Raw genomic sequence first — 121896 nt, forward strand, 5'->3', positions numbered from 1 at the left:
TGTTTTGTTTTCTGTAATTATCGTTTTTATTTATTTCTGCTATGACTTTTATTCTATTATCCTTGGATTTTTCACATTGTGTCATAGTGTGTATTTTGGTGAAGGGCCCTTTTTTGCACAGTGGACATTTTGGCGGTACTCTGACCATGTGCCGTCGCACTGCAACCTGTCCCGTCAACCATGCATCGTGCATGTATTTGAAGGAGAGGCTTTGAATTTTTAGGGAGCCTAATTTGGTCCAGTGCCCCCATGCTCTGTTCCAGTTTATGTGTAAGTTTTCTTTCTCTACTTTACGTTTTAGATTCTTTGTAATGTCGTCTCTTACCCAACTGTACGTTAATTTCTCCTCTATTTCCCAAAGATCTTTTTTGTCCCTATATTTAAGTATAAGCTCTTTGATATTTCTAAAGTTTCTGGGTATTTCTAGTTTCTTGGTAAGTTTATTATTTTTATATATATCCATTCTGTTTCTTAATGTAAATCCATACCAGTATATGTAAATTCCTTCCCATGGCGACTGGGGTTCTACTTGTTTCCTTTTAAATCTGTTTAAAATATTTGTAACTTTCAATAGTATGGGGCTAGACAGTGCTAGCCCCCCCCCCTTCTCTGACCTTATATAATGTTTCTTTATTTATGTAATGCATTTTAAAATCCCAAATAAAGTCGATTATTTTATTATCGATTGTATTTAGTGTCGCGTTGCTTAGACCTGTAGATTTTAAGATAAAGTTAGTATTAGCGTACATATATGTTTTTGCCACTTGGGCTCGTTCCATAAGGCATAATGGCGTTAGTGCCCAGATTTTCACATTTTTTTCAGTTGCTTCTTTCATTTTTTTTTACAGTTTTCCTTCTCATCGCCTCTCCGAAGTAGATTCCTAATGCTTTGACCTTTTCTCTGATTAGATGTGGGGTAATCCTGAGTGATTTCCCCTCCAGTTTCCTATTTTTAGGATTTCAGTTTTGTCATGATTGATTTGGGATCCTGATGCTTTTCCAAATTTTTCAAATTCCTTGATTAGGTGTTTAAAGAAATGTTGATCCCTTATAAAGTTAGTGCAATCATCAGAATGTTGCAGCATTTTTACTTCTTCTTTTACATTGGGAACTTTTATACCTTCAATGTCTTTGTTTAGTTGAATTTTTATACTTTAGAATTTCAATTGCTATTACGTATAATAGCATAGATAGTGGGCAGCCTTGTCTCACTGATCTTTTAATATCAAGTTTACCTGTCTTTGCTCCATTTACCTGCACTCTTGAGGTTATTTTATTGTACAGGATTTTAGTCCATTTCCGGAAATTGTTTCCAAAACCAAATTTTTCTAGCATCTTCTGTACATAGTTGTGTTCCAGTCTATCAAAAGCTTTTTCCTGATCAAAAAGTACCATATCAGCTTTTTGTCCGCTTTCATTTATATATTCTATATTTGTTATAATGCTCAAAATATTGTTTTGGATGTCTCTGCCCTTCGGTCCACATGTCTGATTTTTATTTGTAATTTTTCCCATTCTGTTCTTTATTCTCTCCGCTAGTACTTTACTTAATATTTTATAATCCGTATTTAGGAGGGAGTATAGGCAGTTGTCATCAGACTGGTTCTGTTTTTTTTTTCTTCAGTTATAGCATCTTAAAACGTTATCTATCGAGAGGTTGGAATTACGAGCTTTGACGAGGAGACTCTCGTCCCGGAAGAGAGTAGAAAGGCAATCGTGATTGGTCAGTTTTACATTATTCAAGTTAGTGCACACACACACACACAGATACACAGACACACACTAAACATATTGGAGCATATTTAATACAATGTCTAAAGGTAATTTAAAAAGGACAGTCTAGTATATGTTTGTAGGGCAGCTAAGAGGCATTGGTCGAACTGTCATTCCTTTAATGCAGAATATCTCATGTAAGTGTATTGCAGCTTGAATATGTTAGTCGAGATGCTATTCATCTAATGCAAAGCATCCAGTGTAAGAACTGACTCAATACAGACAGCCTGTCATAAGAAAAGTTTATCTAGGTCATTTAGGTTATATATATTAACTGTCTTTGTCTCATGTCAAGTGGGTATTTTGTGATGAAATGAAGTCCATCCTCAAAATCATTTTGTCACATTTACAGTTGCAATATTGTTTTTAAGTATTCCTATCTGACAACGTTTACCCCCATCCACACATCTCTCTCTCTCTCTCTCTCTCTCTCTCTCTCTCATCATGTGAAAAAAGATCCCATAATTAGCATCTTGTAAGAAGGTCTCACTGGATAGTTTCGTATTTTGACATTCCCGTAATTTTTAAGGTAAAAGGCATGAGCTTAATTATCACAAGCCTAGCATTTATAAATTCACACATAAGCTAAATCTATAATGTGGTTTAGATTTACTTTGAGTTAGGCTTGAAAATGGGTTGACTTGTTGGTGACTGCCTGTCACAGCTAGACAAGCATTGGAGATCAAATGCGTAACTTGGGCTGCAAATGAGCAGCCGACTTGGCTTACGTATTTACGTGTGTCTGCTACAGAGGTAAATATCTAAAAATATAGATGGTTGAGGGGTGATGAAAAGTATGCTAATTTGTTATAGTACTAGTGAACTTTATTCATGCATAAGGCACTTACTGATTCTTTTAACTGCCTTATCACAGGAAAATTATTCAAAATAACTATTTCCTGTCAAAAAGGAATATAAAATTTAGGGGTTGGTGGCAGTGTTGGTTCAGTATAAAAACCACCAGTTGCATCAGGACTTCACCTGATTGCTGCAGTCAAAATCTCACATGTATGCTTTCTACAAAAATCATTAGTTTGTTTTTATTTGTATCTTCAGTGTAAAAGTATTCTCATTTTTCTGCAAATGGTCATTGTTGGATGAAAATTCACCAGAAAAATCTGTCCAGTGAGACAGAAAGCAAGTACATAAAAGTGCAATTATCGACGTTCACTCGTCACAGATGGAGTTGTCTACCTTTGACCAACGATCGAATATGCAGAGAGAGAGAGAGAGAGAGAGTCTGTCTTTGGAATGAAAAATCGAAATGAATTGTGTCCATCATCACGTCAAAAATATCACATAATTAGCATTTTTCAGGAAAGCAAGTACACAAAAGTGCATATATCGAGGCACTCACATGTCATACATGGAGTTGTCTACCTTTGACCGACGATCGAAGAGAGAGAGAGAGAGAGAGAGAGAGAGAGAGTCTTTGAAAGGATTTTTTTTTTTATATTACTGAAAACCTCAGAAATAAATACGGTATTTGTGCAGGCTTGTCATGTGCTGAAACCTGTCTTAATGTGCATTTCATACATCTGCGACTTGTTCTGGCGGAAAAGGATGCTGACGGCCAAACAATAATAACTTATTTTACGGGGGTTTTGTTGGTTGTAAATCACTCAGTCTGTAAGCAGCCCCAACTGACAGACCTTGTCGCTCCCAGAAGCTGGGGCTGACTCTATTAAGTTGCGATTTTCTTCAGTTTTATTTTAATATACCACAATATATACAGGGTTATTATAATCACAAGCCGTTTTTCCTACATGACCCTTATATTTAAACTATATGTATCACAGATAGTTCAGTTGTAAGCAACGAGCCCCTATGATTCAGTGATGTATGCACACACACAAATTATGTTAAATTCTCTGATTCAGTATGGTTTTAGTACAAGTCATAATAGTAAATTTGTACATGTACCGGTTCCGGACTCGTTTGTTCTTCTTGCTGATAATAATGCATTAGTAGTAGTAGTAGTAGTGTGTGTGTGTGTGTGTGTGTGTGTGTGTGTGATTTTTAACGTAGCCTTAACAATTTTTCAGTCATATCGCTACGATGTCTGCAGTGTGGCAGTTTATAGTGATATCTAGCACTGTGGCATCATGCCGCAGACATGTAGCATGATGTCCCACCTAGACACATTATGCTGACACCAGGCCAACCAGTCCTAACACTAACCTCTTAATGCTGAGCGCCAAGAGATGCAGCTGTTAGTACCATTTTTGTAAGTCTTTGGTATGACTCGACCGGGGATCGAACCCACGACCTCTAACCAAGAGGCCACCGGAGCGGTACACACACACACACACATAATATATATATATATATATATATATATATATATATATATATATATATATATATATATATATATATATATATATATAGAGAGAGAGAGAGAGAGAGAGAGAGAGAGAGAGAGAGAGAGAGAGAGTAGTGTGTGTGTGTGTGTGATTATATTAGATATTATTCCAGAAAAAGAAATTAGTTTTTGAGGAAGAAAAAGATAATTGGCCTTAAATTCTTGTCCTTTGTTTAAGGGTTTATTTTAAATATTTTCTTTCAGTCATTCATTCATTCAGCTAATGTTATATCAGTTTAGTGGTTATGTGTGTTCAGTTTGGTATATAGAAACATCAACAGTATGGTGGCGGGGGGGGGGATACGTGATTACTTGGGTAGACGTGTGTTAAACTTTGACTTAAATCGATTCCTTATTTTTTGCATGTTCCATCAAAACCTTGATTCAAGTTGAGAGTGAGTTCTCCAAAATGTTACAACCCGATTCTCAGGTACATTAAGGTTATTCGTTGAGCTGTTATCAGCACGGCTTTTCTTTTTCTTGTTTTCGACAGGATATCGAAATTTTCTGGTTGCTTGCCCGCGTGTTTATTTACTGGTGTCGCTTTTCCACCATAGCAATTTTAGAACTTTTGTCCCCTGAAAGTAAAAATCACGCATATATATGTCGATCAATCAGAACGCGAATCAACCAACCATCCAACCAGAAAGTTACGTCTGGCAGGCAGATTATCCAAGGCTGACAAAAAATTTGTTTACAAATATTTATTAAAAAAAATAATAGGCTGGTAGGGTTTGGATTCAATGTGTACATGCGGGTAGACTTGTTGACTAGAATATTTTTAGATTTTTCTTTCTGGGTGGGGTGGGGCAGTCGAGTAAATCCAATCGTTATTAGGACATGCATATCGTGTGTGTGTGTGTGTGTGTGTGTGTGTGTGTGTTCATATCGGTCATGTCGCTACGATGTCTGCAATGTGACAGTTTAATGTGATGTCTAGCACTGGGGCATCATGCCGCAGACATATAGCATTATGTCCCACCCTGTCACATTATCCTGACACCAGATCGACCAGTCCTAGCACTAATCTCTTAATGCTGACCGCCAAGCCAGTTAGATGCTAGTACCATTTTTATAAATCTTTGTTATGACTCGGTCGGGTTCGAACCCGTGACCTTTCGCATCCGATACGGACACTCTAACCCCTTAGGTCACTGGAACGTTGCATATCGTTTTAATTTCTTTACAAAGAAATGGGGCTGATCATTCAAAAGGGGAAAAAATGTATTATTTTGTTAAATCTTGTTGAATGGTATGCAATTAATTTTTCATTTTCGGACTTTAAGTTTTGTTGGCAACGTGAAGTTAATATTATGCTGAGGGGCTGTAAATTGCTTCATATGGATACACTTGTTATGTCAATGTGATAAGAACATGGGAAAATGTCAAGCATGAGGGAGTAGATATCCCGCGTCAAATGACCCGTAACTTCTTTCTGTCTAATACAATCTTTGTATCTCAAAGTTCGTAGATCGCATATGTACATCATGCTGTTTTTAATAACAATAAACTGAAAAGTTCCGTCGACCAAGTCATGATACTGGCTGATAACTGTGTCACCTCTTTATCTTTACCATCATGAGCTGATGGCGATACAAAAGCAACGCCTATTCATTTTATATAAATGGTTGCCATGACAACGGATTGCAGACGTCATTGCCGTTATTGATCAGACACACAACAGTCTGTGTGAGATATCGTTTTATCAGCAATATCGATAAGGTGATGTATCTTTGCTTGCAAATTAAACGCTTGCAATGATTCTGAGCTAAAGAAAAAGAATTGGTCGGTTGTAACATAAGGTTTCTGCACCCAAAGTTTCACTGCCTGCGAATTATGTGGATCCTTGATAACTATTTAGGACCCAGTGTTACTGAAGATGGGTATCAACAAAATATAAAATGAGCTCAAAAAATGTCATTAATTATGACATAATGGACGTTCCTTGGTATTTAATTACATAAGAGACGATACAAGAATTGCACATACATTCCCACATACAGTGAGAAGTAAAATTTTATAATAATAATAATAATAATAATAATAAAAGCTCTAAAAACTTTACCATATTAGTTATGACGTATAGACATGTATATAGACCATATTACAAAAACAAACACCCTGAAATTACAAACACCCTGATACTGCAAACAAAAGCATGCAGAAAATAATTATTTTGGTACAGAAACACTGTTAAGTCTTAAGACCTCTATCAGCCCAAATAGGTGAGCTTTTATGGCACTCGTGAATGAGATCACAATGTCATTGTTTCTAAGTTCAAAAGGAAAATCGTTCCAGGAAACTGGAGCCTGGTACGCACTGGAACATTGATGGTATGATTTGGTTTTGATACTAGAATGATGAGTGTCTGGAGCGGAAGCGGAAGTTGCAGCTATGTTGGATATAAAATCTGCACCATTTCTATTTGGGCTAAACTAGACACCATTAGAAGACTTTTGGCGAAAAACAATTTTGAGATGACCATCTATTCAGCATAATTAGTGAAAAGATTTTATTATTCTCATTTAGGCAGGCATGGCCGATATCAGATTGGCGCCATTTTGACTCAAGACCGGTAAGATATGATAGTTATTCTTCTGGTAAAAACCCAATGTTGGTATGACTTTCCATTTAGGAGTACCAATAGCAAGATTTTCAAGATGGCTGCCATCGTGGCCCTACTGGATGTCAGATCATTGAGTGCCAACTACATATCATAAGACGCCCTCTGGTGAATGTCTAATGTTGATATGATTTTTTTCTTTCTAGGAGGAATATTTATAAGAAATGCAAGATGCACGTTGTAGCTGCAATATCGGCACAAATTTATTTAAGACCAACTAGATTCTATAAGAAACGAATGGGTGGAAACCATATGCTGATTTAACATTCCGGTCATGAGAGGTAGCAACAACAAGAGTTTTCAAGATGGCTGCTGTGGTTTGCGATGACGATGAGAGAGAGAGAGAGAGAGAGAGAGAGAGAGAGAGCATACTGTGGCAGCTATACTGGATGTCTGAGGGGAACCAGTTTCATTTATGACCAACTAGACATAAAAAGTCTACTGGTGAAAAACCTATATCCATATGATTTTACATTCAGGTAGAAGTGATCAAATTTTCTAGATGGGCGTCAGGTTGACACTTTTTTTATTTAGGTCCAGCAAGACACAATAAGAAGTGTCTCACTGACAATCGCATGACATCCATTCAGTGACAATCGCATGACATCCATTCAGTGAAAATCGCAGGACATCCATTCAGTGAAAATCCCATGACATCCATTCAGGAGGAGAAGGGATAACAAGATTTTCATGATCTCTGCCGTGGCATCCATATTGGATGTCAGAGCAGCACTGTTTTCATTTAGGACCGACTAGACCTTTTGGGTGTGTGTGTGTGTGTGTGTGTGTGTGTGTTTCATGTTTATTCTCCAGTGAGTTTAGGATGAGTTTCGACAATACTCTTGTGCTGACGGACGGACGGACGGACTTCGATTTCTCCAATCTTGATATATGTAGTCGACGGGACAAAATGCGTTTTGATGATCTTACCATGATGGTTACCATCATACATTGGGTGGTGCCATTTATTCCAGAGACAAGAGGATACGTTCAAGGTTGACAAGCACGTTTTGATTAGGAGACGAGAGACAGAAAACAGAAGATTTCAGAGTTGTCTTCCAAGAAAGCCTAGCACAACACAAACAATGGAAAGAAGAGCAAAATAAGATGTATAGTTGCCAAAGGTCTGGTACCCATAATCCACCATCCTCTAGTTTGGACCACAGCTGATATCAAAACCACAACCGCACCCAAATTGTGCTATGAGACCCTGTCGAAGTTTCAACATGGGACCTGCAGGTCCCCATGATATATCGACCCTGTTTCAATAATATTTCCCATAGCTCCGCACCCTCTTCCATCTACTCATGTCGGCTGAAATCTGTAACGATGTACCAATGTGTTGAAGTTTATTATATGTGAGTGAATATGTAGTGAAGAAACGAGTGATATGACCTGTATATATCATCTGAATAAAATCAAGAAAAAGGACCCAGAGAAAAAGCAATCTAAAGACAAGTATTGATAATGGTCCATTCCATCAACCCTCTGCTCTAAAGCGCAAAGATATTAAGTGACACAGACTTCAAGTTATCTTGAACATCTTTCTGACCGAATGTTACCAAAGTCATTTTACTTTTCCTTTTTAAGCTTTCCGTCATTATGGTGGTGAGATAATATCCTTGATAAAAGAATAACATTAGAAAACAGATACATTAATTTCCTTGACCGTCATTACTCTCAAGAGGTGCAGTTTCAAATGAAACATCGCGAAGACCAGTGCTGAAAAACGGATCAATGCTTTCATCAATAAGAAACGTGTTCTTGGAAAAGTCCACCTAAATGCAAATCTTAACTAGATGTGACGGACAGACAGAAGGACGGATGGACAAAGGTAACAACAATATATACCCCAGCACTTCACAGGAGCTTAACTTTAGGAAGCGTCTGCATTCTTTCTGCATTGCATTTCCTCTGTAATGCCATGAAAGGAGGTTAATATATATATATATATATATATATATATATATATATATATATATATATATATATATATATAGAGAGAGAGAGAGAGAGAGAGAGAGAGAGAGAGAGAGAGAGAAAGTGGATGGGTGGGTGGGAGCTTAAATGAGACTAATATTCTGAAGTATCGCTTACTCTAGTGGTGAAGCATAATCAGTCATATATAATCTTTCTCTTGGTTGCGGTATGCCAAATTTATTTTCCAGAATATTTTGGTAAAACCTATCGTTATGGTTTATCAAGTCCTTTTGTGTCAGTGTCCTTGATACGACTATATGGTCTTAAACCAAGTAACAGAAAGAAGCTAAAACAATTTTGTTAAACTTAATAAACAACTTAAGTTTCTAAGTTATGAAAATTTCAGATTAACTTATAGTATTATTAATTAAATCCCAAATAATCCAAAAACGTTCTGTCCCAAGTTCAGAAAAATAGTGTTCAGAATGAATTCCGGGTCTTGAATGTACCAATAGCCTTGAATTTGCTGAAGTGTCTTGATGTATCACAGTAGCATTGTCCAAAATGTCTTTGAATGAATTCACAATAATTCCAAAATATTGTTTAGTACAAACAGTCATATGAACACTTTGTAATTATAAAAATAATAATTTAAATAAAGTATTCATCTCAAATTAAATCTAAGTACAAAACTAATACTTCTGCAGACTGAAAATAAAATAAGAACAGTAACAGAAATAGGGATTAATAATTGTTACTTCTTCCATCATTATATACATTCCAAAGACTCTATGTCGCAACACATTCATCGAGACATATGTCGCAATACATCACAGCGGAACATTACCCCAAACTGTGAACAGGTTCTTTTCTAGAACCTTCTAAGGTCATAATCAAGGCTGAGACTAGAATTCAAACTCAAGTAAATAACATATTTCTATTTAAAAACAGATTTTAGCTTATAAATGATCATTACAACTGACAACCATGGACAAAAACTAAACACACAATATAAACATACATAACACTACCAGCCCAAGTATTTAAATAAGTACTGTCTCGCTTTACGAAAGGTACTGTATTGTGTTTTGACGTTCAACAACTCGGCTATAAAATCTTACCTTAGATAACGATGTCACCTACGCCGTCATGAAGGTGATACATCTCTCTCTCTCTCTCTCTCTCAAAAGTTTCACCAAGGTAATCAAACTCGCTTTTAAAGATATAGCGCGGTACTAAGTCATTGTTATTATTATTATGTTATTATTATTATTATTATTTATGCAGATTGTGCAAATATTTGAGCTCTACAATTTGGGCAGTTGTGATGGCACTTGCTAAAAAGAGTAAATAGGAAAGTTATCCCAATCCAATCCTCTTCTGTAACAGCAATGAGAGCATCACTGCCCATTTACACACACACACACACACGCGCGCGTAATAAAGTAATACTAATGGACAAATATCATGTCGAAAATGTGTTTTGGTAATTTAAAAACGTCTACTGTAATGACTTTTGATACTAATATATAATGATGTTTGAGATTGGTGCATCACAAAGTAAATCGGAAGAAATTAATTCCTGACCCTTTACACTTTTGCTTTAGCAGTTGTATGCAACACAGTATGTTGGTATTTTCATCTTAAAACTAGCCTGCATCCAGCATCAACTTCCCACATTAGCAGTCGCGCACAGCTGTCAGTCTCCCGCCTCTTCCATCACACACTGCTCGGTTTCGGAAGATTAAAGGAAATTATGCATACGAAGCGGGCACGCTTACTTTTACCGATGTTATAGAAAACGCATGGTTCTATAGGATCGGACTTTCAGCAAAGTAAAACCTGCTTTGGAACATTTTAATTACTACATGTATAGTAAATACGAAAAAGCAAAACCTGTGAACGAAACCCTTTGAGAAAACTACTAATGGAAACCCAAAGAAATTCATTTACCTCGTTTTTTATACTACAGTGATAGCGCTGCGTTTTTTCTTTCTTTTCCAGTTAACTCCGATTTTTGACACAGCTACACTCATGTTTTTATAAATCGAATCACCTCCGCCTTGGGAATCAGTTGATATTAATTGGTTTTTATTATCCGTAAGTACGTAAGCTTGTAAACCTTGACCAAATCTGCTCCACTTCCAGGATTAAATTACATATCAGGTTAATTATACTCGTGGAAAAGCCGATCTGGATCTCATCATTAACGTTGATAAGCATAACTGAATCAAATTACATATATATTTCCGACATGCAAAGGCCAAATTAACTTTCTATCTCGTATGTCAATCAAATTAATACTGGCACCATACAGTAACCAAGCTAATTCACAAGATAGTCAGACTAAAGCCGGTTGGCACTGACGTCAATCAGCGAGACTGGATCAGGATTTGTTTCATTAGTTATAAAAAATAATATTTAAAAAAAAAATACTTACGTACCTTATATTCCAAGCAATATGATCCAATGTGTAAGTTTAATCTTTGATAATAACGGCTATAGTGTTCCCAAAAATAACAGCTGTTATCAGTAGCTCTCTTAAAAGAATAAAGGTTCTGTGGTGAAGGTATGCACCTAAAGGTGGTTTATGACGTCAGCAGCCACGCAAATGAAAAGAGTTGGGTTTTGTTAATGAAAAACGCAATGAAGTTTTTTTTCCAAGTAAATTCGTGAAAGAAAAAACTTTGGAACTATAAGCTACCAATTATGACATAGGAGTTTGTTCGAAAATTCGCAGTGGAACACTCCTGCGTATTTCTTCGGTAAAGTGTGATTTTTTAAAAATTGAATGTCTTATTGTTTAGACGGTTTGTAAATAAAAACGAAAATCAAATATAAAGTCTTGCACCTTTTTGTCGCTTGATTTTATGCAACACTGTAAATTGCAGGGTATCTAGCTTTCAACATAAATTGCAAGCTCAGAATGTCTAAGGAAGTATTCAGTATATATAACTAGAACCCCCTCACCCGAACAACAGCAACCATAGTCGTATACAGAAACTGTAAGTTTGTTTCTACTGATATATAATTTGCCACGTAAAAATGAAATTAGCCCATAGGTAAGTGATTCAGCAAAATATATAAATGAATGTATTTTGTTTCAACTTCTTGCAATATGAACATTTTACCTACTTGCAAAATGTGCTTAATTACAACCAAGAATAACTCAAAGGTTGGAATAACACAATCGTAAATCATGCAATTTTGGTCATTGTGACCTATGCTTCACCGATTGCTATAGTGTCTTTCATGATCGAATTACATAGCATGTTGTGTGCCACTATGAATAAGTGAGGAGCAAAATGATCTAAACTCGAACTTTAACACGCGATCATATACATTTCGCCATGTAGCCTCAAACTCACTTCGTGTGCCCAGAATGATCTACTGACTGAAAAGACGATCTCGGATTCCACGACAAGACCATTTCGTCTGCTCTCTTTTTAAAATGCAGAATATTCTCTCTCTCTCTCTCTCTCTCACATATATCCTTAAGAACCTCAAACATACCAAATATGGTAAGAAAAATATTTGCTTTGAGTTAACATGCTCACAAGATACATGTAAGTGCAGTACAACAAAATGTTTTTTGTCGTGTCTTTTGACGTGAAACCCGATATTACTAACAGATGATAAATTAACTAACTTCAGACTCAAGATATACTCAAGTGCAAAGTTTGGATAAATCTCAGTTTTAATTGTTTTTCGGTGGTTGGAGAGGGGGAAACTACGTTATTTATGCACCATCAAACTGCGTTTCACAAAAATAAATTCATACTTGCTTATGTTGCCATGCTTACAAGCTAGTGGAACTACAAGAAGAGACTTAAGTGGGGCTGATATCACTTATCATTTTACATAACAGCTGACTATTTCACTGAGCAAGCTATGTAGTATTTGCAAGAACACTACGTGAATTATCTCCCAGACTTGTACCATATTGATTTTACTTATTTCACCAGTCTGATAAAAACTCTTTCCAAAAGATAAAAGCATCATGCTTATAATCGAAGTCATTCAAGAGCTTTAACCGTCAAGTTTACAGTTGTTGTTGTTGTTCTAGGCTATACGTGGCGGCCAGTATAACTGGTGGAGGAAGAATCCTGGAAAGAACCACCGACCCACGAGAAGCTACTGGCAGGCTTTCCCACGTACCCACGCTAGCCGAGCCTTGGACTCGAACCCACGCAGACAGAGGTGAGATGGCAGTGATCCGGAACGGTGAGCGCTTTAGACCACTCGGCCACTAAATTTACAGATGAAGATTTAAGCTATGGTCTATAGTTTTCATGCGAGCGATCTGAATTTATAATTAACATTTTTTTTGTTTTTTAAAGGTTATGGGTTTCTTGATTTCGTAATTAAATCTAGAAGTGTTTCAGGATCAAAACATATTTGAGTATTTTTTTAAAAATTTCCAAATGCTAAAAATGTCAAAACATTAACGCTCAATACACAAGATAATATCCAAATGTCAAGGGTTGCAAGCACTTCCTTCATGGTTCGGTTTTTGGTTTTGCGGAGTTATTGACATTTTGCAGCACACGACCCGTACAATTAGTGTAGGAAGGACAAGGGAGCAATCAACGACTCATGGGGAACTACTGCAAGTTTTCTCACATACCGACGTTGATGGAGCCTCAAGTCGAACCCACGTGCAAAAAAGTGAGATGTGAGCGATCTGTAAAAGCGAGTGCCTTAGACCACTCAGACACCCGAACGCCTTAGACCACTCAAGACACCCGAACGCCACTTCAACATGGCAATACTAGCAACTGTCAAATTATATTTCAATAAACATACAGAACCTATTTCCAAATATTAAAAAATGTCATATGGTAACTTTTTTCTTCTTCAAATTAAATTTCTTTAAATAAACGTATATTATTGGAACAATGTAAATATAAGAAGAAAAATAAACATCAACAATTTTGCAAGCAGATGTGTATAACTTTGAAATAGAGTTTGATCTTTATTACATCATCTCACATAGTTTATGCTATCCTGCAGGCGCACATTTGCCCCGAAATCAGTGCACCCATTTGTTTTCTTAGTTGCATCAGACACACGTAGCAATATTTTAAGTTCTGCTGTGCTAAAGCCTGCTTTAAGTTAATTTTCTTTAAGATCGCTTTTAACTATAATATCAGCTCGTCCACTCACAGCCTAATCCACATATAATAATGTCTCAGGACGAGCGTGTGTGTGTGATTCGGATTTTTTTTCGTCATATCGCTACGATGTCTACAGTGTAGCAGTTTATAGTGATTTCTAGCACTGGGACATCATGCCGCAGATACGTAGCATGATGTCCCACCAGTCACATTATCTTGACACTAGGCCGACCAGTCCTAACACTAACCTCTTAATGCCGATCGCCTATACATCTCACACATTGTCGAAATTTTCAAAGACCCTGACGATATATGTATTTTCAAAGCTTTTATCAATATTGGATCATAAAACTGCCGCCAGAATGGTAAAAAGGTCAGCCAGTCAGATGCAAGATCACCTCAATATACAGACCTCCTTCGTTATTGAATTCGTCAAGAGATTTTCACGAGACGAGCCCATATTCCACAAGAACGAAATGCCTAACAAAAGATATCGCCTTAGCAGGAGTAACGACAAGATTTTCAAGATGGCAGAAATGGCAGATAGTTCATTACTTTTTTCATTTAGAATAATATGTATACCAAAGAAATGATTTATGAAACGACCCATTCTGATAAGGAGGAATAGCTGTAAAAAGATTTTCCAAGATCGCCACCGTGACATTACTGGGCAAACTAGTCTTCAGCATGAAACTGCAATGTTTCACACCTTGCTCAGTAGTTTTGGCGCAGAAGGGATCAACATTTAATGAATATTAATGATTTATGAAACGACCCATTCTGATAAGGAGGAATAGCTGTAAAAAGATTTTCCAAGATCGCCACCGTGACATTACTGGGCAAACTAGTCTTCAGCATGAAACTGCAATGTTTCACACCTTGCTCAGTAGTTTTGGCGCAGAAGGGATCAACATTTAATGAATATTAATGATGACTCATAAAAGAAAAAGAAAATGGACACGCGAGTTCCGCCATGACAGGGTTCATACAGATCAGGAGAACTTAAATTCGAAGACTTTTCAATGACCAGCTTTCAGTTTTCGATGTTTACGCATAGTATCAAGTGTTCAACTTCAGTTGCTAATTCACATGCAAGAAACAAATAACAAAACAATGCAGGAATAAATACATCTAATAATATAATAAAAAAGGAAATTATAATAAACTCATCATGACTGGTCACAGAATGTTAGCCAATATTCTTTAGCTTCTGTGCCTTCTCTAACTCTAGTGCCTTAACTTGGTCTTCTTTTTCTTTTCCTTTCCTTCTGAGCCCATTTGATTGTGACAAAAGCGTTGATGGTTCTTTCTCTTCAGCTTCGTCTGTCAATTTCATCTGCCTGGAAAAGGCTGCTTACATCTTCCTCTAGTCTACGCTTCTTGGACTTTAAATTATCGATTTCTTCCATCACTATTTTTCGCTTCAACCCTCTCGCAGATATTTCTGTTTCCTCTTTCTTTTAATCTAAATATTGCCGATACTTTTGCCGGGCCCCACCTACTGACAAAAGATGGTTCTTTGTGATTAGGATGTTTTCTACTTCTTCAGCTTTTCTTAGCTGGTCTACAGTGATCCTTTGTGCTACAAGGGACTCTTTAGAAAGATTCTCTATTGTAACTTGCTTATTTATGGAGATTCCTCTTTCTACAGTGGCCTGTCCATCCGAAAGAAGAAACAACTGTTCAATGAAATTCAGTCAGAGTAGCATTCAGAGGGAGTGATTTTTAAAAGATTGTTGTTGCTGTATTGTTTAACGCCATTTTTCAGCACACGATAGGCTATACATGGCGGCCAGTATTAATGGTGGAGGAAGAACCCGGGAAATCCCCGGAAAGAACCACCGACCCTCGAGAAGCTACTGGCAAGCTTTCTCACATACCCACATTGGCCGAATCCGCGACTCGAACCCACGCAGACAGAGGTGAGATGGCAGTGATCCGTAACGGACAGCGCTTTAGACCACTCGGGGCCCCCTTTGAAAGGTAATTACAGCAGTAAACATTAACTGAATTAGTAGCACTGCCTTCCAGGGCCGTAGAGAGCGATCATGGGCCCTGGGGTAAGAAACACCCGGGCCTCTCCGAGTTTGGTCAAACAAAAAATTTCTTTTATAAAATTAAAAAAGTGTTGTTCGGCCCAGGCCCTCTTTCGGCCCCGGTCCCCGGAGATATTTCCCCAGTTGCCCCCCCCCCTTTGTCGGCCCTGCTGCCTTCTTATCTGTTCACTAGTCTTTAGGCATTCTGCAGATTGGCAGTGCGGGGAGCGTCGTGGGGGAATTTGATGTGCTTCAGAGGGAAATTAATTTGAAATCAAAATGCAAACAATTATTCAACTTACCTATGCTTACAAAATGTGGACCCTGTAATGGAATTGAAGTCTTCTCGACGTGCAGGTGCATGATACAAGAGGTTAAAGAGACTATGAGAAAACCTTCAATCTCCCATCCTGCAGCAGTACATCCTATGCAAAAAGCATTATGTAACACATGCAACCCACAACTGCCTGTTTGAAGTAACCATCTGCTTTTCAGTCTCTGCATGATTTGATACACGCGACAGTTTACATTTGGGAAATTCAATGGAAAGCTTAGAAATATATGTGTCCCAGGCCTGTAAATATCGAGCTAAACTGGTTGTAAATATCATCTGCTTGTAGCATGCCCAAAATCAAGAGTCATAGAAGTGTGAGGAGACGGTGTCTCTATCCCAAATATATAAATCCATCTGCAGATCTTTGTTCAAGCTCTCATCAAAATACAATACATAATTAGCACCTTCCCTGACTCTTTTTTTTAAAGTTGGGCTTTGAGGTAATGAGTGCTGCCAAAGTTGTAAGGCAGGCAGTCTTCCTTTCACTGCAACTGTACTGCTGGAGCAATCTTGCTGTCTGGAAACATTGAATTAAATCTAGTACTACAATCACTGCATGAATTTAAACTATAATGACTGTTTACTACTATTAAAGTCCATACTATCTTGCCTTCAGCACATCACTGCTTTGCATAAAACCTCTCACTGAAACTGCACCACTATTGCCAGCCGTTGAAGTTGCAAAACCCACTGAAATTGAAACCGGCTTTTCTGAGGCAGACAACAGTGATGATGAAGAATTAGATGTTTTATGTGCTGACATGAACGCCGCCATCAAAACAGAGGGCTCATGTTTCTTCACGAGTTGCAAGTGTTTCTTTCCTTTTGCGTGGTTAGTTAGAGCCACAATGCCCATTCATGCGATATCAGTGGTTGCAAACTATGCAAAGCGCTCTGTGCTGCGAAGTTGCATCTTTCTTCAGCCACTTAATAAAGTCTTTGTCTCGTAACCAACTATCGCTTAATGTACATTTCCCCAGCATTGTCCTAAGATCGCTTGTTCAAAAATGTCAAAAACAAATGAACCTTCCTTGCTTAGTGGAAAATTTAAAACTCTGTGAAGTGAAAGCGTGTGCATACATTAGTGACGTCATGTGAAAGAGGTGCTACGCATGATACGCGATTACCTACTGTAGATTCTGCTAACAGAGGAAAGGCTAGCAGATGACGGAAAATCAAACTGTACTTCCTGTCCAAACACACTATAAAATTAATGACTCCAAAGATTTTCCATAAAATTTTATTTTTTATGATAAATCTCTTAAATTTAATGACTTTCCATGACTGACTTTAAAGGCCTTGAAATGAGGTGCTCATGTTTCAATGACTTTCAACGACCATGCAAACCCTGCATTTAGATTAAATCCCAAATTAGGTACATGACACTTTCTAATCATTTACAAGTATGGTATACCAAGTTTTATTCCTTAAATGGAAAGGCTATACAGTTATAAAGCAATTGAGTCAAGTGTGATGGATAATTTGAAATACAGTAAAACCTTGGATTGCGAGAATAATTCGTTCCGAAAACGTGTTTGTAATCCAAAGCACTCGTGTATCAAAGCTAATTTCCCCATAAGAAATCATGGAAACTCAGATGATTCGTTCCACAACCCAAAAATATTCATACAAAAATGATTAATACAAAATACCTACTTCCACCGTAATCTTCTTCTTCTTACCGCCTTCCTTTTCAACCTTTTTCTTCATGGTGGCCATTGTTGCAGTAAAGAACAGTCACTACACTTGGACACAAAATAATAAAATGCTTTACGCACACACACGTAGTCACAACAAAACAGTATATGCTTGCATGGATGTTGACTATACGAGGCATGCCGATTGAGACCAAGCATGGGAGACGATTACCCACAATCCCGCAGCAAGAAAGAGAAGAACCATCGGCTCAGTTGTGATCACATGACTCTTAGTAGACAAAGCCGTATACAAACACCCGTATTACAAGATCTCACTCGTTTATCAAGTTAAAATTTATTAAAATATCTGCTCGTCTTGCAAAACACTCGCAGACCAAGATACTTGCAAGCCAAGGTTTTACTGTACTAGTGTCCTTGCCCTTGAAGATAGAACACCCAATTAGTGATACTTTCTAATGATGTAAACATGCAATGAATGGCCACACATAAATGCAAGAGTATATTCCCCCCCCTCTTTCTGTAAAGGCACATAGCAGCAAATATCAATAATGTTGTTGATGGGATGTAACTACTATTAACCATGCTTGCAATAGCTCCAGGATCAACTCGTGCTTGCAGCCATATAAATCAAATGTACAATCACTGCTACTCTAGACCTCCTACCATCAACACAACTGGACCTAGAAAACAAATAGAACAGACAAATTTTGTTCGACAAGTAGCTTTATTGACTAAATGAAAACAGCTACACAGTGTTTATAGTAAACTCACTTAAATGTGACTGCTTTAGCAGACTGATGAACCGACTGACCCAGAACATCCTAGGTTCAGTCCCATCATGTATGGAGTTATTTCTACTACTGTGCCCAGCTTCACGAGTTACATGTCTCTAGATAAAATGCTGAATCTAGGCTTTTGGGGACTTGATTTTATGAAGAAATTAACTTTCAAGCTGTTAATTAGTTGCCTATAATACTAATGAATGCAAAATGATAGTGTATTTCGTTTTAGAATCTTACCAAAAAGCATGGCTTAGTGTGGACATCACGTAAACAATTTCTCATTTAATGTATCTCCAACACTGGATTTGAATAATTGTTCTATATCCGAAATTTCCTAAAAGATCACATCTTTAATGTCCTAATATCTGAAATCAGATTTCATTATGAACTTTGTGTTCTTAAAAAGTCTGGTCAACACTTTAGACTTTATCCAGAGACACCCCACTGAATGCTGGGCAGTACAGAGTACAATAACTTGAATTGTATGATATTTAAATGCAATAGTTATGTACAACAATTTGTGGGGGAGGAAAAAAAATAAGAATAAATTAAAAATAATGTGCGACACTACAAAATTGATAAATATATGCAAAGATCTGTACTCAGCCATTTTAGGAATTCAATCCATAGATTTGTACAGATCTTTCGGGTACAGTACATGTCAAGATTATGATACAATAGAGAACCAGTAATTTCCTTGGGATAAAAATTTGGGATATAAATTGGATGTACAAAAAAAAAGATAATCTGACAAGTCAAAACAGTTGACAATCTTTCATAAATTATAAACTTACAAACATGAAGATCTGTGGCCCATATTTTAAATGTTTATATCAATACCCACGATGTACATTTCTTACACATAATAATGTTTATATGGTTTGTAATGTTTTTAATATAAAAAAATGTATCTAGTTTTCACCTTTTTCTCCTTAAATCTACAGTTTTATGTATTTCTTTTTATTAATGTGATCCCTATTTGCTAAAAACGTTTTCCCCTACTATCAACTATTTCCCATGACTAAATATATTTGGACACACAAAACTACTTCCCTTTCACCGAGTGTCAAGCTGTTTAGTGTTTTATTCCTTTGCCGAAAGAATAACAAGCTGGAGTGCCATGCACCTATCTCAACATATTCTCCTGAATAAATACAACACTAAACTTGGGTGAAAAGAAAACAGTAGCAAAATATAACTGTGGAAGTCTTGTAAAAATGAGTCAGCTATGCCTTGTACTTCCATAATACTATAATGACGAGTTTTATAAAATGAACATTACATGTACTGTGGTGTTATGACATGGGAAAAGAAATTTATAAGAAAGACATGTAGTTGTAGGTATGTTTTTCTATTACTCTGGAAAAGTAATCATATGGCATGAACCGAATATTTGACTGTCATTAAAAGAAGTACCTGGCTATTACTCTGATGTTTGATAGAAACACTAAGACTAGTACAGAGCATATGAAAAAGTTAAAAAAACATTACACACATGATCCAGTTATACTAAAACGATCTTACACACCCACATCCATGCACAGAGAAAGCCTCAATATGTGTACAATGTAATTCATTCAGACATGCTTTGCAGCCATCAAGGCCTTTGAATACATATATTAAAGTCACCATATTTTGTAAATCTTGTCACATTTTGTAAATCTTCCTCAATAACTACTACCATTAATGAACCAGACATAATACAATAACGTCAAACCATTACGAAATTCCAAAAGAATCAATACATTTCCCTTTCAAGTTAGAAAGCGTCCGATCAATGAGAGTCTATTGCACTTCAACATATAGGTGAAGGGTAAAAAAGAACGTACCTTAGAAATACATTTTTACCTAATGGACCAAACTTTATAAGAGGGTTCTAACAACTCGATGGAAAATTAGTGGAGAATGTAAAAATCGCTAAAAATTGTTAAAAGGATAATAATTGCTGTATAAAAATTAGGATTTGCCTCAAATGGCACGACTTTAATACTGAATATATAATGTAGTACAAATTTCTTCTTTTCTTTAACAAAAGAAATAAAGCCTTCTTTACCAATTGTCCAAAGTTGAATGTAATTCAATCCTTATACTTGTTAATACCTAGACTCGGAGACATGTACATGATTTTCTGAAAGATCATGTATCAGAAAAAGCATCACTATTTCATCTGCTGAGACAATTTAACATCATTCCTTCAACTAACCAGTATGACATGACATTACATATTGTACAATCAAGAAATAATTAACCATATACACTGCAAACTTCACAAACCCCAATTTGCTGGCACCAGATCTAAGTCCATGCAGTTTGCTGTCAGACTCAACTTGAAGAGAGTGCATATGGCAACCGGGCATTATGTCTGATTATGTCTAGGTCATCAGCGAATCACTTTCTCTTTAAACTCAGTGCTCCACCTTCACTCCATATAGATATACAGCTTTAAATATTACCTGTACCATAATTTATTTCAAAGGTATAAACCTTGGGCTTCCATACATCGAAGTCACCCGTTTTCTAGCTCTAAACACGGCTGCTCACATTTCATATCTTCAATTCAAATTATCAACATAATGGCAAATTCAATAATACCGACAGATCCATTTTTTTTTCTGTAGGAATTTCAGATCATTTTACTGCACAGTCAGTAAGGGCTGTACCATTTAAACATGCATAGTACCCTGGGAAGGCAGTTTTTTGAAAATATACGCTTGGTTACTTTGAATTCACAGAGTTAAAATGAGAAGAAAATTCTTAAGTGACCTCTGACCAAATACCCTACATTAAAAGTGCCTTCATTGGGTCCCATTTATGTTTTACTGGAACAGCTCTAATAATGAATAGTAACAACTGATCCATTTAATTAAATCATGCAATTGTACAATAATAATGATAGTAATTTTCCCTTCTACTTTGCTTTTCACAATGGGGGCAAATGGTGAAGAAACAGAGGCTGAACATGTCCAATGTATTCATCACAAAGATTCATTCATTAAGCGGACCATACAAATATAGCCATGATAATACAGACATAATACAGCACACACAATATGGACCTATAAGCGGTCATCTAAATATACATGAATATAGTACTGGCTGGGTGAAAGTTCATTATATCATACTAAAGATTCGTCCCATCCATGATCCAGAACAATTGAAATGCATTTCATAAATTACAGATTTACACATTTTGCATCAACCATTTATTAATCTAGAAATGCAGCCTTCTTTCTGTGTATGAAGAGAATGTGAACAATTTGTTCCTGGCCTTTCAACGACTCGACTTGTTGGTACAAAGAAGTTCCTGTAATTTCCTTGTTTCTTCCCTCTCTATATTCAACACAGTTTTCCAAACAAGAAGCTTCTTTTCTCTGCAGAATTGCTATATGATTGTTTCCTTGTTGCATAAATGTTGTCGAGTCAATCTGGTTGGTCACAGAAGCTTAAATCATGGCATGAGTAAAAGGTCACTCAATATCTTAAATCATGGCATGAGTAAAAGGTCACTCAATATCTTAAAAATATCACTCAAAATCACTTGTACTCGTAAAGATCTGCAAGTTACACAACTCGTTTGCCCAGAATAACCTTTTTTTTTTGTTGAAACACCAATGAAAATTTTCAATTTATTGTTTGCTTTTAATTGTGTTTGGAATCAGACAAAGCTCTGCAATTAATTCTTGTACTGCACTTAAGAACTGTTTTGATCCCTCTAACATTGAATTTGGCCCTATGCTTTTATCTGGTACAGGTGTCCATTAAAAAAAACACAAGCAATCACGTTGCCTTAGATGACTGGTGATGACAATAAAGTCAAAAGTAATGTGAACTTCTCACATCATGAGCACAAACTGATAAAACAAGGAGCATAGATTATGAATAATAATGATCAACTCCAAAGAAAAAAGAAAAAAGTAAAACCACTGGAAATTTGTTCTCCCTAGGTCTATGTAACTTGCAAATCAATGCACTATCTTCCACAGATATCAGACTGATGACTATTGCGATTGAGGCCTGAATTTATCAGTAGTTCATAATAGTTTATAGATCGTCAAACATTAAGCCTCAGTTCCAGATTTTCAGGAAACTATCCCAGGATCCTGTAGCAACGGCCATACCATCCTCTGTCACACCTAGGCAGCTGACCCTGTTGTCATGGCCAGCAAGGACACCTGCAAACAAATCACAAATATAATTGAAAGTTTTTCAAAAAATGACACTATTAAATTATAACTAGATTATACATTATCACAAGAAGAGGTTTTGAAAGTCTGTCTTTCCTGTAACCCAATTTATAATTTACATTTCTGAAAAAAAGAATTTCATAAAAGTAATCTTCACATTACTGATGTCAATCTTACCTATATAATTCTATTTGCTAATGACAAGGTGGGCAGAGGGGTATTATTTCCCTCGATACAGGAAGAATATATTGGATTGAAAAAGTAATGACAGATTAAATTTTAGACACAACGTTTTAAGAAATTAGCATTGAATCCTGCAATCATGCATACTATAATAACTAAAGTTTCACCTGAATGCAGCAAATAAAGCAGTACAAAAAATGAAAATTGCAGAACATCATTGATGCTATTGCCACCAGAAAGTGAATTATTCGTCTACCTGTTAAATAAAAGACAAAACTTCATAATGGAGAATGAAAAGTAGTCATTGTGACCTACTTTTATCAAGTAATGCTCCAGATAAATCAGGCTTCATCAATGTACCTAATATAAATGCAGTCTATGCAGTAGCAGTTGAAGAGTTTAAAGGCACATAAGCACATTTATAGCTTGTGTGATTAGGATTTTAAACGTAGCTTTAACAATTTTTCAGTCATATCGCTACGATGTCTGCAGTGTGACAGTTTATAGTGATGTCTAGCACTGGGGCAACATACTACAGACATGTAGCATGATGTCCCACCCAGTCACATTATCCTGACACCAGGCTGACCAGTCTTAACACTAACCTCTTAATGCTAAGCACCTAGCAAGGTAGCTGTTAGAATCATTTTTTAAAGTCTTTGGTATGACTTGGCTAGGTTCGGTACCCAAAACCTCCCACTTCCAAGGCAGACACTCTAACAACTAGGCCACTGGAGTGGTCATTTATAGCTATATGGAACTATGGGGCCAATTAAAAAAAGTTCTAAAACCATAGTCTATCAAACAGACGGATGCCCAACTGAGTGAAAAGAATTTCCGGAATCTAAGATAAGTTCATTTCTTCCTTTAAGCTGCAGAGCATTGAAATCATCTATTATATTCTTCAGCAATAACAACATCTTCAAAATAGTTGCTTTGATGGACACTGGATGTCCGACTGGCATCATTTTCATTTGGGACCAAATCATCATCATCAGAAGTCTTTTGGGGGAGGGGAGGAGTCAAAACAAGTTTTTAAGATAACTGTCATGGCTGCTATATTGGACATGCAACTGGTGCCTTTTTCATTTAATACCAAGGAGGTACCATAAGAAGTCTACTAGTGAAATCCCCATGTTGATAGAAACATTCATTTGTGAGTAGCTATAATATTTTCAAGATGGTCACCATGAAGTGGCCATAGTGGTAGTTAATTTGCATCATTTCAACTTGTCACAAGAACTCGTCAATTAAAAAAAAACTCATGTTAAAATAACTTTCCACTCAAGAGTAGCAATAACAAGATTTTCAGGATGGCCACCATGGTGCCATCAAGGTAAAAAGTTATATTTCTGTAAAAGGTGTATAAAATAAAAGATAGAGGTAAAACCTGTAAAGTCCTTAAAACATAGTGCAAAAACATTTAACTGAAACAAACTTCCAAATGTTCAAATATTTTTAAGCATCACTTCACTTTGAGGTCAAAATTAATGCGAATCCAAAATACTCGAATTCCAGATTAATATGGCTTCACTGTGCAGATGACCTATTAATTATTCATTGACAAGATAACCTTAAATCTACTAATGTGAACTGCACATCACTTTAAATTTGTCGGGTACCAACTTTTGTGCTTTTTTTTGTAGTTATTGTTGACAAAGAAATATTTTTTTAGAATTAAATATTTAAAGCACACCCCCACTCTGTATCCAATGGTAGAGATCACTACTTTCTGTGCTCGTTTTAAAACCTATGGTATTTACAGACAAACATCTATCACAATTATGTTTACGAAAGATGATGAACAAAGGAAATTTACTGAATACAATTTATTCATATGCATAAGTTATAAACTTGAAACAAATGCATCGACTCTGATGCAATGAAAATAAATTACTCCCAGCTTTGTACTTCTGTACTTTCCAAAGAATATATTATATCCATTTATACTCACTAAAATGTTATGAAATCCAAGAAACAAGACCATATTAAAGTTCAAGAAAATTAAATGTTAGAGCTTGCTCCTTCTTAAAAGCACATGTATTCTTGAATTATGATGGTATCTCAATCTAGGAATCTATCCAGCACAGTGAACGATCTTGTGGCAGTGATTATCGACTGTTCAAGACTCAATTTAATTCAAATATTAGTCATTTTGTAAATAAATAAAAAATGTTCACCTGATTTTTTTATTTAGTTGTCACATATTCCTGACTATCCAATGAGCATTTCATACATAAACTAAATGCTTTAATAAACAGTCAGCACATCAGTCCTGCTTTCTCAAAGCCCATTTTATTCATGTCCGTCTAAGGTCACACTTTATCATGTGTGGTGATGATCCAATTTGCTCAGCATGAATTGCCTCAAGGAATGTCTTCAAGTCGATCAAGACCTTATCTGAAACCATCTTTATAGTCCTCCTATCGAATTAAATGAGCAATACCATGGGCATGTTGCACAAACAATGGTTTGATGCAATTTTCCCTTGAATGAGACAGCAGCTTCTGCCCTTAATGTACTCTAAAAACAAAAGAGTATCACCTTTAAGTTTCCCAATAATAATTTACCTAGTTAACCTACTGTTCATACTCGCTTACAAGTTGAGTCCACTGTAAACAACATGTATAATGTGCTGGCAGAAGAGGCTCAATATTGGTTGTTCTACCGAATATTCTAAACAAATTATACAGACCCAGATCTGCTGTAGCATTATGATATGGCACATCTCGGTCTGTGCAGTTCTATGGTAATTACAGCAGCAGGCTTTAAGCCTGTTTGTTCAAAAAGACATGGAGGTGAATGTTGGGTGTTTCCTCTTACAATGATACATACATTGTCACTCAATAGGCTGCATCCCACCCCTCAAATGACAAATCTACGAAATTAAGTACCCACAAGTATGCACTGTTTAAATAAGCAATGAAATCTGACTACCCACGAATGTAAAGTGATTCAATGTATAAAATTCTTGTAAAGATTTGTCAATATATTTCAAGTGCACTATTCATCACAGACTTAACATTCTGTCAGAACTGGACTAAAAATTGACATGTTATAAAAATATGAATTATGGGTATTATATTGTACAAAACTCAGTGTGCTGAAGTCCTGTGCCTAATAGAGGAAACATACTGTATACATACAAAGAGCCACCAAGGTAAATATGCAATGATTTATATGTGCCTTGCATATTATGTATATTAACACAATCTAAATGTGATGATATCTAATGGAGACCAATGAGAGATAGCAGCTGACAGTTGTTGACGGTCCACTAAACTGATACCAACCTGCTCTCTCTTGCTTCAATACGTCCCAAACATTGCAGTTGAAATCATCATAGCCACCAAGCAGGAGACGGCCAGATTTAGAGAAGGCAACAGAAGTGATTCCACAAATAATGTTGTCATGGGAATACATCCCAATTTCCTGGTCAGCACGTATATCAAACAGTCGACATGTAGCATCATCAGATCCAGTGGCAAAAGCATAACCATTTGGAAAATACTGGAACGATAAATAATGAAATATGAAATATTTTAAAATGTGAATTATCAGACACCACAGCTGACTAATCATATGACTAAGACTTTTGTTGTTGTGAGCTTAATGCCATTTTTCAGCACATGATAGGGTACAGATGATGACTAGTACAATTGGTGAAGGCAGAATTTGGGAGAACCCCTGGGAGGAATCACTGACCCACAGGAACCTGTCTCACATACCCACAATGTCAAAGACCGAGACTCAAACACACATGGAAAAAGTTAAGATGGAAGTGACCGATAAAGGCGAGTATTTAAGATCATCTAGCCATCATGAGCCCCCAAGACTAGGATAACCATGCCTACTTATAACAAGAGGCACAGGTGGGCCCAACATTATTCAACTTGGCACATGTAACATGTCAGCTATGGAATGAAAATTACACGTATTGAAATTGAAGAGGGGAAACCAATGCTTTGAGCACGGTTACAACAATATCTATTAATGTTGGTGCCATTTATCTTCTTTCCAAGACCACCTGCATACATATATGTATTTCTTCGCATGAAATTTACATTTATATGCATTAAAACAAAAGGCATCCTCCACAAAAGGTCTTCTGCCACTTGGGACCAGGCACCAATTCATAACTTTGATAGAGTTTACAGCCTCATCCTCATAGCAGACACAAGCAACTGTTATTATAACAGGACTTGATCAGTACAGAGAACATGGGTTTGTCCTTCCTCTCAAACAGAATCTCATATGTGGAGTCGTAACTTGGAAACAATGTTTCCACTGATGGTAGTTGCAGACCTACCAACCCTAATAAGACCATCTCAGTAAGGAATTTGATTTTTCCTTGAATTGGACCAGTTTTTGGTAAGGTGCAATGAAACATCATGTACTGCAATTGTCGAACTGGAAAACATGCATTTAAAAGAGAAGTGCAATTCAACTTGGATACAGTGATGGTGAACATTGTGTTCAACTCAACAGTTTGTATTTACTTGAACCTTAATTACCTCCAGTACAGTTTGACAAACTGCAATTCCAAACATCATGGAGCTTAAAGGCTTCTTCGTTTCTCTGTCTGATGTAATCCTTATTAAAAAGATACCACTACGCAACCTTACACATGAAAAAAGGAAACTATTCCTGATGGACCATTTTCTTAAATAAATGAATGGTTTCAGCTGGATTATGCATTAGGTCTGCTTTTCAACTTCTCTAACCTCGCTAGAAAAATGTATGACTCGTGTTCCCTGCATTTATATTATAGTGGTAGTACTATGTGTTTACAAAGAAAATAAGCTTGTCATTCGTATCATAGAAATGCAAACCACAGTGGCTAAAATGCCATTCTTTATTTATGGCAACCGGGAGTTATGCCATCTTGAGCAAAACAATACTGTGCCTCTCAGCTGTTAGCTTTTGTCACTTGACAATTACTGGTGGTAATAATAGCTAGTAATTACCAAAATAACAAAACCAAATGTGTACATCTGAACACAAATTCATCAGTGCCAAACAATTCTGGTTGTAAAAAGCAGGTGGTCACTGACTGGGAAGACCGTTCAGACCAATGTACCCATGTAGTTGTGCACTTTATTAAAAAGAGATAGATAATCCACAGGTTAACTCACCACTATAGCATTGATATCTGACTCGTGACCAGAGAACGTCTGTTTGCACATTCCATCTCTAATGTCCCACAGCTGAAACAGAAATATACATTACATTTAGAAGTGCAGTAATACTGTAAATTGTGAGAATCAAGCTGTATGTTGCCTACTTCTTTGCTACTCTGTACATGTATCAGCAAAGCTGAATACCTGAAATCACTACCTGCTGAACATGTCAAACTGACAAGAACTATGTGAAGCCTAGCCCTGAGTTAGGGAAAAAGGTTTTAGAAACATCCAACTTTTATTATCCTCCATGACTTGTTTGGGCACCTGATCAAATAAAACTTTACCATTTGAAAAAGGCCCATCAATTAGGTCTTATGTATTCTTGAGGCAGCAGTTCAATTAGATGTCAGTAAAAAAAAAAAAAAAAAAAAAAAAAAAAAAACCTTTAGAGTGGAATAATCTATTGTCATTGGCTGCAATTCTATCACGCTGAAAAAGAAAATAAACTTTTTAGAAGAAAAAAATAATTAGAGAGGAAACCAATGGATCATGGAAAGATAACACTAAATCTAAAGCAGCCGCAAATCCTGAAGAAATTTTTTTTTACACATTTTCTGGTTCATTTAATAATTATGTATATCAATGTTTTATATTTTGTTACAACTTTTTATATCCTTCCACTATTTTTATATTCTATTTTATATTTTAGAAAGATATGGCAACTGCATTAATTTTCAGAAAAAATATCCTGCAAAAGCCATTAGCATTTTCCCAGACAAGTCTAATGGGACCAACTGCAAAACACACACACAAGCCCAGATCAGCTGCACTTAACAAGCATTATGAGAATGTTAATACTGTAGTTGTTATCTACAGGTAAATATAAGATTGTGATGGATAATGAAATGGCGATGCCCATCACAGGAACTGATAAGTGATACCATGTATTAAGTGAAGTACTAGAATATTGGATCTAAGGTACTAATGTAATGGATCGTGTGTGTGTAAACAAGGTTAAAAGAAATGCTTCAATTCAAGACCGTTTTATTTTTGAATATGAAATCATGATAAAATGCTCAATAAAAGGAAAAGAAGACTATAACATGGATATGATTATGTGTAATATACACTGAGATTATATGCTGACCTTCATAACCTCAATCGAACAATTAGCCTAAAATGCAAGTATTTTGTAAGTCATAAATTCTGAGTCTGGTGGGAGATAGCTGCTAATATTTATAATAAAAATCATTAAGGTCATGTAGGCATTCATTGCAGATTATTTAAGTAATGGGGAATTTTTTAAAATTAGATTCTACACACTTTTAGATGGCACTTAATTACTTTATTTTGATCCTCATACATCCATATTCCTCTGGAAGGTCATTATTTACATGCCACGATAAGTACATGAAGCAAAATGAATGCTAAAGTATGTGGACATTTTTAGACAAGATCAACCTAAAGGTGTGACCTATTACAATCTGGATTAAATGTTGTGTGCTGTGAAATCATAATGAAAGCTATACATATTGATAAACAAATTCCAACTACCTTATACTGTGATGATTAAAGCTCAACATGTTCTTTTCTTGACAGTTTTAGTACCTGGCTACCCTTGTAAACATCCATAGCAATTTATAATTTCGTCTTAAATTTCTTGATGACAGTTAAGGTAAGGAACATTTAATAATCAGGTCTGAATAGACTCTGGTAAAAACAAAATGAGTATTATATTTTAAAACAACAATTTTTTATTTCAAATGAATGAAAATGTGCATACATGACCTGTATTACTTTTCTCAAGTACTGCACAATATTACCTTTGCATTAAGCTGGAATCAATAGCAGAGAAACAAATTTGACTGAATTGATTCTGATTACTGTAATACAGAGACAACTTCAGTCCAGTCTGATCTCTACAACCTGTGACACAAACTGAGGTTTATATGGTTTAATTAGGTTTACACTCAATCAGTATCAATACATAAACATTTTGTATTATGTCTTGTCCAAACCCTTTTAGGATGTAGCAAGGTTGCTAGGCATCAGTGAGGAGTAAACAACTACCAGTGAATGCAGACAACAATGAAAATACATAAACTAGGATAAAAATGAAGAATATAATACTAAAAGTTCAAAACATACTTATACTTGTATAAAGCAAGCCAGCTTTAACAATTAACAAATGAAATTTAATTTTAAAACTTCTGAAATTTGACAGATTTAGTGGTCATATGATCTAGTGTCAGCCAACCCAACTGCAGACATTCTGTAATGTCAAGCGATGAAACCAAGCTTAGTGCTATTCAAATGCTTATTTGAATGGGAATATAGGTGTGATAAACAAATATCTGGTTATAATAATTTCATATTAAGTAAGATTCTATGTACATGTATGATATCACAAAAGGCATACATCCAAAAATGTACACAAGAAATCTGACCAATTTGCTATTAAAAAGCAACACTAAAGCATAATTGTCATGACATATAGGTGTAAAAGTTACAATGAAAGCTAACATATAAGCATTATGAAGGTTGGATTTAAAACCAAAAGTTACATGAATCTGGTAACCTTGAAGCTAAATACTGCTGACCTCGAAATAGCACGACACTAAATACAATTACACCAACGGCATGACCATGTCTGAATCAGCCTGCAAATTCTTAACAAAGGGCTGTTATCAGTTGCCATGCATCCTTAGCTACTAATATGCACGTAGGAAGATTTGCATTTCTTAGCAGTGAGAGCCATTAAAACTGTCCAACACCAATATTAGTGCCCTATATTGTGTTGTTTTCATTTTCCCAGAATTCTATTTGCAACAAATATGCCAAACAAGGTGAAGTTTGAACTAATAAACATTTGTAATATAATATTGGTGAACAAATAAAGGTTGAAACATTGCAGTCCTATTTAACCATCTTGATGCTTTTTTACAGATCAAAGATATGGGTCAATTTCTACTCCAAGGAGCTTCTCAATCCTCAATGGTCTTCTATGGCGACAGACGGGGCAAATTCTGCTCGTTTGGGCAACAACAATGGCCTGGAATTTCTATCAGTGTGCTGGGTGTGTACTTCACCATGGTTGATGTGTAAACCAATCTATTTCTTGCCATGTTTATTCTGTCAGTGTTTAACACTGGGTTTCTGTTTTACCTTGGCTGATGCACAAGAGTGTCTACTGTCAGTTCTAAACACTAGATGTCAGTTTTACCTTGGTTGATGTACAAGAGTGTCTATTGTCAGTTCTAAACACTAGATGTCAGTTTTACTTTGGTTGATGTACAAGAGTGTCTATTGTCAGTTCTAAACACTAGATGTCAGTTTTATGCTGGTTGATGCATACAAGATTCTCTTTGTATCAATATTAGCCAGGGCACACAACAAAGTGTGGCTGCCTGTGCTGAAATTTCCCCGTTTTTCACCAGTGCACATAAATAAAAACAGTTCATCAACAACACCTGTAACAATCTCCAACATGTCAATTAATGCATCTGCTTTATTAATTGTTAAGTGACTATTTTGTGAAGAAGATTGATAGATTCAAACCATGTTAAAGCTCATGTTGGAAAACATCAGAAGACAATTTTAACTGAACTTGCTGTGAATGGTTAAGTTGGTTTATGTGTATTCATTAGAAACAAATAAATTTCAGCACAGCAGCCACAGATGATAGGAGTGTACAATGTGCTGTCAGTGCTAAACACTAGCTGTCAGTGTCACCATTACTAACATATATAATCATGTCTATTTGCAAAACAATGGGTGACAGTCCAGACAGTTATGTCACTGTTGAACACTGAATGTTAGATTTATCTTTGTTGACATATATAAACCAATATATTTAATTACTATGAAACAATGGTGTCAGTTTTACCAGGACTGATCTGCAAGACTTTTCTGTCGCTGCCAAACACTGAAAATTAGTATTACCTTTGCTGATGCATCACAGGCTCCGGAGACAAATGTTCTCATATCCGGTGCAAGGGACAAACTCATTACATCTCCTGTGTGACCTGTAAATGCAGTTGTTTGCTGGCCTGTTTCTATATCCCATAATGCACTGCAAGACAAAAAAGACATGATAACGAAAAGAAACTAATGGCTAAATATATATCTGAAATTATCTACAAGTTTCAATTCCTGTTTCCTTTACCCCCATCCTCATTGTTGCTGCTTCAGCTATTTTTGTTTAGCTGTGTATTTAATTACTTTAGCACTTACTATTCACAATGAGTTGTTTTGCAGCAAGACAGGGAAATCTCTGGTTTTAACACCATTTTTCAGCACAAGATAGGTTATATATGGTGGCCAAGAAACATCTGCTCATCAGGCCTGCAACATTTAGCATTTTATCTGCTTTGGCCACCAGCCAAAAAATGTTGATTGCCCCTGGTCTAAAGCACTTGCCTTTACTGATCATGCCATCTTGTCTGTGTCTGCATGGATTTGAGTCTTGGGTTTGGCCTTTGTAGGCATGCAAGAAGGCTGGCCAGGAGCTTCCTGTGGATGGTGTTTTTTTTACTGGGGTTCTTTCTGGTTCTTCCTCTACATGTTATAATCTTCATCTGTACTTTTTTTCACTTAATTGTGTCTTACAATCACATGTGTATGGATTGCGCTTTTCTGGTACATTACAAATTAAATTTTTTAAAACAGTTGTGTTTGTCATTTTTACAATCATCTCTTCAATCCCGCTCATATAAATTTGTAAATGTTCTAAAACTGTCTATCCTAGACCTATATATGCTCTCCTAATTTTCCATTTCTAGCAACTGTATATAATGCATTTCCAAGAAGACAGGTTTCTGGGATTTGAAAATTTGTAAATGTTCTAAAACTGTCTATCCTAGACCTATATATGCTCTCCTAATTTTCCGTTTCTAGCAACTGTATATAATGCATTTCCAAGAAGACAGGTTTCTGGGATTTGAAAATTGGCCTAACAGATTAATTATATTGATAATATAGTTAGGTAGCAGACCACCCTGTTCTTTTGAAGAAATTTTGCCAGCAAGCAAAGCATGTTTTAACAGTGTGATTTATGATAGTTTTATGACTGAAAAATGTTAGAACAGATTGATCTTTCTGAACTTCTAAACATATCATCAGAGGGACAAATCAACAGTGCTTTTCAGACTTGAAAAGAAGAGTGTGTTGTAATCATGTAATACAACAATCTCGTGGCAGAATTTGTGAACTTCACAATCATTCAGTGAAAGTTGGACATGTAGACTAGTTAAAGTAAATGTTGAATATAAATTTGTCAATAAGTTTTGGTTGCAATTCACACGGATTTTGCCCATTTGTTCGAGATTTTGCTTTGATATATCACTTTCCCCAGCACTGGGTTTCATTAGCATTGTCTTTTAACAGAAAAACATGAAATTAGGCTCTTGCCGAAGTTTATGTATCTGTAAACTGTTCAATTTATGAATTAGTTTTATGTAAGCAACTTTTTTAGTTAGAGTGTCCATCATTGACCAAGTTTGTTGCCACACTCACCCTTTCAGCATAGCAGATTGATACAGTTTAATTGCAGTTCCATTAAATTTAGACTTGTTTTGCATCACAGAGTCATCATACATATTTGCTGTTTGACACTGGTACATGGCTGATTGGTTTAAGGTGCCTGCATTTACAAATATTGACATCTAACCTGTCCACATAAGCTTGAATTTTGGTTCAACTAGTGTATATGAGAAAGCTTGCCAGTAGATTCCCATGGGTCACTGGTTCTTATCTAGCTTTTCCCAGATGTTTCCTTGACCAGATATACTGGCCACCTTATAATTTCAGTTGGAATGCATTTTTTGACACATAACTTTCAAATAATTTAAAAGGCATCCCACAACTAATGACAAAAAAGACCTTGATATGTCCAAGAACATACAGTGCACAATAAAATTCTTTAAAAATGAATTCATGTAGTCCCAACAAATACGATGTCCCAACATAACATAAATAGGGTAGCTCAAAATCAAAGATACCTGCTGACCATATACAAAATAACATGGTCCCATCAGTGTCATTAACAGACAAGATTAACCGTTTTGCATATTCTACAGTTCTCATAATTCTTCCAAATAATGCTAAATTCTTACCAGGTCATATCTCCTGAACTTGTGACGATCTGATTGTCATCCAGAAATCTACAGCAGGATAGATATCCTGTGTGTCCGGGAAGCTCACGGCTTACACGTACATTTCCTTCCCGAGTCTTCAAACTGTAGATTGAACAAATGTTATCGAGGCCTCCACATGCCACATAGCTTCCTGAGGGGGCATAGGCACAAGTCATCACCCAGCTGGAGCGCAGAGGAATTGCATGAACCTGAAGAAAACAAATTTTAAAAATAAAAATGTCATGTTATGAATAAGGCAGAAACTACATATAAATAATGTATAGCCTATTTTGTGATGAAAAGTGGCGTTAAACCCTATAACAATAACAACATATAACCAAAGTGGAAATGACGGAAACAAACTCTTTGCACAGCATTTTCAAATAAATATTTTTAAAATTTTCAACCATTAAGTGACTATCATGACAACTGCAGCATTCTTATTTACATATAACATTACATACTTCATGTACAAAAACTGCTGTGCTTGTATATTGGTCAAGATGGCTATGCACATGTACATAAATCAAAGGGGCATGCATATCAAGTGGATCATTTTTATGCAAGAAACACAGAAAAAGACTTGCACATATTTAGAAAAAGTATACTCCTTAGTGGATGCAAATATGTGATCATGACCAATCAGCTGCTTGCTTCAAGTTCAGTAGATGGCAGGTGTAAGACCAAGATACTCTGCAATGAATGTAATGTCAACACATGTTGCTTGTTCAATACATCCCAGTTCAATTATATTGCTCATTCATTAACAAGTTACATATTAGGGGCCATGTTATGTAGATGTGTGTTATGGCTGTTTACTGCATTCACATTGTGCCTCCAACTCAAAAAAAAAAAGGAACATATCAAACATGCATGCATCTGACACTGATGTCATAACTGAAATAAATCAGGAAACTACTGCTCAAAACAAGTGAAAATAGCAGGACAGGACTGATTTTCTGGCATACAATAGAATGGAAATCTTTTTATGCCTCTAACCAAATGTTAACTTTGATATTATTAAGATTCACCATTAGGGAGTGCATGTAGTGCCAGCTACGCAACTGGGAATGCTGCATTGTATAAAGAATTAAAATTTATGAAATTGGAAGTGATCAAGGAGTTAATTTAATTTTTTATGGGTAATGAATATTCTAAAAAATTATATCTACCACAAAAGACTATGATCCACTGCAATTAAATGCAAGAAATTATATACATGTCTGAATATAATTCTTTCAAAATCCTTGGACATACAGCTCAAGCCAAAAATAAAAAATGTGCATGTTTTCTACTGCATTGGTTTTAAAATTAGGGGAGGTAATTACTTCCCCCTTCTCACCTCTGGATAAAAAAATGTTCTAGGGTCAGCAATGAAAATACAGGGTCTGTCAGACAATAGGAAGAACTATTTTTTTTGGTTGGCCTTGCTGGAGGAAAATGGTCTATAATTAGATGATAGCATTAAGTCTCCTTTTGTATAAATTGGCATGACATGAGCTAGCCTTCAGTGTGTGGGAAACATAATGGCATCAACTGATTTCTTTACTAATACTTGCAACGCACAAATTTCAGATGGACTTTTTATGTCTAATTTGAGAGTCCAGCTGCTTTGTTAGTTAAGACCACTTGTAACATTTAAAATTTCTTCTTTATGTATAATGATATGATAAATAGTAACTAGACTTCTAACTTCAAAATGTGGCACTGTCATCATATTTATCATTTCAGTGAAAGTTACATTCTGAAATACTGTTTCACTGAGCGAAAGCACCTTTAACCCTTTAGCTATGACTACTGCATCTAAGCATCACCTGTAAATAGCTTCTGAACCCCAATGACGCATATATGCAGTGTCGATAAGCCTAGATTACTATCCCAGTGTCGCTTATGTGCGTACAGTACTCGAAACCCCGGGTCACATCTATGCGGATGTGACTGCTATGTTACCTAAACGTTGATTGGTTGAAAGTACAGAAGTTTACATATTTTTGATTATTATAACCAATGAGGTCTGTTTACTCAACATTTTGATATAAGTGTGAAAGCTGAGAGGTTAAATTTAGACACACTGTTGGGGCTTTTCTGCACTTTACGAAACACATGTAGTTGAGATAAACAAAGATGGATTCCGATTCAGATATGAGCAACTTTAAAGGGTTCAGTGCAAGCAATATCTAAGAGTTTAATGGATCATTCTTAGAAAATGGACTGGATATTGATATTAGTCTCGTTTCAACACCAGATGCAAGTGATTTTTAATCGGATGACAAGGTGGACATAGTCCCACTTGCACAATGGAGTTATGACCTCACTGTGTTCGAGATCAATGATTTTGATTCTCATGTTGGTTCAACAATCAAGCTTGGACTAAGCAATAAGAATGATTATTTTCTCAAGTTTTTTCCTGAATCTCTGGTGGAAAAGCTTGGGAAAGAAACGACGATTATGTCAAGAAAACGGGGGACCAAAAGCAAGACCGGAGGCTGAAATGGCATGAAATCAGCATCACGGAAATGTGGGCATATTTTGGAATATAAATCACCATTTAAGTGTGGATAATGACTGCTTTGAGAGGTACCACTCTCAACTTTGTAATATAAAGTGGAAATATATTAATAACAGACACTATACAAGGTAAGCCGTTTTTTATTTCACTGAAATCCAGAAAAAACTAATGAAATAATGAATATAAATATAACCATGTTTTCATTGTCAGTTTCTGAAGTCAGCCTTGATCATGCTCTAGTATTCAGTCTAGTAACCAGCCCCAGTAGCCTCCGTAACTGATATGATAGCACTCAGCAGTAGTGCAACTGCACAGCAGCTGTAGTAGCTAAAGGGTTAATGCCTTCCATATATTAAAACGAAAGTAATACAGAAACTGAAGAAAAAACCCAATGAAATGCATACAACTCAGAACGGGCTTCATGAACTTTGAAATATGGCTTGACACGTCAAAAGTCCCTATATACCCTTCCTACCTTCCTATCATATTTAGGTATAGCTGATTATAAGCAAATAATCCAACTTCTGAACAAAAAATATAAAAATTAAAAACCCAAAGAAACACCGTTCAGTCATGGGATTCTATCTGATATATTCTGTACACATTGCCAAAAAGACCCATCAGCTGAGTTAAACTCAAGAGCCACTAGAAATAATAGCAGCTGTCTAAAATATACTGATGTCTGTAGACAAGACTGCCTGAAATTTCACATTTTAATGAATAGGTCAGATAAGCCCCATAAACCATCAGTACGGAGAACAGGTTTGAAGACTGATTTATAGGACCATAGGATGCTCTACTGCAGTCTGGAGAATGACCTGACAACCTGATGGACTGATACAACTGGGTTTGCAAAATAAATTCTCTCATAAGTCTGACAATGATAAAAGGTAAAATGATTAGATGGTGCAGGGACACTGCTAAATTGTGTCTTTCATGGTATCCAGAGTAGAATGATTGAAAAAAAAAATGTTGAAGATGAAGCAATAACCCTGACCTCATGGACTTAAGATTTTCTTGAAAAGATATCTTTGGCAGTGAGAGACTGATAACCTCTTTCACTAGTCTGCTCAATACATCTCAAGCTAGTGCATACATGCAAACTCCTGGCGAGGAAAAAGTCTCAAGTGATTTATTTACCCCTCTGGACTTTTAACATCAATTACTGCTTCAAGTTTTCATATATAACCCTTTGAGCTTTGAAAAGCAACATACTCTCATATTGCATTTGAAAACACTTTGCACCAGATGAGATATGAATGTTTTGCACACCAGTAGAGCATTAAGTGCTGGGTTACTGAGCCTGGATCTGAATTCAGTTTAATTTTTGTTAACAATACTGAACAATCTCTTACAGTCAGCATTAGAATGGTAAAGAACCAATATTACTTTCATAACCTGACAAAGAAGAGGAACTTTATACCTTACAGTTATTGGGTCTTTTAGCTAGGAAATAAGACGAAAAAAATAAACTCTGTCCGTATGAAGTACATTGTCAGGTAGAGTGCCAACTTGATACTTCAAGAGTTCTCCTTGTAATTTATCAGCAGCCTTCCCTGCAGCATACTGCATCATATGACAGACACAACCTGATATGTACAATGATGGAGATATTTTCAAAATATAGAACACAACTCCTTTATGAATTCCAGTCAACACTGATGCAGTATCAGCTGAAAACTCCAAACAGTTTTGCCAACTTCTGTTTATTCAAAGCATTATCAAGCAAATAAAAAATAAAAATTTCTCCACTGGAATCTACTGTTAATTCTGGTAATGAAAGAAGAGCTCTCTGACTTTGCCTTTTTCACTGTCAAAGTCTCTTACACAAACTGGGTACAACTTGTCATAATCACTACTCCTGTCTGTTGCAATACTAAACGGTCCAATTTTCATGGCTTCTGCAATTTTAAGTGAAGTATCCTCTGCTAAAACACCTAACAATATTAGATGACTTTGTTCTTGCACATGCATATTTTCTGCAATTTTGGAATTGGGAAACATCCGTTTGAACAAAGGACCCTAGTCTTCTACCGCTAAAGGTAGTCCGTGTTCTATTAAGAACTCAGTAGATAACGCCTCATCATTTACAAAATTTGTGTCCACAATTAAGTTCTGCTGTAAAAAAGAAGTTACCTTAGTATTGGACTTAGTAAAATGAGCTAATTCAAGGTTTATTTGTTTTACCACCATGACAAATATTGAAATCCTTCCCACACAGCCTGCAATGAGCATGAATCTGTCCTAGAATGGAACACTGTATTATGTAATTCATGTATTCATCTCTGAATCAGTTTTTCATCTTTTCTTAATCCATCTGTGAAATTATTTGAAAAATATTTTTGCTCTAACACACGCATCAACTAGAATAAATCTGGCTTGACTTTTAGTGCCAAATATGTACAGACTGGTTTTGTACCAGATATGTATTAGAACAAAGAATCTGTGAGAAAAGACAAAGTTAGAAATCCAGACTGTTCTCTCCTAAGCCATACAGATGCTATAAACAGAAACTGAGATCAGAAGTTTAAGTAGAAAAAAGCATGTTTCTTGGAAATAGGGCAGCTTCTATAAACAGAACATAATACTGTTAGGAAAATGCAAGCAAGTCTACATACAAGCATACTCTTATGTTGTAGTTGCGTAGAAGTCATCTTTTCTATATTATTGTCTGAAAGATTCATGTGATGGTAATAAATAAGAGAAAACAAATTATTAATCTTTCTGGGATGGGGGATATACCAAAAACGCATAAACTGAGTACATTTATGCATAAGGGATAATTTAGTGGAAAAAAAGCATAATGATTATGCCATGTATGCTAGTGACTGCCAAACTATCAGAGGCACTTTTTAGAGAGAAAATGGTGGATATGCTCCCATCTTTTCTTATTATTATTACAGAGAGCAAAACAAGAAGTTGTAATGGGGGGAGAGGGGAGTCAACAGGAACAAGTGATGACATTCATGTAGGAAAGTAGCAAAAAAATCAGGATTAAAAGATGACACTGTAGCTGCTCTATTGGACCTCACATCAGCATCACTGTCAACAAGGCCAAGCAGACATCATAAAAGTTGATACGGCCAAAAATTAAATTCAGGAGTAGCAGCTGTAACAAGAATGGCAAGATGGCCACTGTTTTGCAAAGGTTAAATATTTAAAGAAAAAAAATTTCCAAGGTTTTTCTAATTGGTGACACATGTACTGGATATTTAAAAATGATCTTGTATATCTTTGCTAATGTTAAAAGAACTTTTAATTCACTTTATTTTGGTGTTTGATGGGTGTAATTTGGGTTATTGAGTGCTTCAGCTGTGCATCTATAAAAAAAAACAACTTGCACCTATGTTTTTTTTTTTATTAGCAAGGCATGCTTTTTCCTGCAAATTGGGGCTTAGGAACACAATAATAGCATGGCCATTTGTCCACTGACACGATATACTTCTCACCTTCTGACATTTACTTCTCACCTTCTGACATTTTGATTGATTGTAAATCTCCCAGCACTGAGTGCAAATCTCCCAGCACTGAGTGCTTTGTTTTGGAATTTCAAGATTTTGCAAGACAATCCGAGAGCGTTATTTTCAGACATTATGAAACTGCTCCATTGACACTTGACAAAGACCCAGATGATATAGACCATATTTTATTCTCTCTTCTGGGAACTTGACTCCTATTAACGAGATCTCCTTGATCTAAACCCACGTCTACTCAAGTGAGAAGACCAATGGGGGTTACTAGTTGTTGCTGACTTCCAGAAGTGCCAAGGATCCCTTCTTTACAGGAGCTGATCATTTCATTCCATGCATCAGTGATCCCACCCCAGTGGAAGTGGATGACTTTTGTGCCCAGGAAAGAGCCATGGACACCTCCCTTATGGGAGTTGCTAACTTCTCAATAGGATTATAGCTGACAGCAGAAATGCCCCCAGAGGACACAACTAATAAAATATCAATTGCCTAAGAATCTTATATAGAGGTTCAGATTGTTGAAACTGGAGTAAAGTATTGGACTAGAATCACTTCATTTTAGACCACCAATTACTAACTGAACACAATCTCCTTGGACAGGAGAATAGCACCAGGAATTGACACAGCAATACAATACTAGCAAGTACTGGATTACTGCTATTAATGCCGGTCTTAAAAGACCAGTTTTGGAAGACTATACATAATGAAGAAACAGTTTTCAAGCACAGATCAACCATACAATCTGATGATGTTGCTGTAGGGTTTAATGCCATTTTTCAGCACACGATAGGCTATACATATGGCGGCCAGTATTAATAGTTGAGGAAGAACCCAGAAAACCCCCGGAAAGAACCACTGACCCACGAGAAGCTACTGGCAAGCTTTCTCACATACCCACATTGGCCAAATCTGAGACTTGAACCCACGCAGACAGAGGTAAGATGGCAGTAATCCGTAACAGAGAGCACTTTAGACCACTTGGCCACTTGGGTCCTCCTACAATCTGATGACCTCTCATGAGAAGTCACCTGTCTTTAGAGACTATAGTCTGTTGGCAGAATGGCCAAGACAGGGGTATGTGTCTGTGTGTGTTTCACTGTAATTAGGTAAAGACAACAAATAGAACCATCGAGTCATCAGATTTAAGTTCATTCATTTTCTGCCAAGAACATAAAATACTAAAGCAAGGTGAATATAAAAAACAAGAAACATTTCAATATACATATGCTATTCTCAACATATCAAGATAACATCATATGATCCCAGTGTGATAAAACTCAGGTTTATTTAAAACAAGGAAGCATGAACCACAAACACATTGGACTACTTGTCAAAAGGAAGCTGAAATTATAATGAAACAAGATATAATATGCATTTTAATCTTTTCTGTCAACTTTTTGTCTTTCACAATGAACAACGGGTAAAACTTTTTACACTTACTTGGATGTGAGGTGAACTTTTATTCATGAATAAGAAATATGTATATGAACAAATAAGGCTCACTACTACAGATAGACATGGGTACAATGTCTAACAAAGTTGAAGTAGGGCATAAAACTACATTAAGAAATCAATATAGATGTGATAAATTTGTAAGAATTTACTGGTAAAACAATGTACACCCAGTCTTTGATAACACATGCACAACTAGGTCCAAAAACAGACTGCACTATAAGCCTGCATGCAAGTCACTGCTGGACCTCAAAAAATACTTAGAGGATGCTATCCATAATGAAAATGTAAAAAAAAAAAAAAAAAAAAAAAAAAAAAAAGGGAGGGGAGGGAGAGGGATAAAGGGTCTGTTTAATGGCTAAACATTTGTTATATTATCACATTGGGAATAACAGTCAATAAAAAGTTTTTGTTAAAGCAGTTGTTCACTTTTCTCTAAATATTGCCTTTATTTTCAAGAAACCAAACCTCTGAAACATTGTTACCAACATACCTATGGTTTCAACAACCATCACATGTACATGAAAACATGGTGTAATATGTCACTGCTTTTTGTTGTTGATTCACAACAAAACAATATTCCTTGTTCTAAAAAAAACTAGTGATATTTATTTCATGAAACAACTATCAGTGTCAATTTTTTTTATTATTGGTAAATACTGATACTGTGATTTAACTGCAAGTAGTAGTGAAAACTTCTCACCCACCTGAATGTCAATTCAGGAATTTTAAGTTCACTACAAATTTTGAAACTTGAAACTGCCAGTATCTGTAAAATAAATCTTTTTATTCCCCAATCAAATTGGCTGCCTTGCCGTCTTTATCACATGTATGAATGAGTAGGCTAATTTTAAGCAATTATATTACTTGCATAATAGTTGGCATGAACAACTGAAAGGAGTTGACCTGCACAACCAAGACTGCTATATCATATGCTGATAGGATTTGCACGCTTGCTGACTTTTCTTAACTTCTAACCCCAATTATTTGCTTTTATATAAAAGACATACTTAACAAGACAATACAAAGTCAAGTTTTAATCCAGTGTAACAATGAGGTTCTCATCAAAAATGCTTGCAAACATAGTCGTGAAGGATGACTGACATTTGTCACATTTGAAAATAAGAGGGCATACTGCGTTTATGATGATTACTCAAATGTCCCTTCACAAAACTTATCTAACAGGCTTTTATTTATTACAGTGTTCCCACCAGTTATTAGTGACATTTTCATTAAACAAAAGTTTGTTGAATAGTTATTTAAAGTCTACTGAGAATGTTGTTTGGAAAGAAAATTTAACAAAATGTATTAAAAGTTGAGTATATCTTGATGTTGATTCAAACCACTGCTTTCAATGATAAAATGAGCAATACATCATAGCTTAATTTACCAATTTTGATCACAATTTCTTTTAATTTAAACAAATACGTGTCAATTGTTTTGATATTTTCAAGTGTATTTTAAAAAATAGGATCCACAGCCAAGCCAACATTTTAAGTGGAGTAAGAAGCTGACTGTGTGCAAATCATCAAGGGAGTGGTTCAGAAACCCTTTTCCTTTGTTCAGTCAGGATGTATTTTGACCTCTGACCACAAAATCAACAGGCTTCTTCCTATGCATCAACAAACTACTAAATTCTCACCGGTGTCCACAAGGGTTCAGATCCCAGGCTTGGCCAACATGGGTCTGTATGTAAGCTTGCCAGTGGCTTCCCACGGATTGGTTGTTTTTCCTCTACCAAATATACTGGCTTTCATTTATAGCCTATCATGTGCTGAAAACCAGCAACAACAAAAAATGCAAAAAAAAAACTTGTTCCGTCTTTCAGTGACCTTGACCTAGGAATTTTTTATTCCAAATCAAGAGCCTTCTTCCTTACCCAAAGTGCAAGTTATTAACAATGTTTGGTTGAGGTATGTCATAATCTGAAGAAACAATTTTATCCTTTGAGATGCAGAACGTTGACCTTTTGACACCAAATTCAACAGGGTTCTTCCATGCACAAGAGCAAACCATTTCCTAAGGTTTGGGAACTGCAAACAATGGAGAACAAATATTACGTGGAAACCATTTCCTTCTTTCAGTTAATGACCTTGACTTTTGACTATAAAATCACAAGATTGTTCTTAACTCTAAGTGCAAGTTAAGGCAAAGTCTGACAACTATAGATGGTGGAGAACTGGTGTTATTGTACAGACCATTTTACTTCTTTTCAGTAATAATGATCTTGACCTTTGAGCTTTTGAGCCAGAAATTCATAAGGTTCCTCCTTACCCCAAGTACAAACTATCCACAAAGTCTGAAACTGTAGATGGTGGAAATGTAGAAGTACCGTAGAGAACAAAAGTTATTTACAACAGATGAATAGGTTGACATAATTAGAATATAATATCCTCTGCCTTATGTTAGGCATATACAATTTTTTACTTGCTCAGAATACATTTTTGAAAGACCATCTATGTGATAAGGTATGTGTGTGTGTGCGCATGTGAATTGGGTTTTTAATGTAGCTTTAACAATTTAAGTCATATTGCTATGATGCCTGCATTGTGGCAGTTGATAGTGATGACTAGCACTGGGGCCTCATGCCAGTCACATTATCCTGACACCAGCGCTACCAGTCCTAACACTAATCTCTTAATGCTGATCACCAAGCTGCCCTATGATTGAAGTATAAAAGTTGACAAAGTTTTGATCAAAATTTGATTGTGTGAAATATCGTTTACCAAAACTTATCCAATGACCCTTCCAGCAATCATTACTAATTACAAAAATAAGTCTGTTCTTCCCTGGTAATGGTTTATTAGTACTGAGTAGTGAGAGCAAAGCACTAGTATGACCTAGATCAAAACAAATGGAAAACAAACTTCTGAAAGAAAATATGATCTATAATATGAAAGTCTGCAATATTTTCAACAAACAGCTTTTCCTTTAATAAGAAAAACGGGTTAGTCCTAAAGCTAAAGTGGCACTCACCTGATCTGGCCTGTGATTGTAAACTGATTAAACAGATACTTTCTTTTGCCACTTAGATCTGGGTGAGTGAATTTTCAAACCCTATTCTACTAACGCAACTTATTTGAGTAAAAATGGATAGCTGGTTTGGTTCTTTTAGAATAAGACAACTGTAATACACACGACTTCAAACATAACTGTTGCTTGGGAATGGTCTCAAAGGCCTATGAATCAAGCTGACTAGTGCCAAATCTGATGCCATTGTATTCAAGAACAATATATGCATAAATAAGAGATGCCTGATAGGCAAAAGGGGTGATAGGTATACCATCTGAAATTGTAACTACTTATTTTTTGGCAGTAATAAGGGGCTCAACAATCAGGTTCTTGCCCAAAAAACAGCTAATTCTGTTTCACACTATTAATAATAATAATAATGACCTTATTTAAAGAGGGTAACACAATTAGCTAAAAACTAATCTACCTTGAGGCCCTCATACAAAGGAATTCATTTATTTAAGCTGCATCTCTGAAGCCACTGGATATATTGGGTTTGGAAGAAGGATTAATAACATTAATAAACAATAAGCAAGTTTGCATTTATCTTGTTACCTACCTTATTTGTTGTGTAACCATCCCAAACAATTAATTTACCATCTTGTGAAGCTGAGACTAAATTTCTGAAAAGAGACAAGACTAATATTGTAAATATACTCAGTAATCCATAGACTGAATATGTTATTTTAAAATTTTATAACCAGAAGTTTCATACATAAAGAAGTTCTCAAGAAACAGTACACATATAAGGGAAAATTTTGCATGTTCAATCTTCATATGATTTCATCAGTTTAAACTAAGCATGCACAAAATGTCAACTTCTGAATACTTTAATGGCTTAAAATCACAGGATACCAATCATTTTGAACTGTGTGATCAATTATGATTTTGTGATCCATTACAATAGTACATGATACCCATTATCAAGTGGAATAAGATTTATGCAGAACAAAACCCCAATTCTTTTAGTTGCTTTTAGCTGATGGCTCCTGGCGATCAGTATTACAGCTCCCCCCTGTTGTAATGTGATGACTGGGGTCAGTAACTGCTGAATGTGTTATGAACTGCTGTAGAGCGAAATTATAAAAAATTATGAGTGTACTTGTGTGTAAACAAAAACAAAACACCAGTCAAATGTTTAGTAATACTGTTATTTATGTAAATTAGGGATGTTTCTTTCTTTGGGCTGCTTTCTTTCAACCTATATTGTCATACATATGATAGATCTGATCATGAGAAACATTAAAACAATGATGTAAACACCTTTTAACTTAAAAAAACCATGCCAGTTATAATTTTTATTTACAGATACATTAAGTTTAAAACGTTTTAAATGATGGGAAAATGATCACTTGCCTCAATAAAAATTATTTAATTTAGGTTCCACATTAGCTCAGTGCATCCTGATGTTAACCCTTTATCTCATAAAGCATAGTTACAAAGTGCAGCGCACTATAAATAAAACACCTGTTACCTATTTGACTCCATACGCATAGGCCTGCCTGTGAACTGTTAAGCAATGTAGTGTATGTTACGTTTAACAGCAATTTTAACCACTTTACATTTTTGGTACACATCTATTATATATGGAAAAATTTAAGTTCAGCACCGTCTCCCTGGTAAACTCAACTGGCCCATGAATTATGAAGTCTGTATTTACCTTTATTTAATGTCGTGTTGGAGAAATCAGAAAATATGCACATACAAAATAATAACAATATCAATCATAGGACTTTATAACAGTTTAATAACTGTCGGGTCACTGAACGTAATTTTTTTTTTTTACATGCCCATGTCTTAGGACACAGAAAAGTTATTTTTTTCATGTTCCAAGATTTACAGCCATTACAGTAGTCAACAAAAAGACCTAAAAACTGTAAAGTTTAGACATCATCCTGCGGATAAGCAGACCCCCCACCTCTTCCTGGCCTTTATTTTTCCCTAAATTATTTGGCTTATACGCGAGTATATACAGTATGAACAGGCAGTACCTGTCGATACCTGTAACCAAATCCAATAGCCTAACAATCTGTACTAATTTTTTTAGATTCGGCAAGTAATTTTTACCAAGTTGCTAATTCAGGTCAAGTGCTTTTTTTCCTATTTTAAAAATCGGGAACATTCACGTATTTTATTCTTTAAACCCATCATCTACCTTTATCTGGCCTTTCATTCCCTCAGAGCATAATAAACACGTCATTCAACCCCTCCGAAGTATACATTTACATCCTGTATCACACCTAATGAATGAATGTTCTAGTACCGCTAGACTACATTTTTGGCTAAGTGACCACATAAAAACATGCCAAACAAAACAAAGCTGGTATAATTAATCGGTAGTGTTTTAAGTGGGTTTGTTGTATTGTTTGCTCAAACCAGATCCTCATGAAAGGTTCACTCAGATTTTAAACCAATGAGTAAGTTTAACAGCACAAGGACAGTAATAAGAAGATTTGTAAGAGGAAGATTCATTTGAAAGTGAATGTATAATAAATAATACTGATATACTGGGTATGAGGTAACAATTTCTCCAAAGAGACGTAATCCTGAATCTGTGGCAGCATAAAAAATGTCAAATATGACTAACTAACTGACAGAAAGTTTGAGTTGCATTGTTATCCCTAGCCTGAATTTACTAATTTAAGACTACAGTTATTGTTGACAATATCCCAAACTGGTACAGGTTGGAAATTCAACCAGTGTATTTGTCAGTGAATACATGCACTTTTCACACAAGAGGGCAATTCTGGTGAAATATGAGGCTGAGGATTTTCCCCATCTTGAAGTTATTTTCAAAAAAGGAGGACCATCCTGCCATTCATTAGCAGTATTTCGAGTTCAGAGCAAAGATGAGGGTATACAAGCAGTCACAGGATCCACCTGTTGAAACTCTATGAACACTCTTAGGGAATACTCTTACCTTCCCGTCTGTTATGCAAGTTGTTATAAATCATCTTTTGTTTTAAGCCCATCGACTGCCAGGTATGAATGAGGATTAGCTCAAGAAGCTTAATCAAGACTTCATTAAGGAATTCATGAAACTAACAGACTTTACTGATTCTAAAGAACATTTCAGTAAATGGACCAGAGGACTTCAACCCAAACACAGCTATCAAAGCTTGCTATAGCAATGGTCCCAGAGGCAGACATGCATGCATACATTTTTTTCAAATCCTGCAGCTAGAACATACATACTTCAAGTAGCCAAAGGTGTAATATCAACCTATATTTTGAAAAATGCAAATTCTTGTAATAAAAAAATTCTGTTGCAATGGACCAGTAGGTGAAAACAACCCGATTAGCTCTGAATATCCAAAGAAATTTCAGCCGCAGTACATGAAAGCAATGGAAAGGTATGCCACCGTTCTCTACATTGTGCATGTTGCAAATACAAAGAACATTACACCTGTCACATAATAAATGTAAAGTGCCCATTCACTATGCACACTTTCAACTGCAGTTAAATCAATTCATGTTGGTCTTTTTCAACTTACGTCATCTGATGGTAGGATTAAAACCCACAATCTTTTAGTTGCAAATACAGCATTTTAACTACATTTCTGACATAAACTACCAACATACCAGTGCTATTAAAAAGTAATGTGGTATGTACAACCAGAAAAAACACTGCAGTAAACTGGTACATTAGTAATACTGCGCACATCTATTGGTTCCTGTTTAACTCTAGGCATTACCTACTAACATGGGTTTTCTTTCACAAGTCACCATTCTTTGAAATTACTCTAACAGCCTGAGCTGACTAAATTATGCATTTGTACAAGTTTTTCCTGTAGTCAATGTCAGTCTCACATTTTCTTGTGCAGATGTGATAATATGAATATTTACCACTGCAATCAAGTTTTGACAAATAAGGTATAAATATTTATAATTAACCCATTTTATCCTGAATACAACTGCGTTCGTAATACCTCATTCTATCCTGAATATGCCTGCAGTCGTAGTATCCCATTTTATCTGGAATACGACTATGGTCGTACTCTACTACGTATGTGTGTAGCATCTCTAGAAACACGTGTTATACATCACAAATATATATGTGCTTCTTCACATACACAGGAAATGGTTAAAGCACACATGCGCAGTGAAATTTAAACAAAAAACATGGTTGGAAAGAAATTGTTGACTTGAAAATCGATCGATAAAATGATGGACAACTCTGATGTAAACATGGATGTTGATAGCGAGGGTAGCGACACTGAAGTTGATGATTTGGATGACTTGATGATAATATCGACTTAAATGATGGGTCAGAATTCAATAAAGTTGATGAAAGAGATGATGCATGGCTTCATGCACTTTTCAACGGCGATTCGAGAAAAATGGGTCCGGGATGATTTTTCACTTCGGTTGCAGCCAAGATTTAAATTGAAAGAAGGAACAACACCCAGGAGAAGCCGATGCAAAACATTATTTTGAGTTACTTTGGGATGATTTAATCTGGAAAAACTTGTTGATGAAACAAATCGTTACGCTGAAAAATTTATAGGATTAATTTATGCCAAGTTTTCATGAGAAACTGCACGCTGAAGTATATGTTCCAGAATGTGAAGTAAACAAATTGTTCCTTGTGTCATGTTGTCCAAATTTAGTAAAATAATTATAACTTTTTGAACTAACAGTGCTAGAAACTTCAAATTTGGACCAAAATACTAGAAATTGAATTATCTTTATTTTATTCACATAATATTACGAGCATTTCATTCATTTTCATGGACAAAAGATTCACTGAACATCATGGTATGTTTTTTAATTTTTTTTCTTCTTTCAAGTCATATTTCAAAATAAAGTTGTGAGCATGTACGTTGGTAAATGATAATAAAACATATCACTGTGTTGCTAATTTTATTACCTTTTCAGAGATATATAGTTTTATATACTTTATAAAAGAAACAACATTGTTACAACATTTTAAGTAAACATGGTGAAGGTAGTCACAATTTCAGCAGCTGCTGCTGTATGATGCTCCGTTTTACCACAATGTATTTTAGAATTGCTTCTCAGGAATCAGGCACTGCAGTTGAAATTGGTAAACAGGATAAAATGGGTTAAGATATCAGAGTTTATTCATAATATCTGCAGCTATCTCAGATTCACTGACTTTCAGGGCCTAACCTAGGCTTAGGCCGACTGTGAGCTTACCAACTCTAATCAGCTTGTCAATTTTAAGGAAGGCAGGTGTTAATTGTTAATAATGTAACTTATGAGACTTTATTGACAGGTGTGTTTGGAAAAAAGACACTTATTACTAACTATTAAACATAATGGATAATGTTCAAAATGTGATCGATGTACTTAAAATGTAGTACCCACAAGCAGTATTCTTATTGTTTAAATAATATTTACAAAAGACTGATAAATACTTACTGTTCGGCAAACAATTCAATGGATAAAAATAAGTGCTCTAAATCTCAGAAGTTAGCTTGCCAAATATTTTGATTCATGTCACAGATTTCAAGTTAACTAGATGATAACTGTCAAGTACAGTGAAAAAAATGAATGCTCACATATCCCTGATTTGAGTATAAATAATCATTACAAACAGTCTAGTTTTAATTACTGTTGATTAAGTTGAGTTTGCTATCTTATCTTGGCAAAAAAAAAAACAGGATACAAATTTGATAAAGTCAGCTTGCCCAAGGCAAAGAATTGTCTGTTTATTGATGTTGAGATATTATGTCTGGGGCAAGCTGACTTTTATAACATTTGTAAATCCTTGTCAATAGGCTAATGTAATAGTTGAGGTACATTAATTGTCATTTTACACTACACTACAAGGTGCTGAACTGACACTACAGGATGGCTTGCTACATGCTGTGAGTTCTGTAGGGGCCATGGTAAAGCATCAGAAATGTAATCCATGGGTGGTTTGATATCCACTAGGGCCAGTCCAGGTTGGCTCTTTTGGTGTACCCTTGTGAAAGGCACTTAGCTACAACTATTTCCACAGCATGATAAAGTCTATAATGTTACAAGTGACATTTGAACCAACAAAAGTCATTTAAGAACAGATTAAAATATTTAGGGTAGTTCACAAACTTGCGAGGTCAATCATAATTTGTTTCCATGATGTTTGGTGTTATGTAGCCATCTGCCCTTGCCAATGCTGTGCAACCAGTACTCAAAATGACACCAAATTATATTACTCAAGTACACTCAGCATCACTCTGTATCAGCACAGTCAATACATTTCGTGTGTTCTCTATGGTAGTGATAAACTAGTGCACAATCACATAGAAGTCGTACATTAAATCTGACTGAGATATACCTAGAATCTGATGCCCAATGCATGGCATAGATTTTTGCAAGATGTCCACGTAGAGTACGCCGAGTGCGCATTTGTATTCTGCCCAAAGGGTCCACATTCTGGGCAGCTTGGATTAGTGTCGTATCTGCAGCAGCCTTTCTTGCTTCCTAAAAATAAACATAATAATCTTTATTTTATTGCCACGAAAAATGTGAATGAGATCAAATAATTACATAAGCCATTCTGTCCTGAAATACAGATCTCTCATTAACATAATGCATTTCAATCGATTTTAATAAAGTACAGATAAATAGTGGTAAAATGATTCATACCCACCCCCATTTCTCGTAAAGTTTTTAACTACATTTAGATGCATGACAAAAGGAAGTTAATAACAGAAATTACCTGTGAATTAAGTTTTTCCTTCAACTGCTTGTATGTCCTAACAAAAGAACCAAATGGATCCAAGGTGGACTTCCACTACAAGTTTTTTTTTAAAAATACTGGATTTAAATCTGAAAGTTCCCTCAATTAGCCCAATGCAGTCTTCATGCCGTTTTGGAAGATCTGGCAAGTTTCAAGCAGATTTTTCACAAATCTTTATGTAGCAGAAGAGAAAACAGACTTTAACCCGAAAGCCAAGGTAATAAATGCAACTGGCAATGTCATCAAGACTGAGCACAGGTATTTGTTAAAATCATTTTTAAAACAAAGACTTGTGTCAAAAGAATTTGGAAATGACTGCATAATGAGGTCAAACATGTGGGGAATGTTTGCTATTGAGGCCCCAAAAGAGGCCATCAAATTTCCTGTAATTGGTTAAATGCCTTTAAATTCAAATCAATCAATGTTGACAAACATGTTTTGTGTTGTTTCTAAAAATTTAAAATAACAAATTATGATAATAATAAAAAGACAAGTTGATTTCTTATACAGTGGACTGATTGTTTTTTTATACATTGTCATTCAATGATAACATGTCAGTAATATATTTTAATTTAACTAATTTCATAATTAATCCTTTAGCTACGACTGCCGCATCTAAGTGTCACCTGTAAATAGCTCCTGAACCCCACTGACACATATATGCAGTGTCGATAAGCCTAGTTTACTACACCAGCGTCACTTATGGGCGTATAGTTCAGCAGTACTCGAAACCCCAGTGTCACATCTATGCGGACATGACTGCTATGTTAACTAAACATTGATTGGTTGAAAGTACATTAAGTTTACATATCTTTGATTATCAAAACCAATGAGAGGACTGTTTACTCAACATTTTGATACAAGTGTGAAAGCTGAGGTTAAAATTAGACACACTGTTGGGGTTTTTCTGCACTTTACAAAACACGTGTAGTTGAGATAAACAAAGATGGATTCTGATTCAGAAATGAGCATCTTTAAAGGGTTCGGTGCAAGCAACATCTTAGAAAATGGATCGGATATACACCAGATGCAAGTGATTTTTAATCGGATGACGTGGCGGACATAGTTAAACTTGCATAATGGAGTTATGACCTCGCTGTGTTCGAGATCAATGATTTTGATTCTCATGTTGATTCAACAATCAAGCTTAGACTAAGCAATGAGAACCATTTTTCCCTCAAGTTTTTTTTCTGAATGTCTGGTGGAAAAGCTTGGGAAAGAAACAAATGATTATGTCAAGAAAATGGGGGATCAAAAGCAAGTCCTGAGGCTGAAATGGTATGAAATCAGCATCACGGAAATGTGGGCATATTTTGGAATATACATCATCATTTATGTGTGGATATTGACTGTTCTGATAGGTACCATTCTCAACTTTGTCATAGAAAGTGGAAATATATGAACAGCCACAATACGATGTAAGCTGCTTTTTATTTCACTAAAATCAAGCAAAAACTAATGAAAAAATGAATATAAATGTAACCATGTTTTCATTGTCAGTTTCTGTAGTGCCCAAAATAATAATAATAATAATAATAATAATGACGGTATTTAAAGAAGAAACTCGTTTGGTGTTCCAACCGATCTTCCATGAGAATGTTATGAAACTATTTTGGAGTTAAATCCAACTTTAAGAAAACTTTTGGAACAAAAATGTGTCATGTTTTAGTTATTTACAAGCATTTTTGAATGTCAAGTATATGAATTCCTTTGTAATACTGCAAATCATAATATGATTGTCTGAAATTGTTTTCTGTCTGTACTTGATGTAATTTATGAAGTCCATTAAATGTTTGTTCTTTTGATGAGTGTTTTATGTTTAGTGGCCCTCTTTTATAAACATCTTGCCCAGGTGTTGTCATCCCACTCAGTTTCACTGCCTTCTATATCAATAGTATAGCTAGAAGACGATAAGCCTCAGGATCAAAGCTTCTAATTTTTATAAATGGGCTCTATAATGGCAGCATGTCTTCAGAGTATCAGCTATGTTGTTAGCTTAATCATCCCACTTTAGTATTTGTTTTTAGATTGCAACTTTTAAAACAGTTAACATTACACATACCAGATTCATCTATTATAAGCTACTGGTCACTTAATTTTTAGTGTGGTGGGGGCCCTGAGCTTCTTTTGAGCTGAAATATTTTCTTTCTTATATTGGATAATTAATATCTTGCTTACAGATAATATTAATTTTTTGTGGTACCCAGCTCCAGGAACCAGGTTCAGAATGAAAGTTCCACAGTACAGCTCTTTTCTGTTGAATTATATGATTAAACATATCATTACTTGGAAACTTGGTAACTACGTGAGAATCTCAACCACCAACCTAATGTTATCATGTACATCAGCAGAAATTTCTTGTAAAAGAATACCCCCCCTCCTTCTCTCGTTTTTCTTTTCCATCAAATTAAGTGAAATCAAAATCGTGTTCAAGTTAGTCATGGAATTAACAGAAATAGTTTCTCAGTATGGCAGTAGTAATGGCTCCAATCACACTGGGCCAATGAAGAACTTCCCATTACTTCGAGAAACTAATTTTCTTAATGATAGTTTCTCATCAAGAGATTCTTCTACTGAATCTTGTATTGAAGTATGGCCCCCAGTGATGGACCATAGAAAAGAAGAGGTGTTTTTGTGTGTGTGTGGGAGTTACTTTTGTATGGTAGAAGAAGAACTGCTGGTGGCCACCATCTAGATAATGAAATTGAATAAGGCATTTTTGAGTTGGCAGTGTACTTCATATTCATAACTGAATAGAACCATTTTTGTAAATCAACATTTTTCTTTCGTTTAAACTTTACAAAATATTATATATACAAAAAAAGTAGGCATAAATAGAAGTTGGCACTGCAATCAAAACCAGCTATTGTAAGCTGCTTATCATGTAGAATCTAGCCCCCCCCCCCCCAATGTATGTACTGTGCTGGTCTAACAGTCTGGATCAATATTTCCATAGCAATGACATTTATTTAGATAGTTTCAGTTGTAATCCTGGCTGCAGTTACTGAGCCTGCAAACATGGAGACCTTTTACCACCATAGTCATGTGCCATCATCTAATTTCTCTTTCCTTTCAATATATTGAGCTACTATTGAAACATTTGGTGTTGCTGAGCAAGAACAAATTTGCAAAATGAATCAAGATATCGAATTTCAGTGTCATAACAAATTCAGTTTGTAATTTAAAGAATGCTTTCTATTAAAAACAACAAACCTATTAGTCTGAATGCGTGTCCAGCTATTAATGTTCTCACTAATGATGGAGGTATTATTGATTCAGATAAAAGGTGCTTATTTTCTGTAATTGTGATCCACCTAACAAAATATGAGCATTTATTCATGTAAGAAAATGAAAAGTGTGTAAACATTTGTTGTATCTATGATAAATGTTTGCCAAAGATGAGACTATAGCATTTGCATCGAAATTTCACGTGGGCTGTGGCAATAACAATTATTTTTCTGGCCACTAGACATGCGCATAACCAAACAAAGATGTCCACTAAACCTAGCTGTTGCCCTTATGGATGTTTACCCCAAGAATAGGAATAATTCTTTTATCCTTACACAGACTATTAAAACATTTTAAGAGGATGACAGTCTCTTTTGTCCTGAAAATGTATCACTTGCTGGCTGCCTTTTTTTAAGAAAATAATCAACAGATTGATCATACAGATGTTTTACATCATAAAATACATGCAGTTTAATGCGTCCTGGAGTGTAAAGTTAGTCTATTTCTATAAGCAATATACTGAATCAAATATGAAACTGGATCTGAATCAAACATGAACAAATCATTATCGGGATTTTTAGGGTCCTTTTTTTATGGACTCAAGGCAAAATCCTAAGGGCTGGCAAGTCTGCGATGTTTATATAAGAATCATTCTGAAGGAATTGTGATTACAAGAATTTATTACAGGACATCAGACTGGTACCATTTTCACTTATGACCAACTTGATCTAACAAGTTTTCTAGTGAAGGCATCATGCCATTATGATGCCTGTTTAACAGGAATATAGAGACAACCGAAGTTTCAAGATGACTGCTGTGGTGGCTATACTGGACATCAAACTGGCAACATTGTCATCAAGAACAAGCAGACTTCATTGATTAAAGAGCTCTTTATGTGATAATCATTATGGCCATCTATTTAGTAGAAGTATTAAAAAGATCTTCAAGATGACCACCCCAGTAGTTATATTGGATGTCCAAGCAGCATCATCTTCATTTAGGCCCAAAATTGAACATGGGAGGATTGTGTTTGTAAAGTTTCATGGCAATCCTCCAAGCAATTTAGGAGGAGTAGCTACAACAAAATTATGCTAATGGACAAATGATGGACAACAGGTCAACCCATTAACCTGACACATATAATGCCAAAACTTGCAAATCCAGTTACCTTGAATTTACAAGTGAACATTTACAGATTTTCCTTTACATTTTCCTTCAATATACACGAACAGTTTGGATAGATGTCAAGTCTGCTACAACAATGTACATTTAAAAATAATGCATGGTTTCTTCGTTTCTCCAAACCAGTTTAGCCACTGGTCCCTACACCAGTGGCAGTCATCTAAAAAATTATTCTGTAGTAATATATGATGACTTAAGATTGATGAAGAGGTTAAGCAGTCAATGCCATTATTTTCATCTTTCAAAAAAACAACAATCCTTGGTAGTGCTACATTTATTCTTAAAAGTGAGCTAGGTTTAATAAATATTTAAAGCGATATACTAAAACATGTTGCTTACACACATGTGACAGTTTTATGCAACATGTCATTCATGCATAGTCTTTTGATTGCAATGGCTATTTCACTGTCCACTTTACCTGTAACACATGATCATATTTCACTTTTTTGAAGAAATGCAATCATTTTGTAAAGTCTGATTCAGAAGATTGAATTAACGTAGAAAAACCCAAGGAGTAGGAATTTCTAAACTGTTCACTATGACATGTTCTCAAAAGTGCAAAATTGACTGACATTTTCCAATTCCCACTTGATGACTTCCAGTTCAACCATGTTTATACCAATGCAATGTTTGTCATCCTTGTCTGATCAAATTACTTGATTATTGGAGTGCTTTGGATTCATGCCTATAAATCCTACATATCATATACATTTCTGGTGAAAAATGGTTCTCCTTGACAACATGTACAAGATGATGTTCCCGTGCAACATGAAATCAATCCCCCTCCCACAAATGGGTTGCATTATGCATCAGATCCATTAAATTGCACCAAGTTTTTAACTATAAGCAAATCATTTAGCAAGACCAGCGGTTTCTTTTTCACCTAGGAAATGAAAAATTCTGTATTTCTGTACTCTGAAGCAGCACTGTCCCAATATTTACTATACTAGAACAGACAAATCTTATGTAAGATCTTTGTAATTGGGCATAATGTGTACTATGATTGGTCAAAAGCAATACCTTATATACAGTCATTAGTCACACTGCATTTTTTCATTACCAACCAAATAGGTGACAAAAGTGGTGGTCAAAGGTCTGGGACCAAGTAAAACCTAACATGGACCTGCTCTAGTCTCAGTCTCTTGTCCAATGAACCAATCAATTTGCGACAATTTCTAACATAAAAATGTCAAAAAATCCAAAAAGGCTTTCCGAGTTCCAATGAATTGATTATTATTCAACAGCATGTAGATTATCATGCACTGAATGAATGCACAGCAGACCATTTCCAAATAGAGCAACTGAATACTTTTACAATCTGCTCTAACTCTCTTGTGCTGCAAGATAAGCAGCGAAATGTTAACAGATACTTGCTGTAAAGTTACTGGCATGTGTATTATTGCCATACTACAAAACACAACAAAACAATACATACAGATGCAGGGAAGCAAAAAAGAGGCTAACAATGAATAATTTATTCATGTCAATTGAAGATTAAAAACAACTTTTATGAATCATTTTGAATCAATTGCTTCCTTAGGTATCAATGCATATATATGGTGAAATTAATGATCAGAAATGTGTTTATTATCTGTTTATGTTAATAATAATCATCAAATCTGACAGAACTTGGGAATACTTCAACAAAAATATGGTGAACTGCACATATTTGTCCATGCTGTGTTGGCAATCATTTGTGAAGGCAGTAGTACAGTATGGTTGGCTTGGGGAAATTTATTGATCAAGGGGTCCAAATGATCTCAACTTTTTAACATATGCAATTTGAAGTAAACTTAATTTGCAGAAGCCATTGTTTTAGACTTGTCACAACCTTTAAACTTCAAAATATAGTACTGCTTGTTTATCTCCACATCCCCAGGGCTGAGCTATTATTGTTCAAATAAGCAGATGTCGAGATTGGTGGTAGAAGATGGGGTTGGGGAGGCAGGGTCTAGAAAAGAAATGTTCACATACAAGTTAAATTTGACTGTAAGGGGTAGACCAAAACTAGTTTGAAATACACTTGTATAGTGACATCTTACATTTGTGATACCTTTGTGCATACTGCAGTCTGGTTTTTATGCCCATTTAAAGTTTCCGTCACCAAATTTTCACAAAACGCACCCCAAACTGGACTAATTGATTACAATAACTCAATACAATGTTTATCAGAAAAGCAGCTATTTTGACCAGAACATTCCGTTCAAAAGAATACTAATTCTGGACACACAGGATGCTACCCATGTGTTCTCATGATCCATGATACGTCAACCTTTTCTGTACATCTTTGAAAAGATATGTTTATGCACTGGGCTATGGAAATGGGATGCATTACCTGGAATATTCCCATCAGCATTTCAACTGAAGAATGAAGCCAAGTTTATAGTTCAATTTAACAATGTCACTAGGTGGCAAGAAATGGGAAACAAAATAAAAATTACTACGAGTTCAACATGTTATAAATTTAATAAATAAACAATGATGAATTGGATGTATTGTGTTTACGAGGTCTTGTTTGTTGAAAAAAAATCTACTGAAGAATTTCGAAACAGACTATATGCCCCAGAATTTCCTGACAATCCTGACTGAGCTGACTAGTAAGCAGTAAATAAAGCATGTGTGGGACAAATTTTTTGCAAAATCTGAAACCTGAATGACGATGCAATATTGTTCAAAGTTAAACATTACTATTTTTTAAATCATGTATTTATATATATCATTCTAAGTCTTCATGAATGGGAGCTTATATTATAGATTCTGGGTCACAAGCTCAAGAAGGTCATGGCATGTCTTCATACTGACGACATTCAGAACGCACATTTTCACACTTATTCAGAATAGAAATGTCATATTTTTTCTTACACTTTAAGAAAATTACTTACCAAAATTGAATGATGACTGTTCTTTTGCCAATACAAATTGGATTTGACTCAAAACATGTGATCCAATGATTACAGAATCATTTCGTTGTGCAGAACAGTATGATAATATGGGGGTAATAAAATCCATGTGTTAAGTACAGTAGATGTACATCACTGGTTCCAACACACAGGTTTTTACACAAACCGAGGCTGCCAGGACATTCTGGAGGATCGCAAAGATTTATTTTTGCATATCAAAGTGTGGAAACTGAGTTGTGCAGCTCAGAAAAACTAGTTTGAGGGTCAAAGCCAAAAAAAGGTTGGGAACCAATGATATACATGAAAAATCCACGAATCTGAGTGTAGGTCACATATAAGAAAATTCATGTCCTGGTCACATCCCATTAAAATGCACACAAACACATAAAGAAAATGGTAGTCCTTGTTTGATCGATATTAACAACATTGTCATCAATCATGTCTCAATAAGTAATTCACTATGACATTCTCGGGCTCAGCCGATCCAAGTATGCAAGAAAAGCTTGCCAGTAGCTTCCCATGGGTTGGCCTCCCTGTATAGCCTATCATGCAACTGAGAAATGGCATTAAACCCCAAAACAGCATGGCTGTATAGATGCTGATTACGTGCTACATGTATTTAAAATAGTTTAGATTTTGGTCTGCCCAAGACCATAAACATAATCATCTTGCTGAGGCTACAAAGGGAATGAGGCTATTCATATGGAAATGAAACCTATCAACAAATTTCATAACATCTTTGTGAAATTCCCTTCCTTGTTGACCAGATATTTAGTTTCAAGAGTTTTGTACATTTGTAATTTGTGTCAACTTTGATGCGATCATAAGCATAGAATTACTTTTCTCCTGCAAAAAAGGACACTTTCATGGCATAATAAATGTATTCAAATCACTGACCAATTTGGAAAATACAACAATCATTCAGATTCCATCACTTTATTCTCAAGTCTGGTGCTCTGACTTCCTTTTATGAACGATGCTTTCTTTTTATTGACGACTTTAGCTGTCTTGCTTTGATGAATGGTGCATGCTGTTCTTGATTGTGCCACAAAAGGCCAACTTTGGAAGACCAAACAAATGCCCATTTCTTAATGCGATCAGCAATATTCAAGCCTGACAGCAACATAAAATAATTGCAAGAACAAAATGTAGGTTGGAACTGGCAGCTTGTCAACATTAACAAAGGATTTATTCAAATTGCATTCATGATTTCGGCCATCCATAAAAAAGCTGAAAAAAATGTTAAGGCGGTCTTGGGGAGCCTTCCCCAATGGGTCTCAAGGGGCAGCCACCCAGAGGGGTGGGTGGGTGGGGCCATAGGCTCCCAGCCGAAAACGCATTTTACACTCACAAAAAACTGCTCCTGGTGCAACTTATGATCATAGAATAATCTAAAATAATCATTTGAAAACCTAATAAACTTACCAAAAATGTTTGACTTGACTTCAATAATTTCACTCTGTTTAGTCATATGAATTTGTTCTCCAACACTATTGATGCTGAAGTTATTTCATGTGCATGTCAGTGTTCACATCGTAATTAAGTCACAATAATTTGTCAATTTCTGCAGCAAATATGCTATACTTCTCTCTTTTCATAACAAATCTTTAAATTAAACATCCAGGAACGTTGACTATATACAAATAATCCCATACATTCGCTTGTCGTTTTCTCCAATGATCACAACCTTTTGATATGCCTGTCGAGCTCTTTTTTAGCCTTCCTTTCTGACTGACTTTTTTTGGCTCAATGTGCAATCGTTTCTTTTCCTTCTCAATGAGAGACTTTTTCCTTTCAAGCTGGTGCTTGTATTGGTGACAGGTAGTGCGCATATTCTGACAGAGGGCTACATCTGTTCTCTCATGCAAGAAATCTTTCTTCTGATAGTAATTAACTGCACTTTTTCCAGATACCATCTGAGCTTGAATTTTTCCATATGCAGCTTCTTTTGTAGGTGCTGTTGAAAACTCTTCCAACTGTGATTACCCTAATTCATATCTTGCAAAGGTCACAAAATGAGTCATATAGCATTCAGTCTTCTTATAACCTGACCAACTAAATTTCTGTCAACTTTTCGCTCCAGCCATTCCCATTTCCATGTGATTTTTAAACCTTTATCTAAACTTTTCGTGTCATGGTCTCTCTCAACAAACTTGGGACATCATGTTTTGCAAGCATGCTTCTTCTTCACATTGCCATCAGTTTCCATTTCACAAAGATTGACTGATGAATTTAAACTTTTGACCAATCAGAATACTCTTTATGAGAGTCATGGTCTAACTAATATATGGAACAAATATGTTACATGAGTCGTTGCGGACTGGCACCAAACAGATTGTTTTTAAAAAACCAGATCGGAGATGATAAAAAAAACTGAAAAGGACTAAATCACGAAAAATCATGTCTGAAATTGGGACCTAATGCTTCTGTCAACACACTTTAAAAAAAAAAACCCAATGTCAATATAAGCATCAGAGGTCTTGGAAATACTTAATCACGCATATTTGGATGCAAACCTTTTATCTGGGATGCAGAAAATCTCTTATGCAGAAGTCTTTGTATGCATGCAATAGTGGGGCAGCAAATTCATAGACTGCCTGTCCTCTTTCAACCACCGTCTGAGTGGGAAAATGTGTTGATCAGTGGATCATTTTAGCTCGAAATCAAGACTCGTTGAGACTTAGACAAAATGTCGTTTGCAAATCTGGACAAGTATTTGGGGCTAAATGGCAAACTGACGAATAGTGTAATGAGATTCAGAAGAATGTTGAAGTTGATATAGAACTGATATTTTGTATGGAACAGTTGCCAAGTTAAGAAAATGTGTGATGCCTAGCTCAGTGTTTGCAATGCGACCTTTCCCTTAATTGATAAAATTCATTCTGACTCCAATCAACAGAGTTATATATCGGTGATGTAAACAATTCAAAAAATTAAACTCAATGATGACCACTGTTCTTCTCATCTGGACATTTAGCGACTTCAGGTATGCCCAATATGCTTATGGGGACTGCAACTTTTGCTGGTGGGACTCCTGTTTTTAAAATCCAAGCGAGAACTCTGAGCATGAGAAATCTGGAAGTAACAACAGACCATGGGCCCAGGACTTTGCATTTCTGATGACACAGGTATCTTGTTGACACAAGAAGAATGGATGTGAACGTTGACCTAAAAATTGATAGGATTTTTCCTTATCCCACATGCATGGCACACACAGAGTTTGGTTCAGGTATACGAGTTTCTGTGTGCAAACCATTTTTCTTCTTTCAGTCAGTGACTCTGACCTTTTGACCCCAAAACGAACAAGGATCTTCCTTACCTTTTACCCCAAGTGCAAACCTTCCAAAGTTCTACAACTGTAAATGTTACTAACTCAAATTATTGTGCAGAAACAATTTTTCTTCCTTTAATGGCAGTGACCTTGATTATGACCACCTGACATCAAAATCAATAGAATTTTTCTTGAGTTCAAGCAAAAACCACCCACAAAATTTGGTAACTCTAAATGGTGGTTGACAACCATAGTTAATGTGTGGAAATGAACTGGTAAAAGATACATGAATGTCCATTACAACATAATATGCTCTGCTTTATGATCGACTATGGAGAGAAAAAACGTTTCCCGAGTAAAAGTAGTAAAAGTGCTGACAGGCAGACAATGGATATGGGGCCATGTATCATAAACACAGCTGAAAATGGCCATCTTTAACCTGTGTCAAGATAGGTTCAACAATGCAAATCACACTTGATACATACCCTAATTTGGTTCTTTAATTGTTCTGTTTCCTGTCGCAGTGCCTCCAGTTCAGAATTCATTTTTATAACTTAAAAAAATAAACCTGAAAAGAAAGAAAAGAAATCAGTTAGGTCAACATGTCTATGGATATTTATAGTCATAACCTTCATTTTACCGAGGTATCCTGCTTAACCACAATGTTTATTGTTACAACTCTAGGTCTTAAAAGAAGTGAAACTAACAATTTAACCCTTGTGCTATTTGAGTCAGCTGCTTGTAGGCAGTTAATTCACATGTGCCAAAGTCACACAGCAGAGTGTGCTATAAACAAAACACATTGATACCTGATATGCAGAGGCATGTCTTAAATTAAGAGCAGAGTAGTTTATGCCAAGTTCAACATATATTTTAACCATTATCTTTTTGGTACATGTCTATTATCTGTAGAAAGGATTAAGAATAAAATCTGACCTTTATAGTTGTATAATTAGTTTCAACAAAAGAATATTTTATATGCTTTAAATTCATAAAAGAACCCATTTACCGTCGAGTCGGTGAAGCAGTGTGATCCACTACCATTTTCAACTTCACAATATACTGATTCTAGGTCTACTTCTACATTGCTAAATCATCAGCATTTGATAAATTATCAAAACTCATGTTGCCTACATTGTCATCAGAGCTTGACTTACTGAAGCCTTGATAGTTTTAGTTCTACTTATCCAAGCTCATGAAGTCTTAGAAATAATAATTTCCCACATTTCAGAAATAAATTTAACAGATTTTAAAACAATTAATTCCATTGTTAAGTGCATTGTTATAAATGAGTCTGTTAAAGATAATGCTTTTAATAAGATGGCTAAGTAATATAAATGATGCCTTTCCCAAGCCAAATGTGAAATCATCATCTGACGCTCATTCTTCATTCAGTGTTGACAATGTCATTGTTTGTGTGTGATTTGGATTTTTAACGTAGCTTTAACAATTTTTCAGTAATATCGCTACGATGTCTGCAGTGTGGAAGTTTATAGTGATGTCTAGCACTGGGGCATCATGCCGCAGATATGTAGCATGATGTCCCACCCAGTCACATTATCCTGACACCAGACTGACCAGTCCTAACACTAACCTCTTAATGTCAAGTGCCTATTGAGGCAGCTGTTAATACCAATTTTTATAAGTCTTTGGTATGACTTGACATGGGTTTGAACCCTCAACCTCCCGCATCCAAGGTGGATGCAATAACCACTAAGGCCACCAGATAGATGTTGACAATGTGTAATGTCATGTGTTTAGAATACCAACTCAAGCAAAGACTCAATTTGGAACAATTTTTTTAAGGTATGGGTGGGGGTGGAATTTTTTGTTTGGAAAAAACTTAAACAGTATTCTCACTCCAATTTGTACAAAAGGCCTTATTCCAACCTACAATTTTTTTTTATATAAAGCATCTTGTGTTGAATTTTTCCCCCTCAGCTGAAAAGATGCCATCCCCCATTAAATGGTAGGTCTCTTTCAGCAGACATGCAGCGCCCTTTTAAGTCAGCATCTAGCAAGTTCAAATCTTTATATAACACAACAGAGCCAATAAAAACCAACCAACAAATCTTAAATAAGAATATTTTGTATGATAGTTGAATTGATCAAGAGGAAGGAAATGTATCACTGATTCGAAGTTGTGAGGCAAAGATATCCAATACACAAGTGTATGCTATACTGCCCCTATGGACAGCACATCATTTTCACCAAGTGAGCAATATGTGCTGACAACTCAGCCAGTTAGAACCTTGGTATAGAATCATACATGTCACCCGCCAGTATAAATGTAATTATTGCCTTAAGTGACAAAAAAAGGCATGATCTGACTGTCAAGATTCATCCACAGATTACATGCTAGAATTACAACACATATGAAAAAGATACATTTATTTTGTACAACAAACCTAGTTCTGCAGCTGGTCAAAATTCTTATCATAAAGGGAAAAATCCATATAGATTAGAACCAGAATACAAACACAAATTATACTGAAAAATTATTTATATTCAGCACTAACTTCAGTCAGTGTTTCATCCTTTTTCTATGACCTGACATGTTTTGAAGTTTGAAAAGATCCATCTGCTCTAACATTTTCCAATATATAATATTACAACTCGCACCATAAAGCGTTTCACTTAACACCTGGCACCATTTTCTTTAAAATATAGACTGGTCCACTAACCAGTTTATTAACATAATGAATCAAAGAGAATGAGTTCACATTGAAGAAACTCCTTGGTTTTCTAGGAAATAGGTCATACAAGCAGATAAGTATGCTTACACTATTACTATGCAGCAGTCTTCTTCATAAGAATATTCTCAGATTTATAGGAAAGAAATTAAAGAGATGAATCATAAAAATAAAAAAAAATACTTTTTATGGCTTTATTATATTTTGAAAAGTATAAAGTGTAATCCTCATACTGTTGAGCGTAAAATGTAATTTGGTTAAAAGAACGTAATGATTATGCCATAAGCTATGCGACTGGCATGTAGAATACACATAGATGTAAATCTGTTATTTGTAAAAAATGAATAACCCTTATGTATAAATTGTAGTGCCTTGTCTGGCAGCTCCATGACAGGCCTGAAAAAAATGCACATGATACTACTAATTTTACATTTTGCCAAAAGCTTTCATGGAAATAGGTTGGAACAATTTAGAGTTATTGTATTATATAAGAATATTCTGCAAGAGCAAATTTTTTTTTTGGGGGGGGGAGGGTCTAGCCAAGGCATTAATATGTTGGCTGCACACAATAAAAGTCAAGGATATGGACTATCATGTAATACAATGACCATCCCTTTGGACTACTGTTCTAAACTGTCACAAGGATAGTGATCACAACCTGTTACTAAAAGCTACTTGAAACCAGGAAGCAGCTACTGAAGTATTTGTACTAGGAAGAGGTCAACCTTATTGTATTCTGTCTACTCAGCTTCACTTATCTGACAGAGCTACTGATCAATTTGTTACCACTGGATTGATACTTTGTACATTTAGCACAACAGATACATGTAGGTAACAACAAAAGCCTTGTAGTCCAAGCTAGATGTACACATAGCAGGCCATAACAATTTAATTTCATCTCTTTTGATGATGTTGCCATTCTCACATACAACTAATTCAATAATGTGTTTTAACATTAATGTAAATCATTTGTATGTCAGAACTGTTTCAGAAAATGTCACACAAAAAGTATTCACTCAGATTCAAAGCTTGTGCAACATGTTTACACTTTTATACAATACTTAAAAATTAATATTTTCTGAGATCAGTTTAAAACTGTTATGACAATTTGATGGCATAAATGGCATCTACTAGCCAGGTCAAGTTATATTTTTTCAGGAAGTTGGCTTACGATGGAAACAAAATATACTGGTATGTTTATACTAACTGTACTTGGACCACCATTACAGATAACACAAGATCACCCAACCATGCTCGGATATAATACGGTACATTATTCAATGCACCCCATAATTGCTACGCATGATCTGTACGGGTTTCCAAAGAAGGGTATGTCCTTACATTGCACATAAAAAAAAAAAAAAAAAACAAGACTCAAAATTGACATAGTTTGCATACAGCAGACAATCCGTAAGAACATTCTGAATACAAAATATAAATGCTATTTTACTCATATGTCTATAGTGAAATTCATTAATTCTTGTATTAAAATACAATACTCAATATGTCTAAGAATATATATGCTACGTCTTCATACTTTCTGATATGCAGAAAATGTGCTGCACCAATAATCATATAGGAACATTTTACTACCCCATCAGTAAAGTAGGTGTACAAATATTAGTACTATACCTTGTTGTTTTAAACTGATTTTTTTTCTCGTCTCTTACTTGTAACTTAAGTTATGTAAGATCTTTAAGATATAAACACATTTACCAAGTTTAAAAAATGTGTTAAGAGGTAGCAGGTTCAGTCAAGGTAGATTGTTTTCTCCAGTCTGGATACATAAATGCCAACCCCTGGCGAGGAAAAAGTGTAATTCAAGTAGACAAAAACAGCAATCCGAGCAGAAAAAGAGTAATCCACATATAACATGATAACAATTCAATAAGCATATGTACAAACTGGTTTATTTACCCCTCTGGAATTTTAATATTCAATTACTGCTTCAAGTTTTCATAAATAATGCTTTGAGCTTTAAAAAGAACATACTCTCATACTGCATTCTAAAACACTTTGTACCAGCGGAGACAATGAATGTTTTGCACACCAGTAGAGCACTAAGTGCTGGGTTACAGAGCCTGGATCTGAATTCAGTTTAATTTTGTTTACAATACTGAACAATCTCTCATAGTCAGCATTAGAATGGTAAAGAACCAATATTCCTTTCATAACCTGACAATGAGGAAATTTATACCTTACAGTTATTGGGTCTTTTAGCTAGGAAATAAGATGAAAAAAATCAACTCTGTCTGCATGAAATACATTGTCAGGTAGAGGGACAGCTTGATACTTCAAGAGTTCTCTTTCTAATTTATCAGCAGCCTTTCCTACAGCATGGTGCATCATATGACAGAGACAACCTGATATGTACAATGACTGAGACATTTTTCAAACTACAGAACGCAACTCCTTTATGAATTCCAGTCATTACTGATGCAGTATCAGCTGAAAACCCCATACAGTTCTGCCAACTCATATTTATTCAAAACATTATCAAGCAAATAAAAAAGATGTTTTCTCCACTGGAGTCTACTGTCAATTTGGTAATGAAAGAAGAGCACTCTAAATGTCCTTTTCGTTGTCAAAGTCTCTTACACAGACTGGGTACAACTTGTTGTCATAATCAGTACTCCTGTCTGCTGCAATACTAAATAATGTGATCCGTAACTGTGGGCCCATTAATTTAGTGAGAAAAAAAGTGTAATGATTACGCCACAAGCGTAATGGTTGGCATGTATGTGGATAAATACTGCACAAAAAAAAAAATCAAAGGCCTTTTCATGGTCAGGAAAAAAAACCTATTCTTTCTTCCGACTTTTTCACATATTTCCAGATAGTGTAAGAACCTTGAAATAGTGGAGGCATTTAATTACAATTTAAAGACTTAAATGACTCTAATGGACAATTTTTTGGATTTTTCATCAAATGAAATTTGCTTGGTTTGGTTTAGTGCTTGATGGCACAGGAACACAATTAGATTATTTAGTGCCTCGGCAATTGCAGTTAAGTTTCTTCCCAAGCTGACACAGGTTGCTTTGAAGACAAGATCTGAACCTGCACCTTTGGTCACAAGTCCAGTATGCTAGCAATTCAGCCACCATTGCTGCCACAGTTGAGCCCGACATCAACACTAAAATACTGACTGAAGAAGACTGCTGGAGTAATGAAAATTAAATGAAGACAATGGTAAACAAGACGAAATGAATTAAGGAATTAATAGATCATTAATAATAGAATCCACACCAAAAAGGAAGCAGTTTGCAGGATCAAGAATTAAACATGAATAAAGAGCCAAACGTAGTCCTACTAAGATGTAACACGTTTTTATTTTGGCACTATGTCTTACTGCCTAAATAATGGCGTTGTGTAGCATGTTCCAATGTTGACTGACATTGGATTTAGAGACCAAATTTTAAGGAATATCTCAAACCACTGACATCACATACTAAATCTTTTCCACAAATTAAAGTCATGTTGATTGAGACAGTAGTTACTTTTCAAAAATTTAATTAATTTAAATTCTACACAAATGGATATGTTTTTAAGTTCTCCTGACTTATCTTTCAGTTGTTTGCAATGTGACAGAAGAAGCTAGGAATACCGAATTGGTTAAAAGAATGATAAATATCTTGAACAAAAGGAGCTATCTACACACCTTCTTCAACATTAGTATAGTTTAATTTGTTTCATTAAAGAAACATTCTTCAACCTAATCAGATTTCAGCATTCCCATCTTATATCACATTCCAACCAGCTGAATGGAACATGAAAATGTGCCCATTTGTTACTGTGAGATTTAGATTCCATCACGATAATGATAGCAAAATATATTTAATTAGATTTAAATATGTGGAAGAAAGTTGCTATGGGCTGCCAAGTGAGATATTTCTGAAATTTTATCTCTTGTTCTCCTGTCAGTAAACCTGGGAACATGCTACACAGGACCAAAAGCTAATTAAATTTTCGACCATTTGTAACTATTACAAAGTCAGTTTTATTCTGCAGGAATTTTTTGATACTGTTAATGGAATTATATATTGTATGGATTAATGAATTATTTAACACAAGTGGACTAATAGGAAAGTAAATAACTTTTTTACCATCATGCAAGTCAAGCACTATTTAATTCTGAATTTTGGATAAAATTTACATCATTTAGATATTTTACTGAGAACAACTTTACCAAATATATAAAAGCATACAAGCAAAACAACCAATTTTAAGTAGCTCGTTTTAAAAATTGAGGCAGTCAGGTATTACCAACACATCTCAGGCCACAGGCATTATCAAAGCTTCCCAAGGTGATCCCTCCCTCTATTTGAATGCCGTTGTAGACCATCTACTGTATATACTCACATATAAGTTTGTTAAGCAGACCTCCCAAATGGAATTAGTGTTAGAAAGTGCATGACCCATAAGCCCAATATGCATGTGTTAAGTTCTATATGTTTATAACTAGGCAAAACCATGTACTAAAATAAAGTATCTTCAATCCTAAATTTTTAAAATTTCTCCAGCCATTCAAATGTTCCACATTAATCTATTCATCCCTTTCTGATGCTTGCAAACAATGATACCAACAGGAATGTCATGCTTTTCAGCAGTCTTCCATTTAAAAATTACAAGAGGCAGCTTTAATTGTCAGTTAAACAAGACAACATTCTTGACTGTTTTTATCAGAATGTTCTTCTCACCAACATCAATGCTTTGTTGCCAAGGCATGCATAAAACGCAAGCCCCTATCAAGACTTTTACTTTCTGCCTCAAGAATAACAATCAAATATTTCTACTCTCAATACCAAAATGTTTTTTGTCATAAATAGCTAGATCATTTTATTTAGTTTAGTTTTCCTGACTTAACATATGTATGGATGCATTTCCCAGTAGATGGATATGTATCAAATAAAAGACCAGTAATGCCTCTTTTTTTGTTCATTATCTTACCATGCAAAGTTAGAAAATGTACAAGTGTGACTTCATGACAGCACATATAACAGCTATGCAGTATCCAACTTATAAACCACCTGTAGTGTTAAAATATGAAAATGAAAATCTTGAATATCTATTTAATACCTCTTATATTTGGTACCATATATAAAAAGCATAACCAGGTCATGGGAAAATTCTGTGCTATTAATTAGGGCAACTTCGTGACCCCAATTTCAATTGGTGGCCTCAAAAGAGTGTGTATGTGATTTGGATTTTTAATGTAGCTTTAAAAAAAATCAGTCATATCACTACGATGTCTACAGTGTGACAGTTTATAGTGATTTCTAGCACTGGGTCATCTTATGTGTTTAGGCTTGAATAAACTAACACAAGAAAGAGTGAAAACAACAAGCTTTAAAAAACAGAATAATTTATTTCCCTGGAAAAATCCTGTATAAATGAAAAAATATGAACTTGCGGTTTTATAGAATCAAATCCAAAAATAATCCACTAATAAAATTTTAGTAGTTGTGATAACAAAATGTTCCACTGATTTCAAGTTCGAGTCCCATAGAACAATCCAAGATGGAAGACGATGATGTATGGTGAAATCTGAAGTGTTAAAGTAAATAGTTCCTTGTAGAAACAAGAATTATCACTCCAGTTTCTGATAGCTGAATAAATTTTTATTAAAAAAAAAAACTGTCCTTGTTCAACGATTTTACATGAGCACATGTATTTTCCAGAAAAACAACAGAATTAATCCTTTTGAATCCAAGTAATTTGAAAAAACTCCAGACAGCACAACATAAAACTTGTACTGTAAGAAAAGGCCCAGCTGCAACGGAGAATAATTCTCCAAAACATGGGTTATATGGTCTTGTAAAACGTAAACAAGGGTCACATGATCATCTTCTGGAAGGTTATAGAAACTACGTACTTGTTAGAGATCATGTCTACCCAGTGTGACCTGACAAAAACCAATAATTTTAAGTAAAAAAAAAAACAATTTTAAAAATTGTCTGCATCTTAACCCTTTATCTCATGCAAGCGCCTTTGGACACCTCTACTCGATTCGTATGGAAGTGCCTTTTGACGTCTGCTGTAAACATCAGCCATTTTAAGCCGGTTTTCGTAGCACCACCTTCGGGGTAAAACCCCATATTAAATACTACATTCATTTCACATGGTCACTGTTTATGCGCTGGTCGATATCTGCTATTTAAAGTAACTGGTTCGTAATCTCCACTCTCCAAAATGGAGGTCGCGGATTTCATTCAGTATGTACGAAGTTTTCACGATTAGAATCACAACCATGAAAGCTTCAATAGCTTAGGTAAAGGCTCTGATATTGATGTAGGCAGCAATTTGTTTTTATAAATTATCAAATTCAGATGACTTAGTGTAGACATGGACAAAAAAACTTGCAAGTTTCGAGTATGAGAAATGGCAGCTACGGTTGGTCGCACGGTCTCACTGACATGACGGTGAACAAGTTCTCTCAAGATTTTAAAGCACATAAAAAATTCTTCCATGAAAAAAAATTAGCTATAACATTCGGACTTTACTCTTAAATATTTCCACACATAACAGATGTGTACCAAAAATATAAAATGGTTAAAATTGCTGTTAAATGTAACATACACTACAGCTAACAGGCAGGCCTATGCGTATGGAGTTGAATAGGTAACAGGTGTTCTATTTATAGCATGCTGCACTTTGCAACTATGCTCTATGAGGTAAAGGGTTAAAGATGAAGTCACATCATGACCGTGACAACAACCAATCATTTTAAAATAAAATAGAACTTGTTTACATGGATGCTATGAAGTTTGAAACAAGGTCAGGATTCAGATCAACACCTGCTGTTTATTAACTAACAGTCAAGGTCAAACTATTTTCTGAAAAAAATCATCATCTATAGTCAATAAATTAACATTACAACATCATGTAATGAAAAATAATTTTTTTTATAAAAACTGACAAGCAATCAAATTGATATAAATATATATTAAATCAGATATAATCAAATCAATATACATAACAGGCATCATGCTGCAGACATGTAGCATAATGTCCCACCCAGTCACATTATCCCAACACCAGGCCGACCAGTCCTAACACTAACCTCTTAATTCTTAGCGCCAAGCGAGGCAGCTGTTAGTACCATTTTTGTAAAGTCCTTGGTATGACTCTACTGGGGATTGAACCCACAACCTCCCGCATCCAAGGCGGACACTCTATCCACTGGAGCGGTCTGCCTCAAAAGAATTGTTCTAAAATATCCATATCGATAGTCTCAAGTTTACCATTTTCTTTCCAGAAGTCATCTTAAACAAATAAAAAGCTTGACATTACATTTGCTCATCTATACATAATATATGTGTACCAAAAATGTAAAATGTTCAAATTAATGTTAAATAACATATACTACACTGCTTAACAGTTAACAGGCAGGATGGAGTCAAATAGGTAACAGGTGTTCTATTTATAGCACACTGCACTGGCTAACTTTGCTACATGTATATCGAAGGGCTAAAAGCCATACTCTCTATGTATGGAGGTGCATTACCGCCATAATTATATGCGTGTATTTCCTAATCTTCCTTGACGCATTTTTGTAAATGGCAGCTTGCAAGTGCTACTTTCATAATTCTATCAATCTATATTGTATTTTCGTTGATGCGGCTACCCTATGCTGCCACAGTGTGGCAGCGGTAAATTAAACAGACAAAATGTTCAATAAAATGGGGTGGGAAGGGTTAGTGGAAATATAACATTGTGTAAATACACCTAACTGTATACAATCTGATACATTTACAGTGGAACCTGTCTTGAAAGACCACCCCTTCTGCCAAAACATAAAGGTCTCTCATGACAGGTGGTCTCTCATAACAGGTTATAACACTATATAATCTCTAAATCTGTACATGGAAAACCTGGTCTCTCAAGACAAGCGGTCTCTCATAGCAGTGGTCTCTCAAGACAGGTTTTACTGTAATTTGTTTTGTGCTATTTGCAGGCCACCTCTATTCTGAATGTTAATACTCTGAGACATCAGCTTCTGTAATTTAATTGGAATTATATTTTAAGACACCCAAACATGCCATAAAGTGGTATAACCTCTTGTCGCTAGGGTCAGGGGAGTAGTCATATTATAAGAAACTGATGTGTAGCAGCGCCATCTGTTGTCATAATGAGGCATTATTTTATGCTAACTTCCTTGATTCTAATTTGCAACGTGCTTGATGCTGTATTATAGTCATGATTTTGGAAGGTGCAATTTGTGTAACTTGTGATAAAGCAAGTTTATAAATGGAATGTTAAAACTTGTAATAACTGACATAGCATTTGCCATATGACAAACTACATAATCAATTCAGCAGCTGGCAAACTGCAAGATACAAGGACGCAGGAAAGTATATCTAGGAACTTTCAAGGAGCCATTTACAGCTTGCATCAACAAATAGAAAACTCATGACGAGAATTATGAATATAGCACTTGCAAACAGCCACTGACAATAATGCAAAAGGAAAGTAGCACTAGCAAACTGCCACGTACAATCTGCATCAATGAAGAATACAATATACATTGTCAGAATTATGAAAGTAGCACTTGCAAGCAGCCATTTACAATAATGCATCAAGGAAGATCAGAAAATACATACATATAACTATAGAGGTAATCCCCCTCCATATCTATGAGCTAATGCTGAGTTCCTAGTGAGGCAGCTGTTAGTACCATTTTGTTACAAGTCTTTGGTACGACTCAGTCGAGGTTTGAATCCACGACCTCCCACATCAAAGACAGATGCTCTAGCCACTAGAGCGGTCCCAAATAATCTACTTGCATTACATAATGTAGTGGGATATTTTTTATTATTAAGAGAATCAATTCTATTTTGGTTTCTGTGTGCAGATTTTTTTACTTTTCGCAATAAAGACCACTCTGAACTTGTACATGGACAGACGACCATTTTAAAAAGTAGGGCAAATTCAAAATTTATAGTAAAAAGTGGCCAGGACACAAAAATAACTGGCCTCAATGCACAAATAAGGTCCATTTACCCTTTGCACATGCACGGGCAAAATAACCAATCAAAACTGTCTTCTATACACCTTGGCATCCTTGCTAAACAAAAATATCTTGCATGCATTCAAACAAAACCCTAAAAATGTGTTTCCTTTGTCAATTTCAGATAAAAATGAATATAATCTCCAGGGGAAAATGAGACAAAGTATATTTAATGTCAATGTCCAAGATGGACACTAATATTTGAGCAGAATTACCTTTTCCCTGCCAGAATAGGTTGAATTTGGCAAAAATAGGGACAAGCGAGCAAGTTCGAAAAAGATGTTCACTGATTCTTACATGTGCACTTTGAAAAATGCGAGACAATCTGGGTCAATTTCTCAAGTGGCCAAACTTTACCAGGCTGTCCCAACATTGTTCTCTGAAACTTGCCTGTTTCTATGTACATGTTACACACACCCAGTACATCTCAAAACATCACTTTACAATTAAAACTTCACTCTCAATATCACCTACAGAAGTGATGATCATAAGAACTCCGAGACACTGTTCCAAGCGTAAATTTGAAATTAAAAGAATGATGCACCAGAACATTCCACTATCCCTGCTTCCACAGACCTGGAAGGCAATGTCTATTTTTAACAGCCAAGAACTAATACTAATGTGGATTATAGATTTTTTTCAAGGCACAATATTACACAGCTGTTTACTCAACCCCTGGGAGCACTGGAAGGCCGCCAATACATATACTAAAAGCAGACGTGTTTTAATGAACTTGAAATTCTAATGCAAACACATCTCAGTACATATATATGCATATTGTAAAAGTGTTTTCAACTTTTTATTATACCAAGCCTGCTCATGATAAAAAAAAAAAAAAAAAAATTAAGATTGATGAGCTCACAAAAATTGGATACCACAATGTCCATCTAAATTTCCTGTCCAAAAAATCATCTAATTTGCCTGAAACCGAGCCATCCGATGCAATGATGTAGTTTATTTAGGTAAACTAGTAAACTGTGAATACTCAGTTCACTGCTGGGCACCAACTATAAATACCTCCACATTATGAAGAATGTTTGACTAGCTGCATAAAAATAATAATAAAACATGTTTGGGTGAACAAAGTGCAGTGACCTATGAATGGGAACTGCAATTTCTTCTCCGTATTTCATTAGTTACCTATAAATAGCACTTACAGAGGCGCCAACCCTACAGGCTCGCATTTAGTGCAAACAGGGATAAAAATTAGTGAATTCTGACAAGAATTTGTGAAAAATACCATGACAATAACTCCATCCACTCTAACCATCAGTACTAATTATATCAAGATCTCAAAATAAAAATAAAACTATATGCAGAAATATATCTGCATTTCTATTTAGTATGGTATTCATAAACTTCACTTGTTCTTGTGGTTATTTATCAAGATATGAAACATTTAACCACAAGTGGATATAGTTGCGTGGCTCATCTATCATAACTGCCATCAGTCGCTACAGAAAATGAAAACATTTGCATGCAAATCACCAACCTGTGAAGTTCTCCGACATCGCTTCAGCTGGTGAAGCACTTTTGGTTCCTCCACATCCAAATTTGGAAGCAATCTTCGAGTCCAGGAATATATGTCGGAACGAATGTTTAGCATGGTCTCCAGCTGATAAAGGTAGATTTTGTTCAAGAAAACTCACAATGCTTCAGCGTTAGTAGATTGCAGGTCGTCTGTCGATAACTTAAAATATTACAGAGCTCAAATCTGCTGGGAGTTGTTAATTTTCCCAACCTCTATGTGCTTTATGCTACCACTGTGCTTGCCTCACATCGTCTCTGCCACCATGACCAATGCTAAAATTTGTGGCACACTGTGTGCATAAAGCATGATGAATATTGGTGTTTAATAGCTGACTGCATGGTCAATTTTGGTATATTCCAAAACTAAATTTCACTTTTTGTGCAATACATTTTTTCTTGGAGGTGAAGACATTTTCAAGATATGATGCCGAGCTGTATTTAGTGTTGACAGCAAATGCGCTGAGAAAAATTCAGGTCAGGCCCTGGTTTCTTTCAAAGCACTTGTAAAACTACTGTATTTTACACATTGAGATCAAAATATGCTAAAATGCTTGCCACCGGACCAGCTGTACCAATCGGCTCTAGTTCTACCAATATTGCAACTAGCACTAAATGGGAAAACAGTTATTTTATTAAAGATTTAAAATAATTAAGAATTGGGGAATTTGTTGTTTTTTTTGGGCATGCGATGTTAATCCGCAAATCATTGTACAGTCATGAAATTCAAGCCAAAATCGTGAGGGTTGGCAGCTATGCACTTACACGTACATGATGAATAATAACAAACTGTCCCTTGTTCATGCCAACTTGGAAATGTAATGCTGGTTAAATATCATGCAGTACCTGTGCAACTCACAATCAGTTAGGCGACTAGTGCAGGGGTCTCAAACTGAAACCATCTTCAAGGTCACGAGGGCATTTTTGATGGCCCAAGCCTTGCACCACCTATGGTATCTCTCATGACACTTATAAATGGTGTTTTACAAGAAAGGTTAAACTGAAATGGTGTAAATGATCATCACCTATATTTGTAAGATATCCACAGTACTATAACAAGAACCAATTGCTGCTATAACAAGGTGGTTGGGATCCAAAGAACTGGTCTGTGTTATAAGCAACTAAGTTCATTAACTGAAGAAAATAATGCATTTACCTAAAAATATGGCAGATGCCCATCTTATCCTACTTTCTGCAAAGGTTCACCTGTCTGTTTGCAGTTCAGACCGGTCTGCCTTAGATCTGAGACCAAAAAGTTAAAATCCAGAGCAAATTTTGGGTGGAGAAAAAAAAATATGGTCCAAAAAATTTCGTTTTTCTGTCTGCATTTTGTATTGCAACTAGTTGTTGTTGTAGGGTTTAACACCATTTTTCAGCACAAGATAGGCTATACATGGTGGCCAGTATAATTGGTGGAGGAAGAACCACCAATCCACGATAATCTACTGATAGGCTTTCTCACGTACCAACATTAGCTGAGCCTGAGACTCGAACTCACGCAGACAGAGGTGAGATGGCAGTGATCCGTAATGGCAAGCGCTTTAGACCACTCGGCCACTGTAATTTGTATTGCAACTAGAAATTCCAGATTATCTGGTATCATTGTAGAACTACATCTGTCTACCTTTCTATAATACCACTCACTGATGTGTTTCATACATGACCTTGATGCTACAGAGCTCGGCAGTAGGCTACTACCTCCTGACATGTAAACACGGCACCAGGGGTTAATGAGTTAACAAGGATTTAGCATCTCTAACCCAGTTGCATTGTCCATACACACCAGGCTGACCTGTCCTAACAGTAACCTCTTAATGCTGAACATTTAGCAAAGTTGCTGAAGTACAATTTTTTTTGTACATGTCTTTGGAATGACTGCTGGGTTTCAATACCCATCACCTCTTGAACCAGAGACAGATGCTCTAACCACTAGGCCACTATAGCAGTTCATATTTTTCTTACAAGCAACTCAATATACCATATTTTCACGCATATACCCTGCCCCTACTTATACCCACAACAATTTGCTAAGTAAAAATATGTAGTTTAACCCATCAAGTGAGTATAAATATTTAGTATAACCTTCCCCCCACACTAACAATCTAAAAGCCACATCACAATATGATTTGGATTTTTCAAGTTGTTTTAATAATTTTCCCGCCATATGGCTTACAATGACTGCAGTGTGCTGGTTTATAATGATGTCTAGCACTGGGCATCATGCCGCAGACATGTAGTATTATGTTCCACCCAGTCACAGGCTGACTGGTCCTAAATCTAACCTCTTAATGCTATGCACCAAGCGAGGCAGCTAGCTGCTAGTACCATTTTTGTAAGTACCTGGTACGACTTGGCCGGGTTTCGAACCTGTGACCTCATGCATCCTCATGAAAACATCCCTTCTATAACAAACTAAGACGTAATTTTTGGAACCAAAGCTAGGGCTGAAAACTCATTTCCAGATCCTTAACAAGTCAGGTCTTCCGATAACTAACCATTCAAATATTTAGACACCCCATTTTCCAAGGGGGAAAACCCCATGACCCGAACTCGTATTACATCAAATTCTTCAAAAGATTTTTTCTATACCTTGCAAGGTCAAAAATGCCACAAAAGAAATAGTATTCAATTAAAAGTGCAACCCACTATCTTCATGCCATGGAATACCTTTTAAAATGACTCTAAGAGTCTATAATTATGCACATAACAGATATACAAAGCATTTTTTAGTCAATATTTCTGTTAAAATTCTGATGTGTTCGACACTGGTACAACAATTAAGAATATTAAGAGCGTGTATTAATAAAATACTGTCACTAGAATTAATTTCCTGGCAACCATTTTTCCTCTTGTCTTACTTCTGTATAAATGTTGAAATAAACAGAATAATGTGTGAAAAAGAACTGATATAGAAAGCCCAATGAGATACCCCACATTGGGTGGTGTATGTAAAATCCTGTAAAAACCAGCGGAATATATATGCATGAAAAAACTATATCTTATTTATCCGTACTTGAATTTTTTTTTAAATAAGCAGTTAATGGCAAGTACCTATAGTTATGATCAGACAGGTATTCAAAATGATTAATGATACAAGATATAAACAAAGGCAGATCAATTTTGGAGGAACTACATGCTGTGAAAAAAATTAGGAAAATATGTAAAACACAAATAAGCAAGTAGGTCATTTAATAGGGTGCATTTCATGAATGTTTCAGAATTTTCTTAGTTATTATCAGTACCTACTATAATAGCTGGATGGCAAATTCAAAGGCTTACTAGTCCTGTTTCAACCACCTGCTGAGTGGGAAATCATGTGGATCAATTCATCAATTTAGTGGTGGTTTGACATAATTCAGTCTCACTCCAATGGACAAGCAAGAGCTATTTGTCAGTGTGTAAAGAAATCAGAAAATTAAACTCAATGGCAACCACTGGTTCTTCTCATCTGAAAATTGATCCACGTTAGGTATGTCCAATATACTTCTTGGAGGGGAATGCAACTTTTGCTGGTGGGACTCCTATCGTTCCCATCACTGGAGTCACGGACTAAGAGTTTTAAAATTCAAGTAAGACCTCTCGATCAACACTCAATGCAGTGATATACTCTGCATATAATACAATATCAAATTACTTATTTTATCTTGTATAAATTTTCTGCAGAACAGATTACTCCTGAACATTTAAATGTTGACTTATTAAGTACAATACGTGATATGTGGCTACAAGTAGTACATATATTAGTACCCAAACTTCATGGTAGGGTACTAATATGCTCCTATATGTATCAATGGAGTAGCCATATGTAAACCAACATAGTGTCAGAAAGTCTGGTGTATATATATCCTTAAACAAATCAAGTAGTAGTCTTATTAAATACTAGTATTGCGGAAAATCACCACAGAAACATTAAAATAGTATTTATATTATTGATACAAAAAAATTTCTGTCTGACCATCCACCACATCAGTACATCTTAGAACCACTTTGTTTTCAGCCTACTTCTTTGGTATGACATATAAAGACATTGGATCCTACTTTATTTGTTGTTGTTTTTTGTCTAATGTGTGTGTTGTGTGTGTGCATGTGATTTCGATTTTTAACACAGCTTTAACAATTTTCCAGTCATACTGCTACATTGTTGTGTGGCAGTTTATAGTGATGTCTAGCACTGCAGGCATGTAGTATCATGTCCCACCCAGACACATTTTCCTGACACCAGGCCAACTCATACTAACACTAACGTCTTAATCCTAAGAGCCAAGCGAGGTGGTTGTGAGTACCATTTTTTAAAAAAAATATGTCTTTGGTATGACTCAGCCAGGGTTCAAACCCTTGACCTCCCCCATCTGAGGCAGATGCTCTAGCCACTTTGTCTAATGTCATTTATCTGTGCAAAATGGTGGCCACTATAACTGATGGAGAAAGAACCAGGAAAAAATCCTTTGAGAGCCACTAACCCATGGGAAGCTAGCGGCAACTTTCTCAAGATATAAACCTGCATAGGCAGAGGTGATTTGGCAGTGATCTGTAAAGGTGAATGCTTTGGAAAACTAGGAAGTCTATGATCCTTCTTTGGACATGTAAAAAGATTGCATGCAATTTCAGCACCTATTGGACAATGTAATGTAGAATATCCAAACATAATATCGGACAACTTATTTGGAAAGCAAATTACCACAAGAATCTCACATTATCTGTCATAGTGGTCAAAGTACAGTAAAATGTATACATACCTATGTATTTTATGTTATGGAGGTTTAATGGTTTTATCATTATCCCAACTTTCTGACAAACACATGTCTAGTTAGGCTGTAGATTATTTACTGTCATTATCTTTTGACTTTGACAAAAGTTTTAACTGCACGACTGCACTTAATAATGTATATATACACACCCACCCATCCTATTAAGTTTATGTAAAACACAGTCTTCAACTCTTACAAAACATTTCTGCTTACAACTACACAATTTGATTCCTCACATGGTGAGCACAGCTCTTGTACGTAAAAGTGTGAAGATGTTACTGTCAATCTACTTCATCTTTTGACAACTTCATAACGTATGACCCCGTTGTAATATGGCTAGTTCACAGCGCCATTTTAAATATGGCGGACCCCATGTATTAGACATTCCCTATAAAATGAAACGAAAAGACCTCGTCTAGATCTAATTAGCTTAGCTTTCCAGTACAAAGTTGTTATATTTATTTCATACGATTCAACCGAAACTTTCCGCTGAGGAAATGCTTGTGTTTCTAGGAAAAGCCCAACACGATCGTCTGCTGCTCAAGTCAAGCTCAATCAACCATCACAAAAATACAGGGTGTAAAGATTGTATTCATGCAATCGCACTAAACGTTTCCGGTCTAACAAGAAAGAAGAAAAAAAAAACGAATCGCATACCAATTACGCAGCAATTGGTTACCGTCTTAACATTTCAATAAAAAACCATGTGAATGCATGTAACTGTCATTTATATATTGCTTCACCACTTGGTCAATTCTGGGCATAATATATTCCCACAAGAAACCATGGTTTGTACTGAAGTAAAGATATATATTCAGAATAAACGAACAGGTATGACTTGTACGCATTTCCAGTAGGATACTTACCCTAAATATGTACACAACAAACAAACAATCCTCCTATTGAATCATACAGATAGGATTTTCTTCAGTACACCCGGCATTAATCGACTACTTGTTTTCCTATGCAAAGGGTGCGGTCCCCTTGTAATATCAATTCTGAATCCCCGTAGCCTGTGTGTAATGGCGATGGCGCACGCGCAATTGTGAACTCTACGTCATCAATGTTATTAACATACGATCTAGTCATGATATCCGAGATTTTAAATGCATTATTATTATTATCATTATCATTTCAATTCGGCTAAATTATATTCTTAAAAAACAAGCAAATATTGAGAGCAGAGTTCAGTAGTTTACACTAATGAATGTGTTCTTCGTGATAATTTACACACTGAAATCAGTTATTAACACCTAATAGTAATTTCTTGGCGTAGTCCAATATATATCATTTAATTTTCAGTTGTACCCTAACCAAAATCAAGATTACATAAGACCCTACTGGAAATAAGTTTTGGAGAATACAATTATTGGTGGTCATCATTGTATCATGTCGCTTTATTTGTCCGTTATACTGCTTTTATGAACATGATGTTATGTGATTTTTTTTATATTGTTATATGTATTACTACTAGAGCCAATTGTCGATTCTACCTTATTCTTATTATTATTATACCGCTCGGTGTTTGTGATAGGTTGCTACATACGCTCATGCATCACTAATTTAATGCATTATCAACTTAACATCATTTATTATCATCATCACACATAATTTCCAATCTACCGTATAAAATGACAAAAAGACCGCATACAATGTCAAAACCAGTGCATACAATTAATGTCAGAACTACTGCATATAATGACACCAACACCGCATAAAATGTCAAAACTACCGCATATAATGTCAGAACTACTGCACATGATAACAAAAAGACCCCATGCAATGAAAAAACTACTGCATATCATGTCAAAAGTACCACATATAAGGACAAAACGACCGCATACAATGTCAAAACTACCGCATATAATGTCAAATCTACTGTACATAAAAAGCAAACCACGGTATATAATGGTAAAATCGCCGCATGTAAATAATAATGTACCCAATAGGAGCATGAATAAATGCCGGTTCTAGCCCAAAACATGACATCTTAATAACAACATGTTTATTGTACCCTTTTGAAACAACCCCATATATTGAAATCAGTATGGTATTATGCCGATTTTGACACAATCATGATATCCTTATGAAACTGCCCCCTGTATTAGGACCGGCATTTCCCTTGCCCGTAGCTACCACTGATATCATCATCTGATGTTCACACACACTGGTGGTGTGTAATAGATCTAACAGCTGATATTTGGTGATGCAGCATGGGCTGTGTCGCATGACAAAATCGCGATCGTAAGTGATGCGCAATGTCCCTGATCGTATAGAACTTGGTGTTGTTGTCCAGTGAGCAATACCCGATCCGTCCAACCTCCCACAATTTTTGTGAGAGTTAAATTGACTGCAATATCGATGTTGAGCAAGTAGGTGTTAATGATTGCATCCTCGAGAACCTTTCGGTTATCGATGATGACGTGGGTGATATATCCGGTCTCGGACCAGGGTCGTCATTTTTATCGGGGGATGAGCAAAACTTGATGTGGGGGGGGGGGAGGGCAAAACTTGACGGGCATGTTAATTTTCGTATATAGGCTACAGCAATTTTACAGCACATGCATATTCGGGGGGAGGGGAAATGCCCCCCCCCCCCATCACGTCCCTGTCTCGGACATCTATTTTTAGGATTGTGATAATCTTCAAAAAATTTTAAAGCAAGCGCTGCTCATGTACAAGACGCAATGTCTTCGAGTGAGATGCGAGTTCTGCCTGATTTTAATGATGTCTTTGCTCAGATAACTTTTTCGCTGTTCTGGCGTCAACAATATCTGACTGCGTGCCATACCTATGACTATGGCTAACGTTAATTCTAACAAGGCATATACGTTATTTCTAAAGACGGTCTCGAGATTTTGAAGAATGACGTCAGTGATGTAACAATTCACAGACACTTTGTTATTTTTAATCTGCTTTATTAAAATTTTTAAGAAAATGGAGTTGCATTAGCAGCCGAACGAGTTTATTTCACAGTACCTCGTAAAACAAAAATCTCCCGAATGGTACGAGCTCATGGCGACGACAGTTGGCAAATACGAATTAGCCAAAGTAAGCGGGTGTTGTCCTTTTGGGGATATGGATTCGATCGTGGACACAAAAATATCCTTCTTCAAAAATACGACGTTACCGTGTGTATGGGAATCTATGTTTGAGCCTGTGTCCGCAAATATTCCGATTAATTATTTTATAGTAGTGTCGTAGGTTATGATGTTTACATCGATGATATTCCTGGTTTTAGTAGTCCGATAAATCAAACGCTCCCACCCAAAATCTGTGTTGATACTGATGGATGATATGTAGGTCAGATGTCACATTTCATTAAAATGTGCAGTTTTGCTATATGCAAATCTTTCCGGAAAAAGTCTGCGGACACTTTAGACACATAACTGTAAAAAGTAACAGCCATATCTAGCGTGAAATTCAAAATGGCCACTGCACAGGTGGTTGTGCTATTCCACGTGGTTTTACAAGTCACCAGAAATAGGATTTGCGTCGAAAATATAATGTACATGTTACCAAAAGAACCCTTCATCCGACGGTAGCTGCACAGCCACTAGAAATACCGGTAAGTGTATAAAATATACACCTATGTGTACAGCCATAATTTTCTGCACATAATTGCAGCTTGTAATGAGTAGGTGATATCTGCCCCATACCCAAAAATCAATATCATCACGGGTGAGGGGCTGATTTATCGGTCTAAGGTTTTAGGCATTCGCCTGATGGTGATATAGTTGTGAATAATACAATTTTGTTACTGGAGTTTAAATGTCGGTTTGTGAGACGTGCAGCGACGGTGCCGAAATATTAACCTCAACTACTTGCTCGTTTTGACAAACAAGGAGGGCAGATCCTACAACTTTTTTTTAGGGGGGTTATTCGCGAAAATAAAGCTTCCTACGAAAAATGAAAATAGCAGCAGAGAGGGCGAACAGACCAATTTTTATAAGGTCCATTTTGGAAAACTAGGGCTTCCTACGAAAACAAAAAAAAAAATATTAAAAAAATACGCCGATAACGTGAAACCGAAGCCTCTAACTTTCCGAGAGTGAGTCTCTCCACCGGGTTAGTTGTTTTTGTTACTTTTTTCGCGTTAGTGTTTTTTAAAAAGGTATGCGCGCGAGTTTACCCACCGTGACACATATCCGTGACTGCACCCTCTCTGCTGCTATTTAAAATTTTTATCAAGACCTATACGATATCGTGATCGGGGGTCATGTAATTTTATTGTTATAAATCCATGCGGGGATAACCGAGCCTGACTAAATAAATTTTTTAACTTAATTATGTCCCTATCACCGTTGCACCAAGTCTGATGAATATTTCGTAACGTGTGTGTATCAACTCCGTTAAACACAGCAAGAATATTACAGTTATCTCCGATCACTTTAGGTATTTGTGTATACCGTTGAGTAACATAAATCATGTCTGTGTTTTTATGTCTTCCTCGAGAAAATATCCTAGCTGGATTTGACTGTTTATCCAGCATCACATCGTCGTATACAACTAAATTATTAATAAACCCATCGAGGTCATCTAGTGATGGTGCTTCACCGATATCAGTAATAAATTCAATAACATGATCACCGTTCTCGTCCAACAATTTTGCATTTTCATTAAAATACTTAAGTACTTCGTAACATCTCTGGTCATCAACTGACGGAGCAACTAATTACAATTTATACCATTTGATCCACCTCATTATTAAATTAAGTAACAGTTGTGTTTTTGCCAGACCCGGATAGGCCAACTATAATCATTCGGACAGAATTTGGTAGCGCAGCATGATGCTTGACCGGCTCTTGTTTTCGTGTCGCTGAGAAATCAATTACATCCATGTCGTAGAAATACAATAAACAATATGGATTTATATTGTGTAAAATGCAGGACGCGTACCCCAACAAGTGGACTAACAACTATTACAACAAAAAGTAACAGATCAGCAGTTACAGGTAAGTGTGAACGATGAGGTACAAAAAAATATAAGTTTATTAAAACAGGCGGAGTTAAAAAATAAAAATAAAAGGAGGTGATATTGCCACGCAGTTAACAAAGTTACCAGGAACACCATGTGCTAAGTACCCAAGAGAAAAACACCTTCTAGGATATAATTATTGTGGTCCTGGTACCCGACTTGAAAACCAAGATCAGCCAAGGCCTGGCGAGTATCGAGTAAATGCCATTGATAAGGCTTGTCACGCTTATGGTGTAGCTTATAAAAGTAAAAACCTACAAGATAGACAAATTGTAATGTGAAATTAATTCATGCGTTAAATTCCATAAAAAAATAAATCTTTCAAAGAATCATTAGCTAATTGGTTGGTTAGATCTGCGATGAAGGGTAAACTAGCATTAGGAAATTGAAAATTTCCCGAACTGGTAATTAATCAACCGATCATTATTATAATGGAGCCGATTTATTTTAGTCCAAGAGGATACTGGAGGGGTAAAGCAGCGATTAGTAAACTCGCTGAAGCAGCAAATGTTACACGTGAAACATACAAATATGTATTAACTGTCGCTGATGTTGCAAGTATATATAAAGCAAAGCCGCTATCAACTGAGATAGCAACTGAAGTAGCTTCAGCGTTTGAACGAATTTATCAACGTGGTGGTCTATGATGGCCACGTCTGCTACAAGTTGATCCTGGCGGAGAATATCAGGGCGCAGTATCATCGTCGATGAAGCAACATAACGTTAAAATACTACGAAGACATACTGCAATTCATCGTGATCAGGCAATTGTTGAGCGATTTAACCAAACACTTGCTGAGAGATTGTTTAGATATCAATACGCGAAGGAAATAATTCAAGACAAAAGATCTCGTGGGTGGGTTGCAAGATCACCAAGTGTGATAGCTGCATTAAATAATGAAATTACTCGAACAACAAACATGAAACCTTTTAACGCGAACACAAAAGACACACTGCCATCACTTAACTAGCACCTCTACGTCGATTACATTCAAGACAGGTCAGTAAATTGTCTTGGATTATTACTGGAGTACTGCCACAACATTACTGTATTACAGCTCGCGCAATGATTATTCTGCTGTTGTTTCAGCGCTATGATAAATTCAACATCTGGATCAAAGTTGCATTTGTTTTTGTTTTTTTTGTGTCACATTGCCTGTACCAGCTATTTTTTTCTTTCTTTTTGTCAATAACATCATTCATGGTTTCTGTAGCATCTATGATAATTCTCCGTAGTTGAGATATTCTTCTGACTTGAGACACTACGAGATAAACTAAGTTTGCCCATTCTACACGATCATCGATGATCCAAACAACTGTATCAGAAATAGTTAACCCCTGGGATGAGTGAATTGTCATTGCGTATCTCAACGTCCATGGAGTCTTGTTCGTGCTCAGCGCATCCTCAACAACAATAGCTTCAACTACGACAACATCATTGAATACGAGATTCCTTTTTTCCGTTGAACCGGGAATTTCAACTTCGATATTCTGTCGTCATGTATCAACTGGTCTATAATACAATGGTACACGTAGATATGAAAACTTTTCTTTATGCAGCTGAAATAACCGCTGTTGAAGTGTATCACGAACTATCTTTCTACCTGCCACCACAGGTGCTCGAAGCGAGCTTGATGTTGAGAAAAAAAAAAAACAATCTAAATAAAAAGTCATACAAAGTGACAAAAATACCTTATATTACCCCCATGACCCGTTCTGACATAGGACCCTCTCTATCATAATATATGAGATATGATAGAGAGGGTCCTATGTCAGAACGAGTCATGGGTGTAATCTAAGGTATTTTTGTCACTCTGTACGATTTTATTTCTTAAGATTATTGGTTTTTTTTCCTCAACATCAAGCTCATGTCGAGCACCTGTGCTTGCCACTTTCAAATCATTTGGTCTCCACATTTGCACAAAATCGTTCGTAGAAGTTTCTGAAATTATTTTACGCATTATTTTACATTGAATTCTATTCGGTTGTAGTCTGATTAATTTCTTAAACTCCCTTAATTCTGCATCAAGAGATCTATGATCCTCAGTTATGTCCTCGTAATAATCTACAAAATTCTTTAGGCACCCGTGCAGAGATAATCCAACAAATGGTGGTGGTTGACCATGATCGCTGCACACGATCACAGCTGGATTTTTCAATAACAGCCAATCGAGAAACATTTTTAATATATCTTTAGCTACTGTACATACTTCATCCCAAATGATGATCCTTGGAATGTATTTCTCGCCCATTCGGTCAGGAGTCCATATGTCTCCCTTCCATCTGAAGAAACTAAGCTACTATGGTAAGTATATGATCACACTCCTCGTTGTTTCATTTCTCTTGCGAGTCTGTGTGTAGGTGTTAAAACAACTACCGTATATCATCTGAATTCTGTCGAAATAATTTGATCACTCACGTTGTTTTACCAGAACTATCTGGTCCGCTTAGATAAACAGTCTTGTGTCGGGATACTGGATCATGTACGGATGCTGCAGACAATAATTCTGATATCTGATTATTTTTGTAATAAATATCTTTGATTTCAACATCTGCGGATTCAGAATAATTATATAACATTTCTTGTTTTATTCTCCATTTCCCCATGATACATCACGAGTGGTAAATTGAGTCAGTAATTCTGAATATTTTCTTTCAGTATAAAACGAATCCATTGCAACTCTGACTGCAGTGGTAGGGAATCTATCATCGATAATAAATTTATAGAAACATACGCGATCATTGAGGATCTTAAATGAGAAAACTGAGGTGACTCACCATCAATATAACCAACAATTGTAACTGATCATGTTCTGTTAGACAAGTAAGCATTTTCTCGATTTACAAATATATTTCTCTTCATTGCATCAGCAATTATAAAATCATATTCAACATCGTCTATGATCAATCGTGCATAATGTCCTTTATGATCATATGCCTCGCCTTGAGTAAATTTACAGATTATTCTTCTGCCAAGATCCTTTGCGATTTTATTTTCATCAGGTGGTGGTGACCAAACTTCGGTCTGAGGACAGTATGATATAACTGCCTCACTTACAATCAATATTTGTATTTTACAATCAAGCATATATCGTAACAGCACTATTGGTGCCCAACGTTTTTCTCAAAAGTGTCTACCAAACCATATATAACAAATAGGATGAAGACCTTTAGGCTTTAGCAAACTCGAATGACTCAATACGGGCGAATCTAGCTAGATCAAAATCAGGTAGGGGTCCATTTATCGATACTCTAGTCATCTCGTGTGTGGGGTGTCCAAATTTTTTAAAATACCCAGAACACTCTCCAATGAAAACTTCCTGGATAACACACATACATATCAACCGAGATAACATCGTTGTGGTCATACTTGGTATTCCATAATCCATCGTGTCATATTCACTGCAACTTAGTTGTACGTCTTCAAGAAATTCAAATCGTGTTGGCTTCCACGAATTTTTCTCTCTTGCAAAGTGAGCTGCAAACAGATGGAACTGTAAAACAATTATTTAATAATTGTTCAGTATTCTCTGTTAAAAAATTCTGCACAAGATTTTTCATTTCTTCATGAAGAGATTCTTTATGATATATTTTGCTGTTAGGTCGTACAAATTGATCATATTTTTCATCATCGGAACTCTTAAACAGCCATACTAATACAGATCATTTTTGCTTATTTCATGAATAAAATCAAACATGTTTCTCCCAGTCTAGGGGTAAAATCTTATGGTTCGATCTTGTGGAAATATTGTTCCTGTGCTAGTCCAAGCATGTGCATTATAATCAATAATTTCAATTGGGGCCCCCCTCAACTTATTCTTTGATTCGTGTAAAATCTCTCCTGTTATCGTTTTTACTATTATTGGGAATTTTAGTGTTTTTTCTAACTTAGCTACATCATTTATTGTAGCTCTGGTATCCTTGACCAATTCAGCCTATCTTGTGCTGAAAAATGGTGTTAAACCCAACAACATCAACCATTTTTATTTTTAAAAAATATAAAATGGTAACAAAACGTCTATGCAATCTTACTTTGGAGCTCAGCAATTAGACCTGACTAGATTGAAGTTTTTTTTTAAAATCAGACCTGTACAAAATTCATATATCCATTTAAGTCTTGTAAAATAAATACTACACTTTTATTCCTGTTTAAAATATAATGCATGCCTTAATGTGTATTTCTAAAGCCCCAGAATATGTTAAGATAATACTATATATGCACTATCATGATAAACATAAGGACTTAACAATCCTAAAATGTTTTATTTGTCCAGAATTTAGACAGACATGAAGGCTTGCAAGAAACAGATTTTTTTATATCTGATTTAACATTTTTGGGTAAGAATTTAAATTGCCCAGTCTGCTTGGCATTCAATTTTTCCACCTCTGAACTGGTGATTACTGCAAATGATTTCTGTAATAAAAATGTTACTTGATTCAATGTCAGTTGTGAAACTTCTTTAATTCTCTCAATAACTTTTACGTATTCCTTGAGCATGTTATTGCCAAAGCTTAAATTTTTTATGTACAAAATATATAACTTGACAGGTATGTTGGATACATTACAGAAAACCTCTTTCTGTATGCAGGATATGTGTAGCAGCTGCCTATGAATGTGAAACTTGCACTTTGTACCGATAAAATAAAAATACGGCATCCATTTATATAAAGAATTAAAACTTTGGTAGTTACTCTTACAATACAATATTTGCAATGACTTCCATTTCCAAGGTATGCTTGCAAAGATTAATAATTGACATAAATGCTGAAATTTCCATGACATCATGATTTTAGCTTTCAAGCTTTTTGTACCATATATATACAGGGATTCAGTATGCTTAATCTTTTAAACAAATTTCAGGAGATCATAAGTGTGGAACCAGACTGGCTGAGGGAACTGTTCATACAGATGTTGCAGTTCCACCGCAGCCTGGTCTTTAATGTATTGGAGCTGGGTTCAAGGCAGTGTGGTGGTTATCACCCAACCCCCCAACACAGGATTACCAGAATGGTGTGTGGAAAATGTAGGGAGATGCCCACAAACCCGGAATAGGTGTTGTGAGAAACAGCTCTGCATATCACTTTTGCCGGTAATGAATATGTCAAGTTTGTTTAAAATGCGTATTGTCTCTTAATGCATTATTCTTAATAAGCTTAAGAGTTTATTTAACATGAGAAGTTTCAAGACTTTTAGCGAGACTGCTTACTAAATGAGACATATGCTTAGATTATTTCTTTGCAACCACTGTGAAAGAATTTTAAAACTGTAAACCATCCAAAAACAGACATGCATACATATGCAAATGATAAAGACTTTTATTTTATTTGCAACTGATACTCACCAAGCATACTTTTCATTGCATGGTTTCAATGTGGGTACCTCACTATGGTAAACAAATCTAAGCTGATGATGATACAAGGATAAAATTCTTATGTAACTATTATCTTCATCTGCAATCAGCCATTCCTATTTGATCCCAATGCAGGAGTCTTTGACTTCTAGAAATGCTCCCCAAAAACTCTGAGCTGTCCATCTTAACATAAACTACAATTAATATCAGTTCTAGTTGCGATGGAACTCTCATTGCTCATGTCAAAATAAAAACCGTGTGCAGTTTTGATCCATGTGTATTTTATAGTGGAATTTGCTGATCAAAGATGAATAACATTTGAATAAGCGCATGTTCTATTATTCTTGTAAATATATCATTTTTTACATTTTAAAAATAGCATATTACAAATTGGCATAATTTTTAAGAATTTTCATGTTCTAATCCTTGATATGGCTGTGCTTGCCTTGTCCAGGATGTACAGATGGGATGTTCTTGTCCTAAATGATAAAGTTTACTTGATGAGTTCCAACAGACATGCTGCCTATAGTAAAGCTGTACCAATGTCACTTTTTGCCGATTATGCAGATACCGTGTATAGCCGATTATTAAAATTGCAGATACCGATTATTTCAAAAAACCGCCTGTTCTACAGTTAGTGAAAGCACTTGCATTTGATTGACAAGTAAAACATGCCCTAATTTTGTTATAACTAACAATGCCTAAAATGGGTGCAGATTTATGTTAACAGTTCAAATGTGGTCTCAAGCTACCATACATGTGATAACTATCCCACCCTTTTCCTTATTGTTAACTCATATATGCAAATAAAACTCTTTACTAAATAACATATTTATTCCGAATTAGTATTTTGGGGGGCACTATGTTCTGTGATATGTTTCTTCATTTCTTCTTTTAATTTAATGATGGTAATCAATGCCTTTATATACGGTAGTAATGCCAGGTCAAGTTGACTCGTGTAAGTTTCATTGGTGGGAATGGAGATCATAATTTGCTTGTTAAGAAAAAAATCTACAGCATTCAGTGATCATTCCTAGGATTTAGGAAGCAGTTCACTAACAAGCAAAGCATGTAAAGCGAGACAAAAATAAATTTCTGAACTCCTGGTTGACAGAGATGTACTTTGTGAAGCTAGCCATAAAGAAATGGGGGTGGGTGGGGTACAGTTAATTCCTGAATGTGTGAAATCGACGGTCACATTATACGTCATTATCTTACATTGCAAAGTATTGCAAATCATAGGGGTTTTAGTATTTAAATGTCATCATCTAAATAAAGTTTCTTACAAAACTATTATTTGGAAAATAATATATATAATATAGATTTGCTTATTAACTGATATTTCTATTTCAAAAAGAAGAGAGACTGTAGGAAAGTAGATATTTTACATTTGATAATGCATTTTCGGTGACAACAGTTAGACCTATGCACTAACGGTGATGCACAAAGGAGAGACCATGAAAGTAGTGCAAAACAGTCATGTAATGATTTATTTTGCAATATTATGGCTGTATTGCTTGTTGTCAGTAAAGTAATAACTATCCCGTCTTTTTCAATTTTCATTGCCTATTACATTAATAGTCACTACTTATTCTGATGACATTTTTTGAAAATTGGCAACAAAATATTGAGATTGGCGATTTTTTTTGGTGACAACTTTTTAGAAGCCAGGACCATACCTGTAATGTGTATGCTGGAAGTTCAACAGACACATGAGGCCCCATTGGCTGGTTGGCTGCTGTGATTGGGATGAGTGCATGCATGGTACTGTTTATTTGTTGTAAGCAGACAATCAGTGGTAGTTTACAGCAAGCGTGTTAAAAAGTATTTACTTTTAAGACTATACTGTCTTTTAATTAACCCCCAAATCAAATGTTTATTCCTTAATTTCCACTATTTAATTCCAATTTAAAATTCAAGCCACGTCAAGATGACTGTTTTGATTAAACTTATATTTTGGAAATTTGTTTACATTGGCACCGATTATTTCTGTTGATACCGATTGTTCCAATAATCGGCCCGATTATGAGTATGACCAATTAATCGGTACAGCTTTAGCCTATAGGCAGTTCATACTACAGCAACATGGAAGGCTCAGGTCTGGACAGAGACATGTAATTCCCTCTTGCTGTTTCTGGCAGATATGTGACAAAGATCCAGATGGACAATACATTGACTTCATCCCCTCCAGGCTTGCATGAATTTAAACACTTTCTTACATGTATGAATTCGTATATAAATAAATACAGCTGATTTCATTCTTTGTTTTCTTGTAACTGTACATAATATTGCATCAAACATGCTTTCATTCAGATTTTTTAACACCAGTCTATTTCTGCCAATAAACAATGTGGGCACAAAGGTCATAAATAATCAATATAAAAAGTTTTCAGCAATTGCAGATACAGTATTATACATTATTTTATTTTCAACTACTGATATTTACAGAATATTATAAAAAGTGTAACCTGCCTTGGCAGACACCTCCATATATCAGACACTGTTTCATATTTGACATAATTAAATCAAGAGATCTTCACCTTCACCAAAACTAGAACTGACAGTGGTTCTTGAGGTGCCAGGTTTCCACAAATTCCCCTGGAATCATCTTCCTTTAGTTCTCTTCTCCTCCGCATACCCTGTTTTCCCTCAAGTCAACAGATGAGGGCCTTCTATATAAGCTCCCTGATGTGGGGATATATATTTTTTTTCCTTGCATGGCTAGACAGACCATCTGCTACTTTCTTTTGTTGTAACATCAATACCTGTGTAAAGAAAATTTTCCTTTCTTAACTTGTTTGACAAGCATCCCCATGCTAACCCATATTAACATTTCACCCAATATCAGAGCTTCATGACCAGTTCCTAAGGAGTTGTTTTTGTTCTTATTTGTTCTATCTACAAAGTACCGTATTTACTGTATATGTTGGGACACCGTATTTGTTGGGACACCATAAATTAATTTTAAATGTAATTTTTTTGTGCACTGTATGTTCTGGGACACATCATTTTTCTTGAGTCGTAAGTTGTGGGACACCTTTTAAATCATTCGAAAATTACATGTCAGAAATTGCACTCCAGCTGAAATTTTATTTTTAAAAAATATAAAACTGTGTACTTGAGATAAAACTCTTTAATCCACTGCAACAGCATCTCATCAACACAAACCTTCTCCTGCACACGTACGATCTATTTTTTGGTACATGAATATTTTTGTAAGCTTTCTCATACCGTGAAAAATTGTTAGAGGCGAACACCACCTGAAGCAGAAACTGCAAGGACAAAAGTCAGATTTTTTCAAATCTGCACTAGTCTTGCTAATTCTCACACTTTTGATGCCCATCTTATCGTTAGTCCATCCAGGAATGCGATCAAAGTAAATTAGAGTTTCATCCATGTTAATGATCATATTGTCAGCGAAATGATCTGTTTCTCTTCTGGCCTTCACGAATTCATCACATGATTTTATTTTCTCCAAATATTGCTGGGTCATAGACATATGTGCACAAAGCACTATATTGTGTCACTTTAAAATTTGCTCCATTGTTTTAATTTATTTTCAAAATTCCCATGAATACAGTTGAAAATGAACCCACGTTTACTTCCATATCTCGACCGTCTTTGTATATTCCAAAAAACAAAACAAAAAGGCTCACTTCATAGAATCCATAGTGAGCTTCCGATGTCGACTTGCTTTGCAATAAAATAACCTTTGCATTGATATCCTTTATACAAAAAAAAGTAACCAAAGTCGGCTTCTGAGATCGGCTTGCTTTGTAATAAAAATAACCTTTTGTCTTTGATGTCCTGTCAGTAGTTCAAAGAAGGAGTTAACTGCTTGCTGCCAGTCGTGTTTATTCACCACCAGGGCTTCTTGGCATATGTGGTTACAATTAATACAAAGGAGCACTGATGTCTGTGGGTAAATAGTAAGGATAATTTTGTAACCCAAGCCGGTGAAAAGATTGTCACTTGCACTCAAGTTAATGTGTTTTCAAATGCCGATTTTTATTTGCGACATACTGTCATACAGTAGATGGATATAATTCAATCTTGATTATTTTCCACCCAATACTGTGTTTTGCGTGTATGGCATCTTCAAGATATCGGTTGACTAGTTCCCTTTTGTTTGCGATTTTGCTGGCTCCAGTTTTCAGTCGGATAACATGTTCAAACCTTTGAGCACAACCACACACAACTGTTTTTCAATGTTAATGTCAATGAACAATGTGGTGTGTGGTATCGGACATAACTGATACACGCCACAGTATGGAAGCCTACTCCACTTACACGGATTTCATGGAAATATTTTATTCTTTAATGCTCATGTTGAAAAAAGGAATAAATTATAAAAACACAAGGTTAGTTTCTTTGTTTTTTTATCAATTAAGCGTTTTATCTATATTTTATTGCAACATGCAGTGGGGGCGGGGCAAGCACAAATGCAATACAAATTTATTTCGTTTCTTAAGTCTTAGGACATATGACCAAAGTAAAAAAATGTTTCACCCTAAGTTCTGGGACAGGAAAAAAAAATTATTTTATCGTGTCCTAACATATGCGGTAAATATGGTAGTGACACAGGATGCATTTTAGTCCCCTGGGAAAGTGCTATAAATATCAGTGAATCTAATTATTAGACTTGCATTGGTCAAATCAAAATAAAAATCCACTAGAATGATAACAATACTAATTACAAGATCTGTATGCATGAAAATATTAAGATTCCTTACAACAAATATTAGAAAAATGTGTACCGACTCTTGCAAAATGACTTGTGTCTAATACTAAGTTCTCATGACTTGTACAAGTGAATAATATTCCACTGGCTTTATGTCCAAGAAGTGATCATACTGTACAATCAATATATAAAATTATTTCTAATATCCTGTAGTTAAACAAACTTACACTATCTCCACTTCTTTGTTTCTCATTACACCTCTGCCACTATGGATATTGTGATCCCAAGCAGTTAGCTCATTCCTTATCCTGTACACAGAAGGGATGTATGAAAATCTCTTGGCACAGTACATCATGATCTGCTGATGAAAACTTCAATCACACGAGTGTTTCTGCAATTTTCAAACATATGTATCTTGTAACATGTGTCATTTGTAATCTGCTAAGAGATTAATACAATTATTAAATAATCATTACTGTTGGTAATTTTTGCATACATAAAATCTTTGCTGAAGTGTTCATTGATAGAGTGTCATGGAATTGTTTATACCTGATGTGCATGTATTATACCTGAAATTACCTAAGACTTGAGGAGGAGAGTCACTGTACATGTATCAGTTGTACACATCTTATGAATGCTAATTTATTCATACCTTCAAATGGTAAATATATACAATAATTTATTCTTAAGTTGAGAATAACATCATTTAAAGCGGTCTTCACATTTTTCCATATTTATACCATGCAATTGCTGCAATCCTGAAATGGCACACCTGAAATTGAATACTCCACTCTGTTTAGGAACCTTTGGTCCAAGAGCACCTGCGCCAAATTTTGTTAGCACTTTGGCTTCCTTCTTGGGATAAAGTTTTCTCTGCTCTTCATTCTCCAACAAAGGTTACTGTAGACATTTATTAATGCCTTGGCCATGTGAGAGGATCTACTTCTGTGTACTGGTGACTCCTCCAGATACTCTGAAAGAATGCCACAATCAATACATATAAAAGCTGGTCACTTTTGTTATGGTGACCCCATATTGATAAGACAACTATGTCATCAAGTGAGAGCTATGCTGTAAATTTGGCTGATAGTTAATGTAGCAGGATTGCAGATTTGCTTGGATCAATGTTCCTTTCATATTCCACATTACTCTGACATTTCAAATAAATTACTTTTAATAGACTACATATCTAGAAAATTTGGTGATATATATAAATACATGGATAAAATATAAGAAATCAGAAGATGATGATTATGCACCATAATTTTGATTTTGTATGAAGTATACAGTAGCAAATGTTTACATTTTATCTGTTTCAAATGCAAAGACTGAAAACTCACAAAAAATTGTTCATAGCTGCTAGCAGTCTTGCACGAAAACCAAAACTGGTTCATGATCTCTTGGGACCATTGTAATAAAGCCATTTTCCTTTTGTTTGGCAACCTTGAAAAGAAGGTAGATACAAGAAAGTTAAAAGTGCATGAAGAGTAATCATCAAAACAGAAACAGCTTTCCAATTCCAAAAGTTTTATAACAGTAAAGAGTGAAAACCAACAAGTTTTGTAAAAATCAACAAATCATTTAATTCCCAAGAATAAAAAATGAAAATTAAACAAGAACTTACAGTATTGTGAATTAAATCCCAAATAAGTTATATCACCAGTCCTAATGAATAAAGTTCTAATTAAATGCCAGTGATGTTCAAAAAATACTTCAACTCTGTCATCTCAGCATTTTGTTTTTAAATTAAATATGTCCTATGTGCATTCATCATGAGCTAAGTGGATAGATGGGAAAAGAGTGTTAGCAAGAACTGCATGTGTGACATAGCTATAAATGGGAAACTGCATAAAGAAAGGATATGAGATATGTAGACACAATTTCAACATATAATCACTGGTCCTCTAAGCAATGAATGGGGGGAAAAACAGCTGTGATTATTGAGTTAGCCAGCACAGTATACTGGAACTTTTTTGCCTAACCAAAAACAATGACAGTTCAAATTATGCCTTTTTTCCATGCATCAGGTGGCACAGTTTAAGTACCTCACCCCACTTCTGAGAAAGTGAAATTCAAGGTTTTTTTTCTAACTCAAACTAAGAAAAGTGTTAATTGGAAACTCAACCTGCTGGCACAGTTATAATAATGTCCTTTATCAGCACTGCATTTGTTACATCATTGTTTTTAGTAAAATGACAATTGTATGACACCCCTCCCCCAAAAAGAATTGTGCAAAAAACTTGTATATTTTTACCTTCCTGATTCATTAGTAAATACTTCAGATATTGAAGGTGTCATCATTCTCTCTGTATGTTGCAAAAGCACTTGGCCAGGTGCTGATGTGAAGCATGAAGATGTACTGGTCATCGGTTCATCTTTTTCTATATTCTTCGTAACTTCTTAACAAAAAATATGAATTAAATATTCATTTGTATTATAATTTATGTTTTAAATAGGTTTCTTTGTGCACTGTGTTAAACTCTTAGAACTAAAATACTTCAATTTTAGCAAGAATACATAATAATAGATCTAAAATATTTTTACATCAATAAAACTAACTTGACTGCAGCTCAAAACATTAACTGATAACTTAACAACTTGTCAATCATATATTCTGGTAGCACTACAACATCCTTTCCTATCATGACTAGAGATCCTTTTGTAAATGTAGTCAATACAGTGCATTATAAGAAATTTACTATTTGTGAAAAATGTACAATAAAATCTTAGCATCCAGCCTATTGTAAGCATGGGATTAAAATTCTACATTCAGATACAGAAAACCCTATGAAGAGTTCAACATTAAACATGTATTATCTGTTCTACACGTTTACATGAAAGGTTATTAAGCTTTTGTGCAAGTATTGTGCTTGTCGCATTAACCCAAGGAGTGTGTGTGTGTCTGTGTGTGTGTGTGTGTGTGTGTGAGAGAGAGAGAGAGAGAGAGAGAGAGAGTATACATACTGATAACGCTTGTATATGTATCTGAGTTCTCTAACAGAATTTAAAGAACTTCTCTCATGAAGGTAGCCTAATGGACATGTATACAAATGACCTTTATGAGCCCACTGTTATACATTTCTGTTTTAAAAAATCCACCTTAAGGCCTAACATATATAATACACACAGATAAACTGTCCAGTGAGACCTGATGCCAGTCCTAACTCTGCCATCAATGCTCTTCATCGAACAAAGTGGTCCCCAAGACGAATCCTTGATAGGTCCCGTTCGGTTCATCTGACAGCTTTTGGACGGTTTTTCTCGGAAAGCGACGCACGCGGACGAGTTTTACGATTTTGACGCTCGCGTGCGTCAGCCATATTTGTTTATAGTAGGTATTTAAATTAGATTCACGTGACTCATAACCCCGCCTGCTATAAGAAGATGACGTGCCCGTTTTTTGTGGTCACATGGGGTTTCCGTAGCAGTTCGTGACCTACAAGTTACAATTAAAGCAGCCACCACAAAAATTCATTTTCTCTCGTTTATTTATCAATTATCTAACTTAATCTTCACAAACTCTTGGTTTTTGTGAATTATTTCAGCAGATAAGATGACACATTGCATTATTTTCATGATCTTTAGAATTCATAAAATTACAGACACTCTGCACTATTGTGCTTTTAATCCTTGTGACGAATAAATCGTTATAGCATATCCAGAGTCCACATAGTTTTGTCCATCGTTAACACGCACTCAACAGGACTCGCAGGAACAAAAACAATATCATTTAATACAAGTTTTTGTTTCTCATTAATTCCAGGAATCTCAGCTTCAATATTTTGTTTGCGTGTGTCTACTGGGCGATAATATAATGGCAGAGGTAAATCTGAAAACTTTTCTTTATGTAACAGAAATAATTGTTGCTTAAGTTTATCACGAACTATCTTCCGACTTGCAACTATCAAACCAGGAGGCTTCCCTAAATTCCAAATATCATTCATCGTAGTTTCTGGAATTACTTCACGCATTATCTCACGTCGAATCTTATCTGGCTGCAGTCTATTACTTTTTAAACTCTTTCAGCGGTTCATAAATGGCTCTATGATCATCAGTTATTTCTCCATAATAATCTACGTATGTATTCATACATTCGTGCGGAGATGTTCCAATAAAAGGTGGTGGTTGACCATGATCGCCACACATGATAACAGCAGTATTTTTTGTCAACAACCAATGAAGAAATATTTTTAATATCTCCACAGACACTGTACATATCTCATCCCAGATAATAATCTTAGGGATATATTTCTCACCCATTCGCCCAGGAATCAATGCATCTCCCTTCCATCGGAAGAAGCTGTGATAAGTATGAGATTTAACTCATCGATCGTTCATTTCTTTGACAAGCTGGTGAGTCGGAGTTAGTACAACCATATCAAAACTCCGAAATAATTCAACCGCAGGTGTTGTTTTACCAGGACCTCCGGATCCATTGAGTTAAACTGTTTTATGTCTGGCCACATGATCAAATACGGATAGTGCCGATGAACGTTTTGACATCTGTTTATTTTTATAATGTATTTCCTTAGAGTCAACGTCGGCAGATTCAGAATAACTAAGAATCTTTTCTCGCTTTATTCTCCATTCGCTCCATGATGCATCAACGCCAATATGTAATTGTTTTCGTAATCCTGCGTATTTTTTTTTATTGATATAAAATGAATATATGGCGACTCTAACCGCGGTATCAGAAAATCTGTTTATCATCGATAACAAATTTATTGAAATGAAAACGAATAATGAAGATCTTAAATGAGTAAACTGTTGTGAGTCAACATACGTGTAGCTCACAATTGTACCTAATTTAGTTCCGTCCGATAAGTTCAGCATCATCGATAACTAATCTTATACAATCTCGTTCATGATCATATGATCCTACTTCTGTAAATTTACCAATTATTTTTCTGCCAAGACCTTTTTCATGTTTATTTTCGAGATCGGTATTGTCCGGATTTCATCAGGGGAATATTTCTTCTGCTGTAGTAACCAAAACCTTTTTTCTTCTTCTGCGGACGATATGATAAAATTGCTTCATTTACAACCAACGATATCAATATTTTTACATCAAGCATATATCGTAATAAAACTACTGAGCCCAATCGCGTTCGCTAACTTGTTTTCTAAACCAAACAGCGACAACCGGATGAAGGTTTTTCGATGCAAACTCGAACGACTCAGTGCATTCAAATCCAGTCAAGTCAAAATCTGGTAAGGGTCCATTTAGCGCAGCTCTGGTCATATCGTGTGGTGATGTCTAAATATCTTGAAATACAAAGAACACTCACCCACCCCAATAAAACTTTCAGGATAACATGCAACCATATCAACCGAGATAACGAAATTTCATCCGTGCTGGTTTCCATGAATTTTCATTCTGAGCAGTGTGGGCAGCAACTGACGGAATGGTAAAACAATTACTGAGTAATAGTTCGATAACATCAGTATCGTTCCTGCATTTCAACGCAAGATTTTTCATTTCGTCGTGGAGAGATTCTGTACGAGCAGAGAGACTGGGCCCACCAACTATTTCGTCCAACAGGACCATCTATCGAAAACTTTTCTGATAGAAGTTCTTATTTCACAAAAATAACCCTTCTATCCAGAAACTATGATGACTAAATCCTCTTTTCTGGCCGGAAGGGTTATTTCGACAGCGATAACTCACTATAAAAAAATGTTTCTTCGGGGGTGACGTCGACGAAACACTTTGTGGTCCAGTCTCTCTGCTGCTATCATGTAAAATATTTTAGGATTTTTAGTTAAAAAATGTATCTAACCCAACTCGGTATCGTGTCCTAGGATCATGTAAATTTATTGTTACAAGCCCGTGTGGATTTGCCTGAGCACGACTAAAGAAATTTCTGAATCTATTGAGGTCCATGTCACCACTGCACCAAGTCTGATGAATATTTCTCAGCGTGTGTGCGTCAACTCCGTTAAACACTGCAAGAACGTTACAATTATCTCTGATCACTTTTGGAATTTGTGTATACCGCTGAGTCACATAAATGACATCAGTGTTTTTGTGTCGACCACGGGAGAATATTCTGGCTGGATTTTTTTGTTTATCCAACATTACATCATCGTACACAACTAAGTTGTTAACTGATCCATCAAGGTCGTCGACGGATGGAGCTTCTTCGATGTCAGTTATAAAATCAATAACATCTTCGTCGTTTATCGATTTTGCACTTTCGTTAAAATCTTTTAGCACTTGATAACACCGCTGATCGTCCACAGACGGGGCTATCAAATATAATTTATCCCACTTCATCCACTTCATTATTAAATTAAGTAACAACTGTGTCTTACCCGACCCAGATGGACCTATGATAATCATTCGGATAGAATTTGGTAGCACTGAGTTATGTTTGATTGGTTCTCGTCGCTTTGTCGCGGAAAAGTCAGTGATTTCCATTTAATATATCATAAAATAAATATGGATTTATATTGTGTGAAATGCCGAGCACGTACCCCAACTACGGATATGACAACAATTAATAACAAAAAATAATCGACAAGCGCTTACAGGCAAGTGTGAACGATGTGGCACAAAAAATTTTAGATTTATTATAAAAAAAAGCGGAGGTGATATCGCAACCAAGTTAACAGCGCTGCCAGGAGCTCCGTGGGCTAAATACCCAGGAGAAAAACATCTTCCAGGATATAATTACTGTGGTCCAGGAACCCGACTTGATATCAGACTTGATGCTCAGGATCAACCAAAACCAGGTGAGTATCCGATAAACGCTATTGATAGCGCGTGCCATGCTCATGATGTAGCTTACCGAAGCAAGGATTTGCAACAGCGCCATCTCGCGGACGTGAAATTAATTCACGCGTTAAATGCCATCCCTGATAAATCTTTCAAAGAAAAGTTAACATCCTGGTTGATAAAATCCGCAATGAAAGGTAAATTAGCGTTAGGTACTGGTATATAATGGAGTCGATTTATTATTCCCCAAGCGGATACTGGAGAGGTAACGCAGCAATTGATAAACTTGCCAGCGCGGCATCAGTAACACGCGCGGTTGCCAAAAATTGGTTATCCCGACAGACAATATGGCAAATTTATCTACCGCGCCCTAAACAAATTCACTTTGCGCATTTCGATGTTAGTGTACCAAATGAGGTTCATCAGGCTGATATATTATTTCTGCCACATGATACTATCCGAAGACGCACATACAAGTACGCGTTAACCATAGTTGATGTTGCCAGTAGATACAAAGATGCGGAACCGTTAACAACTAAAACAGCATCTGAGGTTGCTTCTGCGTTTGAAAGAATTTATCGGCGAGGACCTCTGCGATGGCTAAATTTATTACAAGTTGATCCTGGCAAAGAATTTCAAGGTGCAGTATCATCGTTGATGAAACAACATAACGTCACCATACGACGAGGACACACTGAAATTCACCGTGATCAGGCAATTGTTGAGCGATTCAATAGAACACTTGCTGAGCGGTTATTTGGATATCAATACGCGAAGGAATTTATTCAAGATGCGAGATCGCGCGAATGGGTTGCAAGATTACCAAGTGTGATAACTGCGCTAAATAATGAAATAACTCGAACAACCAACATGAAACCTTCCATCGCGATCACAAAAACACAAGGTGTTTTCCAAAAAAATATACCCGTACGACGTGATTCTTCAGCACAGCCGATACTGGGTAATGTCACAGTTAGATATTTATATGAACCAGGTGAACTTGAAGGTGGTAAACGAAGAGCGACTGATCCCATTTGGAGTGTTACCACACACAAGATATCCACCGTGACAAGATCCACTGGCAGACCAGCAATCTACAGGCTGGATTCAACTGCTCCTCAACGCGGATTCACCCGTGAGCAACTTCAGGTAATTCCCGAGGACACACAATTGCCGCCAAAATCACTGAAGTGACTTAACTAGCGCTGGCACCCCGACGTCGATTACACTCAAGACAGGTCAACATGACATTATCATGTGTATGACCGCGATTGTTATCTTTTCTGTCTACGGTAAATTGTCTTGAAATTTTATTCGAATACTGCCATAGCATTATACAATTACAGCTTGCACAGTGATTATTCTGTTGTTGTTTCAGCGCAACAACGAAGTCATCGTCAAGATCAAAATCGCGATTATTTTTTTTTGTCACTCTGTTTGTAACCGGCGAGGTTTTTTCTTATTATGTTGCTGTTGTTTTCATCGCTATCAGCGTTTGAATGAAAATCCGAAGGATTTTTCAAGACAATTCTTCGCAGTTGAGATATTCTTCTGACTCTGGACACCGCTAAGTAAACTAAGTTTGACCATTCGATTCGATCATCAATGATCCAGACAGTTGTATCTGAAATAGTCAGTCCTTGAGAACAATGAATGGTCATTGCGTATCCTAGCGTCCACGGGGATTTATTCATCGCTAGTGCATCCTCGACAGCATCGATGTCAGCTAGCACAATATCATTCAGCACTAAATTCTGTTTCTCTGTCTTTCCTGGAATATCAACATCTATATTTTGTAACCGCGTATCAGTTGGTCTATAACATAACGGCGTTGGCAGCATTGGAAACATTTTTTTTTGTAACTGAAATAGCTGTTGTTGAAGTGTGTCTCTGACTATCTTTCTACTCGCCACTATCAAATCGTCTGGTTTCCACACTCGTAAAAAGTCACTCATCGAAGTTTCAGGAATCATCTCGCGCATAATTTCACATTGAATTTTATGCGGTTGTAGCCTGATTAATGTTTTAAATTCTTTCAATGTTGCATCAAGTGCTCGGTAATCATCAGACACTTCTTCGTGATAATCAACAAAATTCCTCAGCCAATCATGAGGAGATGTGCCGACAAACGGAGGTGGTTGACCGTGATCGCCGCACATAATCACTGCAGTATTTTTCGTTAACAGCCAGTCAAGAAATGTTTTTAACGTTTCCAGCGGTACCGTACATATCTCATCCCAAATTATTATATCATTGATATATTTTGTGCCCATTCGATCTGACGTCCATACACCGCCGCTGTATTTGAAAAAGCTGTGATAAGTACAAGAATTGACTCCTCGTTGTTTCATCTCTCTGGCAAGTCTGTGTGTGGGTGTTAGCACAATCATATCTGATTTTCGAAATAATTCAATCGCTCGAGTTGTTTTACCAGACCCGCCCGGCCCGTTCAAATAAACAGTTTTATGTCTGGAGATTGGATCATCCACAGACGGTGCGGAAGATATTTCTGGCATCTCGGATTTATAATAATCATCCTCGATTGCAACATCAGCGGATTCACAATACTCGTGTAACATCTCCGCTTTTATTCTCCACGAACCCCATTCATCTCCGCCGCAGAATTTCATTATACCGGTCAGTGATTCTGAATATTTCTTGTCGATGTAAAATGAATCCGTGGCAACTCTGACTGCGTTACCAGGAAATCGATTTACCATCGATAACAAATTTATAGAAACATAAGCCAGCATTGAAGATCTCAAATGTGTGTATTGAGGCGATTCTCCGTCGATATAACTTACAATTGTGCCCAACTTTTTCCCGTCGGACAAGAACACATCCTCCCTGTTACAAAATATGTCTTTGGCAACCGCGTCGGCGATTATAAAATCCAATTCAGCTTCATCGATAATGAACCGCGAGTGATGCATTTTATGATCAAATGCTGCACCCTGAGTAAATTTACCGATTATTCTTCGTCCAAGATCTTTCGCTGTGCTTTCACTGTTTTTGAGTTTGATCTTGAGAATTTTAGGAGCCTCACTGACAATGACATCCATCGGGGTATTTGGACACTCTCGTGCATACTCGCCGATAACTTCTTCGAGGGTAACACGCTCCGGTGTTGGTAACCAAACTGAGGTCTGCGGTCGATAACATATGATTGCTTCACTGACAGTCAACGATACCAGTATGCCGCTGTCAAGCATATATCGCAATAACACTATTGGTACGCAGCGCTTTTCAACGAAGTGTCTGCCAAACCAAACATAACAAATCGGATGAAGCCCCGCAGCAAATTCAAACGAAGTCACGCGAGCAAATCCTGTCAGGTCAGCGTCGGGTAAAACGCCGTTTACGGCGACTCGTGTCATCGAGTTCGTGGGGTGTCCAAACCGCGCAAAGTATTCGCAGCACTCGCCGTTCCCGAGAAAGCTTCCTGGGTAGCAGGCAATCATATCCACGGAAATCATATCCCTGTAGTCATACCGGGTATTCCACAACCCGCCATGACCATACTCGACACAACTTAATTGTATATCCGAAAGAAACTGACTTCGGGTTGGTCTCCACGAATTTCTTTCTCTGGCGGCGTGAGCGGCAACACTTGGAACTGTAAAACAATTAACCAATAACTGCTCATCGCTAGCATTTCTCATATACGTTTTTGCGAGTTTTTTCATTTGTTGTTGCAACGATTCTGTTCTGTATAATTCTTCGTTGGGTCTCACAAATTGATCATAGTCGCCATCTTCAGAGCTCCTAAATAACCACACCGACACAGGGTCGGTTTTACTCAGCGCGTAAATAACCTCGTATATGTTTCCGCGATAAAACTTGACAACACGGTCTCGTGGAAATATTGTAACCGCATCAGTCCACGCGTGCGAATTATGATCAATAATTTCAATCGGTGTTCCTGACTTTTTATAATGCTTCGAATTATATAATATCTCTCCGGTTAGTATTTTTACTGTTATTGAGCATTTTAATTTACTTGATAGCGCAGCAACATCATTTATTGTTGCCCCGGTATTCTTAACCGAATCGCCCCAGGCTGTTATTTTTTCACGTCGCAGATCGGTTAAACCGTTTCCTCGTTTTGCGTTTTTAAAATGTTTCATTACTCGCTCGGCTACACAATTCAACACCAACGACGTAGTCGTCGACGCAGTCATTCGCATCGGAGCGAGTTTATCAATTTTTGGTTTTTTACAGGATATATTCCATAAATGACTGCGGTTACAGGATACGCTCGAGCGTAATATGGTATATCAATCCCGGTCAGCATTCCTGGTTTACAATTGCTGCTTAACAGAGCGGTCTTTCCGTTAGCAAGAACAGGGTCGAGTTTGTCACGGATAATCCACGTATCGTCTTCAACGTTGACAATAAATTTTATTCTGAAAAAGTATTTCTTTTCACGTTGATGAAAATCAATATAATCAATAATTGTTTTTGCTCGGGCATCAGTCATTGTAGCATCGATGATGTTCTCATCGATGACATCGTCAACGTCGCGGTTAATTTTAAATGTCGACCATGCATGAGATGCGCCGTCGTCGCGAAATTCTTTTTTACCCTCGTTGATAATATTAAACAGATCAGTTAGATGCCGTCGTCGTGGATCCGGGTTTAGCCTGTCAAGATCGAATCTCCCGGCGCCAACTGCGGATAATTTCGAAAACACTGTCATATTATATTTAAGACAAATATTTAAATAAGAAAATATTATATACACAATGAACAACTGCAAATGGTTAAAAGTTGGATCTGTAACAGTCTGTGGTAAGCCCTGCAGGAAGGAATTCTGCGGTGAACATATACAGAGCATCAAACGAGGAAGCACAGGACCTATTCGTTGCCTGCGATGTGGCATTGGTGTCAGAGGTAAAACACAATTATGTGCGGGGTGTGAGGGGGGGGGGGGGAAACGATACCGTGAACTCAAGCGATATTACAATAAAAAAAATAACGGAGACGCGCTAAAATCCGAGAGTGATTATATAACTAGGTTTTCAGACAAATTATAAATTAGACAAATATATTATATATAATGAGCCAAGAATTTGTCCCACATCCCACAATCAAGAATTACGAAGCATCTCGCGAGGGAGCAGTGAGACATCACAGATTGAAAAAACCATTTGGTGCTGTTAATAATGCTGGTTACCTCCATTTTAAGGTTGCTGGCGGGAAACACTATTATAACCACAAGTTCGTGTTCGAGTGTTTCTTTGGGATAATCAAAGACGGTCTTGTAATTGATCACATTGATGGAGATAAACTTAATAATAATTTATCTAATTTAAGAGCTGTGACGCAGAGTGAAAATTGTAGGGCTGGTAATACTGGGCTGTAACAATAAAAGAGCCAAGAAGGTTGTTTCCATAAACTTAAATACAAATGAAGAAATAATATTTCGCTCAGTGACCTCAGCTGGCAAGTATTTTGGTATTTGTGTGGCTTCAGTAGGGAAAGTTGCAGAAAATATTACCAAATCCGCGTTGTCAAAAACATATAATAATCAGAAAATTATATTTCGTTATTGTTAGGTAATTTACTGTAATCGAGAGAATTTTCCAACGGAGATAACTCTGCAGTGACTGTGTGAAAGTCAATGATACAATTATTCCCCCGTTGTCACCTTGACAGCGTCAAGGATGACAGCGCGCTATAACACTTCCGCATTTTACAGGTATCCAGTGCGGTATTTTTTTTACTGTATACAGTCTCGCATTTGTCAGTATTTTCATAAATCAGTGTTTCAATTCAGAATTTGTTAACTTACCACTACAGATATTTTATCACAGCGAGCAGACGATTTTCTGCACAAGGAAGTAAATAACTACCTGTATTCACAGGTAGATCAGTAATTTTTAACCTTGTATTATCAGATTGGAAAGTGGCACAATGGTAACGCGTTTGACTTTCGTCCCGACGCTATCAAATGTCATGTTCGAATCCTCGTTACGGACATATTGTTCGACGGGCCCGATTTATAGGGTTTTTATAATAGATGGGGGCTCCAAGTAGGGGCCTTGTGTGCATATCCTCCTCCACGTCGAATCGTGGAGGTACGTTTTACCCCTGGGATTCGATTTTGGGGGGGGGGGTATGCACACAGGCAGTTTCACTTTCGCTTGGAGATGCCCCAGTGCTAGGCATCACTATAAACTGCCACTTCACTACTGTAAATATTGTAAATACTATATGTTCGTACCGTCCTAGGATAAGTTAGAATTAAGTTATATGTTTGTGTACCGTCCTAGGATAAGTTATATATACAATTGTAAAATACAACTGCTGTAAATAGCTTCTACTGTAAATACTATATGTTTGTGCCGTCCCTAGGATAAGTTAGAATTAAGTACTAGGATAAGTTATATGTTATGTGTTGTCCCCATATGAGCCTTGCTAGCATATCAAATGGTAAGCTAGGAGGTTCACAAATGGGGAATGTCTCGTCGTTTCGCAAACACACCCTCTGGGCTTTCTAGACTGTTATTTGGCAGTTTAGGAGCTCAATCGGGGGTAGTGTTTCCGCCCCCTCCTGAGTTTGGTAGCCTATCATATGATAAGCTAGAGACTCAAAGGAGATGTGATGTTTTTTTATTTTAAATATTTAAATATTTAAAGATATAAAAATATATATAAATATGAATCAAGAAAATATCAATAATGTGATTGATGCTATTCAAAAATTAGAAAAACAAGGATTTAATATATTACTAAATGTTGAAACTATTCTGTCTGATTTTGAATCATTATACGAAGCTAAGCGCGCAGGGCGTTATATTCTTCCTGCTCAATATCGATTCATAAAGATGATTCAAAATGATTTGTATAAATCGCTGGCCAGCGTAGCGGAGACACAAATAAATGAATTTGTTCCACTGTCTCGTGCAATCGAAAAGATCAGGCTGGCACTGGCAGCCGAGTATGAAACAAAGAAGATAATTAACAATCGGGTCAGAAAATTAAAGCATTGTATGTCCGCTGAAAATCCAGAGAATTTAGAAAGCAATGATAGCTTCGTCACGGATGACGAAGTAAATACCTCACCTTGACTGCATTACTTCCTTGACGTCGTCCTTGATTTCATCAAGGAAGTGAAATCGGGCACCTAGAAGTGAAATCGAAAGTAAAAAAAAGTAATACTTTTTTTTACTGTGTAAATTATGCAACTGTCCGATTTCGTTGGTTTTCATAGCAAAATACCAGCGAAAACTGTCAGTGAAAAAAATTATATTATAGTAAAATTCTGCAACTGTCCGATTTCGTTGATTTTTCGTGGAAATACCCTATCAAATCCGTGACTTTGGTCTGTTTTGTTAATTTTTACTAGCAAATACCCCTATGAAACCAGTGAAATGGACGATTTCGTTGATTTTTACTAGCAAATACCCCTATCAAATCGGGAAAATGGCCAGTGGTAAAATATATATATATAAAGTAAAATATTTTTAAAGAATTTTCACTGCAGTATCTTATCAAGATGATCCCGTGAAATGCACGAGTGAGCAACATTGAGGATTTGGTCTGCGTCACAAGTAATCATCGTGATATTGTTTTCGCGGAGTTGCTTCAGCTGAAAATCTGTCAGTAAAAATCATCATTGCCGTACTTATCGATGATTATTTTAACAACGCCCGGGAAATGATTTCCGGTAAATATTTTTCAGATGAATTCTTCAAGCGCGCTTTTGTTGTGTATTAAACATTTCACGTGCTGATACATACTATTATTTTCGCGTTCATTTAATATAATTTATTACGACAGTGCTGTCGCTGATGGTGATGTCGTTGGAAACGCCAACCGGGCTATCATCGGAATCACTTTGTGATTCACAATCACGCTGTGTTTCACTGTCACTGTCAGCGAAATCACTGTCAGAGACATCTTCATCACTGACAACAAAATCACTGTCAGAATCACGCTGTGATTCACAATCACGCTGTGTTTCCATGGAAATGTCAGAACTGTCAGTGGAAATGTCGGAGACATTTTCATCTTCATCATCGGAATCATACTTCTGGTAATTCGAAGATTTTTTGGACATTATTATGATAGCGATATCGCTAATTGAAAGTCTTAAAATTTCACCGGCAAATTAATACTAACAGTCTCCCCACGTAGGTCCAAAAGTCTACCCTGTTGGTCAGTGACTTTAAAATTTATCCTTGTCAGCGTAGGGTTATGACACCGCAGAAATACAGGATTGATTGGCTCTTGCACAATCAAAAACCCAGGTGGTTCTCTAGGAGTAAATGAATACAATATAAACCCTTGCTGGGCTTGATTTGATTCCGTCGTGGTTACGCTGTAGCTGCCATCGATTACGTCACATACAAGATTGACCGCGACGACATCAGTGATATTTACGATTCCCGGAGAAATATGCCGGCCATCGCTCGTTGGGGAATTATTGTGTGTTAAGATAGTTGGCGGTGGCAATATTCGCTTGTGCGCGTCAAGAATATCCGGAAAGTATTCATCGACGATATCAGTGACATGTTTTTGTAGCGTGGCCACGGGGACGTATCCTGGAATTTTAAAATTCGGTAGTTCAGCTTCGGTCAGCGAGAACCTATTCAGAAATTTTTGTTTATCGCTGGGTTTATTGCCAATTATTGACTGAATCATTAGCTGGTTACAATGTTCCATATCGTGGGCAATCTGATTTAATATCTCAATTCGTTTAACAATTTCTTCACGTGAACCCGTCACATCGGAAAGATGTTCTTGGAGGCGTTGTCGTAGATGCGCCAGTTGCGCTCGGTGAAACACATTAACAATTTTAAAATATTCAGTAATTCCGCTTATACGAACACTAAATCCCTCCCGCAACCGCGGCTCACCGTTAAGTTCTGGGAGGGTAAAATACCACATAAGATCTCTGTCATCTCCAGGGGGGTTGGGGGCCAAGCCAATCGACGTTGTTTTTTTAGATCATCAAGATGTTGTTTGTATTGCGGTGTAAGTCCGTGATATGATTGTTTATCGGTGATATAATCAGACTTCGTTGGTGTCGGTGGTGTTGGTGGTGTCGGTGGTGGATTTTCAGGCCATCCTAATACTGTTCTGATTGAACTGTTATAGATATCAACGGCGTAACCCGGTGTTGAGATTTCGATGATCGTGGACAGCGTTGGCTCGTGTGCAGTGATTGATATTTTTGCTTCTTTTCCGGTGACACTTTTTATTTGACGCTGTATTTCTTTGTTGATTTCTTCTATCTGATAACTCCCAGTGGGAAGTGTAATATTATTCCAATCTGGTGTGCCATCAGCGCTATTCTGATATGAAAATACAAATGAATTATCTGGCAACTGTCCGTGAAATGATGTCGACCTGATATTGGGCCAACTGTGATATACTCGTAATTGTGTCAGTGCTATTTCGGTGACTGGAATTGCAGTTGGAAAATTAATATCGAATTCAGGTTGCGTCGAAGATATTGATATCATTGTGGTCCTTACCGGAGTTGTATTTGCGGCTATCTCTTGAAGTATCTCCGTCATTATTTATCTTCATCGTTTTCAAATTAAAATTCTTTGCACGCTCGTAATCGTTGTATATACTGGACATCAACGTGAATTCGGAATCTGATATTGTTGTATCGTCAAGGCTGGATGATATCAACGAGGACAATTTCGAGTAGGCGCTGTTGGCCGCGCTGTTTAGCCGCTCATACTCGTGTAATTTTGTTATCGCGCACGAGGATATTTTTTTTGCAATTATATTAGCAACTCCAGCGATCGTCGTTGATGCTGAAATTGTGATTGTGATCGCGATTGCGGTCGTTACCGGAGTTAACGCAGACAATAGCACACCCGTGGATGCAACTACCGCGGATACCGAATACACTATTGTGTCTAGCGCGGTCACACGCCGTTTGTATTTTTTTATTTTTGTTACGCAATTGTCAATGGTGTTTTTCAGCGTTGACTGCCATTCGCGTACCTGATCATACCGGTATTGCTGAGCGTCTAATGTTGTCGTTGATGCTGATTTCATTTTTATTATTATTTACGTTGTGACTAAATCACAACGTAACCAACTGAGGTGTTTCTGCGACGAATTCCAAACACCACCAGTAAGATGTTGCGGTTAATTTCTTGTCTGCGGCTTCAAGTATAAATATTTCTTCGGTTCCGCTGTTCAGTATTACAGCTACAAACCCGGAAAACCTGTCGGTGGAATGTCTCCAGGGATATGTTGTGAAGATTTCAAATTTAGCGGCAGAAAACACAGACAACCTGTACACGCCAGTGGCTGTTGCTGTGTATTTGATAGTATTATTTTGTCGGGACCATGTTGCGAAACCCGATGATACCGTGAATACGATGTTGGTGATATGCCCGGGAGTAACTCCAGTGGGGACTTTAATCAGACTGGTTTTGTTAACGATCTCAGGAATCGCCGCTACGATGTTTTGCTGTGTTTGTTTGATCGTGTCAATGTCGGTCTTGATTTCAGAAAGTTTTACGTCGATGACTGGAGGAGCCCCAAAGAACTTATCAATGGACTCATCAGCTTTTGCAAAGTTTCTTCGAAGTCTTGTAAACGAGCCCACGTGAACATCATACTCTGCCCGCAATGTGGCTAGTTTACCGTCAGTGGTTTCTACATATTTTTTGTTGGTGGCATCTTCGGGGCCTTCCGGATCCGCTAACACAGTTATCATGTTACCGTTCATGCTGAGTTCACCTGTCATTGTATCACCGGTCTTCGCTACACGGGCTAGTGCAAGTTTTTGCATATCATCTCGGAGAGCTGCAATTGATATCGACGAATCTCTGATTCTGCCGCTGTCAGTGAATACAACGATGTTGTCCGTGGTAGCTCCAATAACCCTGCGAATTATGTCATTCCACTTAATGTTACTGGTTTTTAGTTTGCCGTGCCTGTCCTGAAAAATAACAACCTTATCTGGGTCTATCCCGGTTAACGTTAGCAGGTTATCAATTTCATCTTTGGTCGCATACGCTGATAAATCAGTATCTTCTTTTTTTTCCTTGGTTCTGCTTGATCTTCCGTAAATATCAACCATTATCAATTATGGGATTGTTTAAATTTGGAAATCACATCTGTGGTGTATTCATGCACGACTTTGTGCGGAGGACTCGCTGATTTCGAGATCGCATCAAGAACATTTAATACTTCACGACCGCATATCGGAGGATCAGTCAGTGTTTGTGTTGGTAACGTTGACTGCCAAACTGGAATGTTAGAAAATCTTTGGACGTACCTGAAAAACTCAACTGGCGGTGCTAGCCCGTACGAATCGAAATAGATAATTCCACGTGGATCGATCGCGTAAGCAACCCAGTGAGTTCCAGGACCTTCCTTGTTGTCGAGATTAATAATTCCTGTTTCTGTGCTCGCCGGTCGTGCTGGTAATTTATCTCGCATAAATACACCTCTGAAATTCTTTATACGTAATTGTTTAACAGCATCAAGCAAATCAAAATTAGAAGCTGGAAGCTTCAACATCGGTGTGAAAACGCTAGCGTTGAAAACACTTAAAACTTTTTTGGGTACCATGACGCCGGAGTTCCCGGTAGTCTTAGACCTGATCCCTCTTTTTGTATCCTTTCCCGGTGGCTTTCTTTAGTGCCATTCCAGCTGCGGTTCCAACAGCTCCTAACGCGGCTGCCTTTGCTGCTGCGGCTGCTGATGGTGCTAGTGCTGCGGCAATTATTGGAAGAAATGGAAGTATTCCGCCGGTTTTTTTGACCATATCTTTGACCGCGGCTGGAGAGAGATCAAGTCGAACTCCAGTCGTTGCTTGTTTTGCTTTATTGAAATGTTTTTGTTGGGTTTTAGTCAATGACAGTTTGTTTGGACCGCCCGCTAGCTGATCGTGTTTTAGTGTTATTGATGTCCCACATGTGCTCGCGTTTTTCGATTGTAATTTCTTCACCTGACCAGGAGTCAGTGTGACATTAACATGACTGTATGACATTTTATTTAATACGATATTGATCTAATTGTTTACAAGTTTTCCACGGGAGCATCGATGACTCTCATTCGACCGCCAGTACCTTCAAGCAGCATTGCTTTATCGGAAAGTATGACCGCGACGGCTCTGTAATTAGCTATAGCTGCTACGTTTCTATCTACGGTAGCCCTGAAGTGAATATCAACGACAGACTGTCTGGTTAGATCAAGATGCTCCAGCGAGAAGTAATAGATTGGATAATTAGATATAAAATCCAATTGCGATATTTGCAAACCAGTGTCGATATTTAGATCACGCGCTAGATACTTTGTCAATCGTTGATATGCACGTGCAACATGGTTGTTAGCAAAATTTAATTGTATATTTTCAGCTGGTTCTTGATGCCCGTTTATTTTCAGAGAAACGTCAGTGATACCAAGTTGATCAAATATCATATGCGAACGTGTTTGATCACCTATTCGTCTAACATCCTGAAAAGCAATGAAAATATGTCGCGGCGCTGAAACCCCCTGCTGTGATGCTATATGCCATGTGAATATACCATTGACGGCACTTTGAATACTATCTGTGGTTGTTGTAAGCCACGATAGCAGCGTTTTGCCACCTTGATCCATGAAAGAAAGCAGTCGCTGTTCTTGGGCAATTGCAGGGGACAGCACTGGCATCCACAGTGATAGTTTTGTTATGTTTACCTTACCAGCATCACCTATAGGTCGCCATAGCGCATCATTGTCGTCGCTTTTTCTAACAAGCACGACTGTATGTTTTGCTCCGAAAATTACCTTTCTGACACCCCGGCAAAATCCAAAGATATGAGACAGCGGAATCGCACATGAAAAATTTCTGCGATTACCTACTAGCGTTTGTCTGCGTGTAGCGAAACCTAAATTAAATTCTGCATTAGCACCATGAACCACCGGATTCACATCAGCGGGATTGGCAGCATTAGAGTTTAGTCTCGGTTGTCTAATATCGTACTGATCACTGTTAGGAAAATTAGAAGTGTCCTTGGCAAACATCATTGATGGACCAGATGATCTTGTATAATCATCAGAATATCTCGCTAAACCAATTACTGTTGTGGCAACATCGACATCATTCTGAATCGATTCGATATTTTTTCCATCAATCATATAAATAGCGCTACTAAACAGCGCCATAATTCCGTTGTTGACAAAACCGACTTTAACATTGGGTCCGTATTCTGTGTCATTGTCTCTTATAATTTCACCTTCTACCTCAATAAATGCTTCAGCAGGCAGGAAATATCTACTGGTATCCTGAACCTGAAGTTCAATTCGTCCTTTTTTGTTTGATTCTCGTGCTTCATACGAATAATACTGATAATCACGCACTGATTCATTTTTAGGAACCGGTTCGTCTATGTCGAATGCTGGATCGGATTCATGTTTGTACATTTTATTGTAAAAGTTATCGTCTAAAACGAAGACCACTTCCCGCGACCAAACTCGTATTTATTTGTTCAGGAATTTCGTTGACTAGCGCGGCTAGCTTTTGATTTGCAGCTTCGTTTATTACTTTACTGACATCCGCTGGCATGTCTGCGGTGGCTGGTAATTTTACCGGTGGAGGTTTTCTACGTATCAGTCGTGCTAGTCTGCCCTTGATCGCCGTGAATGCTTTACCGGCAGCGCTACCAGCAGCGCCAATAGCTTTATCTTGAATAACATCAATGGCTTTCATGCCTAATTGTTTTGCGATCGGTATTGCTTTAGGTGCCATTCCCGCAAATAAACCCGTAACAACATCGCCGAATCCGTTTCCATAAGTCATCCTGTATACGGGTAGTCGTGAATTTATCACTCTGACCATGACTGGTCTACGTTGAGAATTGTGTACTATCATTTATTTATTTATTATTTCTCTAATCGCGGCGACTTCAGTCGCTATCGACGAGTTCATCAATAAGTTCTCGATAGATGTGAGTATCCATGATGCCGCCGCGAAATAGTCGCTGACAGATATCAGCCGCTTCATTAATTATTTCCGGAGAGTTATTTCCAGCTCGTTTTCCTCCTATGAGAACTTCTAGCCGTGATACATCATTGATGATATTATCAGGACAAATATTTAAACCCTTTCCAGTTTTTGGTTGTTGTCCTACAATTCTTGGGGCTAAAACATCTTGCGGTAAACTTTCAGGAGATGTTGTTAAACCAATTATCGGCGACCTAGTTGGCTCGGATTTTTGACGACGTGGACTTTGTTCAGATGCAACCTCATATTCACTTAACGGGACCAGGTCAGTATCTGCTATCCTCTGCCGTTGTTGTTGTAAAGATGAAGAAGGTTTCTGCTGGGAGGATTCTAGTTGTTTTACCTGTTCGTTATAAACTCTTTTTACTTCTTCAAGGAGACCTCTGTATTCTAAATCATCATCTCTGGCTTGTTTTTTGTTTTTATATATACGATATAGCCATTTAATAAAATTATCATCATTCACGTTTTCAAAACCGGGTTTTAAGATACTAGATTTATTAAACATACCAATTAATATTTTTCTGGGCAATTCTTCTCTTGGAGTATTTCTGATATCTTTGACAAACCCTTCTCTAAATTTTGCAATCAGTCCAATATTTTCCTTTACTGGTTTGGACGCGAGTTCAGCACGAATTTGCCCAATACCTTCAAGTATTTCTTTGCCGACGGGCGGAGGTTGAGCTGCAGCTATACCAGCTGGAAGCCCTCGTAAAATCCGTTTTGTTTGTTTGGTTCTTCTAGCAATCTTTTCAGTTTGCTCAGCGGTTTGTTTTAGCGTTGGAAGAATACCCTTTCTTCGTTCTTCCTCCTCGCTGATATCATCCTTAGGTTCTCCTAGTAAAGCTCGCTCTGTGACCACCGCAGCCTTTTCAGTAGCTGTTGTAACGGGTTTAAATAATTCTTCTGCACCTGTTGCAAATTCAACTTGTGCTAGCTGCCGTGCTTGTAATTTTTCTCTGACACTATCACGAACAGGAAGAAATTTTTTTTATTGCTTCTAGTCGCTCTCGAGCTAGTCTAGCAGAATGTGCTTCTCCAATGTTGGCCATTATTGTTAACTTAAATTTTTAATTCACAACAGAAATCCTGAAATATTTTACATGATAGCAGCAGAGAGACTGGGCCACAGAGTGTTAATATGCATGGTTGTTTCAACGGGGTAAAATAAACATGTTATTACGATATAATATTTTATGCAAGAACCAGCATTTATGCATATTACTATTGAGTGCATTATTATTTACATGAGGCGATTTTATCATTATATTTTGCATGTACAGTAGTTTTGACATTGTATGCGGTCTTTTTGTCATTTTTTGTGTGTAATATTGATTAAACTGCAAGTTTTACTCACTTTTTCGCTAGCCCAAATGTTTTACATTCAGAGTTTAACGGAACATAACCACATCTCTGGGTTATATCGTGTCCGGTACGTTTGGCATCCCTAAACCAATACAGATCTAAGATAAACACATGTAAAAGTGTAAAAGCCATAAAATTCAAAGTCAAAATTTCGATATAAATCGCGTTCTTTAAAAAAAAAAAAACATGCCAGGAACATTTCGGTTTCATCATTTTCACAGGACGCAGCCCTAGGCAAAAGGTTGCCGCACTAGTCGCCAGCAGAGTCTATGTGCGATTCGTAGGCCACTCAACCAGTTGAAACCGGTTAAGTATGCAGTCATTTTTAAATATCTTCTCCCTCGACACTTCTGGATCATTTACTTTAAATTTGTTGAAAACAATAATACCCGCATTTTTAAGCGACTGGGCATTGTACACATTGGTTCTGTCTTAATTACTTTCGGAATTTCAAATCTCGTATCCCTCAAACTCATAAAAATCACGATCTACTTAATGTAAGTTGGCAGGCATTTCTTAAAACATTAGGAATTCTCGGTCCAATTTTTATCACAACCAGTCCGATAAAGCGTTGCATTTCGATTAAGAAGAATTATCCTTGGAAACTTTATGTTCCAAATTACTTTTTTTCACTGTCAAAAATGTGAAAGTTGCAATTTGATCATCGTCCTTAGCCAAGGTTCCGATCTGTTTACCTTAGCTACACTAATGGCGGATCGATCAGATATTTCACTGCTTTGTGTCGGTGTATTTCACTGGATGCGGCGGACGCAGCCAATCAAAATCAAGCTGTTCAAAATTTGATTAATGTGCCTACATGATCGAGACAAGGGGAGAACACAATTGGAATGGACTCATAAATAAGCAGTTTTCCGCGCTCGTCTGTGTTTATACAAATACATCCTTTACCACAGATATACCCTTGTACGTTGTCATATTTCTATGTTAAAATTACAAAGTATGTTTTTGTTAGTCAATTGGCTCTACCACAAATTCGACCCATAGTTGGCATTAGATGCTAAGGGAGACAGCTAATGTCATCAAATATATGTCGCCAGGACAAGCACCTTGTATATATTTGGTATTGTGAAAAAAGAACTTTTAATTCACTTTGTTTTGAGGTATGATTGATGAATGTATTTTGGATCTTAGTGTACATAACTTGGGCTTACTTCGGAAACTTCTCGATTTAGCACCTCACATAAAACTGCTACCTACGCCTCGTCATTTTCACTTCTTGGATATTGTGAAGAAAAAGACCGATAACTTTCTTTGACTTTGAAAAAGAATATATATATTTATATTGTAATTCATACATTGCACTCTCTAAAGCTGGTGTTGTCTAGTTTGGCAAAATTATTCTCCTTATTTTAATAACCGTGAAGTCAAGCTCATCTTTCGAGAACACGCGAGCAGCCATTTTGGTTAGCTGTGTGCTTAGATCATATACGATTTCCACAAGGTCAAATTTCAGCCCCAGTACATGAAATTAACATAGAGGTATTCAGCATTACAATTATTCGTGACATGTTTGTGTAATGAGAGCGTTACGGTCGGTCATTCATCTTCATTAAGAGGTCTCTCTACAGATAGTACGATCTTTTGAGACAGTGGCGGGTATAAAAAGTTGTTTACATTTGCAACATTGCACATATGAAAGAATGTTTGTATACCGCTATGAAACTTACATGAACTAGGACTGAAATTTCTTTGGATATTGTACTTGTGGAAATTGTACATGATCTAACACACAGCTACTAACACGACTGCTCCCTTGTGCTAAACAATAAGACTGAATTACTCTAAAGTACACTATTATCAGCTCTTATTAAAATCTGGAAAATGAATTTTGCCCGACTAGACACTTCCAGATTCTGAAAGTGCAAGGAAAGAATTAACACACACACACACACACACACACATATATAATGCCAATTTAAAAAAATACAATAAAAATAAAATGTTATCGGCTCTTTGTTTTTACAATTTACATCCAGGAAGTGAAAATGACCAAGCGCAGCTATCAGTTTTTAGAGAGATACACATCTGAAGTAAGGCCAAGCTGTATACTTTCTAATCTATATTACACCCATCAATCATACACCAAAATAAGGTGAACTAAATGTTCTTTGAACAATACCTAACACATACAATGTTCTTTTAAATAGCCAGTATAGCCAATGAGAAAACCCGGAAAAATTCTTATTGTTTAAAATTATATGCAACATACGAAACTGTAAAGCACCACCTTAGGGGCGTGTTTGGAGTTACATGGTAATGATTAAAATATCTACCAAAACAAACATGGTGGACATAAGTAAGAGAGTAGAAGACAGCATGCCTTTGTCGCTTTCGGAGAAGGAACATCGAAGATCTGCCAGAGAAGCCGACCATCTACTGTATTATTGCACATTTTAATAAGTTTTTTTTCCTTCTTTCTTTTTTCTTTTTCTGACAATTGCATAAACGTAATAGTTTTCAGGTAAACATTGTCTTCTTTTCTGGATTTTTTGGCATATGTAGACAACAATGCTTAATTAATCAAGTAAATGGTTCATCACTCATGCTTAAAGTTAGTCCTATAATGTAAGACATCGATCCTGATATTTATGCTTTGGGGGCTGGACCCCAAACACACATATCACGGTCGATATCTTACGTTGAAGGACTAGCTTAAGGTAGGCTTAATACGTAGTTTTTTTTTGGTACATCTTTCAGTTACGGTTAGTCCGATAAATCAAGCGCTCAAATCTGAGTTGATACTGATGGACGATATATGGCATGATATCACCTATTCATTAAAATGTGCAATTTTGCTGCATGCAAATCTTTCCGGAGCATATCTGCATACTCTTTAGACACTTACCGATATTTGGTAATAGCCATATCGAGCGCGAAATTCAAAATGGCCACAGAACAGAGGGTTGTTCCGTATGCATTTACAAGTCGCCAAACAAAGGATTTGCTCCGGAAATATAATGTACATGTCACCACGAGAACCCTTTAGTCGACAGTAGTTCTACAGCAGCGAGAAATACCGGTAAGTATAAAAAATGTACACACGTGTGTAGACAAGATTGATTGCAGAGTTGTGCAGATTTCAATGAATAGGCGTTATCAGTCCCTAAACTGCCAGTCAATATCAGCACTGGTGTGTGACTTATATATCGGCCTAAGCTAATTTTTTTTAAAAAAAGAATACAACCCCAAAACTACACAAAAAAAAATTATTCTAAAGCATTGACATCAACAGACCAAATATAAAATTTCATCTCAGGTTCATAAATATAGTATTTTTGTGTACAGCAAAGCATAAGAAAACACAAATTAGCAAATAAAATATATTCCTTTTCATGCTTTATGCTGTTAGCAAGTGCAAGAAACTTATTCTCTTGCCTGCAATTTTTTTATAAAAAAATTCTCCAGAAAGTTAGATTTTTTTTGTACCGTGTACATATTGAATAAAAATCCGGTAAAGGAATGCTTTTTGGGGTTAATTCTTGAAACGGTCACTAGTGAATATAACCAGGCTGTCCTTGATGCATAGTTTACAAATGTATGTGGTATATTAAAGGAATTTTGGGGGAAATGTGCTTCGGCCAATCCAGAATTTGCGATTTTAATTACTCAGAAAGCGCAATTATGAGTGTATGTCCAATCCAAAAGCCAAATTTTTTGAAAAGCATGTCTTTATTCGTGTTTCATAATGTGAAAGTGAAAAACAAAAGCTATAGGTAAAATCCACGTCCTTACTTTTCAACTAAATCTGTAAGGATAATGTAACAGGAAAATCCAGGTACTTGTTCCTTATTAATGCCTACCTATTTGAGATTTTTTAAGGACTAATTCATCGAAAAATATTGTTTTTATGAATGCAGGTTTACATATTATATTTATTTTTCTCTAATATTTCCTACGAAAAGTTAAATACAGTACTGTATATACTTTTTATTATATTTTTTGTTGTTGCTTTATTGTGTAGTTGTGCTGATATTTTTTTGATGTAATAACTTATTCTTTAAACAGGGTAAAATGATGAAAAGTCACAGACAAATGAAGATGTTTATGAAGGGTGGCGTGTGTGAGGATGCTACAGCAGCCTGATTGAGAGTAGCCTTGACTTTAAAAGAAGAAAAAAAAGTACAGAGGAAGGGGTCTTATTCTTCTAACAGAGACAATTTTATCTCATCTTTGTAGAAAAATAGAAGATAAAAGTAAAAGTTTGTATTAATCTTTTTTGTTTGTTTGTTTACTATTACAATAATTTCATATCCAAATGTATCAAGCAAGTTTGATACTGTTTTGAAGCAGTAATAATAAAAACAAATTGAGATGGTTACTGTTAGCAGTAGCAACGCTATTTATGTACAGTAAATATATAGTTGTTACCAAAGGAGTCTGACGTTTTAACGGTTAAATCATCATCATTATCATCATCAAACCCTTAACCCAAGAGGTCGTTGGGGCACCAGAGTTGACTTTACAATCAATTCTCTCCATCTTTCCATGTTCTCCATTGCCCTTTGGGAATCTCCAAATCCCATGCCTGTCCACTCCTTAATGTTGTCTTCCCACCTCTTTTTCTGTCTGCCTCTTCTTCTGCACCCTCGCACTGTACTTTGCAAGACTGTTTTTGTCAGTTTAGATGATCTTGATGCATGACCGTACCACTTCAGTTTACGATTTTTACAGTGGGCAAGAGGTCTTCATAGGATTCGATGGCTCGTTGATTACATGGTCAATGTACGAGATGCCCAAGATCTTGCAGTAGCATCTCATTTCAAAGGTTTGAATCCTTCTTTGTAGGTCTGATGTGAGAGCCCATGTTTCACAAGCATACAGAAAGATGGATATGACAATCAAGCGCATCAGCCTAATTTTGGAACCAAAGGCAATGCTGGTATCTTTCCAT

At 36.3% G+C, this 121896-nt stretch overlaps 2 protein-coding genes and 1 long non-coding RNA gene across 7 annotated transcripts; 1 reads left to right on the forward strand and 2 right to left on the reverse strand.

Moving 5' to 3' along the window:
- Window positions 1-18531: 18531 nt before the first annotated feature.
- On the reverse strand, window positions 18532-80943 carry LOC149781495 (guanine nucleotide-binding protein subunit beta). The gene is made up of 9 exons (XM_089935577.1): window positions 80789-80943; window positions 62433-62515; window positions 50962-51107; window positions 45235-45298; window positions 34212-34441; window positions 32041-32170; window positions 28111-28182; window positions 26269-26485; window positions 18532-22780 (listed from the first exon to the last, which is right to left on the reverse strand). The coding sequence occupies exons 2-9, from the start codon at window positions 62490-62492 to the stop codon at window positions 22674-22676; spliced, it is 1026 nt and encodes a 341-aa protein (XP_089791703.1). The 5' UTR covers window positions 62493-62515; window positions 80789-80943; the 3' UTR covers window positions 18532-22673.
- A 2345-nt stretch (window positions 80944-83288) lies between these two features.
- Window positions 83289-121152, forward strand: LOC149781496 (uncharacterized). The gene is made up of 3 exons (XR_016414732.1): window positions 83289-83490; window positions 89762-89990; window positions 121011-121152. It is a non-coding gene; the product is annotated as an uncharacterized LOC149781496 (long non-coding RNA).
- LOC149781497 (uncharacterized) lies at window positions 92657-98256 on the reverse strand. 5 transcript variants are annotated; one of them, XM_089935583.1, is made up of 6 exons: window positions 98098-98256; window positions 97187-97331; window positions 96273-96375; window positions 95705-95905; window positions 95160-95323; window positions 92657-93016 (listed from the first exon to the last, which is right to left on the reverse strand). In XM_089935583.1, exons 2-4 carry the CDS (start codon window positions 97297-97299, stop codon window positions 95846-95848), a joined length of 276 nt encoding a protein of 91 aa, XP_089791709.1. In that variant the 5' UTR covers window positions 97300-97331; window positions 98098-98256; the 3' UTR covers window positions 92657-93016; window positions 95160-95323; window positions 95705-95845. The 5 variants fall into 5 exon arrangements, with proteins under 5 accessions (XP_089791709.1, XP_089791705.1, XP_089791708.1 ...); XM_089935579.1 differs by having other exon boundaries at window positions 98081-98256; XM_089935582.1 differs by having other exon boundaries at window positions 98060-98256.
- Window positions 121153-121896: the final 744 nt, after the last annotated feature.

This window comes from Sinohyriopsis cumingii, chromosome 15, assembly GCF_028554795.1.
Source record: "Sinohyriopsis cumingii isolate HCF-2022 chromosome 15, ASM2855479v2, whole genome shotgun sequence".
Classification (NCBI taxonomy): domain Eukaryota; kingdom Metazoa; phylum Mollusca; class Bivalvia; order Unionida; family Unionidae; genus Sinohyriopsis; species Sinohyriopsis cumingii.

What these genes read in the sequence shown, in the direction of transcription:
- LOC149781497 (XM_089935579.1), bottom strand. Translation starts at nt 98,105, where the DNA reads ATGGCAGAGTTAGGACTGGCATCAG. An exon ending in AGAGTTAGGACTGGCATCAG is followed by an intron (nt 97,332 to 98,080) that starts GTCTCACTGGAC and finishes TTTTTTGTTAAG; the next exon opens with AAGTTACGAAGAATATAGAA. An exon ending in GCAGCTATGAACAATTTTTT is followed by an intron (nt 95,906 to 96,272) that starts GTGAGTTTTCAG and finishes GCATTCTTTCAG; the next exon opens with AGTATCTGGAGGAGTCACCA.
- LOC149781495 (XM_089935577.1), bottom strand. Translation starts at nt 62,492, where the DNA reads ATGAATTCTGAACTGGAGGCACTGCGACAGGAAACAGAACAATTAAAG. An exon ending in ATGGTTACACAACAAATAAG is followed by an intron (nt 34,442 to 45,234) that starts GTAGGTAACAAG and finishes TGTTTTCTTCAG; the next exon opens with GTTCATGCAATTCCTCTGCG. An exon ending in CAGATATCAATGCTATAGTG is followed by an intron (nt 26,486 to 28,110) that starts GTGAGTTAACCT and finishes TTATCGTTCCAG; the next exon opens with TATTTTCCAAATGGTTATGC.